Raw genomic sequence first — 121,896 nt, 5'->3', positions numbered from 1 at the left:
AAGTATTGACTTAAACTAAAAATAAATATTAATAGCTTAACATTGTAATATGCCTTAAATTCACGCTTCAGTCATGAGATAGGCAGTGTGGCAGATTAAGAAATACAAAGAGTAGAAAAGTAGTCTCTATTTCCTCCTTTCATCCACTGTTTTAATATGTTTTACATCTAATCTCATACATATAGGAAAACATTTCTCATCCATGCCAATTATTTTGAATTCATCACATTGCATTGTAGACTCATATTTTTATATATTGAAGTCTAGCATTTCACAACCAGAACATAAGTTACTTTAGGACATGGATTATGTCCCGCAGTATAAAATTCTCTCTTCTCCACCTCTCTGTTATGCACAGTGTCAGACCCACGTCAGGTAAGTTCCTGGCTTTCTCTCCACATTTAAAGTCACCTGCAAAATTAATTCTGTATTCCTAGGGCTAATCTTACTGAGGCAAGAATCGATTAAAGTCTTTCCAAATCAATATTTTGGGGTTCATATTCAAGGGTATCCCAACCCTAATGAGGTGCTCTAAGTTTGATAATTGGCCTCCCATCCCCAATCTGGAGCCCCAAAGTATCCCCGTGTGTAAAACCTTACTTCTATTCTATTGCTGTTCTCCTGTTCCTAATTGGAAAGCTTTCCATAATACCTCAGTCACTCCCAGGAAAGGGGGAAGAGGCAAGTAGAGGTTGGCCTTCTCCCTCCGGGAGAATCTGGAAGGTAAATTACACCTCAGAGTTGTTGTGACCTGAGGCTAGGGAGCTGGGTTTTCATACTCCGTCATCTGACAGTCGTTGGCTAAGAGCTGCTTCACGGCAGCCACAGTAGCACAAGAGCAGTCCTCCAAAGAATAATTGAAAGTTCTGTGAAGTGGAGGCAAAAAAGCACTGAAGTACAGAAATAGTCAAAGTGATCCGAGGGAATCTGGTCAGAGCACTTCCAGTGACTGCTACAGCTCTATCCATCGGAAGCAGCTCTCCGGAGAAAACTGCAGAAAATTGAATACCCCAGCACACAGCCTTGGACAGTGGCTGGGGATCATCCAACACCTACCTGCAATGGATGCAGCTAAAGTCATAGGAAGAGGAAAATCAGGTGACACGAGCACTGAGCCGTAGGTCCCATGGGGGAGCATCAGAAAAGATGCCAGAGCTACAACACTGGGAGAGTTCTGATGAGATAGAGAGCAGCAGAGGTGGTAAAGGCCAATGTCAAAAGACAGAGGAACACGGCAGTGTAAACATTTCTGAATGCACGTGAACCACTGTGGTACCCCCAGAGAACTAAGAGGAAGTAATTTGGGCAAATACTCGTACAGTTCTTTGGATTAGACCTGAGTCAGCGTACAGTTTTATTGTAGGTTGGTGTGGCTTGGGGAAACACAAATGACAAGCTTCTTTTTCTGCTATACTGTTATTCTGCTATTACTGAGTCCAAATAAGGGTTAAAAGTATTACGAGACATAAAGGGTAAAAAAATCAAAGATGTCGGACCCCTCCTTTTACTTGCTACTAGCAAATCTGTTCACTGTGTTGGTTCATCTTTCCAGGTCAGTGGTCTGCCTTAATTTTTACTCATGCCCCATAATTTACATTTGTCATATGGGGAGATTTTTTTTAAAGTGAGAAATTAGTCTAATATTCTTTATCCCTGTTGTTTTTAAGACCATGCAAGAAATCATACTTATTAATTTGTTCCATAAATACTGTTTGAATTAGGTACCACATTAAGTGGATTAAAAAGATGAAAAAGAAACAGTCCTGTGTTGAAAAAGAAACAACATGCATGGGAATGATGAACACTAGATTCAGGTTAGTGGTTACCCATGGGAAGAAGAAGAAAGGGAATGGGATCTACAAGGGGTAAAACATGCTTTTTTTTTTTTTTGTATATCTGACATCTTAATAATAATTAAGTAAATGTAAATAAATAGAAGCTTTAGTATTTCCTTGCCTCACCCTAAAGGACCACCTTGGTCAGTCACCATGCTCTATACCTCATTTGGGACACTGTGTGAAGAGACTGAAGGCTTGAACTTACAGTAACAGAGAAATTAAAGAGCAGAAAATTAACTAGATATTTAAGTGGCGACTAAATAATGGAGTAGTAAAGAGTAGGAGGTATGATTTGGGGGTTGCTGAGGAAGAAGTTTGTTTTCCTGTTCTGGAGTCCCAGAGCCACATTTTAGGGCAATCTCTAGACCCCACATGGGTGGCTAGCTCAATTTTTTAGCTCCCATTTAGGGATGTGAAATGAAAGAGTCTTTCAATCAATATGCTTTCCAACAATAATTTTTTTAAGCACTTATGTGCCAGACTCTGTATTTATCAGACAGCTAATTAAGACAGGCTATGTTCTTAAGGAGTGGATTAGTATTATAATATGATGATTATAGCTAACATTTGTTGAAACCTTTGCTAATGCCTGTGCTGGGTGCTAAGCACTTTGCCTGTATTATCTCATTAAATCCTCACAACAGTCCTATGAGGGAGGGACCATTGTTACTCCCAAGGTATAGATGAAGAAACCGAAGCTTCCAAAGTAAGTTGCCCAGTTAACTAGAGCTGGAACCGAGATCAGAACCCAGGATTTACTGATTATAAAATCTGTACATCTTACCACTAGAGTACATGGCAAAAATCCATGGAAAACTTTCCATTGGAATCTCGAAAAAGAAATTATTAGCTTTAGCCAGAGGATTCAATGTGGGATTCATGGAAAAAAGGAATAACTGAACTGAATTTAAAAGGATATGCAGTGGCAAAGAACATTCCAGAAAGAGTTTCTGCAGAGACCTGAGAGAATGTGATGCATAAGTAAATAGCTTTGTGTGTTTCAGAGACATTTGCATTTGGGGCAGTGGAAGAGGAGGGTTTAGTGAGGTTGGTAGGAACAAAATTATGAAGGACAACATATTCAGGAAGGAGGAGGAATTTAAAAATCAGCTTCTTCAAATGGACTTGAGGACACGGGGAGGGGGAAGGGTAAGCTGGGACGAAGTGAGAGAGTGGCATGGACATATATACACTACCAAACGTAAAATAGCTAGCTAGTGGGAAGCAGCCACACAGCACAGGGAGATCAGCTCGGTGTTTTGTGACCACCTAGAGGGGTGGGATAGGGAGGGTGGGAGGGAGACGCCAGAGGGAGGAGATATGGGGATACATGTATATGTAGAGCTTTGTTATAAAGCAGAAACTAATACACCATTGTAAAGCAATTATACTCCAATAAAGATGTTAAAAAAAAAAGTTGCAATATCAAAAAAAAAAGATTCCTTGGTATTTCTGGAATGATCCATGTCAGGTTTCTCCAAGGGTTCCACTTGTATAGACCTTTTCAAATCCATCTGAGGAAATGGACTACAGGTAGGACACACACAGCTGCAAGTAACAAATAGTTCAGGCAATTATTTGACTTAGCAATTACTTTGAAAATATACATGATTTTTAACACTTTTCTACTGCCATAAAGGACATTATATGAGACCAGTTGTGTTCATTGATCATGAAAGACTAACAACCAAATAACACTGTCTAACACTGGCAGTTTTTCTCAGAAGTGAGGTAAGCCATACTTTTAAAACTATGGATATTAGTTTTAACATGGTGTTACACAAATCTATATCTGGTGCAACTATTTAGTAGTTCATCATTGATACTTAAAGGATGTTTATTCTATTATACATTATATGATTGTGATATATATTTAGATTATACATATTTATACATGAGTGTGTGTGTGTATTAAGCTAAAAACATGAGTTTAACCATAAGGACACTTGGGTTCTAAAATAATATCAGGCACTTCCCTGGCAGTCCAGTGGTTAAGACTTCGCCTTCCAGTGCAGGGAGTGCGGGTTTGATTTCTGGTCGGGGGGCTAAGATCCCACATTCCTCTTGGCCAAAAAATCAAAACATAAAACAGAAGCAATATTGTAACAAATTCAATGAAGACTTTAAAAATGGTCCACATCAAAAACATCTTTAAAAAAAAAAAATCAGCTAGATTGCAATTTTTATCAATTCATTTAATTTATCCAAAGCTCAACTTACCTGTAAAATGAGAGATTTGCACTAGATGGATTCTAGGATTGTGATTCTATGAAATTAGGTAAACTCTGACCTTGGCAAGCTTAAAATTAGTTGAGGACACAGATCACATCCACAGGAAAATAGATTAAGAAGCATATGAATAATTTAAAAACAAACACTAAAAAGGGAAGAATTTTTTTTTTAATCAGTTTCTGGTGCAGATATTTGGGAAGGTCAAGATTACACCACTAACAAGTAGAAGACAGGTGAGTTTAAAAATTAAATGAGAGGGCTTCCCTGGTGGCACAGTGGTTGAGAGTCCGCCTGCCGATGCAGGTGACACGGGTTCGTGTTCCGGTCCGGGAAGATCCCACATGCCGTGGAGCGGCTGGGCCCGTGAGCCATGGCCGCTGAGCCTGCGCGTCCGGAGCCTGTGCTCCGCAACGGGAGAAACCACAACAGTGAGAGGCCCGCGTACTGCAAAAAAAAAAAAAAAATTAAAGAAGGGTAGCAATTCTTAGTAGATAGAATTGTATAAGGGGAAAATTTTTTTTTTTTTCTCTCTTCATCATAAAATAACTGATTATCAAGAATACCAGGGCTTCCCTGGTGGCACAGTGGTTGAGAGTCCGCCTGCCGATGCAGGGGACACGGGTTTGTGCCCCGGACCGGGAAGATCCCACATGCCGCGGAGCGGCTGGGCCCCTGAGCCATGGCCGCTGAGCCTGCGCATCCGGAGCCTGTGCTCCGCAATGGGAGAGGCCACGGCAGTGGGAGGCCCGCGTACCGCAAAAAAAAAAAATACCAGAGCATTTCTACCTGCAGCCATTATAATGTCATTCCATATATGTACCTATTTTGTGTGATGGCTTGAAATCTTACTAGAATTCCTAGATTATGTGAATTCTATAATTCCTTTTAATTGTATCAAGAGGGTGATATTGGGAGGTTTTTGAAAGGATTATGAGAAATTATACATAATTGCTGGTTGTGTCACTATGGGGAACCCATGTAAAGTATCACCAAGGTTACAATTATAAACATAGTCTGACTCAAATTATTACCAGACATTACCAGATTTGGGTGAGGTTTCTAGAGGAAGAGAGCAGCAATTAGTCAAGCAACACATTTACTGAGTACCCACTGAGTACAAATTATTGATATTAAGCGTTGCTGAGTAAACAGAAACCACAAAACAAAACACAACAGAAGTACTGTTGATGAAGTAGGTGGTGGCGAATAAAATTGATGGGATGGGAGAGTAATTACCTTCATTAAGTTTTATTTGGTGGAGAGTGCCTAGGCTTTAGAGAGGATGAAAGAAAGATCTCAAAGTGGAAAGAACATGGGATACGGAATATGATGCTTGGGGTCGAATCCCAGTTTATAGTCACTTAGGTACAACCTTGGACAAATATTTTGTCTCAGTTTTTTCTCCTCTAAAATGGGTATAATAATGCTGATACATACCTTCTTTCAGGAGGCTGCAGTGAGAAATCAATGAAGAAATTGTTTTTAAACTGTAAAAAGTAAATATTTTATTTACATCCAGTGAGGTCCTTGACCAAACGGTGTGGTTTATTCTTTGTCATGTCTTCTCTGCACAGTTTACCCTTAACAGGACACCTGCTTTTGCCTGCACGTGTCAGCAAGCTTCCCCTTCCTTTCTCTCCCCTAACGGACTATGAGCTTTTTAGTAGCATGGCTTCTGTTTGCTTTCCATCCACAAGAAACAGTGATTTGCACACCATGACCATTCAATAGATTACTCAATAACAAAGTTTTACATAGGAACAGTTATTTGAGCTCTTTAAGGTAGTCTCACATGTGTCATTTACATGCAGCTGTCAGATTCATCTTGCTAGACATATTTCTGATGGTGTCATGTCACTGTTCAAAACTTGCCAAGTGTCTCATTTTCTACTGAATAATGTCTTTTTTAAATATACTTTTTAAAATTGAAGTATAGTTGATTTACAATGTTGTGTTAGTTTCTGGTATACAGCAAAGTGATTCAGTTATACATATACTTTTCCATATTCTTTTCCATTATGGTTTATTACAGGATATTGAATATAGTCTCCTGTGCTATACAGTAGGACCTTGTTGCTTATCTGTTTTATATATAGTGGTTTGTATCTGCTAATCCCAAACTCCTAGTTTATCCTCCCCCACCCCTTTTCCCCTTTGGTAACCATAAGTTTGTTTTTTTTTAATTTGTATTGGAGTATAGTTGACTTACAATGTTGTGTTAGTTTCAGGTATACAGCAAAGTGAGTAAGTTATACATATACATATATCCACTTTTTTTTTTTAAGATTCTTTTCCCATGTAGGCCATTGTAGATTATTGAGTAGAGTTCCCTGTGCTATACAACAGGTTCTTATTAGTTATTTATTTCATATATAGTAGTGTGTATATGTCAGTCCCAATCTCCCAATTTATCCCTTCCCCCATTATCCCTGGTAACCATAAGTTTGTTTTCTATGTCTGTGAGTCTGTTTCTGTTTTGTAAGTAAATTCATTTCTGTCACATTTTAGTTTCCACGTATAAGTGATATCATATGGTATTTGTCTTTCTCTTTCTGACATCCTTCACTTAGTATGATAGTCTCTAGGTCCATCCATGCTGCTGCAAATGGCATTATTTCATTCTCTTTTATGAGACTGAGAAATATTCCATTGTATATATGAACCACATCTGCTTTATCCATTTATCTGTCAGTGGACATTTTAGGTTGCTTCGATGTCTTGGCTATTGTAAATAGTGCTGCTATGAATGTTGGGGTGCGTGGATCTTTTCGAATTAGAGTTTTCTCTGGATATATGCCCAGGAGTGGGATTGCGGGATCATATGTCAACTCTATTTTGTTTTTTGAGGAACCTCCATACTGTTTTCCACAGTGGCTGCATCAATTTACAGTCCCACTAACAGTGAAGGAGGGTTCCCTTTCCTCCACACCCTCTCCAACATTTGCTATTTGTAGACTTTTTAATGACGGCCCTTCTGACTGGTGTGAGGTGGTACCTCATTGTAGTTTTGATTTGCATTTCTCTAATAGTTAGCGATGTTGAGCATCTTTTCATGTGCCTATTGGCCATCCGTATGTCTTTTTTGGAGAAATGTCTATTTAGGTCTTCTGCACATTTTTTGATTGGTTTGTTTTTTTGTTATTGAGTTGTATGTGCTGTTTGTATATTTTGGAAATTAATCTCTTGTTGGTCACATCATTTGCAAATATTTTCTCCCAGTCTGTATTTAGTATACTTTTAATTGAGATATAATTGACATGTAACATTGTATTAGTTTTAGGTGTACAACAAAATGATTAAAATCTTAACTCCTATCTGAGCTCTAAGGTCTTGCTACTCAACCTGTGGTCTCCAGATCGGTAGCACTGGCACCACCTGGGAGCTTGTTAGAAATGCAGATTCTTCAGCCACATCCCAGACCTGCTGAATCAGCAACTGCACTTAACAAGATTCCTAGCCAATTCATATATACAGCTTTAACTACATCTTCACTCTCTTGCTAAACTTGAAGATTCAGAAGTAGGGTTAGATTTAGCAAATAAAATTAGCAGACATCCAATAAAATTTGAAAACAATGAATAATTGGTATATCTCAAATGCTTCATGGGACATACTTAAAATATATGTTCATTGTTTATCTGAAATTCAACTTTTACTGGGTTTTTCTGTATTTAATCTGGCAACCCTATTCAGAAGGGTACGATCTATGTTTAACATAACTCTTTATTCCCCTGCAATAGTGCAGAGCCTTCCCCAACTTCTTAATATGTTCGTTTAAGGAACAATGAGTTTCTTCAGAACTGAGGTTTCTCTGGCTTTTACTTAACATTGTATATCTCCAGAAGCGAACACAGTATCCCACACACAATAAAGGACCAGCAGTTATTTCTTTAATGACTATATCCAGAACAGCTTCCAGTTACGTACTGGGTTGTATGTGCATATTTTAATGAAGGCCGAATATTTTTCTCGTAATCTTTTTTTTTAAACCAGAATGTTTAAAAGCTATTTGTGCACTTTCTCACATTTTAGCTGGCGGAGTTCAGGATTTGATGGGAGTATAATCAAGGGCTCAGCATGTACTCATCGCAGACTGGGTCCATACGGTCACTGGTGGGGAAAGAATCCTAGACTCAGGATACTGACAAGCCTGCCTCAGGCGGAAGTAAGCAACTCCTCCCGGTTCCTGGGCCTCCGAGGCACCCGCGCACGCGCACAGTCGTGCTCTGGCCCCGTGAGGCGGGCGGAGGGAGGCGGAGCTCCCGGGGCGCGTGCGCGGCGGCCGGGGCTGTGGGCCCCTCCCTTGTCGGGGTCGCGCGGCGCGGAGGACAGCACCGAAAGGGGGAAGTCAGGTGGCCGCTGCTGCCGCCGCCGCCGCCGCGGTTTGTCGCCAGAAGGAAAATGGCGGATCTGGAGGAGCAGTTGTCTGATGAGGAGAAGGTAAGGGCCGCGGGGGAGGCAGAGCCCATCGGTCCGGGAAGCCAGTAGAACCCCGCCGTATCAGCCCGGAGTCTGGCCGCCGGGGAAGGGCATTGGTCGGTGCCCCCGGTTGCCCTTCTTCCCCTCTCCTCGCTGCGCCCGAGTGCCTGCCCCTGTCAGTCACCCGAGGCCCCGCGCGGGGGCAGGTCTCCGCCAGGCCTGCTCGCTCCGCTCCTTGTAGGGTGTGTGCTCCGAAAATAGGTAGCGGGAGCTGGGCGGCGGCGGCGGCGGGCGGGGGCCGGGGGCGCGGAGGGCGGCGGCCGCTGGGGACCCTCTCCCCGCGCATGGGCCACGGGGGCCCTGCGCCAGGGTCGGGGACTGCAGAGGGGTCTGGGTCCCGGCCTGGGAGCGGCCCAAGGACAGTACTCAGCCCGATGGCCTGGCCGGAGAGGGTGGCCGGGGTGAGGGCTAAGGGGGAAAAATTGCTTAGGAAGCAGACCTTGACTTCTCTCTTCTAGTCTATCCTCCCACAAGCAAACTGCTTTCTTTCCTGGGTCCTACGTTTTTTTTCCTTTAGCCGTGGAAGTCTCTCTCTCTCTCTCTTTTTTTTTTTTTCTTTTTCGGTTTTAGCTGTAGGCAACGAAGTTGCTCATAAAAAGACACCCCCCTCCCCACGGTTGTTTGCTACTCTTGTTGGTAGTAGCCGCCCTGGGGGCCGACTTGGTAGCGCCCCGTGGTCCTGCTAGGACTTCTTCCGAAGAGGGGAGATTGTGGAACTCCTTTTACTGTATCTTAGATGCTCTGACAGCATTAGAACCAGATGAACGACTTAAGTTCTCAGGCATTTGAAGTAAGAAATCTGATCATTGAACTGGATCTCTCTTATTCGCGGTTTCCCTTGGCCTCTGTGAGGCCCCATTCTCCAGAGTGTGTTTTGGGACACAGGGGTACCCTCCTAATTTAAGTATTTCCTGCACAGGTCCTTGATGTTTCTCAAACTCAGAAGTAACTGACATAACAATGAATAAGATAGTTAAAGTTTTCGAAGACTCCACTCTTAATTTAACAGGGCTCATTTTTAAGTTCCAAAGCAGTACAGCCATGTATGAAACACAAAAAAATAACTGGTGTTTAAGAAATCCTCATGTAAGCCTACGGATATTTTCGGTTGGAACGCTCTGCTCCAAGTGTTCTTATATCCTGTGTTCTTGTACTGAAATGTCATGTTCTGTCTTCTTCCCGATGTGAACGTGCAGCAGTCAGCCTTATCTTCAGTTCCGGAAATCTTTTTTACCTCTCTGCTCTTTGGTGAAAGTGATAATAAAACGACAAAATGGGGAGAGCAGCAAGATTCTCCATAATCCACAGTCCTGGTAGGCAGATCCCTGTATACACAAAAGTTGCTGTGCAGTATTCACACGTGTAATATTGGTAAATAACCATAAATGGGTAACTGAAAATGTATGCAGGTGCTCACACACATTTAAAATTAAGTAGTACTAAAAAGTTTTTTTAAAGGGATTGTCATGTTTTTTATTCTGCTGTTGGTAAGTGGTGATTAGTAGCTCAAGTGGCTAGAAATCTAGCTGAGGAGAGAGTACTCAGTGTGGGAGTTAATATAGGCCTGCCATGTGTTGTAAAGACCTAAAATAGCAAAGTTTTTTCAAAATGATATGACAGGATTTCTTGTCATCCGGCACTCTCAGGGCACTGAGCTCCATAAAGGTGTGGGGCTGGGTGGGAAGGGGTCTTATTCTATATGCTCACCCAACACCATGTTTTAACAGTAAATGAATGAACACTCCAATTTGAAGGAATTTTGTGGGTTTGTTTTTATTTCGAGTTTTGTAAGACTATTCTGTGGATATTTTGCATGTAAATTTCTGATCACATCTTTTAGTAATTTAAGAAAAATATTAACCAAACTGTGAGGTTAAATTGAAGTAACTGGTAAAGTGAAATTCTAACAGTCTTGTCACTTGATTTAAATGTTCTTTTTAATCTCTTGGGAGGAGGACCTTGCATATAGAATCAGAAATAGGATTTAAAGGTGTTATTTTTTAAACTAATATTTAAATCATTTTACTTTTTCTGCCACCTTGTTTGTAATTTTTAAAAATAAGTTTTTAATACTTAATTTAAAGCTCTTGGAATTTCCATTACTGAATGTGGAAGTAAGGAAGGGAAGCTGTTAAGACTTAGTAGTACCATACTTTGTATATGCCTGGTTCAGTTAGACAATACATTTGTTAATTTGTTGTAAATTTGAGCTAGGTTTGATTATTACCATTGCACAACTAAGTAAAATAAATTTTTAAAAGCTTTAAGTAATTCACGGAAGGACACCTAAGTAGGAAGTGCAAAGGCGGTATTTAAGCCTGAGTTTGTCTGAATCCAAAGTTGATGCTCTTGTGACATTACACTTCTTAACAATTGATGATAGAATCCTTTTCTGGATTTATCTCTTTGTGTTAAATTTGACAGCTTAGTTTGGAAAAGGGAGAAACAATAGTTCTCTTTGTTTTTAATAGAAATTGTAAATGCCAAACACTAAATAGTGTTGGGTTTTAAATTTAATTTGTGTTTGATCGTTTTAGAACAAAGTTTATTATTGTTTGACACATTTAAAAGTTTTATGCTGTTGGTGTAGTTTCATATATGTCCTGTGGTAGGAAGCATTTTAGAAATTAATCTAGAATAATATCTTTGCTTTTTTCAGTTATATACAGTTGCTTTTTGAGGATACCGGTATGAAATGTAATAACCTTTTCACTTTTGGCCACTGGGTTAGTAGGAAATAAAATTATCTGAAGAAGCACAATGAAGTTGTTTAGTTATTCATTTGTCGTGGTGTGTCCTACAGACCTTTTTACATAGTTACAGAAACTCTAGGTTAGAACAGTTCATGTTTTCCCCTCCTGGGTCAGCTGCACTGTACAGTAAAGCATTTTTTGTGATTGAAATTATATGAAATTGTGGTATAAGGCTCAGATAAGAACTATTCCCAAACTGCTCTCTAAGTGAGAAATCCTGGAAGTCACTTGAAGCTTTGGAAGACACCTTACCACCGCCCCCGCCCCCCACCAACCTCTTCTACCTTCCCCCAGTGAGTAGTGATCCGCTCACATAGCTTCAGCTTTTGTATCTTTGCAGATGTCTCAAGTACCTAGCTCAGCCCTGCTTCTCCCCTTAGCACTGGTCACACATTTTTATCTGCTGGTCCTCTTCCACAGAAGACAGTTAAGGAGATATGCTCAGATGGAACCTGCCTGAAAGTAAATTCATAAACTCCCCTCCTCTCTGTCCCTACACAAAGCAGGGCAGATACCCATCTCTTTCTGCTCATATTTCTCTTTATGACTCTGTTCCCATTATTCAAGTTATCCAGGTTTTTAACTTCAGCTTTAACTTTTTTCCTCCTTGTGCTCTCTGTACCTTACACTTAGTTTCCAAACCTTGTCACTTCCATCAGAATATGTCTTACAGAAATTATTTCTTGCTTGAAAAGTTCATTTATATTAATATTTGATTTATAACCTCTCAATTGACCAGACGATTAACAATTTATGTTATGAACTACTGTTGTTTAGTAACAAACTTGTACTGTATGAACAGAATGCAAATTGATTGTACCTGTTCTGTGACTACACAGTTGAGGAAGAAACAAAGCTAAGGGAGGAAAAGTAAGGTTAGAAGAATGACTCATATCTGTTTTATTTGCCACTGCTGGACTTTTATTATAAACTTTCTAGACAAATCCCTCCATCTTCCTATCATTTTTCTACTCCCAAACTTTTAGTTGCTGCATCCTCCATTGCCTTTACAAGGAAACCCAACTCTTGAAAATGGTGTTCATGTCCTTGTATTCCATTCTAACCTAAATAGTTCTGACATTTCCAATATATACTGTTATTTAATCATGCTGTGAATTCAAAGAGACCTGCATGCTAGTCCATGCCTAGCACATGGAGTAAATTATTTAATCTCTCAGCAGCTTCAGTTTCCTCTAAAATGTGGGGATATAACAAATTATATTCCCCATTAAACTTTTATAAGTGCACATGTTGCCTGGCATGTAGTAAACACAATAAATTTTAGTTATTTTTCTCTGTTCATGACTTACCTGCTTTGAGCATTGGTACTGCTCCCCGATCTATCCCCTTTTTTGAAAGATGAAAAATTACTCTTCCTTCAAGATTTAGCTCAGATCACATGGCTAGTTTTCTCTCTCTCCTGAACAACTGTTTTCTCTCTCTCCTGAACGCTGAAACACATCATCATTAATGTTGAATACGGTTTTGCATAGTAGTTATCTGTTTACCTGTCTTTTTTCCTGTATTCTGTTGAATTCGTTAGTGCAGAAATGTCATCTTTAGCATCTGTCAGTGCAATGTATGTGATGAGTACAGTGGTTCAGTGAGTGAATGAACAAAGGAGTAATGAATTTACAAAATTAAGAAAAAAATAACAGTTTTATGAAAAGAAGTAGCATATAAAGGTAAGTTTTGGAGGGAAAATCTAGTATGCCTACATTTTTCACTTCTAAGTAGTGTTATAGATTTTAAAGATTTAGGTAGTTAAATGAAATTCCTGGTGCTCCTTGAGGTGCAGGTGGTGATACTGGCTATGGTTCAAATCACTTACACATGCTAAATTATAAGCAGTTTGTATACTTCTCCCCCACACACAATCATAATGTGGCTTCAGAAGTTTTGTTTGTATGTATTGATAAAAGCAATGTAAGCTGCCATTATATTCCATCATGATTAATGTAAAATCAGTAGTGTTCTTATTAACTAAAAAGTAAACTCAACCAGTAAGCGATTAATGTAGAAATTATTCATTCCTAATTTCATTCTGTAGGTGAATGAATTCTGTCATTGCACCAATAAAATGTAAAAATTCCTACAGCAAGCAGAAACTTGATAGCTGCTGCAGCATTAGTGGAGTTTTTTAGACTTTGCACACTAAAGCAAATTTGTAGTACATTCTCAGTGCATTGGAGAGTCATTTCTACTTAAAATAAAGGTGGTTATATACATAGAAGAACATGGTATATATTACAGAAAAATCCGAACGAACTTTTTGGCCAACCCAATAAAAACGCTTAGTACAAAGTAGTTTTTAAGGTTGAAAAGCATGATGGGAAAACTTGACCTGTGGTTCTGACCTAAAAGCTTAATTGCCTGAAGCAGTAATTTATTGCAAGAGATTGATGCATATCAAAGAAAATAGGGGTTCCATGGAACCACTTATAGTTGTCAAAAAAGGAGAATTTCATTAATTTTATTCTGAAGGGTAGAACTACAGTCTTCATATTCTTTCTCTTAAGACATTTATTTACATGCTCTACTGTGAACCCTATGGCTGAGAACTTCTCTTGCACATTTTAGTTCATAATGTTTCTACTGAAAATGAATAGAATTAATTTTTGAAAACTACCCCTACATTTATTCATTTACCAAATATACCATATTTCATTGATTTCACTACTCATCATTTTCCATATTTTAAGATCTCTGAAATCAGGCTGCATTGTACAATCATGGCTTGTGATACAGGTAGCATTTTTCCTTTTTTTAGTGACCCGTGAAATTATGCATCTTTCATTGATTGTGAATCAGGGTAAGCAAGGATATAATGCAATAACAAACAAACTAAAATCTCAACGTGAGGGCGTTGGTGGTGGGGGCTTTTCGTGGCATCTCCTCACTCGTTCTGTGTGTGTCTAGTGTGGGTCAGCAGCAGAAGGGCCCTGCTCCGCAAAGTCACATAGTTGTAGGCTCTTGAAGGATTTCAGTCTAAACGTAGGCTTTTTGATATGATACATATGCACGATGGAATATTATTGAGCCATGAGAAAGGAGGATATCCTACCATTTGCAACAACGTGGACCTTGAGCACCTTGTGCTAAGTGAGATAAGTTAGAGAAAGACAAGTACTGTACAATATCACTTATATGTGGAATCTAAAAAAGTCAAACCTGTTTAAAAAAACAATAAAATGGTGGTTACCAGAGAATGGAGGGTGGGAGGGATAAGATTAATGGTGTTTAAGGGTACAGACTTGTAATGAGTAGTAAATAAACCATAGCGATCTGATGTACAGTATAATGAATACAGACAGTACCATTGTACTACAGTGATGTGATAAATATTGCTTTAGTCGTGATCATACTACATTATATAAATGTATGAAAGTAACAGGCTGTACACCTTAAATTTACAAAATGTAGCATGTGAAATTTACCTCTCCTCCCCCCGCCCCCCAAAAAAAGTCTTAGGCTTTTTATCACTGTCCCCACACCAGTGGGAAAGAAATGCAATGAATACCATACTGGGTTTTAAAGCTCCCCCCTACCCACACACACACTAAGAGACTCACTGCACTTCTGCTCAGATTTCAATTAGCTTAAGCAAGTTATATCTATAAACCTCATTTCAGAGGGGGCAGGGAAGAAGAAGAGAAATGCAGTATTTGTGAATAGCAGTAATGATTCTATAGATTAAGTTTTAGACTCACTGAAGGTTGGTGATTTGATTACCTGGTTGGTAGACACAGTGCAAGACTACAGATTCAAGGATGAATCAGACATATGTAACATATATATTATACAGGGTCAAAAAGCAATAAGTCCATAGACATTCAGAAGATGGAAAAGTTACTTCTGCCTAGGAGGATGGTAGGTATCAGTTGAGGTACAAGCTCATGTCAGAGAGCACAGCACAGGAAGAAAAAACAGAAAAGTGGGAATGAGCAGGAAATATGAGTTATATCTCAAGTACTTTGCAAGTAAGAGATGCAAAGATGAATTGTGCTGTTAAACAGCACAGATTTTCTCAGCCTCAGCACTATTGACATTTGGGCCAGATAACTCTTTGTTGTAGGGGTGTCCTGTGCATTTTAGGATGTTTGGGCATCCTTGGCCCACATGATGCCAGTAGCACCGCAGTCATGACAGTCACAAATGTCTCCTGTAGTACAAAATCGCCCCTGGTTGAGAACCACGGGTCTAGACAGACTGGAGCTAGTGAGACCAGTTGGGAAACTGAGTTAAGTGTTAGGACCAGATTTAAAGTAGTTTTACAAGACACGGAGGAAAAAAATGATTGCTAACATTTCAGAGTTGGAATCAACAAGACATGGTGAGTGAATGTAGAGAAAGGGAAGAATCAGCGGTAACTGAACATTAAAATCTGGTTGACTGGGAAGTGGAACCACCACTAACAGCTAAAGAACACACAGGAGAGAAGATGCACAGCTCGGGGGAATAATGGTGAATTTTGTTTGGGTTCTACTAAGTTTGAGATGCTAGCAGAATGTCTATGTGAACATGCGTAGCAGATAGCAGATAGGGAGATGTAGAAATGGAGCTTGGAAAGAGATCAGGCCCAGAGATTATATAGATTTGGAAATCCTCTCTGTGGGTTAAAGCCACGAGATTGGAATAGCTTTTAGGAGAACAAGTTCAGACATAGGGGAGGAGAGGGCAGAGAGCATATACTTTTGGATACTTTCATTTAAGGCATAAGAGAAGGAGAGAAACTAGAAGGTGAGGAGTGATCTTTGAAGTAGAAGTGTATACCTAGCACAGAGTAGGTGCTCATCTCACAGAACTTGAAGAGAATTTCCAGAAGGAGCAGTGAAGTATTGCAGAGAGATTAAAAAGGAATATAGAATTGAGAAGAGCCTTTGGCTTTAAGAGAAATGGATGAGAAACAAATTATATCTCCTATATGCCAATATCTACTGTATTAATTAATTTCTCAGTTGTCAGAGCAACCTTGTTATTATCTGTATCTTGCGTATGGTAAGACTGGTGTAGATGAGGCCAACTATTTTAAGTGGTAGACTAGAGATCGTTGCTGGCCTTTAAGAGAGCAGTTTAATGGCCTTTCAGTCTTGTGTACGTTGTAGTTCAGTAACCATACTCAAAGACCTCCCTCACCTTCTTTTGTATTCTTGCCTATCTCTGTTCCCTTAGCAGTTTGTACATACCTTTGTTATAACATTTACCCATTTTAATAGGTTTCCTGATGTTCTTATTTCCTGCGTTTTTCAGGGACAGGCCCTGTGTCTTATTCATCTTTGTAAATGCAGTAGAGTGTGTGGCATATATTATTATCAGTGACTTCAACTCTGGTTGCACGTAAGAGTCAACTGGAGAGTTTATAAACAAACATGGATGCACAGGCTTGACTCATGGGTGAGGCCTGGAGCGTCTGTACTTTTTTCAAAAAAAGCTTCCCAGATGGTTTGAATGTGCCACCAGGATTGAGTTTCACTGTATTAGGTGCTCAATAAATGTTGTCTAAAGGATAAGAAGAGGAGACAGTAAGTATAAATTACTTTTTCCCCCTATATTAGTCTTTTAATTAATTTTTCAAGCTTTTTAAAATTGAAGTATAATTTACAGTATTATATCAGTTTTGGGTGTACTTTTTGGGTGTACCATGAAGTGATTTGATATTTTTTATACGTTACAAAATGGTCACCACGATAAGTCTAGTTACCATTTGTCACCACACAAAGTTGTTACAATATTATTGACTATATTCCCTATGCTACACATTATATCCCTGTGACTCATTTATTTTACAGCTGGAAGTTTGTACATCTTAATCGCCTTCCCCTATTAAAGTATAAATCATTCTTTAAAAAAATTCAGTAATGAAACCAAAGAGAAAGAGTAGATACTACTTCATTTTTTCCTACTGTTTCATTTTAGGGATACTTTTTTTTTTTAGATAGAAAAACTTTAGGAGTGTTTGTGGGCTGAGGTGAATGATTCAGAGGACAGAAAAAAATTGAAAATATAGATAATAGTTTGTATAACTTTCTCAGTTAATAATGCCTACTTTGGATTCATAGATTTCTTAATATTTTAAATAAATGGTAAAAACATATTTAAAGAAATAGTTGTTGAATTCAGTGGATGACCTAGTTGTAGATTAAGTGATATGGGCCCTGTTTTTAATTACTATTCAAAATGATAATTATAAAGGAAAAAAATTCTTAAGGAAAACATCAAAACAAATTACGTCTTTTACATATACTCAGATTAAAATAAATTAGTCTATAACACAGACATGCAATTAATGATCACTTGATCATAAACTATTTAAATAATGATCGAGTTTTAAAAAGTATTTTTTCTATTTTTATTTTACTTTTAACTCTCAAAAAGGCATAGGGAATTTTTAGAGAGTTATGGGAAACAATGTCAAATAATTCTTGTAGTTGAAGTAGAAAAATTCATAATAGCTCTTTTTAACTTTACTGCTGGTCTCTAAGACGGTGACCCTTTTTGGGAATCACATTCCTTGAGAGTCAGGTGAGACCTGTGATTCTTTTCTTCAGAGGACCAAATGCCTCAAATTTTGCATATACAGTCCCTTACAGGGCAGTGGGTACAATATCTGGCAGCCTATCAGAATCAGGTGGGGAGATTTTCAAAAATATAGATTTCTAGGTGTCAGTCCTCTGGAGATTGATTCCGTAGGTCTGGAATGGAACATGGGAATCTGTATTTTTTCAAAAGCTTTCCCAGCAAATCAACCAGGCATCCAGATTTGGGAAATCTCTGTGCTAGTGTCTCCTGCCTTGATCATGGAGGAGATAACTATGTGGGAAAATGTCCAATGTATGGAAATTAGAGGGGTTGTAGGCAGTGTTCTCAGATAAAATATAGGATGCCTGGTTAAATTGAATTTAAGATAAACAACAAATAATTTTTAGTATGAGTATTCCCAGTGCAGTATACTTTGGGGCTAATGTAGAGTGCAGGGCTGTTCGCCTCTAGATTTAATGGTTCCAGATAGCTATTTTTTGTGGTGTGCATGAGCTTTTGTGCACAGGCACTGTCTGCTTTTTATACTTTTATCCCCTTTTTTTTCAGTTGCTCAAAGCTTTTTAAAATTTTTGTCAGCTTAATATATTTATATCTGCTTTGGTGAAGACTCCATTTTTTGCTAAAGAATTAATGTTTTCTACAGACAGTCAAAATCTCCTGGATTTTACCTTAGTGTTGGTAAAAATTTTGCCAATTTACAGTGCCCAGCAAAAGCATCAGAAAAATCTGGAGAATTCATAGACACAGGTAGTTGAAGTAACATTAATTTTGTCAACAGCTTCTATAAATTGTGCCAATTGATTGACAACCTGTGGTAAATTCCCCCACCTTGTTGTACTTTCCTGTTCTAGCTGGTAATCATAAAGTTGAAGTAGCACTGCCGGATGCTCACATTTTCCAGTAACAGACATATCTTAAAGAGGCAATGAAGGCCAAGGGAATCTAGTCACTTCTATCTTTGGCATTTCACCATGAAGCTTGGCTTTACTTGAGAAAGATGCTTTCTATACAGTAATGCAAAGACTGACAGAATGAAGGACTGCAAGGCAGAAAGCTACATATGGAGTTTATTTGCATTCAGCCCACCTTCCCTTTGTTCTCCTCCCCTGAGAAGTTCTTCAGTCTTACTCAGCAGTGTAGGTATAAGATAAGATTGTAAATTTTAAGAGTGTAGTCCTAAAATTATAGTCCAGGTAGCACAGGGTGATAAAAACACTTGATGTGTTCTATTCTTTCTGAGGGATCTGTTCTTTCTGAGGAACCTATTTTTCCTGAGGGATCACCCAGGACCAAAAGCAGCAATTCAGTATTCTGTTGATATTTGTCTGGATCATCAGTCTATGCCATAATGTTACCAAGGATTTTGATCACAGTTTCTTATATCAAATATGCTTATCTTCCATTTACATCTGTTGCAGCACTTAAAGAACCAAGGAGGGCTTCCCTGGTGGTGCAGTGGTTGAGAGTCTGCCTGCTGATGCAGGGGACACGGGTTCGTGCCCCGGTCCAGGAAGATCCCACATGCGGTGGAGCGGCTGGGCCCGTGAGCCATGGCCGCTGGGCCTGCGCATCCGGAGCCTGTGCTCCACAACGGGAGAGGCCCGCGTACCGCAAAAAAAAAAAAAAAGAACCAAGGACTTGGGAACTTCTTTAGAAAAGTAAGGCATCGTTACTCCACAGGTTTTAGCCACAGGTAGTCCTTTTTCTGGGTATCGTGACTAATCTCTTTCCATCACTGTGGTAGTTTGGCTTCTATACATATTGGTCCAACATCATGTGCAAATGCCACATAATTCATCAGTATTACTTGCTTTGCTCATCACCTGGTCTCAATCAAATTGAAAATTGTGTAGAGAAACTGATTTCTCTCTGTTGGCTCAGGCTGTAAGATGCGCTACACAATATGAGGGGCACCAGCTCCTCTCTATTGCCTGCAGCACATGAGGAACAATTTGTGCAGGCAGCTTCCCAGCGTTAACATAGTACTTTTTTCACTGCAATTTGAGACACTTCTGATCCTAGGTGACTATCTGCTGACATTCACAAAAAGAAAGTAACGTGTGGTGGAAAGCAGGAGACAATTTCTTGTAAGATTATCAAAGATGAACTGTTTTTTTTTTTTTTTTTTTTTTGCGGTACGCGGGCCTCTCACCAATGTGGCCTCTCTCGCCGCGGAGCACAGGCTCTGGACACGCAGGCTCAGCGGCCATGGCTCACGGGCCCAGCCGCTCCGCGGCATGTGGGATCTTCCCGGACCGCGGCACGAACCGTGTCCCCTGCATCGGCAGGCGGACTCTCAACCACTGCGCCACCAGGGAAGCCCGAGTGAACTGTATTTTTACTCAGTGGAGAAGATAGCATTCCTTCCTTTCTTAGGGAAAGGATTTGGTAAATTCTCTCTAAGAATAGTGGAATCAACTTTGTCTGATATTGAAAGGTGACTGTCCTTACGTTTTCCCTTGTCTGAACGATTGAATGATTTACAACTGAATTCTGCCCATTTTCTTCAGATGTTTGTGAGGATTCTGATCCAAAGAAGTCTGAGCAGTCACAAACTGCCACGGTGGCAGTGGTCATTTTAGAGGAGGTCCGTTTCACTTTCAGGCCTTCTAGTTTGCTCCATCAAAGACCCTTTCTAACTACTTAATAAATCAACTTTATCTTCTTATTTCTGAACTAGCAAGGAGTTCTCTGTAGGCCAAGGAATAGAGAAGAGTGGAGGAAGGTTGCCTAAAATTGTGGAAGAGCCTGAAATTCATCTTCCACTCCACTGGCCACATACACAAGATTTTTCCCAGTTACTCACTTAGTAGACTTGCAGTAAGTCTGGAGGTTTTGAAATGTTTAATCTGCATCATCCAATAATTGAAAATCTTGATCTTTATTTTCATCTGAGAAGTTTATTGATGTAAGCTTGTAGTTATTCTTAAATAAAAATTCATTTCCTAGGAATTTTAGAGCCCTTTTTTCAAGAGATTTGATTTGTAATTTTTTTTTCCTATAAAAGAACGTTGTTTTCTGCAGCCTTTGTCAGATTGACTCAGCTCCTTCCCTTTTTTTAATGTTGTAAATATAACTGTCAAATTTTACCCTCCTCCCTTCAAATACATGGAGGATCGGAAACTAGATAAGCACACTTGTGAATTTATGTCTGAAATAAAAATAGGGAAGATATACGAAGAATCTCTCTTATGCCCTTCTAATGTTGGGACTATATATCAGCTTATTTGCTTGCTTAAAATATATTTAAAATAACTGAGTTCCTTGCTTCTTGGTCCCCAATTATATCTTAAATTTGAGCTTCACAGATAAGTGAGATCCGGTTTATTTGCCTCCTCTGCACTCTGTTGGTGAGGGAGGGGTTCCTGCTGTAGGGTTATGGAGATGGCTGAACACACAGCACCTGACATTGGAAAGATGCGGTGAATAGCAGTCTAGTAATACAAATACTCAGCCCAGGAGATAGGGACACAGTGGAGGGAACAGAGTGAACAAGCAGAGGCCAAGGGAGGCAAGCTTTGTAGTATCAAGAAGGTAGAGTGAGGGTTCCAGCGGGAGGATGTGATTGGCTAGTTTGAATAGTTCCACAGGCTGGCAGGGAACTGAAGCCCCATACTCAGGGATGAGTAGGAACTGTGCCTGTTCCCTGTAATAAAGAGGGTTGTCTGGCTAGGGACCTTATCTGCAGGAGGAGATTGAGGATGGGAACTTGCAGTTAGGCCATTCAAGGTCCTTCTGTTTTTCCCCAGATGTCAAGGCACACGTAATACTGGGCTTTAATTTTAGGCCTTATACTACGGTTCTCAGTAGTAGTACTAATCTTTATCAGAAGTGTATGCTAATGATTGCTGTATTGAATAATACATCAAGAAGTTTTTAATAGCATCATTTGACCTTTGAGTTTTCCTTTCTGTGTGACCTTTTCTTTGACAATTTGCAAAGTTTAAGATATTCTGCTGCTGTGTACAATTTAGTCACAGTAGATGAAAGGTGGCCAAAACATACATGCAGTGATTTGGAGGCATGAAAGAAGAGTTCTTGTCTGAAAGACTGAATGGAGTGGTGAGGCTCTAGTATTGTATAGGTGGGATGAGAAAAAGAGTGGGTTGGTTGTAGGAGCTATCAAGTAGCAGAAAGAGTAAAAAGGTAATAGCTGTTAATTGAGTGCTTACTCTGTGCCAAGTACTTTTCTAAATGTATTACCTCATTTACTGCAGGTGAGGAAACTGAATTTAATTTGCTTTTGGTCCTATAGGTAGAAGTCAGTGGAGCTGTAGTCTGAGTACATACAGTCTTATTTAGGGTTTATGCTGTTAACAGTACATTTTACAGCCTTTGAATACAGAAAGGCCTTATATGTCATGCTAAGGACTTTGGACTTACCGTGTTGGCAGTGGGCCACCATTAGATGATTTTAAGCAGGAAAGAAAATGATCGGAACTTTCATTGAAAAATATCAATCTGGTGGCAGAGAGGAAAATGACTTTCGGAGAAAGATGAGATTAGAGGCAGGGCAGTTATTGTAACAATCCAGAAAGGGAATGGGTCCGAATGAAATAGAATCAAAGAAAAGGAGATTGGATTTGAGCAAGACAGACAGACACTCGATAATGTGGCTGACTGTGGGAGAAAGGGAGAAATGTGGAATTGAATGTAGGTGGTGCCGATAATTTTATGAAGAACAGAGGGAGTCGGTTTGGGTGAGACAGGCATTTAATGGAGATTTCTAATAAATGAGTTACATTTAGAAAAATGGATCTTGATCTTGAGAGAGGTTGTGATAGGTATATAGATTTGAGAGCTATTGTTATGTGGTGATAATAGAAGCAGTGGCAGTAAATGAGATTACCCAGATATTTTGGTTGTTTCTTCTGAACCATCATAGGAAGATGCTATATTGGGAGGCGGCTCTGAAAAGCCTTGGACTTCATCTCAAGAATTCATTCAAATCCCAAATCTGGATTTCTGTTTTCTCTTTTCATGAATTAAAGGTAATAACAGCCATCTAGGAAAGTAACTGTAGATGATATTTTATTTTATCTAACAGACCACAGGGGTTTTAAAAGGTTAAGAAATGATGATATATTTCATCTCCCTTAATTTACCTATGAGAAATGGAGATTTACAGAAGTTAAATCAAAACCTGGGTACAGATGGTTTGTCTTAGCTTAGATGAAAACCCAGATCTTAACTGCACATTGCCACCACAGAACTAGGAACTGGCTTTTTCTCCTGTTTTGCTACCACTGGTTTTTGAGGTAAGCAGAGTGCAGAGGGAAGGGATGATTTCCAAGGGAGGAGAAAGGATGTTGGCATGTGGGAAGTGAATGCACTGCAGAAAACACAGAAATGCATGGGCGTGAGCCACAGCTGTACCACTGTAGGGCACAAAGAAGCATTTCACATATAATGTGAAAATGCCTGTATTCCAGAGCTAATTTTAGGAATACTGAACTATACTAATGCAGATATATTTATTCTCTACTACTGTTACTGCTCATACTAATATATTCACCCAAGTTTACGTAGCTAATGAATAGTAGAAATGAAAATCCAGCTCATTCAATCTGACTCCAGAGATCATACACTCTACTGCTTCCTTATATTAGCATAAGTTTTTATGGTTTTGAATGTACATTATTTAAAAATTAACTGTCTACATACAGAATTCCATTAGTGATAACTCTTAGAATGCTCATTTCATTAAAATACTATATTCCCTGACCATCCTAAATAAATGAGAGTTTATTCTTGCTTATAGATTGATTCAACATTGATTCAACAAAAACTACCTACCAAGTTTAGAGTATAGGGCTGCCTACTGATATTATTGAATATTCAGAAGTTCTTTGAGGAGGTTACATTTTTGCAGTTACTACCTGAATGCTGAATACTAAATTCATTAGACACTTTTCAGAATTATCTTTGGAATTTATTAAAAATTATGATGTGTTTTTCATGTCCCAGACTGAAAAAAAGTAATTCACACTTTAAAAATAGTACTGAAAATAGTTACTTTCCTTTTTTTCTTTCTTTTATTTGTTTATTTATTTGGTTCAGTGGGACAAAGAAGTCCATTTTAACAAATAGCATTAGGATGGCTTGTTGATCCTTATGACGATGTAATAAAAAATGGATCTCCGTCCCACATCATATACAGAAATCAGTCCCATGTAGATTAATGGCCTAAATTCAAAGAGCAAAACTTTAAGAAACTTTAGGAAAAATGTAAGAGAAAATCCCCACAATTTAAGAGTAGAGAAGGAATATTTTTCCCCACTCTCTAAATACTTCACTGTGTTTAGGGCTGTCTCTTATATAACCACAGTACAATTATCAAAATCAAGAAATTTCACATTGATACAACATTATTGTCTCATCTACAGACCCTATTCAAATTTCACCAGTTGCTCCAATTAGATCCAGGATCTAATCCAGGATTGCATTGAATTTTGTTGTAGTGTCTCCTTGGTCTTTAATCTGGAACAGTTTCTCAGCATTGTTTGTCCTTCATGACCTTACCACTTTGGAAGAGTGCAAAATGGTTATTTTGTAGACTGTACCTCAATTTCAGTTTATTTGATGTTTCCTCATGATTAGATCAGCCTATGAAGTTTTGGCAGGAGCATAACAAGTGATGTTGTATCCTCAGTACATCCTACTAGGAGGCACAGTTTTTACTATTATGATAACTTAGGTCATTTGTTAAAGGTGGTGTGGCAGTTTTCCTCAATATAAAGTTACTGTTTATCCCTTCTTAATTAAGTATCATGTAGAAAGATTCATTCACATTGTGTAAATATGCTCTTAGACTTTTACCCATTAATTTTAGCATCTCTTGATGATTTTTGCCTGCAACAATTACCATTGTTGGTCACCCCAGGTGATTTTCTAATTCAATCATTCCTTCTGCATTAATTGAAATTCTACTGTAATGAAGAGCTTCCCCCCGTTTGTTCATTCATTTCTTTATGTCAATATGGACTCATGGATTCTTATTTTATTCTGTGGGTTGCTATCATTATTTAATTTGTTGCTTGAATTGTAGCCCATAAGAAAAAGTACAAAACAAAAAGTTTAGTAGTATTTTTGTGTTATCTCAGAAAGTTGACGGGCAGAAATTACTTTTTCTCAGAGATAGTGTATACTAACATTTTGGATATTGTTTTGAATATACTGCTTTGTCTTCTGCATAAGTAACTTTAGAGTATCTGCTTTTTTCCAAGAAGCACAACAGAGTGGAACATACTTTTTATGTTATGTTTATCTTTTTGTATGTTTTATACCAAGTAATGTTTGGATCCTAGAGAAAGCAAAGAAAAAATATAGCTCTTTTAGCTTCTAGCTCTATATTAGTAGGTTAACTTTTTTAAAAAAATAAATTTATTTATTTATTTTTGGTTATGTTGGGTCTTCATCGCTGTGCACGGGCTTTCACTAGTTGCGGTGAACGGGGGCTACTCTTCGTTGCGGCAGGCAGGCTTCTCATTGCAGTGGCTTCTCTTGTCGCAGAGCACGGGCTCTAGGCACGTGGGCTTCAGTAGTTGTGTCACGTGGGCTCAGTAGTTGTGGCTCACAGGCTCTAGAGCGTGGGCTCAGTAGTTGTGGCGCACGGGCTTAGTTGTGGCATGTGGGATCTTCCCGGACCAGGGCTTGAACCTTTGTCCCCTGCATTGGCAGGCGGATTCTTAGCCACTGTGCCACCAGGGAAGTCTCAGGTTAACTTTTTAAAACTGTTCTTCTTGATGTGATTGTTATGAAGTATGCCTGTAAACTGCCAGTCACTGACATAGGTAAGAGTTAATCTCCCATCTAGCCAAACCTTCCCAACAAAACCAAGGTATCCTCCCTCTCGCAATCTAGAATTACAGTTTAGAAATAAAATAAAAGTAATAACTCTTGGGCTTCCCTGGTGGCGCAGTGCCCCGGTCCGGGAAGATCCCACATGCCGCGGAGCGGCTGGGCCCGTGAGCCATGGCCGCTGAGCCTGCGCGTCCGGAGCCTGTGCTCCGCAACGGGAGAGGCCACAACAGTGAGAGGCCTGCGTACCGGGGAAAAAAAAAAAAAAGTAATAACTCTTTCCTGAATCCTGCTCCAATTTAGAAGGACTTGACTTCGAATAATATCACGTGGAGGAAGATGGTGGTTAATGCAGGAGATTTTGCTGTGGGCCTTAGGGATGTATCTAATAATTCACTGGGCTCATCCAGAAAAATGATAGTATTCCCAGGGGTAAATTGAGTATAGCTCCATATGTGTTAACTTGTGTAACCTTTTTTCTTTCTTGGATTTGGAAGTGGCTGGAATAAATAATTTTTAAAATTAAAAAAATGTCTGCTAGGAAGGATGGATGTAGGGGAGTGTTCAGTCTGTAGCAGTGTTTAGAAAATACCCAGATGATTGAACAGTTTCGCAGGAAGACAATTAAGCCTTTGCTGTGGTGGACACTTTCTTTTCTTCAGCACCTGAGAAATCCAAAAAACAGATTCTTCTTAGCTTGTGAAATTCACAAAGACCAGATTAAGATACTTCAGGCATAGCTGGTAAAGTCCAAGTTGTGTTTTGGGTTCTCAGCCAGACAGCTCCCATGACTTCTCAACCCTCAGTGGCACTTCTTTTGACCCACCATTCATTTTGGATATTGTGAGCAGTCTTAACTCTTTTTGGTTACTGTATGCATTTTGTGCAATAGTAAGGGCAAACAAGTCTGTAAGATAAAACTATAGAGCATTTTTGCTTTCTAGGTGAAAACCCAAAATAGAACTGACTAAAAGTCTAAATGATATGTACCTTTTTTTGAAACAACTAAAAAATTTAAAGCTCAACAGTTAATCATATCACTAAATATGCTATACTGTATATATATATATGTATGTGTGTGTGTATATATATATATATATACATATATATACTGCTTGCTATCAGTACTTTAATTTTTTCAGTTTTATTGGTAGGGTATAAGTCATTAGAAGTGTTAAAAACAATTTCCTCAAAATTCTAAAAGTTTCCAAAAGAAATATTTGATAAATTCATCAACAGGTTACCACAATTTTTATTTGTTGCCTGTGGTAGTGATTAAGACTTTGTTTTAAATGCTTTCTAACATTTACCCCAGTAGAAGAGAGGGAGGAATAAGGGAACAAAGGAAATTAAGACATTTTATGGAAACATAATAGATGCCAATGTATATTTAGTATGACTGTCTTCCATTCCCAACTCCACCCTTGCCTTTTTAAAATCATTTATTTTTTATATTTTCATTTTTGATTTTAATAATACTTTTAAACAGTTTAGAAGAAAATAATTTTTTTTATAAATGTATTTTTTTTTTGGCTGTATTGGGTCTTTGTTGCTGCGCGCAGGTTTCTCTAGTTGCGACGAGTGGGGGCTGCTCTTAGTTGCGGTGTGTGGGCTTCTTGTTGCGGTGGCTTCTCGTTGCGGAACATGGGCTCTAGGTACGTGGGCTTCAGTAGTTGTGGCACTCAGGCTCAGTAGTTGTGGCTTGCAGGCTCTAGAGTGCAGGCTCAGTAGTTGTGGTGCACAGGCTTAGTTGCTCCACAGCATGTGGGATCTTCCTGGACCAGGGATTGAACCCGTGTCCCCTGCCTTGGCAGGCGGATTCTTAACTACTGCGCCACCAGGAAGCCCAGAAGAAAATAATTTTGAAAACACATGAAATATATATTTTTAATTAACATATCGTAAAATACCCCCTTCTCTTTTTTTTTTATGACTTTCAACAGATGTATAGATGCATGTAACCATTACCAAAATCGAGATATGGAGTAATTCCATCACCCCCCAAAACTCTCCAATTTTCTTCCTTTCCCTCATTTCTCCCATTGCGTTCACACCCATCCCCACTCCTCCTCCCTGCCCCTGGCAACCATTGATCTGTTCTCCATTGCTATAAAATATTGTTTATTGGAGAATGTCATGTAAATGGTATCTTATATCATTGCCATGTAACCATCTGAGAATGGTTTCTTTCATTCAGCATAAGGCTTTTGAGATTCATCCAAGTTGTTGCATGTATTCATAGTTTGTCCCTTTTCATTGCTGAGTAGTATTCCATTGCATAGACACATTATTGTTTATCCATTCACCCATAGGTGGACATTTAGGTTGTGGATTGTTTCTAGTTTTGAACAATTTTCAATCAATTTTTGTGGGAACATAGGGTAGATACCTGGAAGTGGGATTGTTGTGTCATATGGTGTGTGTTTATAAGAAATTGCTAAACTGTTTTCGGTACCAATTGTACCATTTTTCATTGCCACAGAAATGTATTAGAGCTTCAGTTGTTTCACATTGGTATTATCAATCTTCTTTATTTTAGCCGTTCTATTAGGTATATAGCGGTATTTTATGATTTTAATATTGATTTCCTAAATGATTAATGATATTACACATCCTTTTGTGCATGTATCTGTCTTCTGCATATCCTTTTTGGTGAAGTGTGTTCAAGTCTTTTGTTCACTGTTTTCTTACTGTTGAGTTTTGATAGTATATGTTCTAGATACAAATTCTTTATTGGATATGTGATTTGCTGATATTTTCTCCAGTTTGTAGCTGTCTTTTCATTCTTTTAACAATGTCTGTGATGGAGCATAAGTTTTTAATTTCAATGAAGTCCAGTTTATCAGTTTTTTTAATGGGTCATGGTTTTAGTATCATGTCTAATAACTTTTGGCCTAACCCCAGGTCATGAAGGTTTTCTTCTGTTTCCTTTTAATTTTTTGTTGTTTTATATTTTACATTTAGAGCTATAATCCATTTTGAGGTAATTTGTTTGGTAAGGGGTAAGGTTTAGATTGCAGTTTATTTTTTGCTCATGGATATCTAATTGTTTGGATATCATTTGTTGAAAAGATATTCTTTAAACATTGCATTGCCTTTGCACCTTTGTCAAAAATCATTTGGCGATATGTATGCAGGGTATATTTTTTGACTCAGTTCTGTTCCATTCATTATCTATCCCTCTGTCTTGATGACTATAGCTTTTTTTGTTTTTTACTTTTTATTTTATTATTTTCTTTTTCATTATGGTTTATTACAGGATACTGAATATAGTTCCCCGTGCTATACAGTAAGACCTTGTTGTTTATCTATTCTGTATATAATAGTTTGTATCTGCTAATCCCAAACTCCCAATCCATCCCTTCCCCTCTCCGCCTCCCCCTTGGCAACCACAAAACAAGTCTGTTCTCTATGTCTGTGAATCTGTTTCTGTTTCGTAGATAAGTTCATTTGTGTGTCATATTTTAGATTCTACTTTAAGATTTATGGTTTCACTTTAATTTCACTTAGATATAAGTGATATCATATGGTATTTGTCTTTCTCTTTCTGACTTCACGTATTATGATAATCTCTAGGTCCATCCATGTTGCTGCAAATGGCATTATTTCATTCTTTTTTATGGTTGGGTAGTATTCCGTGTGTATGTGCGCACGCACGTGTGTGTGTATATGTATATATGTACACACACGCACCACATCTTCTTTATCCATTCATCTGTTGATGGACATTTAGGTTTTTTCCATGTCTTGGCTGTTGTAAATAGTGCTACTGTTAACACTGGGGTGCATGTATCTTTTCAAATTATAGTTTTGTCCAGATATATGCCCAGGAGTGGGATTGCTGGATCATATGGCAACTTTATTTTTAGTTTTTTTGGGGAACTTCCATCCTGTTTTCCATAGTGGCTGCATCAATTTACAGTCCCACCGACAGTGTAGGAGGGTTCCCTTTTCTCCACACCCTCTCCAGCCTGTATTATTTGTAGATTTTTCTAACGATGGCCATTCTGACTGAGGTGAGGTGGTAACTCATTGTAATTTTGATTTGCATTTCTCTAATAATTAGCGATGTTGAGTGTCTTTTCATGTGCGTATTCGCCATCTGTATGTCTTTTTTTGAGAAATGTCTGTTTAGGTTTCCTGCCCATTTTTTGATTGGGTTGTTTGTATTTTTGTTATTGAGTTGTATGAGCTGTCTGTATATTTTGGAAATGAAGCCCTTACTGGTCACATCGTTTGCAAATATTTTCTCCGAGTTTGTCTTTTCATTTTGTTTATGGTTTCCTTTGCATGCAAAAGCTTAAAAGTTTGATTAGGTCCCATTTGTTTATTTTTGCTTTTATTTCTTTTGTCTTGGGAGACTCACCTAAGAAAACATTGGTATGATTTATGTCAGAGAATGTTTTGCCTATGTTCTCTTCCAGGAGTTTTATGGTGTCATGTCTTATATTTAAATCTTTAAGCCATTTTGAGTTTATATTTGTGTTTGATGTGAGGGAGTGGTCTAACTTCACTGATTTACATGTGGCTGTCCTGCTTTCCCAACACCACTTGCTGAAGAGACTGCCTTTTCTCCATTGTATATTCTTACCTCCTTTGTCAAAGATTAATCGACCGTAGGTGTGTGGGTTTATTTCTGGGCTCTCTCTTCTATTCCATTATGATCCATATATGACTGTAGCTTTATATTAAGATTAGGTAGTGTGAATTCTCCAACTTTGTTCTTTTTCAAAATTATTTTGGCTATTCTAGTTCATTTGCCATTGCTACTTCGCATTTACTGCTAAGGGTGTGAAATAATATTCATTCCCTCTCATTTCCTAACCAAAATCTTTTTTTTAATGCCATGGTGTGTGTTCATGTGTGTGTTTATGGTTGTTCTGGGCATCAGAGTGATTTCTTGATCTTGCTTGCATTTGCGGGGAGGGAGTGTTAATCTTGATACATGGCCAAAATAGCCTGCATTCATTGCATTCTTCAAACATAGAAAAATAATAATATAGGAAACATCAATGTTAGAATCAGCTTGTTGATGTGTATCCAAAAAATCCTGCTTGGATTTTGATTGGGCCTTCATTGAATCTGTAGAATAGTTTGGGAAAAATTGTTATCTTTACAATAAGGAGCCTTCCAATCCGTGAACATATGTGTCTCTCCATTTATTTAGATCTTCTTTGATTTCTTTCATCAGTTTTGTGTAGTTTTCAGGATATTAGTCCTGTACATATTTTGTTAGATTTGTACCTAAGTTTTATAGGTTATTGGGTAGTTTTGTTTGTTTGTTTAAGATTCCTTGGGATTTTTCATTGTAAACAATCATGTTGCCCTCAAGTAGAAAGTTTTATTTTATTTATGAAATGACTTTCATTTGTTTTTCTTACCTTATTGCACTAAGATCTCAGTGTGATGTTGAACAGGAGGGATGAGAACAGACATTCTTACCTGATGTTAGGGGGAAGCGTTCAGTCATGACCATTAAGGATCATGTTAGCTATAGGCTTTTTTGTAAATACGTTTTATCAAATTAAAGACATTGTCTTTTTAGTTTTCTAAGAGTTTTTTTTATCATGATTGGTTGTTGAATGTTATTAAATAATTTTTCTGCGTCTATTGAGGTGATTTTGGTTTTTCATCTTTAATCAGTTTATATTGTGAATTGCTTTTCAAATAGTGAAACAGCCCTACATTTCTAGGAAAAATTCCACTTGGTCATGATGTGTTATCCTTTCTATATAGTTGGATTCAATTTGCTAATACTTTATTGAAGATTTTTGCTTCTGTGTTTATGAAAGGTTTTGGTCTGTGAGTTGTGTTTCTTGTAGTATTTTAGTCTTTGGTATAGGATAATGCTATTCTCTTAAAATAAGTTGGAAGTTTCTTCAATTCTGTTTTCTGGAATAATTTGTGGAGAATTGGTAATATTTCTTCCATAAATGCCTGTTATAAGAAAACCTGAAGTTTTATTTGTTGGAATGCTTTTAACAACAAACTCACTTTCTTTAGTAGATCTAGGACTATTCAGGTTACATACTTCTTTTTGAGTGAACTCTGGTTTTTTCTGTCTTGGGAAGAATTTATTTCCCTTAAGTTGCTGCTATTGACATTTTAAATACCAAAACATGTTTATACTTTGGCAGTTTGTTGGTGGCCACCCTGTCACATTCTGCCCTGTTCATCTTTTGGTGGGAACATTTTACCCATTCAAGAAAACTGTTTTAAATCTGAGAAGCAGCATAATGTAGTAAATAAAGTGTATATTCAGCTGATGACTGAAGAGTAAATGACATAATCCGTGTAAAGTACTTGGTAAACACTAATTTAAATAATCCCATTTTTGTTATCATCTTCATCAGTGTAATCTCTCGGTGGTATCCAACAGCAGTCGTAGGTTTTGCTTCAGACTTTTTGGTGTTCCAGACTACAAAAGCTTTTCTTTTTGTTTTAAATAAACAGTTTTCTAACTGGCCTTGTCACATATGTGGCCTCTAGCTAGGAACATCTTTTTAACTGTAAATACCTTTTTCATCTGTGTCTCTCCTCTGAAAACCATATGTGTACTTAGATGCATGCACACACACATAGAACATATATACGCAAACATATATAACTATTTCCTTTTCCATTATTTTTAGTTTCTACATCAGAGCAGCGACAGTGCTAGTAAAGTGGACAATATGAAATAAAGCTTTTGTTTTTGTCATGTGTGGTCCCTTAATTCAGTGAATACTTGGATGTGTATTTTAAAAATCACCTGGAAAGCTTGTTTATAGTGTTTTCTGGGCCTCATTTCCAGAATCTAATTCATTTGGTTGGGTAGGGCTCATGAATGTCCATTTCTGACAAGATCACTGATCAGCTGAGTTGGAGGCTATTGTATTAGTGGTTGGAAAACTATTATAAATACTCAGAACTTCTTCACTAAATTATAGTATTGGGCATGTCATCAAACTCTCATATATAGTCATTAGTGATTAATCTCTTTAATATAGCCTTTATTCTCTTAAAAAATATACCTGTCAGTATACCTGTTGATATTTTGTCTCTCACTTATTTTTGAACTAAAATTTCCTAAGATCTAGTCAGATCTCATGTTCAAAACATTTTGAATTTAGACCTTTCTTCTCCTCTTCCTTTCTACATTTTTTTAAACTAATTTGTGACTTTATAGACATGCACATTTGTGACTGTATGGACACACAATATATTTTCCTCATAGTACCTAAACGCATCTTATTTCCTCACACACAGAGATTTTCTTGATGGATCATTCCTTTCCATTTTAGTTTAAAAGAAAAATTTGCTTATAAGAAAATATTTATATGTAGGCAGCTTTGAATCCTTAAATGCATTAGTTATACATATATTTTATCTGCATTCAGTCTATGCATTGTGATTATATTAAATGATTAAAACAGTAATAAACTTAGGGTGTTTGAGTGAAAAACTGTCACTGTCTTTAAAATCTTCTTAAGCCATTTTCAGTAGAACTTTGAAGTATTTTAATTTTGCATGGTTTTTGGTTGTTTTAGCAGAGGCCTATGCTGTGGAACATTTATATCTTTGTTTCTGTTTTAGGTGCGTATAGCAGCAAAATTCATCATTCATGCCCCTCCTGGAGAATTTAATGAGGTGTTTAATGGTGAGTGTTTAATTCATAACACTTACGCCTTGATATGTCAAGCACTCCTTTTTTAAAGAATAAGTTATATAACCAAAATAAGTTAAGGGGAGCGGGTAGAAAAATCTGTATTTTCTGAATTACAGTGAAAATTTTTGTCAATCTGGATTTTGTAAGGTCGAGAATATAATGTGTTTATGACATGATAATTATGTTTGCAAATTTTAACCCTCTTAAAGAATAACATTAAATCATTTTAAAAGACAAGAAAATTTTAATTTTAATTTTTTTTGGAGTTGTGAAATACATTTTTTATGTTTCTTTTAAAGAAAAGCCTACTTGATTAATAGGAACAGCCAAAAAAGAAGGGAGGAACATTGTTTCACTGTGCTTGTTTCCTGGGCTTAGAAGATGACATCACATTTAAAAACAATTTGTTATTTAAATTATATCTCATAAATCAGTTCACAGTATACCTTTCTTTAAACCTCACACCTCACTGGCAAACAGTTTTATAATTATTCACCCATAGATGAGAAATTTAAATACAACATAGTCTCCTGGTTGCTGTAAAAGTTGTAACAATAGCTCCTCTTTAACAGAATGAAGTGGTTGAAATAGTTGTGCAGAAAATGACCTGTAGTGATTTTTATACAAAACTTTTTTTTTGCGGTACATGGGCCTCTCACTGTTGTGGCCTCTCCCATTGCGGAGCACAGGCTCCGGACACGCAGGCTCAGTGGCCATGGCTCACGGGCCCAGCCGCTCCGCGGCATGATCCCACGTCCCCTGCATTGGCAGGCGGACTGTTAACCACTGTGCCACCAGGGAAGCCCTATACAAAACTTTTTAAAAGCAGTTTTAAGAATAATCTACCACAAGTACTTTAAATGTGTAATTTCTACTTCATATATATTTGGCTTTCACTATGTCTTAAATTAAAACTAATTTATACAGTGCTCTTCAGTTTCATTTTTTAAACATTTTACTCCAGAGTAAGCTATTTAAACCTGTTTTTTGAGAAGTTTAATCTCTCATTTTCATTCATAGTATAAGATATAATGGAATTTCACCTCAGAAAAGATTAGGTTTGAAAGTCAAAAAATGAGGCAAAAATTGTATAAAGTTAAAATACCCTAGAAAATCCCTTAAATCATCCACAAACAAGATTAATATATGATTTAGTACATACAGTTACATAGGTAATTTTTATACATTTAAAATTTTAACCACTGAGCTACACTTAGAGGAAGAATGGCAGTCTATATTGTGAAAAATCTGGAAGTTAAAATATTCTTCCTTTCAAGATAACCGTAAAATCTGAAGCAATGAATTGGGAAATTGGGGAGAATTCAGAAGTATTTCTTCTTCCTATAGGGTTTAACTTCTGTTTTAATATTCAGCCTTTATAACCTAAATACAGGTTAATACGTTTGATGGTTGGGGCATTAAAGAAGATAGTCTTTTCTCCATAGGGTCAAAAGTTGGCATTTAACTTAAATTGATAATGGGGAAACTGTGCTAAAGTCAGTAGCCCCCAAACTCCCGTGCAATTTATAGAGCCAGGAATAAATTATAATTCTAAGAAAAGATTTTCACTTACTATTCTTACCCTGAATTAAATGCCCAACAGATTTGTTAATCAGAAAGACCCTGAAAGAATGTATGAGTCCCAGAAATTGCTTTTCTAAGTCTCATTGGAAATTGATGTTGAGTTGATATGTTCTGTGTTGACGTACAGTAGGCATTTTGGATAAGGACTTGGGCATTCAGGATGAGCCATTCAGTAGACCTGGGCTGGAACTGTGGAATGGAAATGGGAATATATATGTAAGTTTTAAATGAGGGAGTATTTTAGAGTGAGAAAGGAGTTAAGTATTTGACGGGGAAATCTCATATGCATTTGGTTATTTTCATGCTATTTTTGTTGATAATATTAACATCAGAATGATTCCATTGACGCCACAAATTTTAGAATTTCAGAGTCATAAAATCTTGCCAGATCAGTGGTTCCCAAATGCTATGCCCTAGATTGGCTATGTAAGAATCATTAAAACATAGATTTCTGGTCTTCATTCTCAGGAACTGATGTGTTATCTGGGCTGGAGCTCTGAAATGTATACTTTTTAAAAATTTTTTATTAAGACTCCCACCCATGCATTGTTCTGATGTGTGGTCTGACTTGAAACCACATCCCTTCTTAAGAGTAGTTTTTATTTTATTCAAATTATTCTCTATTTCTTTCACTGTATTCTTCATATGATAGAAGTTTGGACTTTTTTTCCAGAGTAAAGATAACTGGATCATGTAGACGTTGCTTTTAAATTATTTTCCCATTTAGGTAGAACTGAAAAAGATATACTACCTACCATGCAATACTGCTGTTAATGATTATGCTTTAAATATTGAAGATACAATAATCGTATTTATCAAATCAAATTCCCAGTTTACTTTGTGAGATAAAAATACCTATAATTGTAAATGTCTGTGTTTTAATTTTTTAGGCAGAAGCTTCCATTGTTTAAAATCAGTTAATTTAGAAATCAAATTAGTATTATTTTAGTGGTTAGCCAGATACTGTTTTTTAAATTGGGACTTACTGCTAAAAAGAGGTATGTGAATAGGCAGTATTTTTTTTTGGAATAGCTTTATTATTTTTGTAAAAATGATTCATATTCTAAAATTTCCAAAGAGCGAAAAAGAATCTAAGAATCACACAAAATTCTACCCTCTCTTCTCCACTGTTTGAATGAAATACTTCCAACATTTCTCAATTTAGACACATATATATAACATTGCATAAATATCATACTGTACATGCTGGGTTTTCCCCTTGTTTATTATATTATGTATATATTTCCGAGTTGATAAATACCTATCTACATTATTTCTATTGGATGCCCAATTTTACACTATTTATAAGAACTATTGTCTGTTTATGTTACATTTAACCAGTTTCTTAATAGAAGGTACTTAAGTTATTTGTGTTATTTTCATTTAATGAAAAAAATTAGGATACTTTGTTATATGTACTTTATGATAGCAATTATGTAAAACAGCCAAGTGTATAGGGAAAATAATGAAAGAAAATACATCAAGACTAGAGTAGAATTTTGTTTGTTGGTGAAATTATGTGATTTTTTTTCCAATTAAAATTGTAGTTTTAAAGTTGTGTTTTAATGATTAAAAGGCACGTGTCTACATAGTTGAGACTGAAGTTAGGACAGAGTTAAGAATCAAAACCAAAGTGAGATTACTAAATCAAATAAAGTAGTTATCCATATCTAACTCAACACATTCATCTGTTGTTGAACATGAGCTGTCTGAGAAACAAAATGCCTACATCTGTACTGCATTCACAAGCTGTTTCTTGTTTAATCACTTTTTCCATAGAGCAAGTTCATTTGAACCTCATGATAGTATTGTCAGACTGAGAGGCATAGTGCTCAGTCTTCGGCAGATCTTATCACACCATCTTTTTGGTGTAGCTTATCTCCACTTTAGTTCTTTGGAGACATGTTATAGTCTGCCTGCATTGACTATTAAGAGTATGAAATAACATATATTTTTATCTCATTCCATCTGCTATTTCCTTACCAAAATCTTTTCTTTTTTTATTAATACCATGATATGTTTTTGTGGTTACTTTGGTCATCACAGTGATATTTTGATCTCCCATATGTTTTGGGGGGTGGGTAGGATACTGACACATGACTAAAATAACCTAAATTCATTCCATAGAAATTTCAAATATAGGAAGATAGTAATATAGAAAAAATAATGTTTGTTTTGCAGATGTTCGGTTACTGCTTAATAATGATAATCTTCTCAGGGAAGGAGCGGCCCAGTAAGTATTATGCATTATATTAACATAATTAAAGTGACATGGGAAAAAATATTTTAAAAGTGGTTTTTAGGTACTAATCCATGAAATAGATATTTGCACATCAAGTTCAAATATATGTAATAATATGTATGTACTAGGTTAGAGGAGAAATATTTTTCATCACAGGATATAGAGACACAATTATAACATGAAATTCTCTATTTATTATGTGTTTGGCAGTGGCTTATATACTCAATACTGTATTTTGACATTTGCAAAGTTGGATAAAATTATTTTAAAAACTTTGATTTGTGAAATTGTGATACTTTAAATTTTATGCAGGTTTTACTTTCTGTTAAATGCTTGATCCTAATTATTTTTGAGAAGGACCTACTGTATAGCACAAGGAACTATATTCAGTATCTTGTAATAAGCTATAATGGAAAAAAAGTCTGAAAAAGAATATATATATGTATGTATAACTGAATCACTTTGCTGTACACCTGAAATATTGTAAATGAACTGTACTTCAGTAAAAAGAAATAGATTTTTGAGGGTTAGGAGCTTATTTTATTCATCCATAAATACCTAACATAGTATCTGACACATATTTACTTAATAAGTATTTATGAGATTTGTGAGTGATTCAAAGAAATAAGCAGTTCTAAATCCTAGTACATCATCTTTGGACCAATGACCACAATCATGACTTGCCACAACTATCTTAAGATTGCAGAGAAATAATTGGTTCTCTTTCCCTCTCTCACCTCCCTAAATAAGGCCTGTGGACGTGTATTTTAGGCTAATGGACTCCATTACTCATTTGAAAATGAGGAGATTAAACGTTTAGGTGCCTTACAAAGAGTGTTCAGTATCATCCAGTCACCTACTTTCATCTTAGTGTAGTACCCAAAATGTGAAGTTCTGACTGATGGGGGAAATTTGCTCTAATTCTATTTTTGTAATGTTTGTAAGGCTTTATTGAGTAAATTTGTTAATCCTAATGAAGGTAGAGGTTCAACAGACTTCTAGACATACCTGATTTTGCTTCTGATTTAAATTCCTGTTATTTTTTTCCCATTTTTAAATTGAAGTATAGTTAATGTACAATATTACATATGTTATAGGTATACAACATAGTGATTCACAATTTTTTAAAGTTATATTCCATTAATAGTTACTGCAAAATACTGGCTATATTCCCTGTGTTGTACAATACATCCTTGTAGCTTATTTATTTTATACTGTACATAATAGTTTGTATTTCTTAATCCCCTACCCTTATCTTGCCCCTCCCCCCTTCCCTCTCCCCACTGGTAACCACTAGTTCTCTATATCTGTGAGTCTGTTTCTGTTTTGTTATATTCACTAGTTTGTTGTATTCTTAGATTTCATATATAGGTGATATACAGTATTTGTCTTTCTCTGACTTATTTCACTTAGCATAATGCCCTCCAGGTCCACGCATGTTGTTGTAAATGGCAAAATTTCATTCTATTTTACGGCTAAGTAGTATTCCATTGTATATATTTACCACTTCTTCTTTATCCATTAATCTGTTGATGGCCACTTAGGTTGCTTCCATATCTTGGCAATTGTAAATAATGCTGCTACAAACATTGGGGTGCATGTATCTTTTTGAAGTATTGTTTTTATTTTCTTCCAATATATACCTAGGAGTGGAATTGCTGGGTCATGTGCTAGTTTTATTTTTAGTTTTTTGAGAAACCTCCATACTGTTTCCCACAGTGGCTGCACCAATGTACATTCCCACCAACAGTGTAGGACGGTTCCCTTTTCTCCACGTCCTCTCCAGCATTTGTTATTTGTGTTCTTTTTGATGATACCCATTCTGACAGGTGTGTGGTGGTATCTCACTGTGGTTTTGATTTGCATTTCCCTAACGATTAGCAATGTTGAGCATTTTTTCATGTGCCTGTTCGCCATCTGTATGTCCTTTTTGGAAAAATGTCTATGTTTGTCTTTTTGCTGTTGAACTGTATGAACTATTTATTCTGGATATTAATTCCTTATCAGTCGTATCATTTGCAAATATTTTCTCCTGTTCATTTTGTCTTTTTGTTTTGTTGATGGTTTCCTGTTTTGTGCAAAAGCATTTATGTTTAATTAGGTCCCTTTATCTCCTTTGCTTTAGGAGATGGATTCAAAAAAATATTGCTACGATTTATGTAAAAGAGTGTTGTCTGTGTTTTTCTCTAGGAGTTTTATGGTTTCCAGTCTTACATTTAGGTCTTTTTTTAAATTTTATTTATTTTTTTATACAGCAGGTTCTTATTAGTCATCAGTTTTATACACATCAGTGTATACATGTCAATCCCAATCGCCCAATTCATCACACACACACACCCCCCCCCGCTGCTTTCCCCCCTTGGCATCCGTACATTTGTTCTCTACATGTGTGTCTCAATTTCTGCCCTGCAAACTGGTTCATCTGTACCATTTTTCTATGTTTCACATATATGCGTTAATACACAATATTTGTTTTTCTCTTTCTGACTTACTTCACTCTGTATGACAGTCTCTAGATCCATCCATGTCTCAATAAATGACTCAATTTTGTTCCTTTTTATGGCAGAGTAATATTCCATTGCATATATGTACCACATCTTCTTTATCCATTCGTCTGTCGATGGGCATTTAGGTTGCTTCCATGGCCTGGCTATTGTAAATAGTGCTGCAATGAACATTGGGTGCATGTGTCTTTTTGAATTATGGTTTTCTCTGGGTATATGCCCAGTAGTGGGATTGCTGGATCATATGGTAATTCTATTTTTAGTTTTTTAAGGAACCTCCATACTGTTCTCCATAGTGATTGTATCAATTTACATTCCCACCAGCAGTGCAAGAGGGTTCCCTTTTCTCCACACCCTCTCCAGCATTTGTTGTTTGTAGATTTTCTGATGATGCCCATTTTAACCTGTGTGAGGTGATACCTCATTGTAGTTTTGATTTGCATTTCTCTAATAATTAGTGATGTTGAGCAGCTTTTCATGTGTTTCTTGGCCATCTGTATGTCTTCTTTGGAGAAATGTTTATTTAGGTCTTCTGCCCATTTTTGGATTGGGTTGTTTGTTTCTTTAATATTGAGCTGCGCATGCTGTTTATATATTTTGGAGATTAATCCTTTGTCCGTTGATTCGTTTGCAACTATTTTCTCCCATTCTGAGGGTTGTCTTTTTGTCTTGTTTATGGTTTCCTTTGCTGTGCAAAAGCTTTGAAGTTTCATTAGGTCCCATTTGTTTATTTTTGTTTTTATTTCCATTACTCTAGGAGGTGGATCAGAAAAGATCTTGCTGTGATTTATGTCATAGAGTGTTCTTCCTATGTTTTCCTCTAAGAGTTTTATAGTGTCTGGTCTTAAATTTAGGTCTCTAATCCATTTTGAGTTTATTTTTGTGTATGGTGTTAGGGAGTGTTCTAACTTCATTCTTTTACATGTAGCTGTCCAGTTTTCCCAGCACCACTTATGGAAGAGACTGTCTTTTTTCCATTTTATATTCTTGCCTTCTTGGTCATAGATTAATTGACCATAAGTGTGTGGGTTTATTTCTGGATTCTCTATTCTGTTCCATTGATCTATGTATCTGTTTTTGTGTCAGCACCATACTGTTTTGATTACTGTAGCTTCATAGTATAAGTCAAGTCTGGGAACATGATTGCTCCAGCTCCGTTCTTCTTTCTCAAGATTGTTTTGGGTATTAGGGGTCTTTTATGTCCTTTTATCTTTTTTTTAAGAAGATGTTGGGGGTAGGAATTTATTAATTTATTTATCTTTGCTGTGCTGGGTCTTCATTTCTATGGCAGGGCTTTCTTCAGTTGTGGCAGGCGGGGGCCACTCTTCATCGCGGTACGCAGGCCTCTCACTATCGCAGGCTCTCCAGCTGCAGAGCACAGGCTCCAGACGCACAGGCTCAGTAGTTGTGGCTCACTGGCCTAGTTGTTCCGTGGCAAGTGGGATCCTCCCAGACAGGGCTTGAACCCATGTCCCCTGCATTAGCAGGCAGATTCTAAACCGCTGTGCCACCAGGGAAGCCCACTTTTATCTTTTAATAGCAATTTGTATTTATTATTTTTTATTGTGGGGAAAATATACTTAATATGAAGTTTAACGTTTTAACCATTTTTAGGCACACAGTTCCTTGGCATTAAGCACATACACATATTTCTGTAACCATCACCACCATCCATCTCCAGAACTTTTTATTTTCCCAAACTGAAACTCCATACCCTTTAAGCAATAATTTCCCATTCTCCCCTCCTCCTAGCCCTTGTGAACCATCATTCTATTTAATGTATGAAGTGGAGTCATACAGTATTTGTCCTTTTGTGACTGGTTTATTTTACTTAGCAGAATGTCTTCAAAGTTCATTTATGTTGGAGCATGTGTTAGAATTTCCTTCCTTTTTAACACCGAATGTGTATGTGTGTGTTTATATACATATATATATATATACACCACATTTTGTTTATCCATTCACATGTCAGTGGACAGTCGGGTTGCTTCCACCCATTAAGTATTATATTAAAGTACATAATAAAAATCAGTTTACTTGATATCTTTGACTTTAGTTATTAGTTTCTGGGTGAATGGCCTCTTATTCCTAAGTTCTTTAAACCTTTTTAAGTTATTTATATACCCAACTAAAATTAGTTTTCTTTACAATAGCATATAGCATGTTGACAAAAGTCTTACGGAAGTAAAGAAAACATACAATGTTTATGAACTTGTAACAACAGTATTTTCATTTATTGTGTTGTTCATCGTTGCTTGTTTCCTCTTTAGTTCTTCTAGGTCCTTGTTAAATGTTTCTTGCATTTTCTCTATTCTATTTCCAAGATTTTGGATCATCTTTACTATCATTAGTCTGAATTCTTTTTCAGGTAGACTATTTCCTCCTCATTTGTTAGGTCTGGTGGGTTTTTGCCTTGCTCCTTCATCTGCTTGTGTGTTTTTCTGTCTCCTCATTTTGCTTATCTTACTGTGTTTGGGGTCTCCTTTTCGCAGGCTGCAGGTTCGTAGTTCCCGTTGTTTTTGGTGTCTGTCCCCAGTGGCTAAAGCTGGTTCAGTGGGTTGTGTAGGCTTCCTGGTGGAGGGGACTAGTGCCTGTGTTCTGGTGGATGAGGCTGGATCTTGTCTTTCTGGTGGGCAGGTCCACGTCTGGTGGTGTGTTTTGGGGTGTCTGTGGCCTTATTATGATTTTAGGCAGCCTCTCTGCTAATGGGTGGGGTTGTGTTCCTGTCCTGCTAGTTGTTTGGCATAGGGTGTCCAGCACTGTAGCTTGCTGGTCGTTGAGTGAAGCTGGGTGTTGGTGTTGAGATGGAGATCTCTGGGAGACTTTCGCCGTTTGATATTACGTGGAGCTGGGAGGTCTCTTGTGGACCAGTGTCCTGAAGTTGGCTCTCCTACCTCAGAGGCACAGCACTGACTCCTGGCTGCAGCACCAAGAGCCTTTCATCCACACGGCTCAGAATAAAAGGGAAGAAAGCAGAAAGAAAGAAAGAGGATAAAATAAAGTTCCTAAAATAAAAAATAATTTTTTAAAAAAGTAAAAAACAAACAAGAAAAACCGGACGGACAGAACCCTAGGACAAATGGTGAAAGCAAAGCTATACAGACAAAATCTCACACAGAAACATACACACTCACAAAAAGAGGAAAAGGGGAAAAAAATAAACCTTGCTCTCAAAAGTCCACCTGCTCAATTTGGGATGATTGGTTGTCTATTTAGGTATTCCACAGATGCAGGTACATCAAGTTGATTGTGGAGACTTAATCCGCTGCTCCTGAGGCTGCTGGGAGAAATTTCCCTTTCTCTGTTTGCACAGCTCCTGGGGTTCAGCTTTGGATTTGGACCCGCCTCTGCATGTAGGTCGCCTGAGGGTGTCTGTTCTTCGCTCAGACAGGACGGGGTTAAAGGAGCCGCTGATTCGGGGGCTCTGGCTCACTCAGGCCGGGGAGAGGGGCGAGCCTGCGGCGGCAGAGGCCAGCGTGACGTTGCACCAGCCTGAGGTGCGCCGTGCGTTCTCCCCGGGAAGTTGTCCCTGGATCCCGGGACCCTGGCAGTGGCGGGCTGCACAGGCTCCCCGGAAGGGAACTGTGGATAGTGACCTGTACTTGCACACAGGCTTCTTCGTGGCGGCAGCAGCAGCCTTAGCGTCTCATGCCCAACTCTGGGGTCCGCGGGCTGTTAGCGGCGGCTCGCGCCCGTCTCTGGAGCTCCTTTAAGCAGCGCTCTTAATCCCCTCTTATCGCTCACCAGGAAACAAAAAGGGAAGAAAAAGTGTCTTGCCTCTTCGGCAGGTCCAGACTTTCTGCCGGACTCCCTCCTGGCCAGCCGTGGTGCACTAACCCCTTCAGGCTGTGTTCACGCCGCCAGTCCTCTCCCTGCGAGCGGACCAAAGCCCGAGCCTCAGGTCCCAGCCCCCACCCCCACCCCCGCCCCCGCCCCGGTGGGTGAGCAGACAAGCCTCTCGGGGCTGGTGAGTGCCGGTCGGCACCATCATCCGTGCGGGAATCTCTCCGCTTTGCCCTCCGCATCCCTGTTGCTGTGCTCTCCTCCTCGGCTCCGAAGCTTTCCCCCTCCGCCACCGGCTGTCTACGCCCGCGAAGGGACGTCCTAGTGTGTGGAAACCTTTTCTCCTTCACAGCTCCCTCACACTGGTGCAGGTCCCGTCCCTATTCTTTTAATATTTGTTTGTTTATTAGCTGTGTTGGGTCTTCGTTTCCGTGCGAGGGCTTTCTCCAGCCGCGGCAAGCGGGGCCACTCCTCATCGCGGTGCGCGGGCCTCTCACTATCGCCGCCTCTCTTGTTGCGGAGCACAGGCTCCAGACGCGCAGGCTCAGTAGCTGCCCGCTCACGGGCCTAGTTGCTCTGCGGCACGCGGGATCCTCCCAGACCAGGGCTCGAACCCAGGTTCCCTGCATTGGCAGATTCTCAACCACTGCGCCACCAGGGAAGCCCCGTCCCTATTATTTTGTCTCTGTTTTTTCTTTTTTCTTTTGCCCTACCCAGGTACGTGGGAAGTTTCTTGCCTTTTGGGAGGTCTGGGGTCTTCTGCCAGCGTTCAGTAGGTGTTCTGTAGGAGGTGTTCCACGTGTAAATGTATTTCTGATGTATCTGTGGGGAGGAAGGTAATCGCGTTTCACTCTTACGCAATCTTCCCCTTCCCCCCCCCCCCCCCCGCCCCCAGTACTTTCAAAGTAACCTTTTCCTCTGAGTTCTCTGTGGTAAATAAATGTGTGGGTTGTTTCATGTAGGTGCAAAAATTAGTGAATTTTTTTTAAAGTTAAGGAAATGAGAAACTTCATTTGTTTTTTAACATCTTTATTGGAGTATAATTGCTTTACAATGGTGTTAGTTTCTGCTTTGTAACAAAGTTGTTTGTTGAAAGAAGAGTTTTTCCCCTGCAGAGTAAAGTTTAATGAAGGTCAGAAAAATATTCATAATTATATAAGTGGTATGAAACAGTTACACATTTGAATAAAAAATGATGAAAGCATTGAAATTTTATTTGTCCAAAGGAGTATTTATCTGATGACTGTTACATTTAAATAAATTGGAGTTCTTTTTAAAATAATTGGAATGTGAGCTATATTTCTCTTTTATTATGAACCAAATTTCAGGGACAGTCTTGGTCCGTGTTTCAAGAGGTATATACATTAAATGCCTGATATTCTGATCTTTTAAGGAGATTAGTCTTTGAGGAAATTAGTACCTAATGATAAAACAAGATGTTTATAGTATGACCTCAAAAAACATCAAAACCTTCAGTAGAATCTTCACGTTTTCTTGCATGTGGTTATAGTCTCAGTAAGTGATTGCTAACTAGATGAACAAGAAGAGAAAGAATTGATTCTTTTAGTTGACTTCAGTAGTGGTCTTTGTACAGAAGAATTTCTCAAAACTCTTTGTTCAGATTCATTTTGCAGACATCTGAAGTTATCTGTGAAGTACAGAAATACACCTTAAATCATTGATTGACTTTAGAATTATATTACTCTGGTTCACAGTGTCCTGTCTGTGAAATAATTTTCAAACAAACATGCTGTTACCCCCATTGTTCACTTGACTTGGTTCTGAATTACTTCTGAAATACCTCCAAACCTGGTTTCATCCTCAAAAGATAATGTATCACCTGTCATTGAGACTGTCCAGACCTATATAACATAAGCTTGGAAAGCATTATAAAAACATTTAAAATGTGTCCTAGTGGCAGTTTCACCAGAGTAAGTGCATAGCCATAGTCCTATTGCTTCTTCAATTGCAGTTTTTGATACTGAATTTCTTTTATACAAGTACAGCTCCTTCTGTGTACTTCTTTTCCTCCATTCTTCCACCTTTTTCCTGTTGCTTTAACTCTTTTAATTTTAAATTTATTTTTGAGAAATTCCTCTTCCTGTCTTTTTGTAAGGGGGGGAAAACATAGCTATTCTTAAAAGTGGTTCTAATGGGACATCTTTACTGAAGGGCATAAAATTCAGTGTATTTCATAGTAAAATTAGGCATACTGAAGACTTGGTACTCTCAAGTCTAGAAAACTTTGAAATATCCAGAAATAGCCTTTTATTCAACTGACATATGAATGCCAGACTTCACTGTGATGATGAGACAAATAAGCCTCTTAGGGATTTTCCAATGGGGAGTCAGACATGTTGAATTTCTGGCCAACTGAAATAAAATACAGAGGCATACCAAAGACCTTTGGAGCCCAAAGGAAGAAATTTAAAATTTCTATTTAGAGATGGTTTTTGAGCTGAGTTTAAATGATGAAAGCAATTCAAGTAGTAAATAAGAGAGATGATGTGGAAACACATGGTGAAAAGTATAAGATGTGAATGACTAATGGTAAAGGGTATAAAAAAAAAAATCTAAATACAGGAACAGGTGACTTAGAAATGGGTGATTGGGCTACAGAACTCTACAAGGGCAGAGAAATTATTGTTTTCACTTGTCTAATAGAGTGCTTAACACCTAAATATTGGCATGGGTAGAGGGGTAGGTAAATGGATGATGAGTGGGTAAATGGAGTAGGTTTTCTGAACTAGAAGGGACTTGGAAGTCAGTCATCTAGTTCAAACCCGTCTTTTTTGTGGATATGGTAAGTGGGGCCCATACTAGCTAATATCAGGGTTCGAACAAAACCTAGATATTCTGTAATCTGACTCCTAGGTTAATGAGTACCTTTCCTGCCATACTGCGTAATTGTCACCTGTTTAACTTGCTTTGAGCATTTAAGATACAGTTTTACTTATTTCATATTCATTGTCTTCTTTTCAGATTTCCTGTTCTTACCCCACTCCCAGATTATAGATGAACGGGGTTTGATATGAGCAGTAAAGGACCCAAGACCAAATTACTATCTAAATTTATTATTTAAATATGTCTTTTACTGGAAAGGGAACCCTAAATTCTAAGTGATTTAGAATACTTTTTAATCTCAAACATACTTTTGAGATAAATTCATTTAAGGGATAGTAACTGCCTGGGTATGCTGGGGCTATTCCTAAGAAAATTACAGTTTTAATGAATAAAGAAAATCTCCCTTTCCCTCCATATGTTTCTATATTTACCCCCATCTTTTTTTGACATGCAGTGTCAGGAATTTGACAGCTAGGAATTTAATCCTACTTTGCTGTTTTTACATTTACTAGTCTCCTGTTAACTCATCAGTAATGCTTTGCTCAATCTCCTCTCTCGAGGAGATTCAGTAGCTAACACCTAAAAATTCAGTGGACATGTTACCATCCAGAGTAATCTGAAAAGCTTCCAAGTAGATTAGATTTAGAGATGTACTCCTAAATTTAAAAATTCTCAGTATCTTTCCTAGTAAGTGGAAGAAATTTCCTAGGTTATAGACTTAATAAAATACAGTGTGATCTTTATTTTTTAGGTAATTTTTTTGTGCTATGAGAGTTTTTCCTACAAATGTATTATGTAATTATGTAATACATTATTCTTTACTCATATGAGAGTAGAGAGAGGCTTTATTCTTGGATCTATCTCGTCACCATTTCCTCGTTCAGACTCTCAGCTGTTCTAACATGGATGTTTGCCTAATGATAGCCCAACTGCTTTTCTGGCTCTAGTTGCTCCACCACCCAATTGTCATATACACTGCTGCCAAATTAATCTTCAGAAGTAGTTCGCGGTTGTCTTTTCTCAAAAAGCTTCTGTAATTCTGCTTTGCCTCCCAAATGAAGTAATTTTTCCATCGTGCAGGGCCTTTCAGTTGAAGGCAGTAAATATAACTGAACACCTGCTATGTGCCAGGCATTGAGCTTGGTGCTTTCTATGATGTTGGACTTAACCTATCTTCTCCTCTTGTATTTTGCTCATCTTGGTCCCTCTAATTGAATTACTCTTCTCATCCCTCCAATTTCTGCAAGACCAGAGAGCCTACCTATTATTTTAAGGCCATTTCTCAGTATCACTTCCATTATGATATCACCCCTGATTCTCTTTTCTTCTTACCCTTGCCTCAACAGAATGTAGTTTTTAAAAATATATATTCTCTGTGATGTTTATTGGTCATTCTCTTATGGTACTTTCTGCTTTGTGTTATATTATGTTTATCATAGCTCCTATTCAACTGTAAGCCCTTTGATCTAATTACTCTTTGCATCTCTCACAGCACCTACTCTGTTTCCCGGTATGTTGTATACTAAATGTTAGTATATACTTGAATAGTTGGATATGTCTTATAAGTGGCTAACCTTTACTTTCAGGGTTTTGAAGGAAAGGACTGATTATATTTACTGATTTAATTTTTTTGCTAAGCATTGAAAGCTGGATGTCATTCACTGGTTTTTAAAAAGCCATACCTATATAATATTTATACCTAATATAAGATCAGTAGTAGAGAATTACATTTTTATTTAACTTGCCATGTGCAGTGCAGGAGACTTTTATTTGACAGTGAATTGTTTGCGATTTTTTTGAGAACATTAAATACGTAATTTTAAATAATTGACCCTTTTCTTTTTTAGTGCATTTGCACAATATAACTTGGACCAGTTTACTCCAGTAAAAATTGAAGGTTATGAAGATCAGGTACGTTTCATATAAACACAGGATCTGATATTCTTTATTTCATTTATAATGGTTAGTGTATCCTGCAAGAATTGTGAAGTGGTATGTTTAAAGGTTAAAAAAAAAAAAGCGTTCATTTTAATCATAGCCACTTAGGAGCAAAGTAATTGAAAATGTAGTTTCTTTTGTTGATACCAATAATGCTATTAGCAGAAAGTTCCTTTTAGAAATATTCAAATGTAATTATTTTAAGATTTTAGAAGATAATTGTTTTAAATCTACTTGTTTTTTATAGGAAAAAAATCAATCCTATATTAATCCAAAATCTAGAGTTCATATTAGTAAGATTTATGTCATAATTTAGTTGCTCTGGAATTCTACAGTTCTTCATGTGAGTAACTTAGCATTTAGTAATTATTAAATCTTTTCTTTCCAAAGTACAAGTTGGACTTGCTAAGCAAAGAAAAGCCCCAAAAGTCACTAGCATTCTTAGATTTTATTTTTTTGGTTTAAAGTTACTAGTAATTGAACAGTGATTGTGTTTCTATAATGCTTACATAAAGCACAATTTATATAAAACAATATGAAGAAGGAACTGGAGGTAAAACATAAGAGAGAGTAGTAACAATTAGTTCTCAGTGGCAAATTATATTAAAGCTTGCATTTGGCATTATTCATTATGTAATATGTAGTCTCGTAGTTATAGGGGAAAAAGAGAGACCAGACAGAAGATGACTTATAACTGAAGGGAAAAAGTAAACGTGGGGAGGTAGGTAGGTAGATAGATTTATGCATGTGTGTATACACACACATACATATAAAGGCATGTAGTGTTTCATTTCATGAAGCTCTTAAATTTTTTTTCCTTGGGAGATTTTGTGTTTTTGATTTTTTTTTTTTAACTGTTATAAACAGTGCTGTACTGAATATCATTGTACCTCTGGGCACATGGACCATTGTTTTGTTAAGGTAAATCCCTAAAAGAATTGCTGGATCCGGGGATGCATCCTTTTAAAATGTCGGATAGCTCTCAAACTCATTTTATGAACCTACTGTAATTTTAATACTTAAACCTAATAAATATAAAACAAAAAAAGCAAACTATACTAATCTCACATATGACTATAGATTTTAAAACTTTAAACAGATATTAACAAACAGAATCCAGAAATATATCAAAAGAATAATATGCCAAGACTAAATAGAATTTATTACAGGAATGCAGGAGTGGTTCCATGTAAGGCAATATATTGCTCTTATCGCTTAATCAACAAATAAAGAGAAAAACCTTATGATACATCAATAGACAGTGAAAAGGGATTTGAAAACTCCAGCAGCTAATCCTCATTACAAAAACCCTAAGTAAAATAGGGATAGAAGAAAACCTCTTAAATATAATATACTGTTTAACGAAAAACAGTAGTAAATATCAAACTGTAAACACTAATATAATTTTAGTTAACATAGAAAATTAGCCAGGTATGTCAACTTATCACCATTATTATTTATCATAAATGGAAGTATAGCAAATAAGACAAGAGAATGAGAACTCTTAAAGCTTTGGAAAAGAACAGAAAACTCTTAGGTGACATGATTTATATATTTAGAAATAGTGAGAAACTCCCATACATTAACCTCCCAACCAAAATAACCTATTAGACTTAACAGAATTTTGTGAGATGGCTGAATTTAAGGTAAGTGTACAAAATGCATTAACTTTCCTCTATTGTGGCAAGTAGGGACTTACACTAGTAGTGGTTGGAGGGGGAGGAGTTTCATTTTAAATAGTGGTAATACTGAACATAAACCTTAACAAGCAATGCATAGGATTGTGAAGAAAATGGTGGTTATCTTAACACATAAAACAGGTTCTGAGCAAATGGAAGCGCACACTGAATTCCATTTTGAGGTAGAAAGTTAAATTATTTAAAAACTAAAATATGAATTTAATGCAGTTTGATTAGAATCCTGATAGTTTTTTAATTGGTCAAAATTTTCATAAACTTTATATGAAAAACATGCTTGAAGAAACACAAGAAAATGTAAGAGTGGTGAGAGACAATTGCATTGCTAGATAGCAGAAGGTGCTTTACAACCAATGTAAAGTCAAATCAGCATGGTATTGTGTAGACAAATAGATCAATAGAGCAGCATATCAAGCCAGAATTTAGTCCCAAAATATATGAATATTTATATACATGATAAGGTTATAATTTGGACAGACATATAATAAAGGGTATTGGTACCACTGGTTTCTATCAACTACATATGCCATATAGTTAAACCAGTCCTCTGTCTTACAATATATAGAAATAAATTTCAGGTGGATTAAAAATTTGTAAAATGACTAGAATTTTAGGAGAAAAGAGTCTACATGTATAATTAAGGGCAGAGGAAACCATCTTAAATAAGACTGGAAACCCAGAAACTATAAAAGAAAAGATGGACATTTTGCTACATATCAATTATTTTAACTGTAGAATAAAACAAGTACCTCAAATAAAGGACTCTTATAAATTAGTAAGAAAAAAACCCACCCAGATGAAAAATATTAAAAAATATTTGCTCACAGAAAATGGCCCACAAACTTGGAGATATTTAGACCTGTGAGTGAGAGAAATATAATTAAAGTAATGAGATATATTTTATACTCATCAGACTGAAAAAAGAACTGTATACCTGTTGATGGTGATAATTTGAAGGGAAGCATCTCATATATTGTTTGCAGAAGTGTAGATTGTCACAGCCATTTCTGGAAAGCAGTCTAATTATGTATTAAAAATTAAAAATATACAAACCCTTTACCTACTGTCCTCACTGCTGAGAATCTATCTAAGAAAAATAGAAGCATCCAGTGGAAATAGAAACATTAGTATGTTAGAATATATGTACAATAATACTTTAACATTTTTAATGTGCCTATCCCTCCTCCCAAAAAGAAAACAGCCTGGAAATAAAGAGATGGTCCAACAGTAGTGGAATGGCAGAATAAATTGTTATACCCACATCATGGGATAGTATGCAACCATGAAAAAGAATGATGAGAGGTTTACCAGTTGACTCTGAAGGATTTCTATAAAGTGTTGATGTTGAAAAAAACCAGATGCAGAAAAATGTGTGCATTTTCGTTCCATTCTTGTAGGACAGTGGCCAGTAAAAACCCCTGGATGTATGTGTATGTATATATAGATGTGTATGTATTTATCTGTGTAGGATAATATGACTGAAAAAAATTCAGAAGGGTACATCCTGTGTTTGCATAATTTACATCAAAGGGATGGGGGAGTCCTGACATAGGTATAGAGTCAAAGATTGGGAGAGTCGCATGGGAAGGAAAAAGAGTGAAATTTTTTAAAAGAAAGCACAGAACGTCAAATTTATGCGTGTATAATTTAAATGCACATAAATGAAGAAATTACATTTGTTAAAATTTGGAAGTCAGTTGAAAACAACTGTCAGTGATTATCTTAATAAAAACAAGCAGCAGGCACTTAACAGTAGATGAGATTGTGGGCCCAGCAGTAATGTAGGACACACTGAAGAGGATTCTAAGTGGATTAAAAACATACCCTTGGGGCTTCCCTGGTGGCGCAGTGGTTGGGAGTCTGCCTGCCAGTGCAGGGGACACGGGTTCGTGCCCCGGACCGGGAGGATCCCACGTGCCGCGGAGCGGCTGGGCCCATGGGCCATGGCCGCTGGGCCTGCGCGTCCGGAGCCTGTGCTCCGCAACGGGAGAGGCCACAGCGGTGAGAGGCCCGCGTACAGCAAACAAAACAAAACAAAACAAAACATTCACTTGTAACCGTTCTCAGTGAAGGTTATTACCAGTTCCTTAGTTTTGAGGAACTGGAGACTGTCCATAGTTCTCAAAAACAAAACAAAACCTGACTCCAGTAGGGTATTAGACAATGGATTTTTTTCCCCCCACCAGGTAGCTGGATGTTATATTGGGAGAAAATCAGATCCACTGATCTGAGCTGCATGAGAGCAGCCTCATTGTCTTTATAGTCTACTCATTTGAAGTATTATACTTGGGCCATATAGTTAAACTAGTTGCTTGGAATAGAATTATTTTATAGTTTTAAGGAAAAAGTTCAAGTGAATGTATAATATATCAGTATTTAAATGCTATTTTAAATATTTTTTTCCAAAATTCATTGCATCATTGAAGGTATTGATTACAGAACATGGTGACCTGGGAAATGGAAAGTTTTTGGATCCAAAAAACAGAATCTGTTTCAAATTTGATCACTTAAGAAAGGAAGCAACTGATCCAAGACCATACGAAGCAGAAAATGCAATTGAATCTTGGAGAACTTCAGTAGAAGCTGCTCTGCGAGCTTATGTAAAAGAACATTATCCAAATGGGGTCTGCACTGTAAGTTATCCAGTGTGCACTTTTTTCTTTTGTATTATGTAAATATGACGGTGATTTTGTGATATCTTGAAATTTATAGTAACTTACAGAATGGACATTTTATAATTTAATATTCCTTTTTTTTGAAGTAAATATTTCTAAGAATGTTTACTATTTTTTTCAAGAAACTTTAAATAGTAAATGTATTATGATAGTCAAAAATTGAAAAATGGTTGTACCTTGAATTAAATCCAAGTAGTAATTCTCATACATTGATTTGAGGACCATGATATGATGAGGTTCTTTAATGTCATGTTCATGACTCATCTCCCTAAGTTTACATCAAACTTCTTTTCATTAAATTACAAAACCTTAGAACAAATAAAATTATTTGGAAGTGAACTCTTGTCCTCGTGTGTTTTATAATCAAATTTCTTAAGGTTTTAAATGTGGTTCTTTCATAGGTTTAACCTATTTTTTATTTTCAGGATAAAATATGATAGGAAGTAGGAGTACTTTTTTTTTCTTTCATAGCCTGTGCCTAGCTATGCTTTTTAGTCCCCCACATTTGTGTTTCTGTGATCTTCCCCATAGCCAGTGATCTTTTGAAATGCAAATCAGATAATGAAATCTCCTGCTTGAAATTCTTCAAAGATTTTGTGTTGCACTTAGGATAGAGTCCAGGCTTCTGAACGTGGTTTTCAAGGCCCTGTGAACCTGGCCTCTGCCTACCTCTCCAGCCTAAGATGACCATACATCCTGGTTTATACCTGCTGTCCCAACATAATTATTAGTATTACCAATAGCCACCTCATTTCACTCAGAAGATTCCTGGTTAGGACAAAAATTCATATGGTCGCCTTAAGTATCTAGCTCTCAATAATTATTTGAGAAGTATAGCAACATAACCTAAAATACCTTACAGGTTCTTTGAATTATAACCGTGTTGATTAGGATTATTTTGGAAGAATACCTCAAGAATAAGGTGGTGAGGTTGAGTTAGAGGGTCCTTACTTGTTCCCAGGGGATCGAAAGACAAATTATTCATTACTTTTTTAAAGCAGTTGGCAAGAGGTGAAATAACATCACCATACCATTGCAGGCATTCTCTTAGTGAACTTTCTTAGTTGTAAGTAAATTAACTTTCTCACTTCTATCTCACTACTTTTTTATTTTAAATGTCTAGAGAAATGGCAACCCCTGAGATTGTGGCATGTTTAGGCATATTTTGAGAGTACAGTTATTTTTTTCCAATAAATTGTACTTCATTATGATTCACTAAGAATCTGTGATTAGGTGTACATATTTAAGTATTTGTTTCTCTAGCTACTATATTGGAATGAGGACCTACTTTGTATTCTTTTATATGTTCTTGCCAAAATGCTGTACAATTTTCAGTATTTTATAGATGTTTAAAGTTGGATATTCTGTGGCCCTAAATTCACTCTTGTGTTTATTTTCTTTACCAACAAGGTATATGGTAAAAAAATAGATGGACAGCAGACCATTATTGCATGCATAGAAAGCCATCAGTTTCAAGCAAAAAACTTTTGGTAAGTTAAAATTTTGTGTATTGGGGAATTTTGATACTGCTTATTCTCTTTGTAGTTCTTTATTGATTGGGCCTATACCTTGTTTCTGTATGATTGACTAAGAACAATATACTATAAAACTTCAGCCTTTTTATATAAGAAAAATATCTGTTCCATAATCAACCTGATCTTTCAGAGGTGGCAGTAAATCTATTGGCACTCAGTGAAAAGAAGGTGGGAGAGCATGGGGTGTTTTTAGACTAGCAAGCAGCATTCTGAGGGAACACGCGTGCCTGTGAGCAGACCAGTTGACAGGCCCATATGCCCATTCTGTGAAGGGGTTGTTCCTGAATGAGACTTACATGGGGGAGGAAGGCAGAGGTACTTACAAAGTGAAGAATGATCGCGTTTTGGTACGTGAACTTTGGTGACTCTGAAGTAGATGTTTTCGTGTGGATTGCTTTGTGCTTGGTTGGCCAATGTGAGGAAGTAATGACATGTTTTGTCCAGCGAGGCAAATTACAGTCATGCCTTACAATTTTTGTACAAATCATTTGATTATCCCTTGTAAAAGTCCAGCTCCCCAAAGCACTGATTTGCACTTCAACAAGTTGTTGGGCCTTTTTATTCTTAGACAAGACTATTTCTGAGATATCTTTAACAAGTTGTTGGACCTTTAACAAGTTGTTGGGCCTTTTTATTCTGAGACAAGACTATTTCTGAGATATCTTTAACAAGTTGTTGGACCTTTAACAAGTTGTTGGGCCTTTTTATTCTTAGACAAGACTATTTCTGAGATATCTCCTGCTATAAAATTCTGTGGCTCTCCAAGACTTTATAAGTTCAGAATTGAATGAAATCTTTACTTTTATCCTCCCTTTTTGATAATACATTCTAAGGCCATCAGAGTAGGTATGGTCATAGTGTTTACCTTTTAAGTATATTAGTCTTTGACTTGTTAGCCGAGTTGGTTGGTGGTGCTGTTAAGGGTAGAGTAGCAGGTATCAGTAACCCCTGTGGACCACTTTGGTCTATGGCCCAAGGTTGCTCCACTACTTAACCATCATAGGAATAAAGGCAGGTTGCAGGAACTTTTGGAGGAAAGAGATCCATTATCACTGAAGGAAAATAAATTCTATTTGTAAACATAGGCCTTAATGACAAGCTGCAGTTTCCTAAATATTCTGTTGTATTAACTTACTTGTATGGCCTTGATATAGATGTAGTTTCTCCATTTTTGGCCTAAAAACTTGTAGCATTAATTTACCAGTATCCTAAGAAATAAGTCTTCACAAAATTGCTATTAATTTGTGCTGTTTGTGCCAGGATATATATAATAAAATCAATTTTGTTGGGATTGAACTCGTTACTAAGTTTTAGTTTAAAATATATAAATATATATATATATATATAATAAAATAGTAAATTTACTAGTTTTCAGAAATACAGTTTGAGTGTTAGCATATATAAAATGAAAATGATGGCCTTGAATTTTCTAGTCTGTTTCACTTCACATATCTGAATTTTTTTTTCTAAACTACCACTATGAACATTATATCATTGAAGCTAAAAATCACTTACACTTTTTGGAAAAGATAATTTTTTATGACATTCCAAAGTGCTAGACATCACATATCACAATAACCTCAGTAAAATCTAAATATTTTGGTACAAGGAAATTACTTCAGTTCACCTCAAATGCAGATAGCATAAAAATCACAAGATTCTAGTCATGGTCATTTCTTAGATTTCACTAGGGACATTCTTTTCTTGGTCTCTGCTGTTTCCCTAACATCTAGCAGTATTGAGGGCTTAATAAATGTTTGTTGAATTAATACACATTTCTAATTAAAGCATTAATAGAAGAGAAGGGAAGAATATAATTAAAGGCTAGGACATCTTGACTGTTTACTCCATTGATGAAAGAAAGGGTACTGTCTATGCAGTGCAGTTTACTATTACTATATAGTAATGCCTTTGGAAGGATCTTTTGAAATAGTTCTCAAATTGATATGATTACTTGATTTGGAATTCCTTTTTTCTTTTTTTTTTTTAATTTTCACGATCAGTGGTGATATATGTATGTTGTCACTATAAATCAGAAATGTGTATGCTTAGAACTCACTAGTGCTTGATAGTAATACCTAAATAAAAGGAATAACTTCTTTTGGAATCATGAAATAAAAATGAATAGATCTAAGTTCTTTTTCCAGTCAAGCTTCAATGGATAATTTTGGCTAAGTCACTCAAAATCAAAACATGTTATAAAATTATCTTTTATTTTGTAGAACATATACATTGTTCTAATAATAGTACTTTTCAAATGATAAGTGTTAACTTTAGGTATGAGAGTGCTATCATTCTGCAGGTTTTTGTGATTGGGCAGACTGCAAGAATATTGAAGGGAACCCAGAAATAATTCTGTAGCAAAGCCAGTATAGTGATCCATTAGCTCTGTGACTGTTTTAGAAATATATACTGTTTTAAAAAAAACAGGTATAAGTTTACATATCAGAATATGTCTTTAGTATGCAAAAGAGCAAATAGAGGTCAGAAGAAAAGGAGTTGCTATGAAAAGGCTGTCAGGAAAAAATTAGGATAAAATTAATTATCTAGGAGACAAAAATGAATAACCCCCATGCCTGTTGCTTGTTTGTAATGTCACAGTTTCTTACGATTAATCTGTATCAATTTTATACCAAAACTCATTTTGGGATCTAGGAGGAGGATGTATGTGCCTTTTATGTGGAAACTTTAAGTCTAAAATTGGAAAAGGGAAAAAAATCTGATGCTTATAACCCTTTAAAGCCCTTCTCTTTCCAGATATCAAAATCTCCTTAAGAATATTGCATTACTATCTATTCTTTTAAAATTACAGGACTTTGTATCATTCACTGGATGGTAAACTTGTGAAAGCCCCTGGTAATCTGAACATTTATTCAGTTTTTTCTTAATTAAAGCGTAAGTCAGAAAACTGATGTAGTTTTGAACTGTATTTTAAGCCTTAGCTTTAGAGTTCTGAGGTTGCATCCATTATATAGGTCATTTTTTATCAGCAGGATGAAGATTAAATGTAGCTCATAACTGAACGTAACCTCTTGATTCTTTTGAATATTTCAGGGATTAAAAAAAAGAATGTCCAGCATCCATTCCCCACATGCTCTCATACTGTAGCGTGAAATTTAAATCTGGAACTTAAAATTTATTCAAATTATTTTCCCTACCTTATTTATAGCGGCTGTTTTTATTTTTAAGGAATGGTCGTTGGAGGTCAGAGTGGAAGTTTACAATCACTCCTTCAACCACTCAGGTGGTTGGCATCTTGAAAATTCAGGTATGAAATAAAAAGAATTTGCTGATCTCTAGATGATTCTGAGCATAGAAGCAGCTAATTCATATGTTTACATTTTCATAGTACTCAATAACTGTTTCTTTTCCAGGTCTTTGTTTTGAGGTAATGGGAAAAACAAGTAGTGCTGATTTCATCTTTTAAATAACCTTGTAGTTCATTTCCTAGTCATCAGAAATCTGCAAGGATAGCTGACAGATTCTAAAAACACAGCTAAAATTAGATGCTACCATTTGGTCTGCTCTTCATACAATTTGTTCATCCAAGCATCTTCTGAGTTTGAGTTGTGCTGTTCTGTCTTTTGAATTGGAGTGGAGTTGAGTGAGGTATAATATTAATATATGTGTGTGTATAGATGTATAAGTATATATATATGTTAACACATGTACATACTACATATATCTTAAGTATCTTCTGTACTCATATTTGGCTTCTTATATGAAACCCACTAGAATTGACTCAGTGTAAGCTCAAATGTTTCTATAGAAGAAATTTGATAACTAAGAGGATTTAAATACGAATATTACTAAATAAGTTAAAGAAGAATACTGACTAATTTCTTTGTATCTTGGATCACTTATTTATTCAATACATTTGTTGCTTAACTATCATGAAAGGTATTATGCTAAGAGCCATAAAGGAATAAAAATGAATCAGATGCACTGCTCTATCATTTGACTCCAGCATACATTATTTCTAGTCTTTTATCCTATTACTTGTATGTCTTGGTGTGGCTATCGTTTAGGGGCTAGAAAATAGAGGTTATGAGCATGGATTCTGAAACCAGACTGCCTGAGTTTGAATCCCAGCTCTGCCAGTTATTAGCTGTATGACATCAGGAAGTCATTTAAGCTCTTTCTGTTTCCTCATCAGCTAAAAAAAAGAAAACAGCAACAATGAAATAGCTCATGCAATTTTTTGAAGATGAGTTAATATGGGCAAAATGATTAGAACAGAGCCAGACATAAAGTGCTTATTGAATGGTAGCCATTATTGTTGACATTATTTTTTCCTTCAGTTAGGCCTCTAGCTCTCACCTGGATGATTTCTGAGATGTGAGATGTGCCCCTGTTGGGCCAGAGCTTGTTGAGAGCCAGGATTGGCTGGTTCTGTCTTCAGCACTTGGCATGATGCCTGGTTTATAATGGTTACTTTATTTTGTTGATTGGTTGGACCCTTTGCCATCTCCTAATCCACTTTTTTACATTGCCATCAAGAAAGGTGATTTTTAAAAATTTAAATCTGGATATGTTACTTGCCACTTGAGACCATTTTAGTGGTACACTCACCTACTAGATAGTCCAGACATATTTGTATGGCATAGGAGGCCCAGGGTTGACTCGTCACCTACCTGTATATTCCGCCAGCCACAGCTCCTACTCCCCAAACTCGCACACATTCCAGTCCTAAGTGCCTGCAGGCCTTTCCTAAAAGTATGCTCTTCTCTACTAAGCTCAGTTTCCTCACCTTCCCTAGTTTGTTAAACTCATTTTACTAAGCCCAAGTACAGTGTTACCTCTTTTCTGAAGTCCTTTTTTATGTCTCAGAGAGAGTCTGGAGTATTGCTAATGTACTTTGTACGTACCTTTTACTGTGTTGTGTTGAAATATGAGGTCAGGGGCTCTCTTTTTAAAAGCTTTGTGTCTCTAGAACTTCCTGTAGTAGCAGTCATATATAGTAATCACTCAGTTAATGTTTATTGAATAAATTCATGTCTTTGAATTTGAGGAATTAAATGGTTGGTGGAAATACACAAAACAAGAGTGGTGTTGGGAGATAATACTGTGAGTTTGATTTTGGAAATCTTGAGTTTAGATACCAGTAGAACATCTATGAGGTAGAAATGTGCAGCAGTCCAGTCAATGGAGGGCTTGCCTGAGTAACTGCAGGAACTGCTACCTAGTTCCTCGCTAGCCTAAGGGCAGGAAGAGGCTCGCTGGAGTTTAAGGTCAGGAGCTCAGCAGAGAAGACTAGGTTAGAGCTGAAATCGGTAGTCATCTGCATTGATGTGATTGTTGAAGCCATGAGGATCTTGATAACTCCTGTAATATGGTTTCTGTAATTTCTTTTTCTAACAGGTTCATTATTATGAAGATGGTAATGTTCAGCTAGTGAGTCATAAAGATATACAAGATTCCCTAACAGTGTCTGTAAGTAATTAATTCCAAAATAAAATTTAAACAACCTAATACTTCTATACAACTAGAGTGGTTTTGGAATTAACATTTTAAGTAGTATTTCTGCTTCAGATTAAAGTGTTTTCAAGATAGATTAAAGATGGTAAGTAATTGGAAATTGGTACCTAACTTTTTTTTTAGCAGCTTTATTTAAAGAGATACAATTCACATACCATTCAGTTCACCCATTTAAAGTATAAATTTTTTTTAAAATTATTATATTAATAGGGTTGTACAACAGTCACCACAATGTAATTTAGAACATTTTCATCCTCCAAAAACCCTGTATCCATTAGCAGTCGTTCCCCGTTCCCTCCCACCAGCCCTTCCCCCAAACCCCTCTCAGCCCTAGGCAACCATGAATCTACTTTCTGACTCTGGATTTTCCTGTTCTGGACATTTTATATAAATGGAATCCTACGATATGTGATTTTTTGCGACAGGCTTTTTTCACCTAGCATAATATTTTCAAGGTTCATCCATGTTAGAGCATGTGTCAGTACTTCATTCCTTTTTGTAGCCAAATAATAATCCATATACCACATTCTATTTATATATTTATCAGTTGATGGACATTTGTGTTTTCTACTTTTCGCTGCTGTGAACCTTTGTGTATACTGTTTTTTTGTGTAGACATTGTTTTAATTTCTCTTTGATGTATACATAGTGGCATTGCTGGGTTGTATGGTAGTTCTTTGTTTAACCTTTTGAAGAACTGCCAGACTGCTTCCAGAGTTGCTGCACTGTTTTTACATTCCCATCAGTTGTATATAAGGTTTCCAGTTTTTCCACATCCTCACCAAAGCTTATTTCTGCCTTTTTATTTTAGCCATCCTAGTTGGTATTAATTGTATCTTTTTTTAAAAAATTAATTAATTTATTTTTGGCTGCATTTTTGGTTCTTCGTTGCTGTGCGCGGCTTTCTCTAGTTGCAGCAAGCAGGGGCTACTCTTCGTTGCGGTGTGCAGGCTTCTCATTGCTGTGGCTTCTCTTGTTTCGGAGCTTGGTCTCTAGGCACATGGGCTTCACTAGTTGTGGCACTCAAGCTCAGTAGTTGTGGCTCGTGGGCTCTAGAGTGCAGGCTCAGTAGTTATGGCGTAAGGGCTTAGTTGCTCCACAGCATGTGGGATCTTCCTGGACCAGGGCTTGAACCCATGTCCCCTGCATCGGCAGGCGGATTCTTAACCACTGTGCCACCAGGGAAGCCCCTGTTAATTGCATCTTATTGTGATTTTTATTTGTATTTTCCTGACGGATAATGATATTGAGCATCTTTTTGTGTATTTGTTGGCCGTTTGAATAGCTTCTTTGGAAAAATGTCTTTTCAGATCCTTTGTCTATTTCTTAATTGGACTTGTGTTTTTATTGTTGTTGTAATTGTTGCTTATGTATTCTGATAGAAGTCCTGTATCAGATATATGATTTACAAATATTTTCTCCCATTCTGTGTGTCTTTTCACTTTCTTGGTAGTATCATTTGCAAAACAGAAGATACCAGTTTTGATGTGGTCCAGTTTATTTTTTCTTTTGTAACTTATGCTTTTGGAATATTAATAGAAACCATTGCTTAACCCAAGATCGTGAAGATTTACTCCAGTGTTTTCTTCTACGAATTTTATAGTTTTAGCTTTTAAATTTACATCTGTGCTCCTGTACTTAACTTTTAAACCCTATTGTATTTTTTTTCTCTATTTGGAGTATGATTTAATGAAGTTTTTCTGAAGTTCAGCTTTCAAATTCTGGAAATTTTGAACTTGGTTTTTTTTCCCTGCAGAGGTCTTTTCACACATTCTTTTCATTGAACATGCAACTATTTCTTTGCAGAATTTTTTTGTCCCAAAGATATTATATGTTAACAGTGACATTTCTGATAAACATTTGTTTATCAAATGTGTTGTATACCTAAAAGCATTAGTATATTATAAACATCAACTGCTAATATTTAAAATTAGCTAACTTACAAATATTTTTAAAACTTTATTTTTAATTTAAGAAAGCATTTGATTTAATGTTAAGAAACATGTGTGAGTGTGTTAGGCCAGATGCTACCTGAAAAGAAATGAAAGCTGTGGGATTTTTGGATTTTCTTTTCTTTTTTTTTTGCTTTTTCTTTTGGTTTTTCTCAAGTTTTCATTAGCACTTAGGTGATTTCTGCTTTCTTGCTAAGTAGTATTCTTCTTGCAAAATTGCCAGGAAAGATAATTACTAATGTCTGGTCTCCACTCAATATAGTTCTATGTCGTGAGTATATATGTAATATTATTTGTGTAACAAGATACTTAGTATTCTTTGAGGAGTTTGACATTGAGTAAAGAGTCTTCCTAAGAGAGATTTGTCTACAAAATTATAGACTGTGGAGTTGTGAGATCTCATCATAGTAATTAAACTTGACTAATACGCCAATTTGTACTGAGTGTTTTAGGAATTACCTTTTCACTTGATCTTAGAGGATTTTCATTGTTGTTTTACTATTTTTGGATAGAAAAAATGTACCCATTATATAAATACATATGTAAATATATATAAATAATATACGTAAAGTAAGGTGTTAGATAATTTTACGTCAACAATTGTTAACTTTTAGTGTTAGGAAAGAAGCAAAGAAATGCATTATATCGGAATAAAATTCCAGTATAAAATTTTTTTTTAAAATTTTTTCCTGAAAATATTTAAACACTAAAAAATGCACCTTAAACTTTAAATTATGCTTTTTCTAATTGGTAATATTTTTTAAATGTATTATTATGGTGGTAAATATTGTTCAGTAAATATTTAGAAATATAGTCATTAACTAGAAATCTGTGACTAACATCTTACCCGTAAAGATTTTTGAAATGCTGTTAAGTGTTATAATTGAATTTTTCATCAACATGTACTATTAAGATTTCGCTTTCCTTAACCTTTAGTGAAACACTAAAGCCATGCTCATTCTGTAGACTTTTAAAACATTTTTGCCTAGTTACCCTTGAATTTAGAATAATTGATTTTACAATATTTTCCCTTTGTCATAATATCCATCTGTGTTATTAAATTATAAGAAATCATTAACCATACATCTATTGACATACCTATTTAAAAGTAATAGTGGTGTAGTTTTAAATTACTATTTTATTTACTTTTGATTTTGTTTTTCATTCAGAATGAGGTGCAAACAGCAAAAGAATTTATAAAGATTGTAGAGGCTGCAGAAAATGAATACCAGGTATGATTTTCAAGAATATTGTATAATCTATATTTGCTTGTAAATAATGGCACTGAAATTTTAATTTCAGTCATAAGCCTGAATTTTTTCATTGTTTCACTATAATAAGATACAGTCTTTTTTGTGTGTGTTTTGTTTGTTTTAGTTCAAGGGCAAACTTGTGAAAATGTAGCTAAAACTCAGTTTTAGCTAACTGTAATTTCTGAGTATTGGTCAAAATAGGCCAAGATTTTAAATGGTTATTTTGTTTCTGATTGGAAATTCTACTTTAGGAGGTATTTCCCAAAGCATTTGGATTATATGTGATCTCCTTAGATCATATTTCATTTTGTACTCTTTTACATTCTTTACCTGCTTCTAAATTGCACTCTTGAATTTAAGCATTTAATTTGTGTATTGGACATGTTTCCACTCCTTGCAAACAGTAATTTGTGAAATTGTTCTGAGAGAAATAGTAAAATAGATCCAAAATGAGGACACACAGATAGTAAATATAATTCATAATTTCATTTTATTAAATTTAATTATTCAAAATGATTATAAGCTTTTAGCTGCTTTTATAAATAGCTTTTAAAACCATATTGGGGTTTTTATTTGGCTTTTTAAAAACAGTGAAACAGACTGCTTAAACAAAGATGTTTTCTAAAACATCTGTGTGTTTTATACATTGTTCTGTTCCTTTTATTTCTTTAAACTTTTAACTACTGTTTTTCATAGACTGCCATCAGTGAGAATTATCAGACAATGTCGGACACTACTTTCAAAGCCTTACGTCGACAGTTGCCAGTTACACGCACTAAGATTGATTGGAACAAGATCCTTAGCTACAAGATTGGCAAAGAGATGCAGAATGCATAAGATGAACATTGCATGACCGGAGCATTTTAGTGTCTTTGCGTTTAAAAAAAAATCATTGCAAAAGTATTCAGAACTGTCAAGCTACCCAGTCAGATGGGCTGTTGCCATTTAAAATCACTGTAATTAATTAGTTTGGTTAGAGCACAGAGCTTAGCTAATCAACCATTATTTTTTATTTCTTTTGTTCAAAGAAGATTGAAAATCAGTTTAGTTTAAATGTCTTTTACTTTCTTTTATGCCTTTCTTTCTTACAATGAAGACATGATTCCTCTAGTTTAATGTCAGAAGTTTTTTGAAGTGTTTCAAAAATATTTTACACCGTAACCCTAAAATTATTGTCTTTTGGTTTATGAAGTGGGTAACTTTTGATATATGCCCAGTTCTTTTTAATGGGGTCAATAATGGACATTCTAGTTTAAGGTGGTTGATGGATTTAGCCATATATGCTGCTAAAGAAATTGTCTGCCTTTTCCCCCTTACCTCTTTCATTTATGTAAGATTGAGATTAGAGGGAAAGCATTTTCTATATCAATTGTGTTTAAACCTTTCAAGAAGGTTATTTAGCTAGCTTAGTGTTTAACTAAACTTTTTTTAAAAAAGACCAAGGTCTAATGCTGTTTTGAGATTCTGAATTAAATGAAAATACTTATTTCAGAAATGCATTTAATGCTTTTTTCTTGTGACAGTTATGCAAATTAGCTTGGATTCCATATGTCCCTGAGTTATTTTTATCATAAAGCCACAAATGTATTATAACAAGGCAAATTGTAATATATATAATCCTGAACTCATGACCATGTCTCAGTTTATTTTTTTCTTGGATTGAAAAGTACTAAAATTCAATGTGACATTAAAATGAAATGAGAACATTTCATTTTATACTATTTATTTGAGTATAAAAATCACTTACCAGTGAATCATATATACTATTTTAAAATACTTTCTTTGGATATTTGTGATTCTTAACTGGTTGTAAATTAGAAAATTGGGAGTACGTGTGGTGTGCAGTTAAGTCTAAATTTTTCCATCTTCCTATGCATCATAAGCATGTTTGTAATATTTTTAAAAATACATTTACTGATGGTACAGGAATTTCAAGCCTGTGGTGAATGTTAGTATTTACTATAGGGAGGGTGGATTTGTGGTTTCATTCAGTTGAGTATTGCTTATTATACTCCAGTGGAATCCTTTCCTCACATACTCCTGCGGATGTCTGGGCCTGGAAGTGTTTTTTTAAAAAACACCACTTTTATTTTGTACAATAAAATATTTCATTAGCTTGAATTGTATAGATTTTAAAAATTCTCTCAATGAAAGCATGTTGTTTAATTTCTTCTTAAAACTCACAGTTGGGCTTTGAAAGCATTGAGAATATAATATGAAATTATGACATTTTTGGTTAAATCATTTTTTCTAGTTTTAAAATACAAGTTTTGTCATATTGAGATTCCGGAAGAAAATGAATTAGCAGTGTTAATTATTCTCTTTTTTAAAACACATTTTCAAAGGTCTGATAATGATTCTGAACTAAACACTAGGTGAATCTTTAATTGATTAGCTTAATCGTGTCAACTAGGCTATCATGGGATTATATCCCCTGAAGGTCAATCACTTTGGCTCTGTTTTATGACCTAGAATGCTGTTGTAAAAATATATGTAATTGTTTTTATTTTATTTTTTATTAATTTTATTATTTTTTTATACAGCAGGTTTTTATTAGTTATCTGTTTTATACATATTAGTGTATATATGTCAGTCACAATCTCCCAATTCATCCCACCCCCCAACTTGGTGTCCATACGTTTGTTCCCTTATGTAATTGTTTTTAAGGTGATGTGCATGTAAAAGGTCATATTTATCAAAATAATTTAGAGTACAGTCTGAAATAATGGTTGTGCTATAGACTTCGTCTTCTATAGTCTAAGAATAGCATTTTATTAAAGTGGAAGAAGATTAGAAACACAAAGTATCCTGAAACTCAGGGATGTCTTTTTAATAGGAGTCATAATGTCTACTGTGTTGAATAGGCCAAAGTGTGGAGATAAAGGCAAAATTAGAACAAAATTAGGAGGCTGCTGCAGGAATCCGGTGGAGAGAGAAAGCTGGCTTGGCCTGTGGTGGTAGCTGTAGGCTGTAGAGGTAGTGATATCTGGATATATGTTAAAGATAAAAGCAAGTGTATTTGCCAGGATTGGTTGTGGAATGTGAGGGATGTCAAGGACATTGTGGGGGTTGAGAAATTGGGGAAAATTCAGGGTTGGGGAGGCCTGGGAACTTGGTTTTCAAGGGGGAAATATCATGTAGCAGTTAGATACTGGAGATAGGAGGTAGAGGAGTGCTCTGGACCAGAAGAATGGGAGAGCAGACAGACCTGGGAAACATACTTTGATAGCCAGGCAAAATGAAGGACTACTCAAAGTTAGTGATAATCTAACGAGACCACTAAGTATGACTGAATGTTTTTCTTCAGCCGTGTAACACAGCATGAGTGCAGGCACAGAGTAGGTGAATTGGATTTAACCAAGGTTGTGGTTTTACCAAGTGAGTCTGACTGCCCCCATGAAGAGGGGCAGGGTTTTAATGATAACCTGGAAACTTCAGCTAGGTAAGCGGGGAAGTGCGGACATGAGAGGAGAGGAGGGATAGTGAAAATGTGGCACCATCAATGTGTTATAGGTATGTTTAGAAGGAATGACCTGGAAATGTAGGAGGTAGGGGTTAGAGTGATACGCTTAAAATTGAGAATTTGAGGAGTTAGACTTACCTGTCTTGACAAGTATGATCAAGGGGGTGACTGGCTGAGTAGGAGAGGAGAGGAGTTCAGGAGCCATGAAGCCCAGGCTTGCTGTGGATGTTGCAGTCAAGAATTACGATAGAAGTAAATGTTCTGACGTGATACATTTGACAGGTATTTATGAGGTTTTTCCTCATTTGGGATTTTGGAAACTAAAATGGGGACAGGAGCATTAAAATGGTATTCTGGAAGTTCTGGTTCATTACAAATGTTCTGGGATGGACTTCCCTGGTGGTGCAGTGGTTAAGACTCCAAGATTCCACTGCAGGGGGCATGGGTTCGATCCCTGGTCTGGGAATTAAGATCCTGCATGCTGTTCAGCATGGCCAAAAAAAAAAAAAAGCACTTCCTTTAGGAAAAAAAAATGTTCTTGGAAAGTGAAATTCTTAGGAAAATAATTAAGGACAATTACAGATAATTCTCTAGCATTGGGGTGGCCCTTTTTGTGATTAAAATCATTTTTGACTTTTAATCACACCAGAAACTTCGGGATAATGCAAGATCCTTTGAAAATATCTTCCATACTGATCATCAGTTTACGCTTTTGCCGACTAGTGGTTATAAAATATAAAGGCATATTTTGCCAAACACAGGAGTTTGGTAATGCATGTATGTTATTAAATTTCCTAAGAAGAGGGTGTATTTCTGTTCACTTCTCTACGGAAGATTATTTAAAAGCAGAATCACAATGTACATGCTATTCCTAAGTTGTAGTGTTTTGGGCCTGAAACTGAAAACTTTTTAACAAGGCTCTTTGTATAGGCATCTTCAAATTTCACTTTCTGCATATTATGCAAAAGCTTTATTGTAGGATTGGCTAGTAATGCTAGCTATTAGAGAATATGCAAAATATTCACTAATTAAAATAACCAGTTAAACTTTTAAGGCCTAATTGGTATTAGAAATTAATGTCAGGTCATTCAAGATTAATTACACTGTGTTCAGAGGACTGTTCTAGGCATTGTAGAGTCAGGAGAATATAAAATTGTTTCTTAAAGGAGTCTACAAGGTAGTCATGGTACTATAGCAGTGTTTTCTAATTTTTTCACATCATAACCTGTATGGAAAAATGGTGGTAATTTTAAGACAGTCTGGGAGAAACAGATGAGTCTGCTTGCCAGCTGTCCTAGGGTTGAGGGGATCAGAATCTTCATACACCTTGAACCTATTTAGGAAGGTGTGTAAAATACTTTAAGGTTGTTTACAAGATGCACTTCAAGCCTAACTTACCAAAGGTAAGTTAAAGGTAAGACATCCTTCTAAAGGGATGTCAGGCCAAGGAAGTTTTCCTGGAAAGGATGAGTTTAAACTGTACTTCACACTTTTTTTTTGTAAGTATGCATGTAACTGGTAGGCAGGACATCCTCTTGTATTTCATCGAAGCATCAAAATACAGATAACAGCATATCACTCTCTCTGGTATGTCATAGGTCAAATAGCGTTATCCAGTTGAAAACGAAATCTGACTTTGTTTCTTTCTTTATACATTTCACAGTACAAAATGAAGTCAACACAAAGGGTAAAATTTTAAATGTGTTCTTATAAAACTGGAGTATGACTAATAAGATACTAAAGCATTTTTATCTCTAGTTTTGGTATAATCTAAGAAAATTGTACTAGTTAGTTTAATGTTAGTTGTAACATGTAGTGTTAAAAACTCGATGTTCATTTTTTTTTTTGTAGTGTGACTTATCGGAGAACTAACATTGTTTGTTGCAAACTGACTAGAGAGCACATGTGTCACAGATGTCAAACCAGCCTTTCATTTTAATAACATCTTCACTACATGAACTTAAAGCTGTCTGATTAATAGAAGACTGTTAAGGAAACAAAGTTGGTTGGTATGTCTTAGAAGATGATTTCTTCGGGAAATTTGTAGAATGCCCAGCTCTTAAACCAAATAAATATCCAAGGAGTTCTCTTACTAAAAGATACCCCTTAAAGTCTTCTTGACTAAACCACAAAAATCACTGCCTTCCTCCTTGACTTAAAGTTTTGTGCTGCTAACTTGCAAACTTAGTAGAATCTGAATGCTGATGCAGATCTCTTCCAGATTTCTACCTGAAATTGAGGCCTTGCCCCTTGTTTCCCAAAAGACCGCTAAAGAGGAATATCAAGGAGCTACAGGTCTCTTAAGTATAGTAAACACTAAGACTTAGTTCTTTTAGACTGCACAAGAAAATACAGATCAGTGTTCAGGACACTGAAAGTATCTCAAATGAGGAAAAGGCAAAATTTAAAGAAAAGAAAATCCTGCTTGCACCGCTTTCCCCTTTGGGGCCCCTTTACGAAGGAGAAAGAAAAAGGAAATGACAGAGACTTGGCAAAATCTTACACCAGTCTAAATATCCAGTAACAAAGAATGAATACAGATACCATGGATTGTTAACAAGGTAGCATACAGCGTTTAAAAACTTATTAGCCAGAGCTTATCATATACAACAGATTATAAATATTGAGAGAAAAAAGCAAGTTGCAAAAAGGTAAGTACAGTTTTGAGTGTAAGTTGAAAACCTCTGAAACTACGTGTGTGTGTGTGTGTGTATTGTTTTATGTTCAGCAAGTGTATACAGTAAAAAGCTAAAGCAGGATAGTATATGTGTTGGGAGGAACATAGGGGAGTGGGGCTGGGGAACAGTATAGAGGGATTCAGTTGTGTCTGTAAGATTTGTTTCCTAAACTGGGTGGTAGGTATATAGGTGTTCATTACAGCATAATCCTTTTTTTTGTCATTTAAAATATTATACAACTTACATTGACACATTTGGGACTTTATGAAAGGACTCAGTTTGAAGGTAATAAAATGTCAAAGGTCATAACCATAGAATAAGTTGAATAAGAAGTTTACTAATACCTCTTTTTAAAGTCATTGGATCAGTATTGTTGTATAGTGAATTTTATCAAACTTTCCATATTCAGATTATTTCAATGTTATACAAATAGATGGACATCTATTTTATGAGCCTGGCATAACCTTAAATAAAAAAGAACCAAAAAAGAAAACTGTTGATGAAATTTCCCTGTTTCCCTGTAAAGTTAAAGGCAAAATTCCTTAATACAATAATAAAGCATACTACATTGTGACCAAGTAGAATTTGTCACTGGAATGCAGTGTGTGTTCCTTGTTAGCAAATTTAGCAATGTAGCTCACTACAATAACATATTAAAGGAGAGAACACACATAATCCTTTCAGTAAAACATTTTATAAAATTTTATACCCAGTCCTGATTTTGAAGGCAGCACCTCAAATCAGGGGTGTAAAGATGAATTAACTCTATAAATGGTGTTGGGACAGCAGGGTGGCTAGCTGGAAAACGAGTTAAATTGGATCCGTTCCCCCACAAGTTAACACCAAGTTAAAATTGGATCAAAGTTTTATTGGTGTAAACTATCACGAAAGTTCTTGAATAAATCATGGTAACAATTTCTAAATAATTTCAGAATAATAGAGTATTAGACAAATACTCTTATTTTTCTTAGGTTTTCTAAGACAAAACCTTCAGAATCCATAAAATTAAAATGTATTGGACTTCATAAAAATTAAGATTTTTCTGTAAGTTTAAAATGCTCTAAGCAAAGTGAAAAGACAAACTACCCACAGGAAAAAACATATTTGCAACATATTTGGCAAATGGTTACTTTTCCTAATGTCTAATGAGTACCTACAACACAGTAATTAAGAGTCCAATAGAATGTTGAAAAGCAGATGCTCTGAAGTCTGAGTCCCTGACATGGAGAGAGCCTTACCGGTCTTGGTCTGCCTAATTGGACTTGTTGAGAAAGGAACTTGTTTAAGCCACTGCTGTTTTCTGTTTGAGGCTTTTTTTTTTTTTTTTATCACTTCTGCTTCTCATCCTACACAGAATTTGGTACCAGAAGTGGCATCCTAACACATGGCATTGGCTAGAGGCAGAGTATATCAACAGGACTTCTACTGACATTTGAATACAGTACAATGTTCATATTACACTCTGTGGTGCAGTTATCACCTCTGCCTACCGGCACCAAATGCCACTGACATGTCCCAATCCTGAGACAATCAAATAACTCCCTAGAGGAAGGGAGTATTGATCCACTGGCTAGGGAGATTCCATAGGGCACAGATATTGCAGGCTGAAAAGCTGGTGACCCTTGCTGGGCCATGACAAAAAATAGAAATGCTTGTCTCTGAATACCTTGGGAAGTAGAATGACATGGCTTTAATAACAGGCAAGATGACAAGGAAGATTCTGAATGGTGACCTGTGCCCTAGGGCTGAAGATAGCTCCTCTACAAGCTGAGATGGAAGACAGAAGGAAGATTAAGACAGCTGTACTTAATCCCTCCTCCCACTTCTGAGATGCGTGTAGAGCCAAGCCCAGTTAAATTTCTTACGGTATCAAATCTTGCAAGGATTGCCATCCACTAATTACCAATCCAAAAATGTTCCCAAGTCCACCGAACCTGATTGTCAGGATCATTCATTCTCTCACTGGTAATTTATGGATTGCAGGTCCAAAGTGATGACATCAACCAGGCAAGGTTGAAGGCAGATAAAAGTAAGGGTATTGCCTTCCCACCCAATCCCATTGTTTGAGAAGGTGTATTAGTTTTCTATTGCTGTGTAATTCATTATCACAAAGTTAGCATCTGAAAATAGTGCAAGTTCATTATCTCAGTTTCCATGGGTCAGGAGTCCAGGTACAGATTAGCTGGGTCCTCTGTTCAGGGTCTCACCTGGCTAAACTCAGGGTGATGTCTGGGGCAGCAATCTCATCGGAAACTTGGGGTCCTCTTCCAAGCTCGTGGTTGGCACAATACAGTTCCTTGTCAACTGAGTTCAGGAATGAAGATTAATTTATTATCCAAAGTGGAGTCCTTTTTAGAGAGAAAGGGAAGCTTTAATAATTACATTGACAACAGGTGTAGACAGGTACCCTTCTAGGCAAGCTGCTGTGTGTGAGCTTTGGAAGCTATGCTGTGCAGCTCCAGTTGTAGCCCGGAAGGATGATGGAAAATGAAGAACTTCCCTGGGAAGAATGGACAAGGGGTTCTCCCCAAAGAGTAGAATCAGGGGCTGCCCCATGGACTAACCAAAGAACAAATTCTACTGCCAGCGTAGGGAGACCTTGAGATTCCCGCCGAGTGGTATTTGATACGCAATGACAATATGTAATTTCCATTTTGTTCCATTTTTGAATTGTGATTCTGTTCCTGCACCTCCATTTTACAATGGGTGTATTGGAGCAGATAACATCTTTTATTGTTTGCTGGACAGTGAAAAAATAACATTTGTTCTTGAGAAGAACTGTAGACCCAGATGTCTTGGACTTCTGGCGCACTGCAGTAAGGGGATGGGTATTTGGGGTGTCACCCTTGGGGAAGGGTGAATATACTACTCTGTGGTAAGAAGCGTGCGTTTGCATAGGTCGAAGGGATAATCTGTGGCAGGAATAGCTAGTTGCCCCGTAATAACCATTTTTAGTGGCTCAGCCGCTCTTGCAGGATAAAGACTACATCTCCCAGCTTTCCTAAGAGCTATGTGACTAAATCCTGGCCAAGTGGGTAAGCAAAAGTGTTACTTTTTGTAGGGTAACTTCAGGGAACTTCCTTAGGGGTCCGAACCTACGTGCTGCCTTCTTGTTTCCCTCGTCCTGTTGCCTGAAACTTTACTGCCGCCATTTTGGGCCATCAGGTCCAGGCACACATGGTGTATAATAAACCCTGTTCTGCTCGAAAGGGGAAAAAGCAGTTTGTGTTTTCTGAGCATATGTTTGGGATGTTTCTGAAATTTTCACCAGGAGTGGCTAAGGTGGCAGTTCCTGAGGGAAACCAGCAGGTGTCACTGTTCTCATTTCAGACAAATGGCAGTTCCGAAGGCTATTGAAAAAGGGAAATTAGATCACCATGTGCTTTGTCTGACCACGTGGAGCACCGGGACTTGTCATGACTTGGCTGTTACTCAGTGGAAGGAAACTGGTTATTCTAGGAAAGAAACATTTCAGTTAGCATGTGAGGAAAGGGCCCTTAGGATGTGGAAATGTTTAGCAATAAATTAGAATATTGCCCACTAATGCTTCAAGCTAGAGTACAGCCTTTCCTGTTTTTGAAGTCCAGGACTCCTTTGAAAATCTGAAGAAAGCTATGATCCCTCTCTCAGAAAAGTGCATGTGTGTCTGCACACTAATACTTCTTTCTCTCTCTTTTGTCTCTCCCTCAACGTACACATACTTCATACCATACAATTTAAGGGAGTTCATGGCCCCTATAATCTAGTGTTTCCTGATCTGAGTACTGTTCCAACATATTTTATAGAAAAAAAAATGTGCAAAACTCCACTATTGGAGTTAAATTATTATTTTGGGGTGGGGGGGTTAAATTATTATTTTTTAATCATAATTCATTCCTTTAACAAAATTCCCTCCAACTCCTTCTAGTGCCAGACACTGTTGAGGTATTTGGCCATGCAGTAGTCAGTTAAACAGTAAGTCCTTACTTGCTAGGGGAGAGACAGGCCCTAAGCAAGCAAATAAGAAAACGCCAGGTAGTGATACGTGTACAAAGAAAGCAAAACGTATCTTCGTTAAGTCCACTTCTACTCCCAATGTCATCACCCTAACACAAACCACCTAGACTGTGGAAACAATCTGGTTTTTTGCTTCTACTCTTATTTCTCTTCAATCCATTTCCTATATGGCCACAGCGGAGTGGTCTTTTTATAACGCATATCTTGTCATTTCCCTTCCTCACTGAAATGTCTTCAATCCCCCTGGTTAACAGCGCTCTTGCCTGCCTCCTCAGTTTCACATTGTCCCACTCTCTTCTTCCCCTCCTAGACCCTCCCCACTGGCCTCCTTTCTGTTCCTGGAATGCATTCAGTGCTCTCTACCTCGGGCCATTGTACGTGCTATTCCCTCTCCCCTGGTTCTCCCCTCACCCCCACCTCCCCTGCTTCATCCTTCACGTGGCTTGCATTTTCTTTTCTTCAAGTCTCAGATCAAGTATCACCTCCTCAGAGAGGTCCTTCCCACATGACCTATCTAAGGTAGTCCTCCCTGCCCGCCCCCCCCCCACTTACTTCCTAACCAAGGAGCGTATTCCATTCATATCACTTATAACAGCCTCTCATTATCTTGTTCATTTCTATGATGGGATGATATTTGAAGTATTGATTACTTCACATTCCTTCACCCTTCCTTCCCCATTTCCCCAAAAGGCACAAAGCTATAATTGCCTAAGGGAAAAGAGAGAGGAAACTGGAAACGAGGACAAATAAAGTCTTGAATTTTACATTCAAAGACTGATCTGAAGATTGTAAGACAATAGCAAATGTGTTGAAAAAATATTAGCTGAGTCAGGTTTTCTTCCTGCTGTCAATGCCAAATGGCCCACAAATCTAAAATATTTACTATCTGATCCTTTACTGAAAAAGTTTGTATAACCCTGGCTTATACCTAAAAAACATTTATTGTTTATTTAAGAAGTCCAGGTGTAGGTGATTCCAGGGGTAGTTCAGCCACTCAATGATGGCAACACGGAGTCAGTCTTTTCTATTTTTTCTTTTTTTGCTCCACTGTTCATAGCATATAGCATTTTTGTTGTTATTGTTATTATTATTAGTTTGTTTGGTCTTCTCATGGTCACAAAATGGCTGCTACAGCTCCTAGCTTTGCAGCTGTTAATGAGAAAGAGTCTTGGACTGTGCATTTAGAAATTAGAGTCACCTCAGCCAGTGTGGAGTAGATGCTGACAACAGAAGACAAGGATTAGACAGTTGCACAATACTGCCAAGGCCAGCACAGACCAAATAGAAGCTTGGAAATAGATACTGTCTCCCCATTTAATGGTGAAGCCCATAATCCCAGGGCTTAGATTTAACAGTAGTGAGAAATAAGGGAAAAAATCCTGAATGTGTTCAAGTTAATCTGGATGTGACTAGAAATTAATCTGGATGTGATAGCACTTAAGTTGCTAAAGAAAATAAAGAAAATTTGTCATCTGTCACCCCTAATAGAGTGTCAGCTGCCTGAAGGCAGATATCTCATCTTACCCATCTTCTTCACTACTGTGGCAAATACTCCTGGCTACCTACCCAAATGCCTTCTTCCTTCCCCTTTCTTGCTTCTCCTTTCCCTTTCTACCCTCTTTTCTCTTCTTCCTTCCTTCTTTTCTTCTTTCCTTCCTACCTTCCTTCTTTTTTTCCCTCCCTTCCTTCTTTTTTTATTAACAGATCTCAAAGTATGTTGGGGGTGGCAATATGCCTTGTTAAAATACACATTTGCCCAGCTTCCTTTGCAGTCAGGGGTGGCCAAGTGATGAGAGGTAAACAGAAGAAGCTGGGTGGGCCTTCAGGAAATGTTCTTTAAAGGAAACGACTCTTCTGATTCTCTGTCTTTGGCCTTTTGCCCTCTGCCCTTCTTCATCCCTGGAATGTGGACCTGTTTCCTGGAAATGCTGCTTCCATCTTGCAGTCATGGAAATAAAAGCTGCACCCTGTACTGGAAACACAGCAGACCTGCAGAAGGAACCTGGACTTGGATGACCTCCTGGAGCAGCTTCATGAGCCCTAGACTCTGAACTCCGCTTTACGTGAGAAACAGAACCCCCACCCCCAATTTGGTTAAACCTCTATTTTTAGATTATCTGTTACATCAACTGACCACAGTCTTAAGGAGAACAAGCCTGAATCCCCAGCTCCTAAAATGGAGCCCACCATAGAGGGTTCTCAGTAATCATTTGTAGAATGAATGAATCAAATGCAGATGCAGCACTGAAACCTCATGCAGTCGATGGCTTTAAGGTAGCAACAGGGTGCAGAAGCAGAGAACAGCACTGCTCTGGAGGCCCCTTCACATCACTGTCTTTGTGAACAGCTCTCCTGAAGCCCAAATGAGCACAGTGTGGACACTGCCCCCAGGAATTATACAATAGGGGGCACTGTCCAGATCACCCCAAATGCACACACATCAGCTTTTCATGATTATCACGTAAATGAAAAAACGTCATTTAAAAGTTCTTGCCAAAGTTCTTTAAAAACTCATAGATCTTGGACTTCCCTGGTGGCGTAGTGGTTAAGAATCCGCCTGCCAATGCAGGGGACACAGGTTCGATCCTGGTCCGGGAAGATCCCACATGCCGCGGATCAAATAAGCCCGTGCGCCACAACTACTGAGCCTGCGCTCTAGAACCCGCGAGCCACTATTACTGAGTCCACGTGCCACAACTACTGAAGCCCATGCGCCTAGAGCCCGTGCTCCGCACCAAAGAGAAGCCACCTCAATGAGAAGCCCGTGCACAGCAACGAAGACCTAACACAGCCCAAAATAAAATTAATTAATTAATTAAAAAAAACCCACCCTCATAGATCTCCAAGAATATCCCAGTCTGAGAGAGAATGTCCAGAAGGGCATGGTGGCCCTGAGACTTTCAGTCACAAAGAGGAGGCCGCATAACCCATGAAAGGTGGGTGCCTCATTTTAGCATATTTTATTGGTAGCCATGGGCATGATTTGCTGTCTTCTTCTTTTTTTTTAACTGGATTTTTTAAAATAAATTTATTTATTTTTCTTTTTGGCTGCATTGGGTCTTCATTGCTGCGCATGGGCTTTCTCTTGTTGCTGCGAGCGGGGGCTACTCTTGGTTGCGGTGCCTGGTCTTCTCATTTTGGTGGCTTCTCTTGTTGTGGAGCACGGGCTCTAGATGCATGGGCTTCAGTAGTTGTGGCACACGGCCTTCAGTAGTTGTGGCATGTGGGCTCTAGAGCACAGGCTCAGTAGTTGTGGCACACAGACTTAGTTGCTCCGCGGCATGTGGGATCTTCCCAGACCAGGGCTCGAACCCGTGTCCCCTGCATTGGCAGGCGGATTCTTAACCACTGTGCCACCAAGGAAGCCCTTAACTGGATTTTGAAAAAATATTTGTTTTATTTATTTATTTAGTTGCGCTGGGTCTTAGTTGAGGCGGGAGGGCTCCTTAGTTGTGTCACGTGGGCTCCTTAGTTGTGGCTCACTGGCTCCTTAGTTGTGGCATGCAAACTCTTAGTTGAGTCATGCATGTGGGATCTAGTTCGCTGACCAGGGATGGAACCCCGGCCTCCTGCACTGGGAGCGCATAGTCTTAACCACTGGGCCACCAGGGAAGTCCCTGATTTGCTGTCTTCTAGTTGTGTTACTTCAAGAGACAGAAAAATAAGCATGCCCCTGTGTGCCTGCCCTTACTAAATGTTTAGCAACTTTCAAGTTAGAAGCCAGCACAGTTTATTTTGTTTATTTTTTTAGCTTTTCATTCTTAGTTTATTACGAAGGATAAAAGGCTGCAAGTATGTTAAACAATATTTGACAGGCTGGGACTTGAAGATTTCCCTCCAATGCATCACCAAATATTGATTTTCACATCATTTCATTTAGCAACATAAAGAGAACAAGGCATGTCTTCTAATTATCTCCACACATTCTGGTCCTAAAACCATGCATCCCATTCTTCTATTCAAGATATCTTGGGATAACACATAATTTCTTTCCAACAGAAATAACTATTCAAATAAATGTGTTTAAACTGATATGTTCACTTAAATTAAAAAATGGTTTCCAGCTGATAAAGGTGATTGTTCTAGCTGATTTGAGTGATTGTTCTCATGTAGGCAATTACAAGACCACAAAGAGAAGCCCATGAAGTCTGACTTCTAATCACAACCTGACTGAGGGCGTGCTCAAATGTGACAGTCGTTGCTGGAGGCAACCTAGAGAGAGAGCCTGCAAAAATAAACCTTAAAAGAAAATAACAATAGTGGTATTTAGAAATTCTGTCTCTCTCCCTCTCTCTCTCTCTCTCTCTCTCTCTCTCTCTCTCTCTCACACACACACACACACACACACACACACACACACACACACACACACACAAAGGAAAGGAGCAAGGGACACTGACTAGAACACGGAACATGGAATAGATTTTGCATAGACCCCCTAGCCTCTTAGTCTTATTTCTACATGTAGAGTTCCACGTTCTCTCTCTTTTTTTTTAAACATCTTTATTGGAGTATAACTGCTTTAAAATGGTGTGTTAGTTTCTTCTTTATAACAAAGTCAATCAGCTATACATATATCCTTACATATATCCCTATATCCTCTTGCATCTCTCTCCCACCCTCCCTATCCCACCTCTCTAGGTGGTCACACCAAGCTGATCTCCCTGTGCTATGTGGCTGCTTCCCACTAGCTATCTATTTTACATTTGCTGGTGTGTATATATGTCCATGCCACTCTCTCACTTCGTCCCAGCTTACCCTTCCCACTCCCTTGTCCTCAAGTCCATTCTCTACATCTGCATCTTTATTCCTGTCCTGCCCCTAGGTTCTTCAGAACCATTTTTTTTTAGATTCCATATATATGTGTTAGCATACAGTATTTGTTTTTCTCTTTCTGACTTACTTCACTCTGTATGACAGACTCTATGTCCATCCACCTCACCAGAAATAAGTCAGTTTCATTTCTTTTTATGGCTGAGTAATATTCCATTGTATATATGTTGCCACATCTTTATCCATTCATCTGTTCATGGACACTTAGGTTGCTTCCATGTCATCTGTCAATGGACATTTAGGTTGCTTCCATGTCCTGGCTATTGTAAATAGAGCTGCAATGAACATTGGGGTACATGACTTTTTGTGTGTGTGTGTGGTGTGCGGGCCTGTCACTGTTGTGGCCTCTCCCGTTGCAGAGCACAGGCTCCGGATGCGCAGGCTCAGCGGCCATGGCTCACGGGCCTAGCCGCTCCGCGGCATGTGGGATCTTCGTGGACCAGGGCACGAACCCGTGTCCCCTGCATTGGCAGGCAGACTCTCAACCTCTGTGCCACCAGGGAAGCCCTACATGACTTGTTTTGAATTATGGTTTTCTCAGGGTATATGCCCAGGAGTGGGATTGTTGGGTCATATGGTAGTTCTATATTTAGATTTTTAAGGAGCCTCCATACTGTTCTCCATAGTGGCTGAACCAATTTACATTCCCACCAACAGTGCAAGAGGGTTCCCTTTTCTCCACACCCTCTCCAGCATTTATTGTTTGTAGATTTTTTGATGATGGCCATTCTGACCAGTGTGAGATGATACCTCATTGTAGTTTTGATTTGCATTTCTCTAATGATTAGTGATGTTGAGCATCCTTTCATGTGTTTGTTGGCAATCTGTATATCTTCTCTGGAGAAATGTCTATTTAGGTCTTCTGCCCATTTTTGGATTGGGTGGTTTGTTTTTTTGGTATTGAGCTGCATGAGCTGCTTGTAAATTTTGGAGATTAATCCTTTGTCCGTTGCTTCATTTGCAAATATTTTCTCCCATTCTGAGGGATGTCTTTTCATCTCGTTTATGTTTTCCTCTACCAGCACAGTTTAGTGTACAGGATGGAATTACACTCTTCTTTCAGTCATAGCTACCTGCCAATTAGCACAGCCTATTTATTCACTCATAAAGCCCTATTCATCTGCAGTAAGACATAAAGCTATTTTTGAGTTCTAAATATAAACCTATGAGTATGCAGTTTATTTTTATTAGGTACTCTTTAAAAGCAATTCTTTCCACCCCCTCAGGGCACCTATGAATATTTGTAAGAAACAGGCTGGTACCAAAGTCACTCAGCAAGTTAAATCATTTACCTCGTGGAGTTAAGTGAAAGAAAGTGATTAAGGTGTGTGGAAAGAGTCTATAATCAGATTATTGTTTATTGTCTCTCTTTCCTCCCACTCTCCTGCCCTAGGATGTAAGCTCCACAAGGGCAGAGATCTTTGTTTTGTTCACTAGTGTAGCCCATGCACCTAGAACACTGACTGACCAGCACTCAATGAATCCTTCATGATGAATGAACGAACAACCCAAACAAAAGGCAGCGTAATTTCATAGTGCTGGGACAGCAGTCTGTAAAGAATTGTTGTTTGAAATGTAAGAATAGAGTGTTTCATCCATAGAACTGAATACTTCCTATGATAAGTTATGAAATATATAGAATTATTCCTGGAAACATTTTCACAAAACTGTCCATTCTGTAGGGCTCTCTTTCACCCATACTTATCCCTTTACTGAATTGCATATATGTTTCTACCTGTATGCCCTTTCTACAAGTCCACATTCCACCCACACCTTAAGGCCTGATCCAAGGGCTATTCCCTCCAAAAAAGCCTGCAAACTCATCTCTCTCTTGTTTTTGAATCCTTATAATATTTGATTTGTACTTCTCTTAAAAAAGTCATCCTATTATAAATCCTATTATAGTTATTTTGGGACCATGTTAATGGACCGTGAGTCTATTTACCATCACACCTGAAACAACAACAACAAAAGGGACAACATATGAAACAACAGTTTTCAAGATATAAGAACACAAGGCAGTAAAGGACAATGATACTCAAGGGTTGAAAAACAAGTGAAATGAACCGTACAATGATCCCAGTCTACTTTAGAGAGTTTCCAGGCCGCAGCACATGGAGGGGAGACTGATGCAGAGCCTGACAGATACCCTGAACTGAGGTGACATTGCTGAGGGTCTGGGGAGACCGGGACAGCTAGAGCTCACAGGAAATAGGGCTCGAGTGGAGAGAGCTACACAAGAAGAAAATTCTGGAGATCTGCAGAGGGGCCTCTGCAAATATTCAACAGAGTACTGATCAGTGCATGTGTGAGGAAACTACCCTGTACTGGGGAGAGGGGCATCCTAAACTAAGCATTAGAGAAGCTAGTACCCAGTGCTGACATGGGGCTAGGATACTGCCTGTTCCCCTCAGCCAAACTGGAAGACCTCATGATTCACGGAGCATTGGCTAGACTACTCACCAGAGTCTTTCGTCAGTACTGGGATACAATTAGCCCTCAGTTAAGCACAGCTCTGGTTGCATTTAATGAATCTTAAAAGCAAGACCCAAAAGGATAAGTTGTTTTCCAGTAGCTTAACTGTATCACAAAACAAACATTAAGAACACAGTAAAAGTAAATTCACAATGTCTGGCATCCAATTTGAAAACTTACGAGGCATGCAAAGAAGCAGGAAAATGTGACCCATAATGAGGATTAAAATCAATCAGTAAAACAGACCTGAAACTGACTCATATGTTAGAAGAGCAGACAAGGACTTTAAAACGATTGTTTTAACTGTACTCCATATGCTGAAAAGGTTAATTAAAGACATGGAAGATTTGATAAGGAGCCAGATCAAATTTCTATAGATGAAAACAATATTGTCTAGAATGAAAAATACACTGGAATATGGGCTCAGTGGACTTGAAGGCATAGCAAAAGAAAATATACAAAATGGGACTCAAGTGAAAAAAAAGTAACAGAGCCTCAGTGAGCTAAGGGATAACTTCAAGTGACCAAAGGAGAGAAAAGAGAGAGGGCAATAGAAATAATATTTGAGGAAACAATGGCCAAACATATTCCAAATTTGATGAAAACTATAAACCTACAGATACAAAAAATCTCAATGAACCACAAACCCAAGAAACATGAAGAAAATGACACCAAAGCACATCATAACCAAATTACTTAAAACCAGTGATAAAGAGAATATTTTAAAAGCAGCCAAAGACAACGTTAAGTATGGTAAAACAAAGATAAGGATGACGTTGGATTTCTCATTGAAAACAATGTGGTGAGAAGTCAGTGGAGAAACATCTTTAAAATACAGAAATAAAAATCTATCAACCTATAATTCTATATCCAGTACACACGTCTTTCGAAAATGAAGGTGAAATAACAATTTTTTCAGATATAAAAGTCAAAGGAATTCATCACAATTCAGCCTGTGTTACAAGAAATGTTAAAGGACTTCCGGCAGAAAGAAAATGATACCAGTTGAAAGTATAGATCTTTACAAAGGAATGAAGAGCCCTGCAAGTGGAGGCTACATGGATCAATACACAAGGGTTTTGGGGTTTTGTGTTATTATTTAAATCTCTTCAAAAGATAACTGATTAAACAAAAATAATAGCAATGTAGTGCGGGAGGTTATAACAGATTTATAACATATATAAAGTAAAATATATGACGTCAGTAGCATGAATACAATGAATACTGAGAGAAGAAAAATAAAAATATACTATTTTAAGATTCCTATATTTTATAGCTATCTCTGTACCTGTAGTATCTTTCCTGTTAGACTTAGAGTATGATCCCTTTATGTTAGGATCCTAGTTATTTGTCTTTTAAGATTATGTGGTATAAAATAACCTAACATACAATGTATTGGCCTTTGCAGACAAGATTCCTTAATTCCTATTTGTCTTCTAAGAGAGTGATTGGTGGGGAGAAGAGCTGACTACATGAAAGATGGTGGCTTTTCATGTCTAAGGAGAATTGCTGGGAAAGCTGTTTTCAACAAGCATCTGCTCTGAGCCAGTGAGCACACCTATTTGCTTGTCTGGGTCTGCTACTTACTCTTAGCCTAAACTGCATTACCAATGGTCCTGGCAAACACAAAATCTAAAACTGTGGAAATAGGAAAAACAGCAAAAAGAAGCCATTAAAGAAAAGAATTATTGGGGACTTACCTGGTGGTACAGTGGTTAAGAATCCGCCTGCTAATGCAGGGGACATGGGTTTGAGCCCTGGTCCGGGAAGATCCCACATGCTGCAGAGCAACTAAGCCCGTGTGCCACAATTACTGAGGCTGTGCTCTAGAGCCCGGGAGCCACAACTACTGAGCCCATGTGCCACAACTACTGAAGCCTGCGCGCTTAGAGCCCGTGCTCCACAACAACAGAAGCCATCGCAATGAGAAGCCCGCGCACTGCAACGAAGAGGAGCCCCTGCTCGCCACAACTAGAGAAAACCCGCGCGCAGCAACAAAGACCCAACGCAGCCAAAAAAATACATAAATTAATTTTTAAAGAAAAAGAAAAAAAAGAAAAGAATTACCTAGCTCATAAGGACCCATATAACCAGCTCCTCAGGAAGGAAAACGAAACTAACACTTATCCACATCGAGAAGCTTCACATAGAGGAACTCACTTCATCCTGTGAGTGATGCATTGTTCCAACTTGACAGATGAAATAGTGGAGATTCAGAAAAGTAAAGTACCTTGTCCAAGATTACATAGAGGATAACCTTAGAGTTCTACCCCCTTAAACAATCCTTACACTTTTAAGATAAGATAAAAACCAAAGGCAATATTTTTTTTTTTTTGCGGTACGCGGGCCTCTCACTGTTGTGGCCTCTCCCGTTGCGGAGTACAGGCGCCGGATGCACAGGCCCCCCCAGCGGCCATGGCTCACAGGCCCAGCCGCTCCGCGGTATGTGGGATCTTCCCGGACCGGGGCACGAACCCGTGTCCCCTGCATCGGCAGGCGGACTCTCAACCACTGCGCCACCAGGGAAGCCCCAAAGGCAATATTTTAAAGTGGGGTTTTCTAGGGACTTCCCTGGTGGTCCAGTGGCTAAGACTCCATGCTCCCAATGCAGGAGCCCTGGTTCGATCCCTGGTCAGGGAACTAGATCCCACATGCCACAACTAAGAGTTCACATGCTGCAACTAAAAGATCATGTGTGCCAAAACTAAGAGCTGGCGCAGCCAAATAAATAAATAAACATTTTTTTTAAATAAAATAAAGTGGGATTTTCTAAATTTTATTTAAAAGTCTATCATGCCTAATACTTCAAATGGTTTATTTTTTCATTTATAAAGTAAAAATGAAAATAATTATAAGATGTTTAGAAATTCTCAAATTTTATACACACACACTCATTTTTTAAGCAACTTAAGTAAATAATATCACAAGGAGAGTTATCATATTCAAGAAAACAAAACTTAATTAATTAATTTATTTTTTGTGGGAGGAGGGTGGCTGAGCAAGATAGAAGCCACTCTCCAGGTTCATTTTTTTCTTTTTCCACACACACACACTGTATTTTATTTTTACAAGAGATAAATAAACTGACACCAAGCATTGTAAATGGATGACCACAACAAAAGCAACAATGATTGCAATTATCAAACATGAAGCACACTCTTACTATGTCATAATATTGACATTCAGTCCAATAATCCTCCACTGTAACAGCAACTTTACTTTGCAGTGAAAATTGATTTGTATATTTTTTGCCTCTGAGTCCTTGTGGGATTTCTTTTTTTTTTATTCAAACAGAAAGTCACAAAAATTATAATCATCCTCATCAGCTCACTCAGTCCCATGTAATTAATTTATTTTTTCATCTTGATCTTTTGTTAGCACTTTTGTGAATTCATCAGTTTTCCATTAGAGTTCTGAAAATGCTTATTCATTCAGTTCAGCAGTATAGTCAGTTACCAGAAACCTGTACTTGTCAGAGTCTTTTCCATGAATTCCTTGAAGATGAAACCCTTTTATAGGAACATATTTGCAAAAGCATCAGAGTACACCCAGAACTGTCTGTAAACAACAAAAGACTTAAAAATGACCACGGTTAAAGATTTGATAAAAGTTCATAATAATGCAATTGACAAGGAAATTTAGTTATTTCTGAGATATACATTTTAAAGTAATAACTAGAATTATAACTTATAACATTATACCAGAACATATAAGATTTTTAGAAATTTCATGTAATGTCTGAAATATTTATATTAACATATTTCCATACAAATAACCCAAAGAAAGTTTAGTATTAGTTGTTTTTGTTTGTTTGTTTGTTTTTTTATACTGCAGGTTCTTACTAGTCATCAATTTTATACACATCACTGTATACATGTCAATCCCAATCACCCAATTCAGCACACGACCATCCTCACCCCACTGCGGTTTCCCCCACTTGGTGTCCATACGTTTGTTCCCTACATCTGTGTCTCAACTTCTGCTCTGCAAACTGGTTCATCTGTACCATTTTTCTAGGTTCCACATACATGCGTTAATATACGATATTTGGCAAAACATTTTTTGAAGTCACAAGTTCTCTTAAAAGGAAAACTCAAAGGAAATATCAGGATTAATGAAATGAAAATAATTGAACAGTAAATAGCATTGTATCATATTTCTCTGTTAATTTGACATGCTCTATCTATGATTGCTAAAGATTTGAAGAGCTTTTTAAAGGACCAAAGTGAAAAAATCTAAATTGGCTTTTGGTTAGAATAACCTAATTTCTTTAGAGCCATAAGGTTAAACCAAGGATAATAGCTCTTTTTTTCTTTTTTTTCATATATTTTTTTATTGAAGTATAGTTGTTTTACAGTGTTGTGTTAATTTCTGCTGTACAGTGAAGTGAGTCAGTTCTACATATATGTATATTCTTTTTTAATATTCTTTTCCATTATGGCCTATCATAGGATATTGAATATAGTTCTCTGTGCTATACAGTAGGACCTTGCTGTTTAAATAACTCTTTATTATAAACAGATTCCACATCTTCAGACTGTTTTCACCATTCAAAACGAGAGACAGAAGTCTGCAGGGTGAATGTGATTTCTTTCATTAAATGGAGGTTGGATGGTATAGTGGGTCGAATGGTAGCTGCCCCCCACAAAAAGATACGTAAACACTAAATCCTCAGAACATGTGGGTATTAATTTATTTGGAAAAATAGTCTTTGCAGATGTAATTAAGGGAAGGATCTTGAAATGGGGAGATCATCGTGGATTAACTGAGTATGTCCTAAATCCAATGACACACATCCTTATAAGACAAAGGCAAAGGGGGATTTAACACAGATAAAAGAGGAGAAGACCATGTGAAAATGGAGACAGAGATGGAGTTATGCTGACACAAACCAAGGAGAGACACCAGAAGCCAGAAGAGGCAAGAAAGGATTCTCCCCTAGAGCCTTTGGAAGGAGCACAGCGCTACTGACGTCTTGATTTCAGGCTTCTGGTCACTAGAACTGTGAGAGGATAAATCTGTGTTGTTTTAACCCACAAAGTTTGTGGTCATTTGTTACAGCAGCCTTAGAAAATTAATGCAGATAGGGTGCAGTTTAACCAGTAAAAGCTTGTTTCTGTGGAGGGTTGCTCCTCAGAGGGAATTTTTATTGACTCTTTCCTAGCCAATGAATAGATGAAAACTCTTGAGAGTCAATGTGATTTCTAAGGGATGATGTGTCATTTTGATGATGCAGAGTTAAGTATTGCCTGCAGTGTACAGTGACTTAAGTTTGCAAATTTTGTAATTTTTCTAATCGACTGATAGAAAGTGACTCTTGTTCCCTGAGCATTAAATTATTTTCTATTACAGTTTATGAGAAATTTAGAATGGAAACTTGTTCCTCTTATCAAGTCCACAGTCAGATTTCCCCAGTTTTTCCCCACAATGTCTATTACATAACTTTGAGTAAATAAATGGAAAAGAAAATTTAGTTATGACAAAATTTAGGCAACTATCTATCTGACCAGTAGGACTCTTTCTGCCACAGATATGATTTACCTGAATGACAAGGCAAAGCTCATTATGTGTGTTGCACAATCATTTTAAACCATGCTATAACTTAAAGTTATGGTTATTTAGGATTTTATGCAGTCAGGTTGAATGGAGTTTTTAAGAATTGCTTTTGAAGAGCAATGGGGCAGCATGTGTCAAGGAACTTTAAAGTGTTCTTAACTTTGACCACTGAATTCACCTCTGCATATCTATCCCAATACAATAACCCTAAATTTAAAAATAGAAAGTTATAAATGCAGTGATATTCATTATGGAATGACTTAAAATAGCAAAATATTAGTAAGTTTCATCATGGAATGGTTTAAAAATTCTATGTTGTATGGAATATCATGCAATCATTAAATAAAATATGATGCTTTTGAAGACTATATAACAATATGGAAAAATCTTTTAATAATAATATGTAAGAGTAGTCTGCAACAATAAACTTAGGGGATGATTAGAACAATGTAAAAAGTATGCATGGAAAAACTGATTGAGGGAAATATACTAAAATGTTAACTAACAGAAGGTGTATAGTAGGGTCATAGTTCTTCATTATTTTTGTCTAATTTTCTTTATTTTCTAAATGTTATTGTGATTGTTTTGGCTCAAGTTGTGAACTGACCATAGCCAATTTGGGCACGTGCACTGGGTTGTTTTTTTTTTTTTTTTTTGGTTGATATCAATTGCTATGAATGGTCATATGTAGCTATAGGTCTTCCCCTCTCCTTTCCTTATATCCTCAACATCATAGTTACCAGGTAGTATCTTAGGATAAAAGTTAGTCTCAGACCAAATTCTGACATACGCCCAAGCATTTATTAGAAACAAATATTACAGGAATTTATATAACTTGTTCTGTAAGCTGGATAAAGTCCCCACTTTCTGAAATTTTAGGTGCTCTGCCACCCTTCCATGAAAAAACTGCATGAAAGAAGCAGGATTCAATTAACCATATAGTTGGCATGAGGTAACCAGAAACCTTCCAGTTATCAACTAGTCCCAGAAGTGTTTAGGAATCATGCTCTTTGCACCACCCTCCCCCTATTGTTTCATTTTGGAACCCTGGACAGTGTATCTTTAAAATATTTTAACCAGTTTCATATCTTGACTGCCACTAATTTCATAAATAAAAACTCACTTTTAACACCCCTGCTCTGCAGAGGAAAAGGTAAACCCTCTCTAGTAGAAGATAACATCATCTGGAACATCCTCTATAATTATTTTTATACACAGTGTTAAGCATCATTAAAAAATTCTTAGACATATCAAAATAAAGCCAAGAGAGGAAGAAAAAAAAAACCCAAATACACAATAACAATAGAGCCACAGGTGGTCTAGATACTGAAGTTAATAGATGTGGACTTTAGAATAACTATGATTAATATATTCAAGAGAATAGAGAAAAAGATATGGATAAAGAATTTCTTACTCATTTAAAGAATTGGAATCTAAACAAAGAATAAAATAGAAATTCTAAAATCAAAGTAGATCGCCATTATCTAACAGCATTACATTAAAAAAAGAAAAAATCCCTGCTGGATGTGAACTCAGAGAGAAAAGAAAACTTTGTGAAGTTAGGTAACAATCTCCCCCACTCCTGGTCTATATTTGCATCCAATGATTTATACATAAACTAAGGAGACTTCTAGAAACATATAGCCCCCATAGAGGTTCAGAAATAAGCAGTATATACTGATGAACTGAAGCAATTGTAGTGGGCGATAGGATGAGGCTTCAACAAGAGTGGAACTGCTGAGGGTGCTCAGACGAGGTAGCAGAATGAGATCTCTGTCCCAAATTATTTTAGTATTATCCGCAATAGGCAGCAATGTTGTTATGTGATTTAAGGCAAATTGGCAATAATGAAATAACAGTCAATATATAAGTTCTCTAAACCACTGATCCTTAGTGGGGTGTAGGCAGTCCAGGAGTACATATATAGTCTGTTGAGTTTTAGGGAGGGAATGCTAAAACCTATTTATATTCAGCTCATCTTTGAAAAGGTTATATATTTATTTTCATTGTGTATGTACATAGTATATTGATATGTGGAGCATACTAACTTGTAAATAGATATACATAGTTTGAGAGTGAGTTAAATATATTATTTTTTTACTGTTGGCCAAAGTTTGGCCATTCCTCTAAACCTACATATTCATTTACTAAATTTCATGTTGCTTCTACTATATCATGATTCAAATCCCACTATAGCTGGTTAATATCTGAATTTGGAGTTTCATTTGCTAACCTCAGTTTTCTCCATCTATAATTTCTTGGAATTCAGGTGTTTTGTGAACTAGACTAAAAATGACAACCTTATTTTGTAAAAAAGAGAATAGACAGTTTTCTCAAATTTAAATGGCTTTCCAGTACATTTTTATTAAATCTTTGCCTATTGCTCTTATTTGTTTTCCAGTCCTAGTAAACAATAAAACAGATGAATAAAAAATTAGCAAAAAGAAACAGTAAGGTATAGATTTTTTTTTTCAGCTTGTCTGCTAATTTTGTTTAATGGATACATGCTCTTAGCTATGACTTTTTTTTATTGCAGATGTATAATATAGTCATATATTTATTTATTCTTACCTTGTATGCTGGAATTAAGCTTATCAGCTATATTATAAGGTTCCTTAAGGGCTCTAGACTCCCAACATATGCTGATGCCTGAAAACATTGAGAAGCATCATTTTATTTTATGGCTTTGATATCTGGTATTTTTTAATAGCACTTGGAAGAGTAACTTTTTCAGTTGACATAAATTTTGTTTACATGTAAATAACTCGATAGGAGAGCATATTTTGAGAGTAGACAAGGGAAGGAAATAAAGGAGCTAGGCAGCTAAGGAAGAAAGAAGGCCTGTTGGGTGGTGTGGAAAATAAATGTCCTTCTACCTCTCAGTTTGCCTGGGGTAGGCCCTGCATCTTAGAATCTTATGACTTCAAAGAAAACTCAGAGGTCATTTAGCCCAGCTGTGACTGAGGGGGTTCCCAGGACACAGGACTTTCAGTTTTAAAACTAGGAAAGTCCCAGCAAACCTCATGCAACCTCCCACATTCTGCAAGGATCCCTTCTTACATGACAAACAAAGCTGTTATTGTTCCCATTTTACAGATGAGGTTGGTGTCAGCCAAACATCTTTTAGAATACTCTCAGTGATCTCAGTGATAGGAAGCCAGCTAGTGGGTCTGTTAGAGGCTTCCTCCTCAAACAGAAGTATTTCCCCATCATTTATATTCGTTGGTTCTTTCTTACATGAAAATCACAAAGCGCTTACATTTTTTAAGTCTAGAAAACCAACTTGTCTGAGAGGTCAAAATTCAAATAACCCTAGCCCCTCACTCTTCAGCTCAATATACATAATCATTTCAAATCAATTCAGCATTCAAGGCCTGTGTAAGGCTCTGGAGGGTATCTGATAAAAGAAGAGGGGTCAATGAACAAATCTATAAAGAATACTTGATAAATGTGTCTAAACATGGTAGCCCAAGATAAGAGCCCCTGTTGGAATAAAATTATAATATGAGATGCATATGAGAAATAGAAGTGCAGATAATTAAATCTAGGCTATAGCAAGTTATTTCCTACAGTGTGTCCAATCAGTCAAACTTGACAAGTTAATTCAAATTGGTTTGATTATATGGACATCTTCAGCTCAAAGGCTGAATGACAAACTCTGATCAAAGAGAAAAAATTATACTGTAAAAATAGTATTATAAAGATAATTTTGAGGGGGAGGAAAAACTCAAAGGAAGCCACAGTTTCAATTATAAACCATATTCACTAACTGTCATTATTAACAAGGAGATAAATCCCATTATAGTTAAATGTGCATAAGGTGCTAAATTTAGCAGCCATGCAATAGCATTGCAACTCAGAATAAAAGGAAAACTTCGAATAATTTTTGCAAGACAAAGTAAAGAAGAGAGGTTAGAAGATGGAGCAGGCAAGTGCATTACTTCAGACTAGCCTGAAATGTGCTTTAAGATAAAAAAAATCTGATTTTTCTTTTTTCCTCTTTTTTAGATTAGGTTTCCACACAGGCCAAATACACCAGATGATTGTGAAATTTTCACTTTAATTTGCATGCCTAAGTATAGTTCCACATTAGAAATGAGAACAAGATGAAATGTAACTGATAAAGTGTAAGGGAATACCTCTTGGTTAAAGAATGGAATTAATTATCAGAAATTAAAGAATAAATGGTCTGTGTCAATAAAAACAAATTTAAGCTTATATCATGACTATCAGATTTTTCTTAATTCTACCAATAATTCTATAACATCAGTTTAACCCAATTTCTGGATTTTTTTCAATGCAACAGATTGTTTAACTGAGGAGTCTAAATTTGTCAGGTGCTTTGGAGGTAGGTCTGTGCGCATGAACTTGCAATTTGAAGCCAAAACCACAAAATAACATGACATGACATAGCCAGTAAATAGCATATTATTTTTGTATTTCTCCTGGAATTATTTTATATGATGGTTATTACTGGTTCTGGGTATTTTTGAAATCCTGTAATTTTTAGCAAAGAAATGTCTAGATGTGACTCTGGTTCCTGAAACTCTAGCCAGTCATGGACCAAAAACATGCAGTTTTAAAATAAAATAATAAAGTTGGGATAACTGATGCTATTTTACATATATAGAAAATTTCAGACAATGAATTTTTATTTTGATTAGAAGTGCTGTATTAAAAAAAACCCTCTTGGGTTTGAGTATCAAGAATAAAAAGAAAAGTATACTATTATCATTTCTACACTATTTAAAGTGCAACTGAAAAACCAGCCCATCTTACAGTATCTTCCCAAGAGTAAAGATATTGAGTAGCTTAGTCAAGAATAGAGTCATAAGTTTTTTTAAATTGATTTATTTTATTTTTATTTAGTTTTGGCTGCGTTGGGTCTTTGTTGCTGTGTGCGGGCTTCCTCTAGTTGCGGCAAGTGGAGGCTACTCTTCGTTGCAGTACACGGACTTCTCATTGAGGTGGCTTCTCTTGTTGCGGAGCACAGGCTCTAGGCACGCGGGCTCAGTAGTTGTGGCTCGTGGGCTCTAGAGCGCAGGCTCAGTAGTTGTGGCGCATGCGCTTAGTTGCTCTGCGGCATGTGGGATCTTCGACCAGGACCAGGGCTCGAACTGTGTCCCCTGCATTGGCAGGTGGATTGCTAACCACTGCGCCACCAGGGAAGTCCCACCTTGAAGTATTGATGCCTAATTGAATGTGAGGAGGAAAGGAGGTGAAGGAGTGGGAGGAATCCGGGTGGCATGATCCTCAGATTCCTGAATTAGGGAGCCGGAAGGGTGATGCCCATTCCCTGATGGAACTCTAGAAGGAAGAGCAGTTGGGGGTGAGGAAGTAATGAGTTCACTTTTGGATACGATGACCTTGGGGTGACTGTGCACCAGCCCAATGAGAGATGGTCAGGTGGTGGTGGGACATATCTGGGATGTCACTATTTCATGAATGGTCCCACTCAACAGCCACCCTTCACTCTTTATCTTTACCCTGCCTATACTATCAGTCACGAAGGCCTGTCAGTTCTACTTCCTTAATATGTAATTTCCACTTACATAAGCCTTGGTCATTTGGATTAGTGTGTGCAATGCCAAATAACTGTGAACACCTTAGCATTTCTACAAGGCCCTTCAAGATCAGACACTCTTCAGCTTTATCCCTCTCAACACTACTCCATGTGGAGCCTGCACTCCAGCCATACTGAAGCAGCTGAGGCTCTCACGAGATCTTGTTCTCACTCAATTCTGCATCCGAGCACAAAGACATGTCTCCAACCCCAACCCCCCCTCTGGCAGCACATCAGGGAGAGGCAATGATGAGTAAGATAGGGCTGACCCTACAGGATCTCCTAGTAGATAATCAAAAAACTGTAGCTCAACTGAGTCAGATTTATGTCCCTTCTTTGAGGTTCACCGACAGCAAAAAGTCAGGCCCCAGTCTATTCATTTAAATTAAGTAGGCAAACCTATTGCAGAGAATCTGGTGGGTTACTTAATCATCACATAAAATAGACGTTTCATGTACTCATGTTGTTTTATTCTACTGAGAATCCAGGCATCATTGTTAGATAAAAAATTGTTTGGTAGTATGCTGCAATAAATATCTATAAAAAAGTATGTGTGTGTCAATTTCTCTTATCCTTGTCTGTATCACCGCTCTAGTAGATAAAATATATGGAGAAACCAGTAGCTGACAGTGAGATTGGAATTAGTAAAAATGTAACAGTAGTTCTATTATGTATGCCATAATACATAAAATACATGTAAAAAGTTAAAGGAGCTTGTTTTATTATGCAGGAAATGACAAGTAAGCAAAACAATATTTATAATAAAATATTCTCTTGAATGCTCAGAATTCTAACAATGTCTTGGCTGTAGATTGGGTTACCTGCCATTGCTTTATTACTATCCAATACATAGAAAGTGAAATTATTTATGGACAGAAACAGACTTTAAATTTTCATTTGGTAAAGGCAACGTTTCATTCAGTACAGACAAAAAACGTTTATAATTTACTTCTTGTTTAAAGTAGCCAGTTTAGAGTAAGCCAAAATTATCCCGGAGAATTGTTTATATTAAAAACAGGCTGAGAGTTGTTTGATCTGTCATCACCCCCCAGATTGGATGATAAACATTCTTCTTGTCAAGTTGTCTTTGGAAACCCCCTGTGCGGCTTCAAGGAAGACAAAACAAAGGTAAAAATAGTGTGCAACCCAAATCTTGCTTAACAGAATGATTTATCTTCAGGCCTACTAACCAGTGACAGGAGCACATCTAATTTTTTTCTAGTTGCTCCGCGTTTATTCATCCCTCTGAACCTAAATTCTGAGAGAAAGGAGTAGAGCGTTGGGTTTAAGACCTCGTACGCTGGCATCCATCATACTGCAAATGAATTTTGGCTCGAGCTGAAGGTAAAGTGCTCAGTCACTTTGTGCCTCAGTTTCCCTTATCTATATAATGGAGATTGTTGAAGGAATTAGGTGAGATTATACAGACCTTGGAACAGTGCCTGACGTACAGGAAACCTCAACATATGTCAAGAGTTTCCCTCAGCGCGCCACTTGGCTTGTCTTTCTAAGTATTAGCATAATATAAATGGCATCAGAACGTGAGGGGCAAGGGCCACGTGATCCTTCCACGAAGGCCACTTGTAGGGGCCTTCAGAGAGTTAGCATTAAGGCTGGGAAAAAAAGGCAAGCGCGCCCGCGACTCGCGCGCGATTTCCCGCCGCGCCCGCGGCCCGGGCGGGCGGCGGGCGAGCTCCGGGGGCGCCGGGGCCGCGGCGGCGGCGACGGCGGCGGCGGCGGCGCGAGCGGCGCCTCCGGGCCGGTGAATCATCCCTGCAGACACCGAGAGCCGCGGCAGCAGAGAGCAGCGCCGGAAAAATGGCTGAAGCGGGCACGGGCTTTCTGGAGCAGCTCAAGTCCTGCATGGTTTGGTCTTGGACTTATCTCTGGACCGTATGGTTCTTCATCGTCCTCTTCCTGGTCTACATCCTGCGGGTGCCCTTGAAAATCAACGACAATTTGAGCACAGGTAAGGCCCGGGCAGCCGGGCCCGCTGCGCTCGCCCCTCCCCCGCCCCGGAAAGTTAGTGCAACTCGCCCGGGGCCGCGGCCAGCGGGGGCGGCCGGGCGCGCGCTCGAGGACGCGCCGGGTTCCGCGCACCGGATGCCCGCGGCCACCCGCCAAGGACGCGGCGCCTCGGCTGGCGGGGTAGACGGGGTTGTGCGAAGGCGGCTGGCGGCCTTCGCGGCTCCGCGGCCCGGCGACCCCGCGGAGGAGGAGCCGCGCCGGCAGGCGGGCCTGACCGGCGGCTGCCGCTCCTGCGCCCAACGTGCTCGTCGGGCGGCGACAGAGGAGACGGAGGTCGGGAGGGAGGGAGTCCTCGCGTAAGCCCACTTGGCTGTCTGCGCGTGAACCCCGAGGGCTCCTCAGATTTGTACCGTGTCCTTCCTCACACGCTGTCGGCTGCGGGTGCAGAGCGTCCGAAGTGTAGTCGAACGAGGCGTGCCTCCAGATCCCGGCGCGACTCGGCCGGTCGCGGGCGCCCCCGTGAGGGTACTGCTCAGGGGTGCCCAGCGGCGAAGCTCCCAGAAGGAGTCGACCCCGCACCTGGGGCCGGGACTGCCCGCCTGTGAGCCCCCTGAGTTGCGGGCGAAGAGGCGTCTCTTTTAGATGGGGAGAGGGTTTCTCGAAAGTACTATCAGGGCTATGGATGACGTGTCAGGTTACCAGACGGAATGTCAAAGGGACAAAAGGAGAGATAGGAAATCTGGAATTTATGATGGTTTTAAATGGTCTTAGCCCTTCTCTCTCCCTTCTCCCCGTCTGCATAAGGCGTTGATAACTAGTCACGTTCAGAATCTTAGAAAAAGCTCCACATGCTAAGAAGTGAGCCCCGCCGTGTGTCCTCTCCACGGTCGTAAGTGCAGAAGGTAATTAAACAGGATCTTAAACTTGCAGTCAGACAACTGAATCATTAGAAAACAACCAGAGAGAAAACTCACACCAACAGTGACACTCCGGAGACAAATCAAAAACGCAAAGTATATTTTGCAGGAAGGGTTACAGTTCTTGAAGTCTGGAAATAGTTGTGCGACTCGTTAGAAAGGTCTTTTCTTTTTTAAAATTTCACAGTAATTTGGGAAATCCTTACATTCTTGAATGAATGCGTATGTATTCTACCTAATGTGTGATTTACATAGTCCGGGAGTCAGGGGTCTGGAAATGCATTTTCCTCTGTGTTGTTAACTGCACTAAAACAATTTTTAGAATGTTTGAGATAATGTAGTCATTTTGTTAGGTACTTGTGCTTTTATTTATTTTTTAAATTTATTTATTTTTGGCTGCATTGGGTCTTTGTTGCTGCGCGTGGGCTTTCTCTAGTTGCGGTGAGCGGGGGCAACTCTTTGTGGTGTGCGGGCTTCTCATTGCGGTGGCTTCTCTTGTTGCAGAGCACGGGCTCTAGGTGTGCGGGCCTCAGTAGCTGTGGCACGCGGGTTCAGTAGTTGTGGCGCGCGGGCTCTAGATCGTAGGCTCAGTAGTTGTGGCGCACAGGCTTAGTTGCTCTGCGGCATGTGGGATCTTCCCGGAGCAGGGCTTGAACCCATGTCCCCTGCATTGGCAGGCGGATTCTTAACCACTACGCCACCAGGGGAGCCCCTACTTGTGCTCTTAAATACTAAGCCTCATATACCTTGATTTCTTTAACTTGAACTCATGTTCATATTCACATTTGTTTCATAGTATCCCTTGGGAAGGTACTCCTGGGGTGCAGATAGGACTCTGCACCCTAGAATCATCTTGCCATTTTTATAGGAGCTGCTCAGCCCTTGGATGCAGTCATCCTAGTGATGATGGCTTTCTGGCTTTTCCATCTGTTAGAGTGGTTGCTTATCAGAGTATTCTTCCTTGCTTTTGGTTTCCTTGCCTTTGGCAAATATATCTCTAAGATACCTTCACCTCACGACATGTGGGGTCTTAGTTCCATGTGGGATCTTAGTTCCCCAATCAGGGATGGAAACCGGGTGCCCTGCATTGGAAGGCAGGGTCTTAACCACTGGACCACTGGGAAAGTCCCCAAAGTTTTGTTATCTTTAGAAGTTGCTTGAATATATGAGGCCATGGAGTCTTCTATTTATTGGTAAGTGGGTTTAATTTTTTTCTCCCAAAAAATTCATTGTAAGGTTTAAAAATTGTGAACGTTTCTCATTTAATACACATTTAAAATTTTTATTTCAGAACACACATTTGTAATACTACATTTTCTTAAAGTAGGTTAAATAATCTACGTGTGTATATGTGTGCATGTGCCCATACGTGCCACATACCAATGCTTCATACAGAACAGGCAAGAAGCAAAATACCTACTGGTAATATGTGTAATTTTAAAAAATATATATTTATTTATTTGGCCTCCCCGGGTCTTAGTTGCGGGTCTTGGGATCTTCTTTGCCACATGAGGGATCTTTAGTTGTGGCATGCGGAATCTTTAGTTGGGGCATGAGGGAATCTTTTAGTTGCAGCCTTCGGGATTTAGTCCCCGACCAGGGATCGAACCCGGGCCCCCTGCATTGGGAGTGCGAAGTCTTGACCACTGCACCACCAGGGAAGTCCCAATATGTGTAATTTTTAAGGAAGAAAATTGTTAGGTCCTCTCCCAGCAACTTTAAATCTAGTATTTCTCACAAACACCTTTGTTAATTTGCATTAGGGTCATTTCTCATTTGGGCTTCTAAGAGATAGAGGAAATATGAAGACGAGGTATGAGATTCAGGCCGTCTGGGCTGAATCTCATCTGACACACGATAGAGGGAACCTGAGACTATTTATCCCAGTGATGCTGGACTTCTGTTTTCAGTGTGGTTTTACCTATATTTTAGTCATAAAAGAAGGTAAAGGAGAAGCACACAGAGAGTACATCTCTCTCTGCCACTTCTGTGAGAAGGTAAGGGGAGAAGGGGACATTGGACCCTCCTATGGTGGAACTTGTCCTTTCAGGGAGATCTAAATGGGTTCTAATGGAACTAATTTTGCTGTTCCTAAGTGCTATGGTGCTTGCCTCTTCCTGTGATGGTGAAAGCACATGTCCCTGGAGAGGCTGTTGAATCTAGAGCTGCTTTTAGGAAGCTGTGGGTGGCCCAGGCCTCCTTCCTTAGGGAAGCTGACACTATTGACTGATTTGCAGATATTGAAAAATTCTTGCATTCCTGGGATAAATTCTACCTGATCATGGTGTATGATCCTTTTAATGTATTGTTGGATTTGGTTTGCTAGTATTTTGTTGAGGATTTTTTGCGTCTATGTTCATCAGTGATATTGGCCTGTAATTTCCTTTTTTTGTGATATCTTTGTATGGTTTTCTTATTTTTTTTTTAATTTTTGAACTTAATTCTATTTATTTTTTTATACAGCAGGTTCTTATTAGTCATCAATTTTATACACATCAGTGTATACATGTCAATCCCAATCTCCCAATTCATCACACCACCACCACCACCACCCCCTGCTGCTTTCCCCCCTTGGTGTCCATACGCTTGTCCTCTACATCTGTGTCTCAATTTCTGCCCTGCAAAACGGTTCATCTGTACCATTTTTCTAGGTTCCACATATATGCGTTAATATACGGTATTTGTTTTTCTCTTTCTGACTTACTTCACTCTGTATGACAGTCTCTAGATGCATCCACGTCTCTACAAATGACCCAGTTTTGTTCCTTTTTATGGCTGAGTAATATTCCATTGTATATATGTACCACATCTTCTTTATCCATTTGTCTGTTGATGGGCATTTAGGTTGCTTCCATGTCCTGGCTATTGTAAATAGTGCTGCAATGAACATTGGGGTGCATGTGTCTTTTTGAATTATGCTTTTCTTTGGGTATATGCCCAGTAGTGGGATTGCTGAGTCATGTGGTAGTTCTATTTTTCGTTTTTTTAAGGAACCTCCATACTGTTCTCCATAGTGGTTGTATCAATTTACATTCCCACCAACAGTGCAAGAGGGTTCCCTTTTCTCCACTCCCTCTCCGCATTTGTTGTTTGTAGATTTTCTGATGATGGCCATTCTGACAGGTGTGAGGTGATACCTCATTGTAGTTTTGATTTGCATTTCTCTAATAATTAGTGATGTTGAGCAGCTTTTCATGTGCTTCTTGGCCATCTGTATGTCTTCTTTGGAGAAATGTCTATTTAGGTCTTCTGCCCATTTTTGGATTGGGTTGTTTGTTTTTTTAATATTGAGCTGCATTTCTTTTTAGTATTGAGCTGCAAATTTATATATTTTGGAGGTTACTCCTTTGTCCATTGATTCGTTTGCAACTATTTTCTCCCATTGTGAGGGCTGTCTTTTTGTCTTCTTTATGGTTTCCTTTGCTGTGCAAAAGCTTTGAAGTTTCATTAGGTTCCATTTGTTTATTTTTGTTTTTATTTCCATTACTCTAGGAGGTGGATCAAAAAAGATCTTGCTGTGATTTATGTCAAAGAGTGTTCTTCCTATGTGTTCCTCTAAGAGTTTTATAGAGCCCAGTCTTACATTTAAGTCTGTAATCCATTTTGAGTTTATTTTTGTGTATGGTGTTGGGGAGTGTTCTAATTTCATTCTTTTACATGTAGCTGTCCAGTTTTCCCAGCACCACTTATTGAAGAGACTGTCTTTTCTCCATTATATATCCTTGCCTCCTTTGTCATAGATTAGTTGACCATAGGTGTGTGGGTTTATCTCTGGGCTTTCTATCTTGTTCCATTGATCTATATTTCTGTTTTTGTGCCAGTACCATATTATCTTGATTACTGTAGCTTTGTAGTATAGTCTGAAGTGAGGGAGTCTGATTCCTCCAGCTCCGTTTTTTTCCCTCAAGACTGCTTTGGCTATTTGGGGTCTTTTGTGTCTCCATACAAATTTTAAGATTTTTTGTTCTAGTTCTGTAAAAAATGCCATTGGTAATTTGATAGGGATTGCATTGAATATGTAGATTGCTTTGGGTAGTATAATCATTTTCACAATATTGATTCTTCCAATCGAAGAATATGGTATATCTCTTCATCTGTTCATATCATCTTTAATTTCCTTCATCAGTGTCTTATAGTTTTCTGCATACAGGTCTTTTGTCTCCCTAGATAGGTTTATTCCTAGGTATTTTATCCTTTTTGTTGCAGTGGTAAATGGGAGTGTTTCCTTAATTTCTCTTTCAGATTTTTCATCATTAGTGTATAGGAATGCAAGAGATTTCTGTGCATTAATTTTGTATCCTGCTGCTTTACCAAATTCATTGATTAGCTCTAGCAGTTTTCTTGTGGCATCTTTAGGATTCTCTATGTATAGTATCATGTCATCTGCAAACAGTGACAGTTTTACTTCATATTTTCCAATTTGGATTCCTTTTATTTCTTTTTCTTCTCTGTTTGCCATGGCTAGGACGTCCAAAACTATGTTGAATAATAGTGGTGAGAGTGGACATCCTTGTCTTATTCCTGATCTTAGAAGAAATGCTTTTAGTTTTTTACCATTGAGAATGATGTTTGCTGTGGGTTTGTCATATATGGCCTTTATTGTGTTGAAGTATGTTCCCTCTTTGCCCACTTTCTGGAGAGATTTATCATAAATGAATGTCGAATTTTGTCAAAACCTTTTTCTGCATCTATTAAGATGATCATATGGTTTTATTCTTCAATTTGTTAATATGGTTTATCACATTGATTGATTTGCATATATTGAAGAATCCTTGCATCCCTGGGATAAATCCCACTTGATCATGGTGTATGATCCTTTTAATGTGTTGGTGGATTCAGTTTTCTAGTATTTTGTTGAGGATTTTTGCATCTATATTCATCAGTGATATTGGTCTGTAATTTTCTTTTTTTGTAGTGTCCTTGTCTGGTTTTGGTATCAGGGTGATACCTCATAGAATGAGTTTGGGAGTGTTCCTTCCTCTGCAGTTTTTTGGAAGAGTTTGAGAAGGATGGGTGTTAGCTCTTCTCTAAATGTTTGATAGAATTCACCTGTGAAGCCAGGTGGTCCTGGACTTTTCTTTGTTGGAAGATTTTTAATCACAGTTTCAATTTCATTATTTGTGATTGGTCTGTTCATATTTTCTATTTCTTCCTGGTTCAGTCTTGGAAGGTTATACCTTTCTAAGAATTTGTCCATTTCTTCCAGGTTGTCCATTTTATTGGCATAGAGTTGCTTGTAGTAGTCTCTCAGGATGCTTTGTATTTCTGTGGTGTCTGTTGTAACTTCTCCTTTTTCATTTCTAATTTTATTGATTTGAGTCCTCTCCCTCTTTTCCTTGATGAGTCTGGCTAATGGTTTATCAATTTTGTTTATCTTCTCAAAGAACCAGCTTTTAGTTTTATTGATCTTTGCTATTGTTTTCTTTGTTTCTATTTCATTTATTTCTGCTCTGATCTTTATGATTTCTTTCCTTCTGCTAACTTTGGGTTTTGTTTATTCTTCTTTCTCTAGTTCCTTTAGGTGTAAGGTTAGATTGTTTATTTGAGATTTTTCTTGTTTCTTGAGGTAGGCTTGTATAGCTATAAACTTCCCTCTTAGAACTGCTTTTGCCGCATCCCATAGCTTTTGGACCATCATGTTTTCATTGTCATTTGTCAGTAGGTATTTTTTGATTTCCTCTTTGATTTCTTCAGTGATCTCTTGGTTATTTAGTAAAGTGTTGTTTAGCCTCCCTGTGTTTGTGTTTTTTACATTTTTTTCCCTGTAGTTGATTTCTAATCTCCTAGCTTTGTGGTCAGAAAAGATGCTTGATATGATTTCAATTTTCTTAAATTTACTGAGGCTTGATTTGTGACCCAAGATGTGATCTATCCTGGAGAATGTTCCATGTGCACTTGAGAAGAAAGTGTGTTCTGTTGTTTTTGGATGGAATGTCCTATAAATATCAATTAAATATATCTGGTCTATTGTGTCATTTAATGCTTGTGTTTCCTGATTAATTTTCTGTTTGGATGATCTGTCCATTGGTGTAAGTGAGTTGTTAAAGTCCTGCACTATTATTGTGTTACTGTTGATTTCCACTTTTATAGCTGTTAGCAGTTGCCTTATGTATTGAGGTGCTCCTATTTTGGGTGCATATATATTTATAATTGTTATATCTTCTTCTTGGATTGACCCCTTGATCATTATGTAGTGTCCTTCCTTGTCTTTTGTAACGTTCTTTATTTTAATGTCTATTTTATCTGATATGAGTATTGCTACTCCAGCTTTCTTTTGATTTCCATTTGCATGGAGTATCTTTTTCCATCCCCTCACTTTCAGTCTGTCTGTGTCCCTAGGTCTGAAGTGGGTCTCTTGTAGGCAGCATATATATGGATCTTGTTTTTGTTTCCATTCAGCATGCCTGTGTCTTTTGCTTGGAGCATTTAATCCATTCACGTTTAATTATCGATATGTATGTTCCTATGACCATTTTCTTAATTGTTTTGGGTTTGTTTTTGTAGGTCCTCTTCTTCTCTTGTGTTTCCCACTTAGAGAAGTTCCTTTAGCATTTGTTGTAGAGCTGGTTTGGTAGTGCTGATATCTCTTAGCTTTTGCTTGTCTGTAAAGCTTTTGATTTCTCCATCGAATCTGAATGAGATCCTTGCTGGGTAGAGTAATCTTGGTTGTAGGTTGTAGGTTCTTCCCTTTCATCACTTTAGTATATCATGCAACTCCCTTCTGGCTTGTAAAGGTTCTGCTGAGAAATCAGCTGTTAACCTTATGGGGGTTCCCCTGTATATTATTTGTCACTCTTCCCTTGCTGCTTTCAATAATTTTTCTTTGTCTTTAATTTTTGCCAGTTTGATTACTATGTGTCTCGGCATGTTTCTCCTTAGGTTTATCCTGTATGGGACTCTCTGCACTTCCTGGACGTGTGTGGCTATTTCCTTTCCCATTTTAGGGAAGTTTTTGACTATAATCTCTTCAAATATTTTCTCTGGTCATTTCTCTCTCTCTTCTCCTTCTGGGACCCTTATAATGCGAATATTGTTGCATTTACTGTTTTCCCAGAGGTCTCTTAGGCTGTCTTCATTTATTTTCATTCTTTTTTCTTTATTCTGTTCTGGCAGCAGTGAATTCCACCATTCTGTCTTCCGGTCACTTATCCGTTCTTCTGCCTCATTTATTTTGCTATTGATTCCTTCTAGTGTATTTTTCATTTCAGTTATTGTACTGTCCATCTCTGTTTGTTTGTTCTTTAATTCTTCTAGATCTTTGTTAAACATTTCTTGCATCTTCTTGATCTTTGTCTCCATTCTTTTTCTGAGGTCTTGGATCATCTTCACTATCATTATTCTGAATTCTTTTTCTGGAAGGTTGCCTATCTCTACTTCATTTAGTTGTTTTTCTGGAGTGTTATCTTGTTCCTTCATCTGGTACATAGCCCTCTGCCTTTTCATCTTGTTTGTCTTTCTGTGAATGTGGTTTTTTCCCCACAGGCTGCAGGATTGTAATTCTTGCTTCTGTTGTCTGTCCTCTAGTGGATGAGGCTATCTAAGAGGCTTGTGTAAGTTTCGTGATGGGAGGGACTGGTGGTGGGTAGAGCTGGCTGTTGCTCTGGTGAGCAGAGCTCAGTAAAACTTTAATCCGCTTGTCTGCTAATGGGTGGGGCTGGGTCCCCTCCCTACTGGTTGTTTGGCCTGAGACGACCCAACACTGGAGCCTACCCAGGCTCTTTGGTGGGGCTAGTGACCGGCTTTGGGAGGGCTCACGCCAAGGAGTACTTCCCAGAACTTCTGCTACCAGTGTCCTTGTCCTCACGGTGAGACCGAGCCACCCTCCGCCTCTGCAGGAGACCCTCCGACACTGGTAGGTAGGTCTGGTTCAGTCTCTGTGGGGTCACTGCTCCTTCCCCTGGGTCCCGATGTGCACACTACTTTGTGTGTGCCCTCCGAGAGTGGAGTCTCTTTTTCCCCCAGTCCTGTCTAAGTCCTGCAATCAAATCCCGCTAGCCTTCAAAGTCTGATTCTCTAGGAATTCCTCCTCCTGTTGCCAGACCCCAAGATTCGTAAGCCTGACATGGGGCTCAGAACCTTCACTCCAGTGTGTGGACTTCTGTGGTATAAGTGTTCTCCAGTTTGTGAGTCACCCACCCAGCAGTTATGGGATTTGATTTTACTGTGATTGCGCCCCTCCTACCATCTCATTGTGGCTTCTCCTTCACTTTGGATGTGGGGTATCTTTTTTGGTGAGTTCCAGTGTCTTCCTGTCAATGATTGTTCAGCAGTTAGTTGTGATTCCGGTGTTCTCGCAAGAGGGACTGAGAGCATGTCCTTCTACTCCGCCATCTTGAACCAATCTCCTTTGTATGGTTTTGGTGTCAGGGTGATGTTGGCCTCAAAGAATGAGTTTGGAAGTGTTCCTTGCTCTGCAGGTTTTTGGAATAGTTTGAGGAGGATAGGTGTTAACTCTTCTCTAAATGTTTGGTAGAATTCACCTGTGAAACCATCTTCTGTTTTTTTGGGAGTTTTTAAATTTAAATCTTATAATGAAAAATGAATTTAGGAGAGACAAAGGAGGAAGCAAACATATTAGGAATAGCACACAGTGGTTAGTTTGATAATTGATTTTTGATGTTCTGCCCTTGAGTTGGATAGACGAATGTTAAAATAGTTCTATGATTTACTGAAAATATAATGAACTTTTAACAAGATTTTTAAAACCCCCAAATTATATTGTTACTTGTCAGTTTTCAAGTGAATTAATTATCCTAAAACAGTGCTTTTCCGAAAGGGCAGAAAATTAATTGTAGACAGGAGCAGTCATGCGGGATATCATTCAAGAAAAACAGTAGCATAGATTAATCTTTTTTTTTTTTTCATTTTTGTGGTACACGGGCCTCTCACTGTTGTGGCCTCTCCCATTGCGGAGCACAGGCTCCGGACGCGCAGGCTCAGCGGCCATGGCTCACGGGCCCAGCCGCTCCGCGGCATGTGGGATATTCTCGGACCGAGGCATGAACCCACGTCCCCTACATCGGCAGGTGGACTCTCAACCACTGCGCCACCAGAGAAGCCCTATTTCTCTATTTTTAACATAAATATACAAACTATATTTTGTAGAATCCTTTTAGATTTACAGAAGATTACTAAAATACTACAGAGAGTTCCCATATACCTAACATCCAGTTTCCCCTATTACTAATATCTTACATTATTATGGTACATTTGTTTCAATTAAGGAACCAATATTGACACATCATTTTTAAAAAATTATTTTATTGAAGTATAGTTGATTTACAATGTTGTGTTAGTTTCTGGTTTACAGCAAATGATTCAGATATATATATATGAATATATATATGTAATAGTTAGCATTTGCTAATCCCAAACTCCCAGTCCATCCCTCCTGCACCTCCCCTTCCCCATGGCAATCACAAGTCTGTTCTCTATGGCTGTGAGTCTGTTTCTGTTTCATAGATAAATTCATTTGTGACACATCATTTTTAATTGAAGTCTATACATCATTCAGATTTCCTTAGTTTTTACCAAATGTCCTTTTACTATGTTCCAGGATTCCATCCAGTATACCACACTACATTGTTGTCATGTCTCCTTAGACTTCTTTTGGCTGTGACAGGGTTTCATATTTTTCTGGTTTTTGATGACCTTGATAGTTTTGAGGAGTATTGGTTAGGTGTTTTGTAGACTCTTCCTGAACTGGGATATGTCAGGAGTTTTTCTCATGATTTTTCTGGGATTATGGATTTGGGGAGGGAGGACCGCAGAGGTAAAACGCCATTTTCATTACATATCATGGGTACATACCGTCAATTTGATTTGTCACTGTTGATGTTGACCTTGATCACCTGACTGAGGTGGTTTAGTGTTTGTCAAGTTCTACACTGTAAAGCTACTCCCCTCTCCCCTTCAAATACTGTACTATTAAAATGGAAGTCACTTTGCACAGCCCATGCTTCTGGAGTGAAGTTTTGCTTCCCTTTGTAAAAATAAACAGAGACCACCCAAAAGGAATAAGTAAAGGCTGTTTATTCAGAGCTTGCTATAGCAAGGAAGAACTTCACCGAGAATTGTTCACCATTTTGGAAACTCAGGACTCCAATAGCAATACCATTTGTAGTATCTGAGTCGCTAATGTGACATACTTGTATCGGCCTGCATTGGTAGTTGTTGTATTCATGGTGATGCTATGTAAGGGTACAAGTGTCTGTCTACTTCATTAAATGTTTTACCAAAGTCATGAAAACATCTGCATTCTGAATACAATTGTATTATTTTAAACAGGGCCAGAGTGAGGCATGTGAGGTGCCTGGGTGCAGAATTTAAGGAGCTACTCTCTCAGTCCTGCAGGTGCAGCTTCAGCATTTGCATGACTTTGCCTTAAATTTTATACCCTAGGTGCCTTGCTCGCCTTATCCCTTATCCTGCCCTTGATTACAAATTGTGTTCTGTTTACTTCTTCTTTATATTAGAGTTAGGATATTATATTGGTTATTTTTGAAATTTATGTGTGAGAGTAGGTAGATTATTAAGTTTGTTATAGGATAGAAAGAGGGTGTTTAAAATTAGTTTTTATAAAAGGTGTTAGATCTGATTGGACTGAGAACCACTGCTGTAGGGCATATATTTGGAAGTGTCCCTTCCTTAGCCATATCAGCATCTTCAGTTTTATTGGATATTTCCAGATTAATTTACATATGATTGTATTAGTCAGAGATTGCTGCAGTAATGCTACATAAAACAAAACAAAACAAAACAAAAAAACACTTTAAAACTTAGTGGCTTAAAACAACAAGTGTTCGGGGCTTCCCTGGTGGCACAGTGGTTGAGAGTCCGCCTGCCAATGCAGGGGATGCGGGTTCATGCCCCGTTCCGGGAAGATCCCACATGCCGCGGAGCGGCTGGGCCCGTGAGCCATGGCCGCTGAGCCTGCATGTCCGGAGCCTGTGCTCAGCAATGGGAGAGGCCACAACAGTGAGAGGCCTGCGTACAGCAAAGAAAAAAACAAAACCAAAAACAAACCAAAAAAACAATAAGTGTTTATTTTTCCCTGTTGCAACTCAAATGTGCTTGGCTGGATTCCTGACTCCAGACATCGGGCTCCAGGCTCCAGGCTCCAGGTTAGGTTAAGGTTGGATTCAGGTCTGCTCCATGTCTCTCATTCTGTTGGACAAATAGCTACCCAATCTTCTCATGCAACATGGCAAGAGCAAAAAGAAGGTAAGTGGAAATATGTAAAACCTCATGTGGGTCATATCTAGAACTGGCCTACTGTCTCCTTCTCTGTCACTTCTGCCTACTTTCCATTGGTGAGAGCAAGTCATAAGCCCAACATCTGTGGGGGTAGGGAAGTATACTCTGCTTATTCTGCAGAGCCATCTGGAAAAGTTGTGGATCATAATTCCAATACAAGGAGGGTATGAAGAATTATGACCCATGATTCAGTTTACTACAATGGTTGTACCATTATATACTCTACCAGTCATGTATGCAAGCTTCTATTTCTCAGCATCTTCAAGATCTTGATGTTACCAGACTTCAACATTTTTGCTAGTTTGATGCATGCCAAATGACATATTGTTATTTTAATTTGCATTTCTAATTGTATATGTCTGTTCAAAATATTTACTATATACTTGTTTTTAAAGATTAGTTTTTCTTCCACTATAAAGTCAGTTAATAAGAATAATAAAATCTTTTTGTGATGAAAACAAAAATTTGGAATATGAGATTATGATGGTTGTAATTAGTTACAAACTCTGGCAACCAATTTCTATTCTTTTGCTTACATGATGTCAGATATTCTGAAGAATATTAAAAATGTCTATACTCTTTTTTTAATTATTTATTTTTAAAATTTATTTTTGGCTGTGTTGGGTCTTTGTTGCTGCACGGGGGCTTTCTCTAGTTGCGGTGAGCGGGGGCTACTCTTCATTGCCATGCGTGGGCTTCTCATTGCAGTGGCTTCTCTTGTTGTGGAGCACGGGCTCTAGGCGTGCAGGCTTCAATAATTGTGGCTCGCAGGTTCTAGAGTGCAGGCTCCGTAGTTGTGGCGCACGGGCTTAGTTGTCCCGCGGCACATGTGATCTTCCTGGACCAGGGCTTGAACCCGTGTCCCCTGCACTGGCAGGCGGATTCTTAACCACTGCACCACCAGGGAAGCCCTATACTCTGTTTTTGAAAGACCCTTTTAGTTCTGACATTATGATTCTGTGGACATGGTGCATTTACAGTTTTCTTTCTACTTAGTAATCTAATTCTGTTGAATCCATTTAGTAAGTCAGGTATATGCTATGTATTCCAAACTACTCTTTTGAAAATGTGACTGGTTATTACAGAATATGCTGCTGTTGTGAGTTTCAGTAAACGGATTTCTGGGGTGTTCCTCTGGGAAGAGTGCTTCCTCTTTACTGGCACTGCTCCATCTGGAGGCAGCGCTTACCGGTGGACTCCATCCAGGTGAGAGAGGCGTGGGGAGGAAGAAAGGCACCCACAGAGTTTCTGCCTTGTATTGAGTGGGCCAAAAAGTTCCTTTGACTTTTCAGTAAAAAAAAAAAAAGACACATTTTTCAGTTTCACCAAGAAGTTTATTGGACAGTGTATTCACCGTTTTGTTCCACTACCTTCTGCCATTTTTCAGGCAACTTCGTAATTCCATCTTCCCAAAACTATTTATCTTTTTGAGCAAAGAACTGGTCCAGGTGCCTTTTACAGTCTTTCAGGGAATTGAAATTTTCTCCGTTAAGAGAATATTGTAAAGACCGAAATAAATGGATATCTGAAGGTGCAATGTCTGGTGAATATAGTGGATGAATCAGAACTTCCCAGCCAAGCTGTAACAGTTTTTGCCTGGTCAGCAAAGAAACAGGCAGCCTTGCGTTATCCTGATGGAAGAGTATACGTTTTCTGTTGACTAATTCTGGACGCTTTTCGTCAAGTGCTGCTTTCAGTTGGTCTAATTGAGAGCAGTATTTGTTGGAATTAATCATTTGGTTTTCTGGAAGGAGCTCTGTATAATAGAGGACTCCTTTCCAATCCCACCATATACACAACATCACCTTCTTTGGATGAGACTGGCCTTTGGTGTGGTTGATGGTGGTTCATTTCGCTTGCCCCACGGTCTCTTCCATTCCACATTATTGTACAGTATCCACTTTTTATCGCCCGTCACAATTTGTTTTAAAAACGGAACATTTTCATTATGTTTCAATAGAGAATTGCATGTGGAAATACGGTCAAGGAGGTTTTTTTCACTTAACTTATGTGGAACCCGAGCATCAAAGCGATTAACATAACCAAGCTGGTGCAAATGATTTTCAGCACTTGATCGGGATATTTTGAGTATGTCAGCTATCTCCCGCATGGTATAATGTTGATTGTTCTCAATTAATGTCTCGATTTGATCGCTGTCAACTTCAACTGGTCTACCCGTCTGTGGAGCATTGTCCAGTGGTAATCTCCAACACGAAACTTCACAAACCCCTTTTGACATGTTTGATCAGTCACAGCACCTTCTCCAAACACTGCACAAAACTATTTATGTGTTTCAGTTGAGTTTTTACCTTTCTTGAAATAATAAAGCATAATATGCCGAAAATGTTGCTTTTTTCCCTTCCATCTTCAATATTAAAATGGCTACACAAAAATTCACCAATTTTGATGTCTTTTTTTAAAATGCACACTGATATGACAGCTGTCACTTACAATCTAACAAAATTGTTTCGAATGAAGTTAAAGACAACTAAGCGCTTCTAGAGCCATCTTACGGAAAAAAACAAATGCAACTTTTGGCCAACGCAATACATATAATCCCATTTATGCTGGATCAGACAGGTTAGTCCTAGAATGGTGGTGTTTTTAGAGAAGCACAGGCCATTACTGACAAAACTAACAAAAATGAGTGGAAAGAAATTTCATTCTATACTGTTAGTTCTTAATGGAGATACAATGCATAACCCCAGTGCATTTCTAGTGTCTACTTTGTCTGCTGTTCCTCATATATCACCCTGCCCTTTGTTCTTTCTCCTGTTCCCAGTCAGCCAGGACTTTTACTCTCCTTACTCTCTTCAGCCTCAGTGTTTTATTGCAGAGAGTGACTCTTCAATAGCCCTTTTCTCTCTCTCTACTGTCTCAGGTCCTCTCTTGTCTCTTAGGTCTAGTGCTTCTCTGCCCATTTTTTTTATTCTGCATCACAGAAAGCCTGGGGACAGTGGACTAGGAGAGTCTCTTGGATTTTGAGGCTGGTGGAGTGAAGGTCTGGGTAGAGTATTGATTTGGATTTTCTTTGGCAGGCTGTGGACAGAGTGAGGACGTCTATGCATAGGCCACCATTAATGCCTTTTGTGCTGTCACACAAGGAAGGGAAGGCTGGTTTGGGGCTCTAGGGGTGTGCCCAGTTCTTCCTTTTGCCCCAGCAGCCCCATGGCCAGGAGGCATCCTTTAGAAAAAATATGGAAAGGAGGCAGGGCCTTCAAAGAGACAGCCATTGAGGCACTCCTGGTTTCTGTGGGACTGCTAAGGCTTGGTATTGCCAAGGCAGGTCTGTTCTACAATAGTATGTGGAATATGTTTCTTTTACAGGTGGGAGAAAAGCTGCCTCTTCATCAGGGATTGGTATATCCTTTCCTGCTGGAATAGCACTTTTTCTTTTTTGCTGCACTGCACAGCACGTGGGCTCTTGGTTCCCCGACCAGGAACTGAACCTGCGCCCCCTGCAGTGGAAGCACGGAGTCCTAACCACTGGACCGCCAGGGAGGTCCCCAGAATAGCACATTCTTACGTGACTTGATACTCAGATGTTCAGGTCTTTTCTGTGTGATTCTTTCACTTTTAAGTGTGATTTTTAGAACTCCCACGGCTTAGTTTTGGTGAATCCCTCCCCCGCATCCCCCACCCCTTAAATACCTTTGCACAGTTGTCCTCACTGCAGCTACATCAGGGCCATCGTGCCTGCTTGGCTTGGTCCTAGAGCAGTGATTTTAATCTGGAGTGTAGCTGACTGGGGCACCAAATCCTGAATGGTAATGAGGTTTTAATCTTGAGGCTGCGGTTTCAGTAGATGGGCTGGCGATGTCAGGATTCTCTTTGACAGGCTAGTGGTCGGTGACTTGCTATATTCTTCAGCATCAACACATTTTATTCTGTTAGGTAAGCAGGGAAAGGTTAGTATTTGGTGCCAAGAGCTTAGTTGAGTCATTCCTTCGCCCCTTCTGGCCATCCTCACATCTTTTGGTAAGACAGGTACACTTACTGGCTGTTGGCAGTCTTCAAAGAGAGAAACAGTAGGTCGGGGAGGCTGGGTCAGTATACATGGAACAGCATGTCTCTTGCCAGGGAAGGGAAAGGCTGCTTCCTGATCTGTAGGTGTGAGGTCTTCTGATGCCTTCAGACCTGCTTTTCCTTGGAGGCCCAGCTATCACAGGGGTTAGTGAGGATGAATCCCAGTTCCGATGTCTTAGAATGCAGCATCTTGGAAGGCAACAGAGGAGACCAAAAATAGAATGGACCAATTACCTCTCAGAAAAGGCTAGACTAGATCCTAGACTAGAACATTGTGTAAGGATTTTGAGTGGGGGAATTAAATGCTTTGATGTATATTATGAATATAACTATTGCTGGCAGAGATAAGGGCACTATGTTAATGAAGGTCCCAGCAGGAAACATATCATACACTCAGATTGTTAACTGAGAAGAATTTAATAAAGATGTGGGCAGGAAAATAAAAAAGGATATTTTATTGATAATAAAGGGTAGTGTACTACTTTGGAGCTAGCAGCAGCAGGGAGCCATTACCATCTGCAGGCCTGAAGGGACAAGGGGAAGCAGCAGTTACTGGAACTTGGAGAGATAGCCCTGCAGAAGGCTGTGGCCTTCCGAAGAGAGCCAGGGCCAACTTGTGACTCTGAGGTGAAGCTGTACGTTGGGAGCCGGGGAAGAATGTCCTTCCCCCATTCCCTGCCCATGCTCTGAATCCCTTGTTGGGGTCTCCCATTGGATCAACCAACCAGAGCCAGAGGGTAGAGTGAGGAAGGTGGGAAGTAAGCTGGAGGGGCAAATGGAAAATGCCTAGCCTAGCATAAGGCACTTTTCTCTGCCTCCTTGAACCATTTTTTTAAAAGAGTTTCTTTTTCCTAACAAGAGGCATTTCTCAAGGTTCTGTTTTTCAATAATCTTCTTTTCTCATGCTGTACCCTTCAGTAATCTCATGTAGATGAAACTCAAGTCTCTATTTCTTTTCTGCCCCCATCTCATCTTCCAGGTGTGCATTTTCAGTGGCCTATTGGATATTTTCATTGAGATACAGGTCACTAGCTCTTTTCCTTCTCTTCCTCCCAGCAGAGCTCAATTTCTCTGAAGGATCGCACCACTTGCAAGGCTCGTAATAATCTTCATCTATTATTTCCTTTACATGTAATTAGTTGACAAATCCTGTCAAATTTTAGTGCTTCATGAATCACCCTTCAATTCCTACTTCTATCTTTATTTCAGCCTTTATAATCTTATTACAATAATCTCCCAAATGATCTTCCTGCCTCTAATCTCTCCTAATCTATCCTCCATACTGGGATTTTGCTTTTAGATCCTTTAATGTCTTCCTGTTGCCTAGTGAATAAAATGGAGACATCTAAATCTAATATTCTAGGCCTTCTTCCATTAGCCCTGGTGAAGCTTTCTAGCTTGATACTCAGTACTAACCTTCATATTTTGCGCTCCACTCAAAATATACTTTACTTCATGTATTGTCATCATTTCCATTATGCTCATTTCTTAATCACTTTAAAAATTACTCACTTTTTTTTTTATCATGGAGACCAGATGACACCTATAGTTTACTGATTCCAAATGGTTCCCCAAACCCTCAATCCTAAGTGCCCCACATAACCCATATATCCCATTGGCTCCCTGACCTCCTTGTCCTGTGTTTCTTGAGGACCTTGACCTTTCCTTCCAGAGTCTTACTCCTACTTATGGTACATCCAGGCCTGTCAGCCCCTGAACTCTGGGGGCCCTCAGTCTTCTCCCCAACAGTGTATGTTCCTCTGGAAGCCGAGCCCTTTTATTTGATGCTGGTCACAAGGAACAACTGACAGTCAATGTGGAGGCCCCTCTAGCACTTCTTTTTTTTCATTTTAACATCTTTATTGGAGTATAATTGCTTTACAATGGTATGTTACTTTCAGCTTCACAACAAAATGAATCAGTTATATATATACATATGTTCCCATATCTCTTCCCGCTTGCGTCTCCCTCCCTCCCACCCTCCCTATCCCACCCCTCCAGGCGGTCACAAAGCACCGAGCTGATCTCCCTGTGCTATGCGGCTGCTTCCCACTAGCTAACTACCTTACGTTTGATAGTGTATATATGTCCATGCCTCTCTCTCGCTTTGTCACAGTTTACCCTTCCCCCTCCCTATAGCCTCAAGTCCATTCTCTAGTAAGTCTGTGTCTTTATTCCTGTTTCACCCCTAGGTTTTTCATGACATTTTTTCCCCTTAAATTCCATATATATGTGTTAGCATAGGGTATTTGTCTCTCTCTTTCTGACTTACTTCACTCTGTATGACAGACTCTAGGTCTATCCACCTCATTACAAATAGCTCAATTTCGTTTCTTTTTATGGCTGAGTAATATTCCATTGTATATATGTGCCACATCTTCTTTATCCATTCATCGGATGATGGACACTTAGGTTGTTTCCATCTCTGGGCTATTGTAAATAGAGCTGCAATGAACATTTTGGTAGATGACTCTTTTTGAATTATGGTTTTCTCAGGGTATATGCCCAGTAGTGGGATTGCTGGTCATATGGTAGTTCTATTTGTAGTTTTTTAAGGAACCTCCATACTGTTCTCCGCAGTGGCTGTATCAATTTACATTCCCACCAACAGTGTAAGAGGGTTCCCTTTTTTCCACACCCTCTCCAGCATTTATTGTTTCTAGATTTTTTGATGATGGCCATTCTGACTGGTGTGAGATGATATCTCATTGTAGTTTTGATTTGCATTTCTCTAATGATTAGTGATGTTGAGCATTCTTTCATGTGTTTGTTGGCAGTCTGTATAACTTCTTTGGAGAAATGTCTTTTTAGGTCTTCTGCCCATTTTTGGATTGGGTTGTTTGTTTTTTTGTTATTAAGCTGCATGAGCTGCTTATAAATTTTGGAGATTAATCCTTTGTCAGTTGCTTCATTTGCAAATATTTTCTCCCATTCTGAGGGTTGTCTTTTGGTCTTCTTTATGGTTTCCTTTGCTGCGCAAAAGCTTTTAAGTTTCATTAGGTCCCATTTGTTTACTTTTGTTTTTATTTCCATTTCTCTAGGAGGTGGGTCAAAAAGGACCTTCCCTCTAGCACTTCTGATTCACTTTTTGTTGACTAAAATTTTTATTTTAAAATAATCTTAAATATACAGAGAAGTCGAAAGTCAGTACAGGTTTTTTTTCTTCCAGAACCACTAGGGAGGACGTTGCTGATGTGATTTCCTACACTTTCCTTAGTATTTCCTACAAACAAGGGTGTTCTCCTACATAACCACAGTAAAATCATCAAAATAAATTGATTCTACTAATTAATCAGTTTAATTAATCAGAAATTCGTACAGTACTACCATCTAGTTCTCAGGCACTACTCAAGTCTCACCAGTGGTTCCAATAATGTGCTTCATAGCAAAAGGATCATTTGCAATCATGCATTACATTTGGTTGCTGTGTCTCTTTAGACCTCTTTAGTCTGGAACAGTTCCTCAGTTTTTCCTTGACTTTCGTGACCTGGATATTTTTGATGAATACATGCCAGTTATTTGGTAGAACACCCTTCAGTTTGGGTTTGCCCCATGGTTCTTCATGATTAAGTGCAGGTTATGTATGTACCTTGGCCAGAATATCACAGTAGCAATGCTGTGTTTTTCTCATTGCATCCTATCAGGTAGCTCATGATTTTTATTTGTCCCATTAGTGACGATGCTCATTTTGATCCTTTGAATCCTTGCGTCTGCAAGGATTTGCTGCTGTAAAGTTATTTTTACTCCTTTTGTAGTTAGTATGTATTTTGTGGAGAAGAGCTTTGGAATTACATAAATTCTTCATCAGACTTTCAGTGTATTCATTTATTTCTTTGTATCAGTGTGGACTCCTGGTTTCCTGTTTTATTCAGTGAGCTATAATTTGTTACTATCACTATTATTATTTTGATACTCAAACTGTCCCAGATTTGGCCCTTCAAGCGGGCTTCTGTATCCTTTTGACATGTCCCTGTCATTCTTTGAGAACTTGATTACTTTCTAAGATGTTCCAGTCTCAGCTTGTGCTTTACCTGCTCCAGCCTTAGAATCAGCAGTTTCTCTAAGACTCCCTTTTTCCTTTTAGTGGAGACAAATATTTAGAAGTCAAGATCTGGGCACAAGGTGTGCTTATTGCTTGTTGGCGTTTTGCTTCTCCCAGCCCTCTCAGACGACAGAGCAAGGGAATATATGTATAGATAGATAGATAGATAGATGGATGGATACAGATAGAGATAGGCACATTTAAATGTATATTTCTTTATATCTATTTATTCCCTATCTAGCTCTCTTGAAATCATGAATTCACATTGATACCTCAGATTCCATTCTAATCCCTCCAGAGTTCATTCCAGTTTTCTTTCCATATCTGTTTCTTCACTGACGGTGAGAAACCTGGGTCCCACTATCCTTAATATACTTTCTGTTTGCTCAATATATCTGTATGTACCAGTATCTCTTAACATTCCTTCTCACCTTACTCTGACTCTGACATACTTGGGTTATGAAACCACATGCTGAGCAGACCTCAAAGGCCCTGCTCATCCTGTTTGGATTCTAACACCCAATACCTCTACGTTCCTCCCCACTCCCCCCAGGGGGATGGCTTCCTCTCACCATTCAGCTCTGACATCACATTTGGGGCCACTCCCTTTTCTTATGCCCTCCTGACTCTGCTTGGGCTCTGACACCCCAAGCAGAGGTGTTCCCATGCGTGGATGAGCTCCTCACCCTGCTCTGGGCCTCTGTGCTGCTGCCACTCCCCCACCCCCACCCCCGACACACACTGTGTTTGCCACCCCAGCATAGAGGCCCACTTTGCTTGGCCCTCCCTATGAGTTTAGCATGGAATTATTTAGGAGGAGAAAGAGAAGAGGTGGGCCAAACTCTATGATTGTTTACCCCCCTTCTTCTTACCTTTTAAGAAGAAAGATCCAAATAATCTGTTAATCAGTTACGACAGACCTAGAATTTCAATAGACCTGGCTTGTCCTCTTCCATTAAGCTATGCCATCATCTGTTTGTTATATCCTTCAGTTCTTAAAATGGAATTTATCTAAATCTGCAAAGATGTAAGGCCCTGGAGAATTGAACTTTGTTCCAAAGGGAATGTCTCCTGAAAAGAAGTTTGAATTCAAGCCCCAATTTGCACATATTCATGTCTGTGAGAGAGAAAGAGAAGAGGAGAGGAGAAGGGAGGAAAGAGAGAGAGAGAGAAGAAAAAATTGAAAGTTGTGATCCATCATGTATAAAGGCCTCTCTTGTGAAGGGGCCAATCTTTGTGCAATTAAAAAAAAAAAAATTCTAAGAAGCTCCTCCTTTTTCTTCCAAACCAGGTTATGGATTAAGTAGCCTCTCCCAGTGTGCGAGAAGGACCCACTTAGACTCTGTCATCTTTTCTTCTAGGCTAGAAGTTTTTCAAGGGCAGGACTGTAGGCTCAGTGAGAGCAGGTCATGTCTGCTAGGACACATTTGTGTCTCCAGCGCCAGCTCTGGGCTCTACTGCATGGGAGACCCTCCATTAATATTAGTTTGTAACACTGGTTTGTACTTAGGCCTGACGCCAAAGCCCATGAACTTTCTACTACACTTCACTGTGTTCAGGACTAAGATGGGCTTTGTCCCTTTGCCGTCTGATTAGTCTCAAAGTCTGAGGGATTATCTGTCATCCAACAGCACATCTCTCTTTTCTATGTTGGAGTCAGTTTTGTGTGGCCTAAACTAAGTGCTGAGTGGGTTTGTATACACTTCATCTGTTGTATTACTTTTTTTTTTTCCCCAAGGACCCAGTTATAGTTAGACGAGCAGTGGATGGGGAGGTGACTTCATCACTTCTGTTTGTATGACTTAAGTTCCTTAATATCTGAGATTCGGCCTCCTCATTTGCACAGGGGAGACTTTAATAACTTCCTTACTGGGCTGCTGTGGGGATTAAATGAGATGTAGCATATGTAAATGTGCCCAACACATTGCAGTGTGGGTGCCCGATGCAGCCGTTAGTTAACTACCTTCCACTTCACGTTTGAGTGTTACAACAGCTGAACCTGGACTGTCCTAATGACCATTTGGTTTTTTTTTTTTTTAATTAATTAATTTTTGGCTGCGTTGCTGCGTGCGGGCTTTCTCTAGTTGCAGTGAGCGGGGGCTACTCTTCGTTGTGGTGTGCGGGCTTCTCACTGCAGTGGCTTCTCTTGTTGTGGAGCACAGGCTCTAGGCGTGCAAGCTTCAGTAGTTGTGGTGCACGGGCTTAGTTGCTCCACGGCATGTGGGATCTTTCCTGGACCAAGCATCGAACTCGTGTCCCCTGCGTTGGCAGGCGTATTCTTAACCACTGCGCCACCAGGGAAGCCCTGACCATTTAGTCTTACCTTAAAACTGGTATTGCCCTTAATTTATTAGCCACATGGTTATTAAACATTTTAACAGAATTGGGTCCTGAACAACAAATGTCCATGATTTAGATTTTGGTAGTAATTTCATTTAGCTCTGCTGTCCATGATCTCTTTATCTGGAGTAATTCTTTTTGCCACTAGATGGTGCTTGTTCATGCATTTGTGAGACTTTCCTATATAAAGTTATATTATTCGGGGGAAAACACATCTCGATACCTTGGAGGGTTGTATATGTGGTATTGATACTCATGTTCATCCTGTTGACTAGATATTTTTTAGATTAAACTAAAGGTTAGGGGCAGAAATTTTTGGGACTTAAAAGTTCTTTTAGATCATTCTGTTTATCCATATAATACCCAAATTTAAACATAAGACATTTATTAAAAAAATAATGAGATGGGAGAAATTAGGTGAGTAAATATGGTGTTCTTATTTTTGAGATGTACATAAAATTTTACCTAGGCTAATTCATGAATTAGTTAGAAATATCAAAATAATAAGCACTTGGTAAGCCCGTGTATAAGTCTGTCTTGATTTTTCAATATGATCAGAAAGACTTAGCAGACAGTTCATCCTCAGATATGTTAGTAGCAGATAATTTAACATCATATTCAGCTCAGAGTGAATATCATTTGAAGTACGGTGATTGCTTTAAAACTCTGAAGCATTTTCTATATTGCTTTCTGACAAAATTCAACCAATACTTATCAAGCCTGCCTTACACGGGAATACAGAAATGAGGAGACCCATGGTCCTTTCCTTTCATGAAGTCATGAATAATTAATTGGGTTTGGCTGAGGTTAGCTGCTATAATAGAGATTGTGTGGGATCAGAGGAAGGGATTATCAGAATTTGTGGTACAGGACTTCTTTAGATGAGCTGTAGGGGGAATCCTGTTAGAGATTTCCTACTCATTGTGTTTTCCATGAATAGCTGGACATAACCAGTTTGGGAACAAATACTTTGGTGAAAGATAATTTTAATTTTTACAATTTCTCAGACAACATAGAGAACGGTTCTGGACATGTGTGATTAGAGTCTGTTATAATTGAAAGTGGGATAACTTTGCTTTTTCATCTTCACTATAAGTAGAAAGGAGTAGTGAGGACAGGGTTTGGTGGCAAATGGGGAGTTGTCGGTAGTAAAGCAGAGTCGGTGAACTGAGAGCTGGTGGTTATACCCAGTATGGGGTTTTAGTTGCAGCAGAAACTGAGCCTGACCAATTTAAGGGAATGTGAAAATGTTCAGAATCTAATGAAACGCTGAAGAACTAGATTTCAGAAAGGACAAAATATAGTACGTCTCCAGGGATCTAGGTAGCAGGAACCAATGGATCGTTATCTCATAGTCACTGTCAGAATGAATGAATGTCAACTACTTCAGTTTTTTAAAAAAACACTGCTAAATATCAGATTTCTTGGAGAGAGCCTCCATATACCCATCCCAGTAGGCATCAAATGAAATGGGGAAGGCTAGTTTGAGGGGAAGGAGCAGGTTTTGGGGAAAGACTAGTTTTGGATGTGTTAAGTTGGAGATATTCAGACATTCAAATGGAGACGTCAGGTAGGTAGTTGGATATTTGAGTCTGGAGATAGGGAGAGAGAGATTTCGGACACAGTTTATAGGTAGTATTTAAAGCCATGAGATTAGATAAAATTACTGAGAGAGTGCGTATAGAGAAGAGAAAAAGTTCTAGACTGAGTTCCGAAGCTTTCCCATTTCAAGAGGTTGGGAAAAAGAGGAGGAACCAGCAAAGGTGATGGAGAAGGATGTTTAAGATCTTCCCTTGCAGATGGGCCCTTTACTGAGAATTCGTGTGCGAATCTTCATCCTTCGAGCCCTTTCAAATAGTCCACACTCCCTAAGCTCCAACCTCCTAGCCCCCAATCCTTTAGTATTACTCCTTTCAAGTCCTTGCTTATTCAGCAGGACATTAGCCACTGTCCAGAAATTTATATAGATTCTGAGCCTCGGCCTTCTCTTCTTACAGAGTGAATAGATGTATTATTTGACATTCTGCCCACCTAAAGAATCTCTCTTCTTCCTTATCCTCAGAGGCACTCCAAAGAAGGGTTAGAGGGCTTCCCTGGTGGCACAGTGGTTGGCAGTCCGCCTGCCAATGCAGGGGACACGGGTTCGTGCCCCGGTCCGGGAGGATCCCACATGCCGCGGCTGGGCCCGTGAGCCATGGGTGCTGAGCCTGTGCGTCCGGAGCCTGTGCTCCGCAACGGGAGAGGCCACAACAGTGAGAGGCCCGCGTACCGCAAAAAAAAAGAAGGGTTAGAAACTGTGACCGAGTGTGAGTGTGTTATATAGAGCCATCTAAACGGGCTTGGTATTTTTCATCCGTAGGCCTCTTACTGGGTTCTGAGGAAGTCCCCATGAAGCCAGGATGTGGCTGAGGGATAGGAGGCCATGGGCAGGAGTGCCTCTCTGGGAATGTGCATCCTCCCCAAGCCTTTGGGCTTGCTGTAGTGCCACTGGCCTGGCTGCTCGAGTCTGCAGCAAGAAAACTGCTCCGACTTGGATTTTCTATGCCTAGTCCCATAGTCTTGTTACTGAAAACTGGCCCTTGCTTTGGTTCTTCACTCTGCACCACCTCTTGAACTTCATACTTATTTTTCCTATGAGATTGCTCTTGGAACTCAGTTCTGCACATTCATTACTGACCTTACTACTTGCTCAGACCTCACAGGAAGCCTGTCACCTAGGAGCTGCTCTTGTTCCCACATCTGGAGTCGGTTTCTGTCTGGTACTGGGAATCACCCACCATGACCACACTCCTCTTTTCTTATTTTACAAAAATTCTGTAGCTAGTCCTGATACCAAACATTTTTTTCCTCCTTTGCTGGTTTAGAGGTACTGGCTATTTAGCCCCTGTTCTGACCTTAAAAGTTCAAAGTGCTTGAGACATTTTTATAGTTCTGTAGAAGGACTCATAAGTATTTTCCTGCATCAGTTCATATCCCAACTTGATTAGTTTCTTTTGATAGATCTATTAGAGTGTTTATTTGGGTATATTTGGGGTGACATTGGTGGGAGATTAGGTTGCAAGTTCACCCACTTTAATAAAATTGAATATTTATATTGATATTTTAAAAAATGATACTGAAGGATATTTTTGTCTTCAACTTTCTTTCACTAAACTGGTTCATTTGAGGCCAATATTTTAGCTATTCACAACAATTAATTTTTTCCTATGTTTTTCTCAGTCTTTTAACATATTTCTATGTACAGATTTCATGGTTAAATTTTTTAAAATTTTATTGTAAAGCAAGTTGATCCTTCTGGATAAATGTATTTATTCTAATAATATTATGAGTGCTAGAGGGCAGGCTTTAAAAGATGCGAATTGTCTATTCTTGTCTTTTGTTGATTATTTTAAAGTATTTTTAGTATACTTTATAGATTACGATTTATTCCTCCCATACACTATTAGAATCCAACTATCATTTTAATTTTTTTTTTTTTTTTTTGGTAGTACGTGGGCCTCTCACTATTGTGGCCTCTCCCGTTGTGGAGCACAGGCTCCGGACGCGCAGGCTCCGGACGCGCAGGCTCAGCGGCCATGGCTCACGGGCCCAGCCGCTCCGCGGCATGTGGGATCTTCCCGGACTGGGGCACGAACCCGTGTCCCCTGCATCGGCAGGCGGACTCTCAACCACTGCGCCACCAGGGAAGCCCCATTTTAATTATTAGTCTCAATTATTTCAATAGCTGTCATCACAGAGATTTCCAAAACCAAGAAATGAAGAAATCTATTTTTATTGTCTCTGTTTCTTCCATATGCCTTTTTAAAAGAAGTGTTTTTGTTTTTGTCCCTGTCCATTCTGTTAGAAATTTTCTTCGTGTATCTGGTGATCCTTGACTGGTAGAAAACTCTGTGTGTGCGTGTGTGTGTGTGTGGTGTGTGTGTGTGTGTGTGTGTGTGTGTGTGTGTGTGTGTGTGTGTGTGTGTGTGGTGTTTTCAGGGGTGGGGAGATTGGTGATTGTTTAACCTTTGACTTCACTGTAGAGTGAGTGAGTAAGTGAAAAAGAGTAATTTCTCCTACTTTCTTTTTTGTCCAGTTTGGACAAGTTTCTTTCTAGTCTGGGTGAAGCCATCCCTTTGACTTTTGTTCAGCATGCTAGCTGTGTTTGTGCTTAAGAATCCCATTTTTCTAAGGATTTAGTCTTGTTTTGTTTTGTTCTGTTGTGTGCACACATTGGAAACAACTTTTTAAAAAATTATTTTACAGTGATCTAGGTTGTTATAATTGCACTAAAATAAGAAAGGAAGGTAGAAAATAAGTGGACAGTTTTCTCTATGTTATATAAATTGCAGTTTATAAGCATAGGTTGAACTGTCTGTTCTATGCACTGTCCCCTAGAAAGCTGCATGGCTCACGCCCTCACTTTTTGAGGTTCCTAGTCAAATATCACCTTCTCAGTTCAGCCTTCCTTGACCCTTGAAAATAGTAAATCTCTTAACTTACCTGTCTACATACCCATTCTACTTTTTGCCTCTATGAATTTGACTACTTGAGGAAACTAATATAAAAGGAATCATTCAATATTTGTCCCTTTGTGACTGGTTTATTTCTCTTAGCATAATGTCTTCAAGGTTCCAAATTTTCTTTTGAAGCAAATAGATATGAGGATGTTCAGCAGTCCCACTCCTGGGCATATATATCCAGAAAAGATGAAAACTCTAACTTGAAAAGATACATGCACCCCAATTTCATAGCAGCACTATTTACAATAGCCAAGACATGGAAGCAACTCAAGTGTCTATCAACAGATGAGTAGATAAAGAAAATGTGGTATATACATACAATGGACTGTTACTCAGCCATAAAAAAGAATGAAATATTGCCATTTGCAGCAACATGGATGGACCTAGAGAATATCATACTAAGTGAAGTTAGTCACACAGAGAAAGACAAATATTATATGATATCACTTATATATGTAATCTAAAAAAAATACAAATGAACTTATTTACAAAACAGAAACAGACTCACAGACATAGAAAACAAACTTATGGTTACCAAAGGGGAAGAGGGGGAGGGATAAATTAGGAGTATGGGATTAACAGATATACACTACTATATATAAAATAGATAAACAATAAGGATTTACTGTAAAGCACAGGGAACTGTATTCAATCTTATAATAAACTATAATGGAAAAGAATGTGAAAAATAATATATATATATAGCTGAATCATTTTGCTGTACATCTGAAACTAACACAGTATTGTAAATCAACTGTACTTCAATTGAAAAAAAAGGAGAATGTTTTGGACTTGATTAGTAAATATACTTAACATTCTGGGATTTAAAAACGTCTTTCCTAAAGTATCAAAGAAACTTAAAGACATAATTATTTGCCAAAAAATATGTCTAATTGACCAGTGATTTTTGTACATAATAAATAATAGAATCATTGACTAAAGGAAGCAACTATAAGTCTTTGGGGAAAGATAGCCTGATTTTTATAGTAGAATTTCCTAAATGAGAAGGTATATTTACCTCCAAACAAGGAGAAACCAATGGACACAATGATTTTAGATTAAGAGAAAACCTTTGGTGATATTTTTATACCAAAGACAATTAAAGAGGAATTCATTAAGGCACTAGAAGAAGTACTTTGACATGAAGGAGATCTGTCTTAGAGACCACAATAAAGAACAGAAGTAGGGCTTCCCTGGTGGCGCAGTGGTTGAGGGTCCGCCTGCTGATGCAGGAGACACAGGTTCGTGCCCCGGTCTGGGAAGATCCCACATGCCGCGGAGCGGCTGGGCCCGTGAGCCATGGCCGCTGAGCCTGCGCGTCCGGAGCCTGTGCTTCGCAACGGGAGAGGCCACAACAGTGAGAGGCCCGAGTACCGAAAAAAAAAAAAAAAAGAACAGAAATAAATATATAGTTCTTGAACATGAAGTGCTAATAGTGGTTCTTCTGTAGAGAAATTGATGCTCTGAATATATGTGATATCTTCTTTTCTCCTTTTAGATAAATGA

At 38.2% G+C, this 121,896-nt stretch overlaps 2 protein-coding genes across 9 annotated transcripts in view; both read left to right on the top strand.

The window, feature by feature from the left end:
• Positions 1-8,295: 8,295 nt before the first annotated feature.
• CAPZA2 (capping actin protein of muscle Z-line subunit alpha 2) lies at positions 8,296-64,896 on the top strand. Of its 2 annotated transcripts, XM_004269856.3 has the most exons (10): positions 8,320-8,510; positions 33,218-33,281; positions 37,056-37,107; positions 48,095-48,158; positions 52,309-52,515; positions 53,968-54,047; positions 57,282-57,360; positions 59,454-59,525; positions 62,692-62,754; positions 63,472-64,896. In XM_004269856.3, exons 1-10 carry the CDS (start codon positions 8,472-8,474, stop codon positions 63,610-63,612), a joined length of 861 nt encoding a protein of 286 aa, XP_004269904.1. In that variant the 5' UTR covers positions 8,320-8,471; the 3' UTR covers positions 63,613-64,896. The 2 variants fall into 2 exon arrangements, with proteins under 2 accessions (XP_033284133.1, XP_004269904.1); XM_033428242.2 differs by lacking the exon at positions 59,454-59,525 and having other exon boundaries at positions 8,296-8,510.
• A 28,149-nt stretch (positions 64,897-93,045) lies between these two features.
• Positions 93,046-121,896, top strand: part of ST7 (suppression of tumorigenicity 7) — a 255,129-nt gene continuing 226,278 nt past the window's right edge. For 3 of the 7 annotated variants that reach the window (XM_033428238.2, XM_004269854.3, XM_033428239.2), the window contains exon 1: positions 93,150-93,308. In XM_033428238.2, the coding sequence (XP_033284129.1) occupies positions 93,158-93,308 (151 nt within the window). In that variant the 5' untranslated portion in view covers positions 93,150-93,157. Of the gene's footprint in view, positions 93,309-121,896 lie in introns of all 7 variants that reach the window. The other 4 variants (XM_004269855.3, XM_004269853.3, XM_012533037.3 and 1 more) reach the window with 3 other exon arrangements.

This window comes from Orcinus orca, chromosome 9 (assembly GCF_937001465.1).
Source record: "Orcinus orca chromosome 9, mOrcOrc1.1, whole genome shotgun sequence".
Lineage (NCBI taxonomy): Eukaryota > Metazoa > Chordata > Mammalia > Artiodactyla > Delphinidae > Orcinus > Orcinus orca.
This window is presented reverse-complemented; position numbering and strand designations above follow the sequence as displayed.

Excerpts from the sequence above, each read along its gene's own strand:
- CAPZA2 (XM_004269856.3), top strand. The coding sequence starts at position 8,472 with ATGGCGGATCTGGAGGAGCAGTTGTCTGATGAGGAGAAG. Across the intron at positions 8,511-33,217 it reads AGTTGTCTGATGAGGAGAAG|GTGCGTATAGCAGCAAAATT; the intron begins GTAAGGGCCGCG and ends TTTCTGTTTTAG. Across the intron at positions 59,526-62,691 it reads AAGATTCCCTAACAGTGTCT|AATGAGGTGCAAACAGCAAA; the intron begins GTAAGTAATTAA and ends TTTTTCATTCAG.